This window comes from Hyla sarda, chromosome 6 (assembly GCF_029499605.1).
Source record: "Hyla sarda isolate aHylSar1 chromosome 6, aHylSar1.hap1, whole genome shotgun sequence".
In the NCBI taxonomy this organism is placed as follows: domain Eukaryota; kingdom Metazoa; phylum Chordata; class Amphibia; order Anura; family Hylidae; genus Hyla; species Hyla sarda.
In genome coordinates, this window is record NC_079194.1 from 65,106,577 (window position 1) to 65,250,755 (window position 144,179).

Here is a 144,179-nt window from a genome sequence, read left to right on the forward strand (position 1 = left end):
CGACATCAGGACCAATCCATGCCCACGCAGGGACACTTCCACGGAGACCTCGCACTAGACGGGAGGCCACAGAGCCCTAGCCACAGATGCGGCAGCCTGTAGAGGAGGGAATCATTGTATGACACGCCAGAACACCCCCATGGTGGGTGACCGGCAGACCTGACAGAGTGTCCGCCAGGAATGCAAAAAAACTCTTGCAATGGCATCCGACCAGTGTCTTGCCTCGGTAGGGAGGGACTGGAATTCGGCCGTGGGCACGACGTGCATGAGATGGCATGGCACTCAGTAGTAGACCCTGAATATATCCCTGAAAGTTTCCAAGGGATAGAGAAATCCCTGGCAGTAAATCGCCACGTTGGTGCGCAAGTGTTCCCTGACAGAATGAGAACCCTGCAAAAAATAGATATGCCAGAGGCATACCTCAACTGACAATGTAATGTAAATAGTCTAAGGCAGGCCACGTACAGGGTGACTGAAGGAATAAAGCAGGCCTCCGATTCCGTCCGTAGAAAAGGGACCCTGCAAATATTAAACTGATAAGAACAGATGTGACAGGCCAAGGCTGTAATAGCGTTTGGTTGCCACAAGAGGAAGCTCAAGAAGTAATGAAAAATACAAGGTGCAATACAATTGATGGCCACGAGAGGGCACCAAACACCACCAAACGGTCTGAATGACCAGTGGTGAATTTTTAAAAATGTTTTCACATTTTAACAGACAGCACAGCCTGCCGAGAAGGGAGGGCGCACTAGAAGAACACCGCCCCCGGAGCCGGCCTCAGACTAGTAGAAGCATTGGGGGGGGGGACTTGTGGTAAGATGTGGCACCCGGCCGCATGTACGGGGCGCTTGCCACACTATCTGGCCATTACAGGAAGAGGGCTGGGGAACTGGGTGAAAGACGTGGCCGATTCTTCCCCCACTAGAAAAGCGCCCAACTGCATGGGGAGCACTGAGGGCAGTAGGCCACATGGGACCGGAGAACCACTGCCTGCAGCTGTAGGTCTCTGGTCAGCCCATAAAGAACGCGGCAAGGACATTGCGCCTGGCCGCAGCAGATATTATTAAGCAGGCTGGTGTGCCTGCACTGAGAACGCGGTCAGCCGCGTGGGACCGGAGACCTGCTGCCTGCAGCTATAGGTCTCTGGTCAACCTAATAAAGAATGCAGCCAGGACACTGGGCCTGGCTGCTCAAGGTAGTAAGCGGGCAGATAACGCCCCCACTGGGGAAGTGGACAGCCACGCGGGACCAGAGATCCGCTGCCTCAGAGACTGAAACTGGGGCAACAGCATAGTCTCCGGCCGGTAGTGAAGATAACGTGGCCAGGGCACTGTTCCTGGCCGTAATACATGTGTAGAGATGTGTGGCCCGAAGGGGAAGGTTCACCAGATTGCCCCCTCTAGGAAGGCGCCAGAGGCCATGAAGGGTCCAGCCCAGTAAAGCCCCGTGTAATGGCAGCTGAGGAGCTGGGCACATGAGAGGAAGGGGACCCCTGGATGAGCAAGAGGGGGGGGGGGGAGAGGGGGGAAAGGGGGTTGTAGTGCATACCCACCCACGGTTCCATCTTCTTATACTCACCCTCAAGTCTTCAACCAGCTTATGGCCTCTCTGCATCATACCAGGCTAAGATAGCAGGGCGAGCAGGGGCAGTGGGGGACCCGGACCAAGGGTACAACCTCCAGGCGCTGGCCGTTGGCGATAAGGGGTTGACAATCCATACTCTCATGTTCTGTGTCCCTGTCGCATATGGGGAACAGGTAGCGCCATGCTCCTGAACCCCCACCTAAAAGGAAACAAAAGGGACATAGAAACCTAATTTAACAGCCTTACTAGAAAATAATAAAAAAAAAAGACCAGGTCTGGGGAGCTCCCAGACATGTGTCTTGCCTCCTACTGACACTAGCTAAAACTCATTACCTCACTGCATGTGGGCAGGTATATCCTGCCAGGGAGGTGCCAACTTGTTTTCCTAGTGTCAGTGCCTCCTAGTGGCAAGAGCATATACCCATTAGTATCGGTATCCCCCAATGAAGAGCGACCGAGAAAATAATCCACCAACTGTCTTTATTGTTATTATCATGATGAAGGGAGTGAACTGGGGGAATAAAAAAATACATCAAGCTCATGACAGGTACTCTAAGCATTATATAGTGACCCCCCCTGACTTACCATGGCCCTGACATATGATCATTTCAACATAGGATGGCCTTTCAGAGGCCATGGTATGTTGAAGGCAGCATCAACATACGATGCTTTTGTATGTCGGGGCCATCGCATAAACGGCTATACGGCAGCGCAGACTGTTTCAGCTGTCACCGGATAGCCGTTTACCGTGCCCCGTGTGCTCCAGTGAGTGTCACTCATCTGTCCCCGCTGCTCCAGACCGTCCTCTTCATGCTCCGCTGCATAGCTGTAGCTCTCCGTCATCACAACGCTGTGAACGCCGTCCCGTCATCCAATAGGAGCGGAATGCGCAGCGATGTGATGACTGCGATTAAGAGCGATGATCCAGGGCATCGGTGACGGTCCGGAGCGACAGGGACACCCCGGGGACATGATGGCGGCGATGGAGAGTGACAATCCAGGGCAGCGGTGACAGTCCGGAGCGGCGGGGACACGCGAGTATAAGTTTGTATATTATTATTGCACGGATCCCTCAACATACAATAAATTCAAGTAACGATGGTTCGTTCGGAACGAATTACCATCGTATGTTGAGGGACCACTGTAATTGAGAGACCCCGTTACAGATTTTGCACTCCCCTTCCCTAGGAGTGTTGTGGTGTTGCAGCTCACACAGCCGATGGACAAAAGTAGAACTGTTAGTTTACACTTACCATGGAAAAATAGCAACAGGATCGGTTCACAAGTAGTCTGCACAGCAGTTCTTGAGATAGGACAAGTTCCTCAGATGCTGCATAGTCAGCTACAGTCAGTCCTTCAGTATACTGCCCTAAAGCCAGCTTCACTTCCCCTTCACGGTGCAGCGCATTGCCCTCTGTAAACAGGTCCTCAACCAGCTTTTGTAGGAAACGCTGACAAAAGATCACATGTTGAGCCTTCAGGTTAGCTTTTGCATTTTACAAATAAATAAAAACTCATAACTAATAACCGGGCAAATATTGTACTCATAGCCTGATTGTATACAAAACAACAATAAAATGTCTTTTTAACAATATTGTATTTAGAAATATGTCATTTTCTACAAGTAAACAAATAAAGAAGGATTAAAATAAAAATAAAAAATCAATAACTACTACTTATATCAAAACACCAGACACCAGTTAGTATGAAAAATATCTACATTTTATTTATATCCAGAGATATAAACTAACAAAACAAAAAAAGTACATTGGTGAGATAATAGAGAATAAACAAAACAAGTATAATGTGCTCACTATGTTATGGCAAAATAATAACAAGACTATAGGTCAGTGTTTCCCAACCAGAGTGCCTCCAGCTGTTGCAAAACTACAACTCACAGCATGCCCGGACAGCCTTTGGCTGTCCGGGCATGCTGTGAGCTGTAGTTTTGCAACAGCTGGAGGCACCCTGGTTGGGAAACACTGACAGTATTATATTAAATGTGATACAGCAGCAGCTGATCACACCCATGTCCGTTTCTCCCCGTCAGCCAAAGGCATGCTGGGAGTTGTAGTTTTGCAACAGCTGGAGGCACCCTGGTTGGGAAACACTGCTATATGTACTGGGTCAGCTGCATGACATAACTGATAATAATGGCTGCTAAATAAGCACACTATAGATAGAGGAAACAACCGATTCAACAGACACATTAGAAAAGGCCTATAATAGGGCACCAGAAAGTAGGGTGAGAGCACAATGCAAAAAAAGAAAAAAGGGAAGAAAACATAGAAACAAATCCACAAAGAAGACTGCACACACCCCTGCCCCTCCGCCATTTTACACCTGCTTCTTCAGAGGGTAAGATGTGAAACGGCATAAGGTGTGAAACGGCATTGGTAAAATGGGACTCGCAAACTCGCTCTGTGCGTAATCACGGACGATACAGGGGCCGGAGCATCGTGACGTCATGGCCCGCCCCCTCAATACAAGTCTATGTGAGGCGGCGTGGTGGCCATCACACCCCCTCCCACAGACTTGCATTAAGGGGGCGGATCGTGATGTCACGATGGGCGGCTTGTGACCTCGCGATTCTCCGGCCCCTGTATCGCCCGTCATTGCTCTGTGCAGTAATGACGGCGGGGTGCTGCAGCCAAGATCCCGGGGGTCCCCAGCGATCAGTCATCTTTATCCCCTATCCTTTTCTAGAAGTGAACTAGCCCTTTAAGTAGATAGAAGAAAATGGCGCAGCACTCCAAAAAATTTTTTAAAAACTATCAATTTATTCCTTCATGTCCAACAGAAAAAAAAGGGACGTTTCAGCTCCTCAATGGAGCTTTTTTCAAGCATGCTTGAAAAAAGCTCCATTGAGGAGCTGAAACATCACTTTTTTCCTGTTGGACATGAAGGAATAAATTTATAGTTTTTTCAAAATTTTTTTGAGTGCTGCATCATTTTCTTCTATTGCATGGACTGTGATCTGGTCGGGGCGCTGGCACCGTGCATCTGTGGTATAGTAGTGCTGCATTGACCTTTACAATTATCTTTAAGTAGATAGGTATACAAATTCACCCCATAAAAATTGCATTGGGTTCAATGGGAAATTTAAAAAAATAATAATAAGACCCTATCATGTTGTACTAAAGGTGTGCTTACACGTTCAGGTTTTTATTTGCAAATTATGAATACAGAGGGGAAAAAAAAAAATCCTCTGTCTTTCTTTTTCTGATCCTGGCTTTGAATTCAGTAATCACAAAAAAACCTGAAGGTGTGAACACTGTCTAAAGGACTTTTCACACTTTGAGGGTATATCCTCCCACCACTTCCTAGAACGAACTGGCAGCAGTGTTAGGGTATGTTCACACTTTGAGAACTTGAAATCCGCTGTGATTTTTGCTTCCATTTTCTTCAATGGGTCTGGAGTTGATCTGCCACTATAGTGGATTTTCCACTGACCCATTGAAGGGAATAGTAGCGAAACTCGCAGCAGGAAACCCGCTGCCAGTTATCCATGTGTGGACATACCCTTATGAGGCAGCACCAAAAAGGGCACTCCATCGGTTCTAGTCCGCTTTATTCGGGGGCGTATGACCATCCAAATAATGGATGACCACAAAGCCTATGAATAAAGAGAGTACTTTATGTTTCCCATATTGCAGGAAGCAACAGAAATAAGAATGGACTGTATGTACGTGTGCAGTGTATTTACCTTGTAATCATCTTCAGTTCCATGAAATGGGATGGTAGATCTGGTAAAAGTAAGAGACATCGTCATAAATGAACCTGAAGCTTAGACCAGACACGTAAGACATCAAACATGGCACTTACTGAATAAACTGCAAGCCCTTCTCAATATCTTCTCTCCGTATTTGTCTCTCCATAGAAAATCCTGTGGGTGACAGAACAGATTAGTGAAAACAGTTATAACAAATTATTATTATGTATAGTATCTGCAAGAAAAAAAAGGGTTAAGAGTGAACTAGACCTGGCATGGCCCCCGGGATGTGTGGAGGTAAGAATATTCCTGCTGCCCCTACAATGGAATCTCAAGGTCTCAGAAACGATGTAATGTTACATCGTAAGTCACAGATAAAACCGAACCAGACAACATGGCCGCCGAGGTCTAGACCATGCACCTTCTAACAGCAACTGTTTCAATTTTGTAGTCATCAAAACCTGCCCAGGAGGGAAAAAAGTGCCCAGTTGCCCATAGCAACCAGTCCACTTGCTTCTTTCATTTTTAAGGGTGCGTTCACACGGCCGTCTGTCCCCGTTCTTTTTTTCCCCATTTTGGTTCCGTTGTTGCTGCTTGTAAACGGATTACAAACGGTTGTAAAATAATCCCATTGATGTCAACGTGATTTTTTTTTTTTACAATCCTTCCACATGCGTTTGCACACGTCTGCACTCATTTCCCTTTTTTTTTTTTTTTACGGGAGAAAAGACGGTGCATGCAGTATTTTTTCTCCCGTCAAAAAAAAAAAAAAAAAAAATGGAAGAAAAAAAACAAATACAGTAAATTTAACATTGAAGTCTAGGGAAAACTAATGAGCCTTTAATGTCACCCTCAGAACCAAAAAAAAGTTTTTTTGGTTTATTAACTGAATAACGGATCCAAATAGATAACATCCGTTTGCATTATTATTGCGTTATTGCGTTTTTATTTTTGACGGGAGAACGACGGGACTGGTCTAGACGGCTGTGTGAATGCAGCCTAACAAGGCCTCTGCAAAATGAAAGAAGCGATCTGATTGGTTGCTATGGGCAACTAAGCAACTTTTCCTCTGTACAGGTTTTGATAAACCCCCCCCCCCCCTTCAATATGTTCAGAAATGTATCTAATTAAAGTTAGATCAGAAAAATTAACCCTTGGGCTGCACGGTGATTTGTGGTCATGTGACGTCTCGCTGCGACTAAGGATACTAAAAGTGGAGGCTAGTTTACATGCCGCGACAATCTGCACCTCTATTTGGGCCACACCAGCCCTATCATTCGTCGCGTTTCAGTCATTTTACGTAGGGTAGTGATTTTTGGGGGAGATTTATCAAAACCTGTGCAGAGGAAATGTTGCCCAGTTGCCCATAGCAACCAGATTTCTTCTTTCATTTTTAACAAGGCCTCTTCAAAATGAAAGAAGAAATCTGGTTGCTATGGGCAACATTTCCTCTGTACAGGTTTTGATAAATCCCCCCCCCCCCCCCTTCAATATGTTCAGAAATGTATCTACCTAAAGTTAGATCAGAAAAATTAACCCTTGGGCTGCACGATGATTTGTGGTCATGTGACGTCTCGCTGCGACTAAGGATACTAAAAGTGGAGGCTAGTTTACATGCTGCGACAATCTGCACCTCTATTTGGGCCACACCAGCCCTATCATTCGTCGCGTTTCAGTCATTTTACGTAGGGTAGTGATTTTTGGGGGAGATTTATCAAAACCTGTGCAGAGGAAATGTTGCCCAGTTGCCCATAGCAACCAGATTTCTTTCATTTTTAACAAGGCCTCTTCAAAATGAAAGAAGAAATCTGGTTGCTATGGGCAACATTTCCTCTATACAGGTTTTGATAAATCTTCCCCTTTATGTTTATTTTATTCATGAGCAAAACATACCAATATATTGTTGAGAATTTTGGGGTGGCTACTTAGTCAGGCTGTACCCAAAGCTCACCACTTTGACAGAACTAGAGAAGCTTCGCTAACAAAACCCGAGGCCTTCAGCAAACACTTTGGGGGTGGGGAGATTTATCGAAAAAAAACTTGTGCGAAGGAACAGCGGAGCAGTTGTCCATTGCGACCAGATTTTGGCTTTTATTTCTCGAAAAGCGGAATCTGATTGGTTGCTATGGGCAACAGTTTTCATTTTGTATTTGTCACTTGACAAAAATAAAGTTGCTTCATGACTGGTTGCTATGGGCAACAAGGACCAACCCTTTAGGACAGAAGGGGGTAGAACAGCGTTTCCCAACCAGCGTGTCTTGGGCTGTTGCAAAACTACAACTCCCAGCATGCCCGGACAGCCTTTGGCTGTCCGGGCATGCTGGGAGTTGTAGTTTTGCAACAATCGGAAGCACGCTGATCAGGAAACGATGATATGAACTGTTTTATGGCGGCCCGACTTAGCAGCAAGCCTCTAAAGTCCCCAGTATAATCTACTGAGAAAAACCTGTCGCCTGCTTTAGTTACGTGGATACTCTGTATATTTTGAAACTCTGAAAACTGCTTTACAGTTCGCATACAGATTTAAAAAAATTAAATAAAAGTTGAACAGAACAGTATTCACACGGCCATAATACTGCTCTGTGTTTTAGGAGGAAAATTAAGGCTGCATGCACATGTGCGGTGGACCCAAATAGAAGGAAAAAGGTTTTATATAGGTTGAAACTTTATTTCCATCCACTACTGTGTTTGGCAAAAAAAAAAAAAAAAAAAAAAAAACATCAATATTTTCACAAAAAAAAAAAAAAAAAACACATACATCCAACCTCTTGCATATTAATGTATAATACCAGAAGAAAAAAAGCCTAACAGCAAACCGAGTGAGTGACGATATGTTCACATGAGCGTACAAAGAGTCGTTGGCGGATTCCACTAAAATGATGGGACTTTAGGAATAATTGGCACTGGCGTTGTGTTCCGGTATGTGGAGCGCCATCAGTCAGTCCGCTGGAATGACGGGAGTTTAGCAGAGAGAAAAAAAATAATGCATGTCCTATTTTTTTTTCTTTGCTCACCTCCAATAAAATACCGGATCCCTAACGGACCCCATTCAAGTCAATGGGATCAGTCAGTACCCAGTGGTATCTGTTGTGCTCCAAGCCGTTCTGGGTCCTTTCGTAAAAAAAATTAAAAAATAAATGGACCAAGAACTGCAATACCTTAAGGTAAAGTCACACGTATTTGACACTGCGGATGCGCCACTGACCACCCCTAGAGTCAGCCTCCTGCTTTGTCTGCTCGTAGCAGCAATCCGCCGCTACGAGCAGACACAAACAGAGCTGCGAATCGTGGGCACATGCACGGTGTACTCAGACATCGCAGCAGCTCGGCCTAGCAGAGGGAGCCACTGCGATATCTGCGAGTACACTGCGAATCCGTGCGCGTGACTTGCATCTCCCTCTGTGTCTGCTCATAGCTGCAAATTGCTGCTACGAGCAGACAAAGAAGGACACATAGGCAAAGTAGGAGGCTGATTCTAGGGGCGGTCAGTAGCTCATCCACAGCCTCAAATAGGCTGCGGATGCGCTACGTGTGACCCCACCCTTAGAAGAGAAAAGAAATGGTGCATGTCAGGTTTTTTCTCCGCTAAAGTTTTGCACAGAAACGGACATCTAACGAAACCCCGACAGGCCTCAAATTAAATGGCACCTATCGGGATGTTTTGATGTCAGTTGTGATACCGTTCGTCCCAGCCCTGTTATCAGTGGCCCTAACAGATCTTCGTGGTGCTGGTGTGAATGAGGCCTTAATGCTTTATGTACACACGATGTATTTCAGGCCCCTCCGGAGGGTCAGGGTGGGTAGAAGAGTGTCCTCAATGAACGTCACATAGTGATCTACTGAGGCCATAGCTTGCTATACGACACTGTTTCTGTAACTCACATTTACTTCTATGGGAGTTACATTCACTGTGCAGATTTTATTTTATATTTAGACATTTTTATTTGGGTAGATGCTCGGTCTCCAAACTTAAATATTGCAAAACTACAACTCCCAGCATGCCCAGAGTCTGGGCATGATAGCAGTTGTAGTTTTGCAACATGTAAGAAGGGGCACAGTTTGGAGACCACTGGTGTAGAGGTTTATATAACTGGACCGGATGTGGTCAGTGGAGCCCTGTTATACAGCTAGATATGGATCACAGTGATGGGGTCTGCATACGCCATTAATGTCTGGGATGCAAATAACCCTTTAAGCAAAACATATGAAAACTTTTGTTCAGCCATCTCCCCCACCCTCCCCATGCACACACATGCCCAGCTCACCCGAGCACTCATATTTCATTAGCGATGAGGGAAAAGCCACTGTTAGACATCTACGGCAGAAGATCCAATAAGGGACTAGTTAGACCCTCGTAAGTTTAGGGAGTATTCTAACTAAACTGTGTACATCAGAGGTATATAATCCCAATTTTGTATATACCTCTGACGGACGCCTCCTACATATACAACTGTATAGGAGTACTGTGGCATACAGCCTAGCATGCTGGTTTTTCCCCCTTTCTCAAAAGCTATAGAAGGCAAAGTGGCACATATAAGCCAACGTTTCAAATTTTTATACAAATGTGCAATTTTTTTTTCTTACGCCAGAAAACTTGCTCAAAAATTCCCCTGTAAATGTATAGAGGATTTTTTTTATATAAACTATTTAAATATTAACCTGTTTGACATCAACCCGTTTGACATCTCACCTCCCCAAACATCAGATCCTGCTTTTATCTCCGGCTCGGGTAAGTTCATAGCAGGGAACATAGGCCGACCAGGATTTGTAAAATTTGGAATAGGATTTGGCTTTATTAACACTCTTCCAGAACTTTCTGTCTGCACACTGTCCCCGTTTATTGGCCTATGAAGTAGGTTTATGTCTGAATTTATTTCCACTGCCGGGTCTTTCTCAGGGGAAGGCTTTGTCACAGCTGGGAGACCCTTTGCTGGTAAGTTTTGTGAGCGCATCTTCACCAAGTCCTCTGCAGAAATAATCACGCTCACAGGGAGACCACCTTTAGCAGTCTGGAGATCCTCTTTAAGACCACTGCTCTTAGTGGCTGGAGACACCTTAGAGGACAGGTCATCACTTACAAAGGCAGAGTCTTTGGCAGCAGCAGCATTCTTGGCAGACGAAGAGTTCTTGGATGCAAAGGTGCCCTTTGCAGTGGAGGTGACCTTAGCGGCGGGGGTGACATTTGCAGGGGTGATGCTCTTCCCAGGAGGATTGTTCTTTGGGGCAGGTGTGCCCTTTCTAGGGGGAGGATCCTTTGCGGCAGTGGTGCCCTTTGTGGGGGAAGAGTCCTTTATGGGAAGGGTGCCCTTTGCATTGGGAGGGGTTTTTGTTGCAGGGGTGCACTTTCCGGAGGTAGGGTCCTTTGCGGAAGGGGTGCCATTTGCCAAGAAAGGGTCTTTAGCAGCAGGGGTGCACTTTCCCTGGGGAGAATCCTTTGTGGCAGTGGTGCCCTTGGGGGGGCGAACAGCCGGGGTATTATTTCCTGCAGGTGGTCCCTTTGGAGAGATAGCATTGTTTGCAGCAGGGGTGGAGATGGCATCCTTAGCAGCTGGGGTGCTCTTTGCTAGGTGAGCATCCTTAACAGCAGGGGTGCCCTTTGGAGGGGGAGTATCCTTTGCCGTAAGGGTGATCTTGGAAGGGGTAGCATCCTTTACAGCAGGGGTGCAATTTGCATAGGGGACATCCTTCACAGCAGATGTGCCCTGTGCAGGGGTAGAGTCCTTTGCGGTGGAGGGAACATCCTTTGCAGCAGGGGTTCTTTTTGCAGGGGGAGTATCCTTTGCAACAGATGTGCCATTTGCAGGGGGGGAATGCTTAGCAGCCGGGGTGTCCTTTGCTGTAGGGGTAGCATCTTTTGCAGCAGACGTGCCCTTTGCAGGGAGGGCATCCTTTGCTGTAGGGGTAGCATCTTTTGCAGCAGACCTGCCCTTTGCAGGGAGGGCATCCTTTGCTGTAGGGGTAGCATCTTTTGCAGCAGACGTGCCCTTTGCAGGGAGGGCATCCTTTGCTGTAGGGGTAGCATCTTTTGCAGCAGACCTGCCCTTTGCAGGGAGGGCATCCTTTGCTGTAGTGGTAGCATCTTTTGCAGCAGACGTGCCCTTTGCAGGGAGGGCATCCTTTGCCGTAGGGGTAGCATCTTTTGCAGCAGACGTGCTCTTTGCAGGGAGGGCATCCTTTGCCGTAGGGGTAGCATCTTTTGCAGCAGACGTGCCCTTTGCAGGGGGGGCAACCTTTGCTGTAGGGGTAGCATCTTTTGCAGCAGACATGCTCTTTGCAGAGGGAGCGTCCCTTGTGGGTAAGGAATTACTTGCAGGGAGAGGCTTGTTTGCATTAAGCTCTTCTATTGGATCTGTGGACTTCACTTCCTTATCTTCTACAGGAGCCGCCATTATCCAGTACCCCAATGGGCAGTCATCACAGCTGATAAGCGTTGGGCAAGAATTCTCCCCTATTTCCCCTTCTGCCTCTATAAGAACGGACTGATAAGCCATTGCATCTGATTTGATAAAGTCCACAATTCTTACCAGTCCCCGATTCAAGGCTCTGGCCACCACAGAACATATCACCCCATCGGGCATGTCCGCTGGGATGAAGTTGACAATGACGGTCTTCTTGGGATCGGCTTTCTCTTGCAGGCACCACCGGTATGCACCATCTTCTATGCCTCTGGCGTGCAGTTCGGTCATCAGACTGAACATGGTGAACTCGGTGGAGCCCTCCTCAGGCTGCAGTATATGGGCCCGCTTCTTCTTTTCTCCTTTCTTAGAAGACATTGCTGAAGTCACTGCAGAACAAGAACTACAAGTCCCTGGCACACCTGGCCTGTGTTCACACTGTGGCTGAACCTATACAGTTACAGATTCACACAGGTTAACCCCCATAAACGCCATGCACCGAGCACCAGCCCCGGACACCGTCTGCACACATGCAGCATCAGCTCTGTAGGTTACTTTCACTTCATGCCATTCATTACAGAGGCGTCCCCATTACCTGCGCCCTTATACGGCGGTCAACTAACACTCCGGCCTGTACAGATGCTGCTCATCTACCATGACTCAATACCCAGAGACACTTCTCAAACTACGGGGACCACACGGAACAAACTCCAAGCGGAAAGTCCGAGCTGCTACAGGAGCGGCTCATCCACTTGAGGGTATAGTCGCGTATATACACATTGTCCCCATTACTGGCGCCATTTTGGCGTCGCCTTCCCTATACAACTGAAAGGGTGATGGTCTTCAAAAAGATGTCGGTGAAGCACGAGTGGAAAGAAAACCTATGAGGCGGCGCAAACCAGAGCAAAATAAATCCCGAAATCCTCCTCGCTGAGCAGATCGACATCTACCTAGCAACAATGCTTTAACCCTTAATGATCCAGCAAAACACTGTAAATATTGTTCCTGTTACTGGATACAACATATCAGGCTTTAATAATAGCATTATAATATTGTGCCCTACAGAATCCAGACACGATTGCTATATCCTTTTATTACCAATCTCCATTGGCAATTTCAGTGTTATAGTTGCGAAACAATTACCGATTAGCCAAGCGATTATCGTTGTGTTTGTGTTTCGTATTAAACTAGTAATACCGCGCTAAAATAAGTCAGAGGAAGTCAATTTACGCGATACCCATCTAAATGTGATTAAAAGTAATTTTTCTATGAAAAAACTATATTTCCAATGATAATCAATAAATTCACATTCTGTCATTTACCGATCAATTATCAGGTACAGGGAGCATTTAATCCTGGCATCATAGATAGCGAATATGTGTAAACGGACAATGATAAAGGGAAATATACCCTGTTATTACAGATACAGTGGTCCCTCAAGTTACAATATTAATTGGTTTTGGGACGACCATTGTATGTTGAAACCATTGTATGTTGAGATCATGACTATGGAAACCTGGTAATTGGTTCTAAAGGCACCAAAATGTCATCCAAAAATAGGAAAAAGTGAGGATTAAAGAAAAATAAGTAGATAACTAATATAGATAAAGCAAATCCTTACATATAAAAGTAAGAAAGATCTGCTGGGAGCTGTAAATCACTGTCTATGTCAGTGCTTCCCAAGCAGGGAGCCTCCAGCTTTTGCAAAACTACAACTCCCAGCATGCCCGGACAGCCAAAGGCTGTCCGGGCATGCTGGGAGTTGTAGTTTTGCAACAGCTGGGGGCACCCTGCTTGGGAAGCACTGGTCTATGTAGAGGACAGGAGCTTCTTCGGGGTCCTGTAGAGTGCACGCAATGTCCTAAAAAAAAGTAACATGGAGCCGCCCTCACCTGGTATCCAAAAGAGCAGCTAACCCTGGCCCAAAGAGTAGTACAAAACATGTAGTACCTCCCTGTACTGTAGGGAGGCGCTACCAGACACCAGTCAGTGCATACGCTTCAGTAATACAGGAGTTTTACCAGTGAATGCCCATTCTGATTGGTCAGTTCATTGACAGGTATCACAGATCTGGACTGTCCATAGCATTGTATGTTGAGTCTGGTTTCAACTTACAATGGTCCAGAAAAGACCATTGTATGTTGAAACTATTGTATGTTGAGGCCATTGTAAGTTGAGGGATCACTGTAGTGACTACATGTAAACCATCACATCACTATGTTTGAACAGGTACAAGGAAAGTGGGCAATAAGATAGTCACTACAGGTAAATGGGTACGAAAACAAGGAGCAAGTTATCCAGGGATCAATGATAATAATTCTTTTTAAATGTGTTTTCGAATACAGGGGGCAATTCACCCTGTGATGACGGATAGTCACTATGGCCGGCATTTATTATTGTAGGTGTAAATGTAGCATTTATTATTGTAGGTGTAAGTGAAGCATTTATTATTGTAGGTGTAAGTGAAGCATTTATTATTGTAGGTATAAGTGAAGCCTTTTTCTACACCTTTTTTGTGTGCTGTAATGTGTAGGAGCACCAAATGTATTAAATGGTCACTGAGCATTTGATACATTTTGTGCAGGTCACATTTTCTGAAATTTCTCTCTTCACATCCACCAAAAAAGCTAAGCTAAGTCTGGGCTGGTGCAGTTTTAGAGATTTTTCAGTGGCTTTGCGCCTTTTTTTTCCGCCTTTTCACAAAAAGGCGCAGTTCATAAAACCCTTCCATATCATGTGTATTGGCAAAATCAGTGGATTACAACTCAAAATCAGCAGAAATGTGTAAACCAAAAGGCGCAAATAAACCCTGCTTGAGCGGTATATCCGAAGTATATCCAGACGGAATCTCCGCTCGAAGAAATTCAGCGAGCGGAGATTCCGCAGTGTGAACGCACCCTAAAGGGGTACAAGTACAGGGGGGCAATTTACTGTGATCACGTATAGTCACAATGTGTAAACGGATGAAAGTACAGGAGGAAATTGTCATCACAGATAGTCACTATGTATAAACAAGTACAAGTACATTGGACAAGTCACCCTGTGATCTTGTATAGTCACTATGTGAACGGATACAAGTACAGGGGGCAATTTACTGTGATCACGTATAGTCACAATGTGTAAACGGGTGAAAGTACAGGAGGAAATTGTCATTACAGATAGTCACTATGTATAAACAGGTACAAGTACATTGGACAAGTCACCCTGTGATCTTGTATAGTCACTATGTGAACGGATACAAGTACAGGGGGCAATTTCCCCTATGATTGTAGATGGTCTCTCTATATATATATACAGTGACCCCCCGACCTACGATGGCCCCGACATACAATAATTTCAACATATGATGGCCTCTCAGAGGCCATCGCATGTTGAAGGCAGCATCAACATACGATGCTTTTGTATGTCGGGCCATCGCATAAACGGCTATCGGGCAGCGCAGACTGCTTCAGCTGCCACCGGAGAGCCGTTTGAGGCTGGGTTCACACTACGTTTTCTCCCTTACGGGAGCGCATACGGCAGGGGGGAGCTAAAACCTCGCGCTCCCGTATGTGACCGTATGCGCTCCCGTATGTCATTCATTTCAATGAGCCGGCCGGAGTGAAACGTTCGGTCCGGTCGGCTCATTTTTGCGCCGTATGCGCTTTTACAACCGGACCTAAAACTGTGGTCAACCACGGTTTGAGGTCCGGTCGTAAAAGCGCATACGGAGCAAAAATGAGCCGACCGGACCGAACGTTTCACTCCGGCCGGCTCATTGAAATGAATGACATACGGGAGCGCATACGAAGGCATACGGGAGCGCGAGGTTTTAGCTCCCCCCTGCCGTATGCGCTCCCGTATGGGAGAAAACATAGTGTGAACCCAGCCTCAGTTGCCCCGTGTGGTCTGGTGACAATCACTTACCTGTCCCCGGCACTCCGGACCAGCCTCTTCGGGATCCCTTGCATTGCCGTCGCTCTCCATCGTCGTCATCATGTCGCCACGCACGCCGTCCCGTCATCCAATAGGAGCAGCGACGTGATGACGGCGATAAGGAACGACGATCCCGGGCAGCAGAGACGCTCTGGAGCGGCGGGGACACCATGGGGACGCGGCGACAGTGATGGACGGCGACATCCAGGGCAGCGGTGACGGTCCGGAGCGGCGAGGACAGGTGAGTATACCTTCCTATATTTAACATTGCACGGCTCCCTCCACATACGATGGTTTCAACAAACGATGGTTCATTTGGAACGAATTACCATCGTATGTTGAGGGACCACTGTATATAAACAGAGAGTCACTGTGTAAATGGGTACAAATACATGAGGCAATTCACCCTATGATTATAGTTAGTCACTGTGTATAAACGGGTGCAAGTACAGGGGGCAATTCACCCTGTGATCATGGTCGCTATGTGTAAACACGTGCAGGTACAGGGGGCAATTTACCCAATGATCACGTATAGTCGTTACATGTATTCAGGTACAAATACAAGGGGCAATTAACCCTATGATCACGTATAGTCGCTATATATAATCAGATGCAAGTACAGGGGGCAATTCACCCTGTGATCATGGTCGCTATGTGTAAACACGTGCAGGTACAGGGGGCAATTTACCCAATGATCACGTATAGTCGTTATATGTATTCAGGTACAAATACAAGGGGCAATTAACCCTATGATCACGTCTAGTCGCTATATATAATCAGATGCCAGTACAGGGGGCAATTCACCCTGTGATCATGGTCGCTATGTGTAAACACGTGCAGGTACAGGGGGCAATTTACCCAATGATCACGTATAGTCGTTATATGTATTCAGGTACAAATACAAGGGGCAATTAACCCTATGATCACGTATAGTCGCTATATATAATCAGATGCAAGTACAGGGGGCAATTCACCCTGTGATCATGGTCGCTATGTGTAAACACGTGCAGGTACAGGGGGCAATTTACCCAATGATCACGTATAGTCGTTATATGTATTCAGGTACAAATACAAGGGGCAATTAACCCTATGATCACGTATAGTCGCTATATATAATCAGATGCAAGTACAGGGGGCAATTCACCCTGTGATCATGGTCGCTATGTGTAAACACGTGCAGGTACAGGGGGCAATTTACCCAATGATCACGTATAGTCGTTATATGTATTCAGGTACAAATACAAGGGGCAATTAACCCTATGATCACGTCTAGTCGCTATATATAATCAGATGCCAGTACAGGGGGCAATTCACCCTGTGATCATGGTCGCTATGTGTAAACACGTGCAGGTACAGGGGGCAATTTACCCAATGATCACGTATAGTCGTTATATGTATTCAGGTACAAATACAAGGGGCAATTAACCCTATGATCACGTATAGTCGCAATATATAATCAGATGCAAGTACAGGGGGGCAAGTCACCCTGCGATCACAGATAGTCGCTATGTGTACACGGGTACAAGTACAGCGGGCAATTCATCGTGTGATCACAGATAGTAACCACTTGTAAAAAATAAAATTTTTAAAAAGGAACGGCTTGTTATTGTTCACACTGGATCAATAGCCGCTCGTGTACACAGGCCTTTGCAGAAAATGTTTTTACTATTTTTCCATCACCCAACAGAAGAGCTGGTGGACGTGAGCCTGTCACTGATCACATGCAGGAAGAGGAGAGGCGAGGAACGACATGCTACATGACCTGCAGGACAGGATGTAGTATTCGGCTCTTCTGGGGGGAACAAACTTCCTGCTCCACTATGTAGTTGCCTGGAAAGCCCAGATGCAGCCCCCCTTACACCCCCCACCTCTCATACCTTAGCAGCTGTCTAGAGATAGGCATGGGTTCCTCCGCAGGATCAGCGAGGTTCTTGTAGGAAACAACGTGCCCTATAATGTAGCATATGTTGCTATAGAAGCCAGTTTTTCTACCCAGTGGATTTCGCTACTTTCATTTCCAGGCTTCAGAGTGGAGGCTCCACCTTCCTCGACAGCTCTGCTGCATGGGTCCTAGAGAAGAAAGGCTATCACTGGCACACAGGAGTCATTCCTACACTGCCTCATGTCACGCCACTCCAGCCTGAGCTACAAATGCATGTCTACCTTTTAGGGAACGTTCACACGGGGCGGAAATTTAGCAGATTTTCTAGGCAAATTTCCGCATGAAAATTCTGCAGTGAAATACACTAGCAATGGGTTAATGTTTTTAAAAAAAATCTCACCCACACGCTGTGGAATTTTTTTATTATTTATTTTCGCATGGAATATTAACCGGCGGTACGGAATTTGATAACCCGAATTTGATAAACCCGAAAGTTGTGCACATAAAGTGTAAAATAGAAAGACGTTATAACAGTGGTTTGCAAAATGTGAACCTCCAGATGTTGCAAAACCGCAACGCCCAGCATGCCCGGACAGCCGTTGGCTGTCCGGGCATGCTGGGTGTTGTCGTTTTGCAACATCTGGATGTCCACAGTTTGGAGACCCCTGTGCTATACTCTTATAATAGTATGGTTTTGTTTTATTTAAATTAAAGGAGTACTCTAGTGCAGAGTATTCCTGCTCCGTTCTGCCCGGGCTGCAAAATATATGAAAATGAACCATCACTCACCTCCCTGGGTTCCCGCGGAGCGCCACTACAGCTGATCGGTCCTCCAGTCCATCCTCTTCATACTTCCGGGTGTAACGAAGCGTCACATGGCGCTCAGCCTATCGCCGGCCGCCGCGATGTTTAGCCTCGGACGGCAATAGGCTGAGCGCCATGTGACGCTTCGTTACACCCGGAAGTATGAAGGAGATGGACCGGAGGACCGAACAGCTGTAGTGGCGCTCCGCGGGAACCCAGGGAGGTGAGTGATGGTTCATTTTCATTTATTTTGCAGCCCGGGCAGAACGGAGCAGGAATACTCTGCACTAGAGTACTCCTTTAATTAATATAAACATATACAGTACAGTCTGTATTATGATGTGTAGTCTTTTGCTCTGCTACTATACAGTAGTCCCTCTAGTTACAACATTAATTGGTTCCAGGAGGGCCATTGTATGTTGAAACCATTGTAGGTTGAGACCATAACTCTATGGAAACCCGGTAATTGGTTCTGAATCCCCAACATGTCAAACAAAAATAGGAAAAAGTGAGGATTAAAGAAAAATTTGTAGATAACTAATACAGATGAAGCAAATCCTTACATATAAAAGTAAGAAAGATCTACTGGGAGCTGTAATCACTGTCTATATGTAGAGAACAGGAATTTCTTCAGGGTCCTGTACAGTACACACAGTGTCCTAAAAAAAAGTAAAATGGAGCCGCCCTTCCCTGGTGTTCAGCTAACCGTGACACAGTTATGGTATGTTCACACTAAGGAATTCCGCGGTGTGAACTTAACATTAGTGTGAATGGGTCTCCGCGAGACCCGTTCACACTGCGGAATTTCAGCGGAAGTCCGCAAGTACTGCATAGTCAATGGTGACGGCGCAGTGCCGCGCAGTCCTACCACCGCCGTCGGCTGCCAGGCTGAATCTCCGCTCGCGGAATTCTGCGAGCGGGGATTCCCTTCACACTCCGTAGTGTGAACATACCCTTAAAGAGTAGTACAGAAAATGTAATACCTCCCTGTACTGTAGGGGGCGCTGCCAGACAGTGCATACACTTCAGTAATACAGGGGTTTTACCAGTGAAATGTCCATTCTGATTGGTCGGTTCTTCCAGCCATTGACATTAGAGATGAGCGAATTTTTTGAAAAATTTGATTCGGCCGATTCGCAGAATTTTCCCAAAAATTTGGTTCAATCCGAATTTATTCGCAGCGAATCTGTATTAAAAATGGCTAATGACATTTTTAATACAAATGAATGACAATTAAATAATACTGTTATTCCGTATGACATGCAAATTAGAGACATCGCTATTAGAATCACTGTCGCAGAGCAGGGCACTATGACAGAGTCTGGAGGTGGCATCAGAATGAGGAGAACATCTAGTGGCTGAATGACACAGCGTGGAGGTGGCGGCAGCATGAGGAGACCATATAGTGGCTCAATGACCCAGCCTGGAGGTGGCAACAGTGTGATGAGACCATAGGGACCATTTAACATTTAAATTGAAGATTTCAAATAGAGGAAACTAAAAAGTTTTATTTAATGTGCCAACAGCATGAGGAGACCACATGGCAGTACAGTGACACAGCCTGAAGGTGGCGGAAGCATGAGGAAATCATATAGTGGCTGAATGGCACACCCTGGAGTTGGCGGCAGCAAGAGCAGACCATATAGTGGCTGACAACAAGAGTGAACACGTGATCCATACAGGGCGCATGTCTCAGGTTTACTTGTCACAGACAAGATGTTCTTCCTGTTGTCGGTCACCATGGTTCCTATTTACAGTTTTCAGGGCGTAAGCCATGATTTGATTTCTTGATGAATTACTTTTAGAAGTTCCTCTTTGTGTGACTCCGTTCGCCAAAGCAAACCATGTGAAGAACAGCATGGAGGCTGTACTTCACATGGCCGTGCAGTGGAGGTTGAGGACATGGTGGAGGATAAGGAGGCAGAGTCATACACTGTCACAGGACCAACGGCTGGAGAGTGTGAAGGCAGAAGCGGCGGGACCTGTCCAAGTTGCTGTTGTGGCTGTGCAAGAACCACATTCACCCAGTGGGCCGTAAACGACATTGTTACGCCGAGCGCTCCGGGTCCCTGCCCCTCCCCGGAGCGCTCGCGGCGTTCTCCTTTCTGCAGCGCCCCGGTCAGACCCGCTGACCGGGAGCGCTGCACTGTCATTCATGATGGGGATGCGATTCGCATAGCGCGACGCGCCCGCTCGCGAATCGCATCCCAAGCCACTTACCTGTCCCGCTCCCCGGCTGTCATGTTCTGGCGCACGCGGCTCCGCTCTCTAGGGCGCGCGCGCCAGCTCTCTAAGATTTAAAGGGCCAGTGCACCAGTGATTGGTGCCTGGCCCAATCAGTCTAATTGGCTTCCACCTGCTCCCTGTGTATATTACCTCACTTCCCCTGCACTTCCTTGCCGGATCTTGTTGCCTTGTGCTAGAGAAAGCGTTAGTGTTGTCCAAAGCCTGTGTTCCAGATCTTCTGCTATCCTCATTGACTACGAACCTTGCCGCCTGCCCCGACCTTCTGCTACGTCTGACCTTGCCTCTGTCTAGTCCTTCTGTCCCACGCCTTCTCAGCAGTCAGCGAGGTTGAGCCGTTGCCGGTGGATACGACCTGGTTGCTACCGCCGCAGAAAGACCATCCCGCTTTGCGGCGGGCTCTGGTGAAAACCAGTAGAAACCCTAGAACCGGTCCACCGACACGGTCCACGCCAATCCCTCGCTGACACAGTGGATCCACATCCAGCTAGCCGAATCATAACAGACATGTATTGTCCCTGACCGTAATAACAGCTCCACACGTCGGCGCTGCCATGCACTTTGGTACACACTGACAGGCACAAGGACTGGCCCACCTTCTGTTCCACAAAATTGTGCAGGGCTGGTACTGCCTTCTTTGGAAAGAAATGACGGCTTGGGACTCTCCACCTCGGCTCAGCACAAGCCATCAGTTCTCTGAAAGGTGCAGATTCCACCACTTGAAAAGGGAGGGACTGCAGCACCAGCAATTTGTACAGGAGCACATTCAACTTTTGCGCCGTTGGATGAGTGGGCGCATACTGTTGTCTCTTGTACATGGCTTCGCCGATGGATTGGTGGCGGAATGAATGACTCGTAGTAGGAGGAGCAGGAGCATCTGGAGCGACAGAACATGGATATGACACACAGCTCCCTTTGGCTGAGGTGGTGGAGCCTTGGCTGGCTGAAACAGGGAGCGGTGTTACACTGGCTGATGCAGCAGGCTGGATCACCACATCAGAGCCACAGTTCTCCCAGGCTGCTTTATTGTGACGATGCATATGTTGACGCAGGTGCCAACATTGCGACCCTGGCCACGCTTCACCTTCTGCCGACACATCTTCCATGTGGCCAGGTTAACATCCTCCGGATGCTTGATGAAAAACTGCCACACTGCTGAGTAGCTGATTTTCCCACCAACAGTCCTCACTGATTGACTGCTACTGCCGCCGACTCCAGGAACCCCTGTTCCACTACCTTCCGGGAAGGCAGGCTGCTGCTAAGTAGTTGGTCTCCCCCGGGCATGTTTGGCTCCAGAATTTCCACTTCTGCCACCATGCTGACTGCCAAACATGCTACCACCTTGCTGGCTCAGCTGCAGCCTCACGGGCAACCTGCAACCCTCTTCTTCTGATGATGATGAAGCCTCTTCTGCACTTAGCTCCCAAGTGTGATCAGCTTCATCATCATTGAGTTCATTGTCTGCACGTCACTGATGTCCTCCTCAGGTTCCTCAACAGTGTCTGCTTCAGGAGCCTGTACGCTAGCGACACTATCTCCCACGTAACTCTCATCATCACTACTTGCCCGCCTAGCGAAGGAAGCGGTGGATGTCTCCTCCGCTTCTTGGCTGGGCAGTAGCTGCTGACTGTTCTCTATTAGATCGTCCTCAGTAAATAGTGGAGCTGAACCCACAGCATAAGATACTTATCTAGGAGATGGAACAGCATAAGACAGAGGCAATGGGAGGACAGGGACTGCTCCCGGGCCATGCCAACTAAGGGTTGTGTCTGAGGAACCCACCGACTGTTGACTGGGGGTGTCAGATGCCACTTGTGAAGAAGTGGATGACCGTGTTAACCAATCGATGACGGCAGATGGGTTGCTAATCGAGACACGACGTCTAGCTGATACCGGGAGCTCAGGCCTCTTGCTGCAACTCCTGCTGCCACTCACCCCTATTCTACTGCAACCTCTGCCTGATGAATTTAGGCCTCTGCCACTCCTCTGTGCACGTCCTGGCATTTTTCTGCCTGACATACTTAGTGCATATATGAGGGGAGTACAATACACTTCACTACGCTTAAACAGTATTTGTCTACAACACCAGCAGATGTGTAGTTTTGGCCGGCCTTTCACAGTATCTATGCCCTTAAGAGTTTAACAGTAAGAAAATTGTACACCACTTAGATGTATGTTTGTGGTATGCACTTATGAGGGGAGGACAATGCGCTCCAGTATGCTTAAGGATGCAAAGCATATGGGTACTCCCCCGTTCCCAAGTCCTTAAAGGGGTTATCCACCATAAGGTGATTTTAGTACGTACCTGGCAGACAGTAATGGACATGCTTAGGAAGGATCTGCGCTTGTCTTGGGGCTAAATGGCTATGTTGTGAGATTACCATAACACTGCGTCTAGCTGTTTGTGAACTAGTATTTCCTTTGACTTTTCTATTTTTGACTACAAATTCTACAATTCTATCTTCCACCCTCCCACACATCAGCCACAACACCCATTGAACATAAATGAGCTGCATCCATTCAAATCAGTGTGGTTTTCAATCAGGGTGCCTACAGCTGTTGCAGATTGATCTCTCTCCCACCAAGCGATCGCTCCACCTATTGAAGCAGACAGGCTCCATGTCATCAGCTGACTAGTAAGTCAGGTCTTGGCCGCATTGCAAGCTGGGAAAAATCTGAGACAACAGTCATTTTGTATGCTGGTAAAAATAAATATTGGAGTAAAAATCACATAAGAATTGTGAGAAAACCATCACACACAGGTACAGACACTATATTATGAACTACACTAACTTTACAGCTCCTGTAGCATAGTCAAATACAAAAAAAATCCTGGAATACCCCTTTAAGGACTCAGGGCATACCTGTACGTCCTGTGTCCCGCTAACGGGGTTTAAACTGTTCTCACAAGCGGAGAACGGGTTAAACCCTGTGTTTCCCGGTTGCTACAGGCAGCCAGGACCCACGGCTAATGCCTGGCATTGACAATCGGGCCGATGCCCAGCATTAACCCTTTAGATGCCGCAATCAAAGTTGATCGCGGCATCTAAACTGAAAGTGAAGTTATCCCGGCAGCTCAGCGGAGCTGTCCCGGTCAGCTTACTGGACGACAGGAGGGTCCTCACCTGCCTCCTCATCATCCGATCGGCGATCTGGTGCTCCATACCTGCGCAGCAGGTTAGAGCAGCAGAGCGCCGGTAACACTGATCAATGCTGTGCAATGACATAGCATTGAACTGTGTATGCAATCAGAAGATTGCATAGTATAGCCCCCTAAGGGGACTAAAAAAAAAAGTAAAAAGTGGTATAAAAAAATTGGAGAATACATGTGAATAAGCCCCCCCCTCCCCCCGCAATGAAAGTTACAATTTTTTAAATAATGTAATAATAAAAAAGAATAATCATATGTGGTACCGTCACGTGTGTAAATGTCCGAACTATTAAAATATAAGGTTAGCTAAACCGCACCGTCGATGGCATACACGTAAAAAAATAGTGAACTTTTGGTCACTTTATATTCCATGAAAATATTAGTAAAAAGCGATCAAAAGGTCCCATCAAAACAAAAATGGTACCGATAAAAACTACAGACCACGGCTCAAAAAATAAGCCCTCATATATCCCCATACGCACAAAAATAAAAACTTATAGGGGTCAGAAGATGCCAATTTTAAACATTCTAATTTTGGTGCATGTAGTTATAGGTTTTTTTTAAGTAGTAAAATAAATAAAACTTACATAAATTGGGTGTCCCTGTAACCTTATAAACCTACAGAATAAAGATAATGTGTCATTTTTTACCGAAAAGTGCACTGCCTAGAAACGGAAGCCCTAAAAAGTTGCAAAATGGCGTTTTTTTTTTCTTTATTTCCCCCCACAAATAGTTAAATTTTTGTTTCACCGCAGATTATGTTATAATATAAGTAATGTCATTACAAAGTACAATATGTGACACAAAAAACAAGTGCTTTTATGGGTCTGTATTTGCAAAATTGAACGCGTTATAATTTTTGAGTCCTTAAAGGGGTACTCCAGTGGAATACTTTTTTTTTTAAATGAACTGGTACCAGAAAGTTAAACAGATTTGTAAATTACTTCTATTAAAAAATCTTAATCCTTCCACTACTTTTTAGCAGCTGTTTGCTACAGAGGAAAATCTTTATTTTTTTTATTTATTTTTTGTGTTGTCCACAGTGCTCTCTGCTGACACCTAATGCCCATATCAGGAACTGTCCAGAGCAGGAGAAAATCCCCATAGCAAACCTATGCTGCTCTGGACAGTTCCTGACACGGACAGAGGTGTCAGCAGAGAGCACTGTGGACAACACAAAAATAAATTAAAAAAGAATAGAATTTCCTCTGTAGCATACAGCTGCTAGAAAGTACCAAAAGGATAAAGATTTTTTAATAGAAATAATTTACAAATCTGTTTAACTTTCTGGCACCAGTTCATAAAAAAAAAAAGTTTTCCACCGGAGAACCCCTTCAACCCCTTAAGGATGGAGCCCATCTGACAGATCTTTGGAACAGTGGGCTGTGCAAAATTTTTCATTTTCACGGACCACTGTTCCAAAGATCCGTCAGACACCTGTGGGGTGTAAATTCTCACTGCACCCCTTATTACATTCTGTGAGGGGTGTAGTTTCCAAAATGGGGTCACATGTGGGTGTGTTTTTTTTTTGCGTTTGTCAGAACCGCTGTAACAATCAGCCACCCATGTGCAAATCACCTTAAATGTACATGGCGCACTCTCCCTTCTGGGCCTTGTTGTGCGCCCCCAGAGCACTTCGCGCCCACATATGGGGTATCTCCGTACTCGGGAGAAATTGCGTTACAAATTTTGAGGGGTGTTTTTCCCTTTTACCTCTTGTGAAAATGAAAAGTATAGGGCAACACCAGCATGTAACTGTAAATTTTTTTACACTAACATACTGGTGTAGACCCCAACTGTTCCTTTTCATAGAGGTATAAGGAGAAAAAGCCCCCCAAAATTTGTTAGGCAATTTCTCCCGAGTACGGCGATACACCATATGTGACCCTTTTCTGTTGCCTTGAAATACGACAGGGCTCCAAAGTGAGAGCGCCATGCGCATTTGAGGCCTGAATTAGGGACTCGCATAGGGGTGGACATAGGGGTATTCTATGCCAGTGATTCCCAAACAGGGTGCCTCCAGCTGTTGTAAAACTCCCAGCATGCTTGGACAGTCAATTGCTGTCCAGAAATGCTGGGAGTTTTTGTTTTGCAACAGCTGGAGGCTCCATCTTAGAAACACTGCCGTACAATACGTTTTTTCATTTTTATTGGGGAGGGGGGTGGTGGGGGGGGCAGTGTACGTATATATGTAGTGTTTTACTCTTTATTTTATGTTAGTGTAGTGTAGTGTTTTACTCTTTATTTTATGTTAGTGTAGTGTAGTGTTTTTAGGTTACATTCACACTGACGGAGGATTACACTGAGTCTCCCGCTAGGAGTTTGAGCTGCGGCGGAAAATTTGCCGCAGCTCAAATTTGTAGCGTGGAACTCACTGTAATCTGCCGCCAGTTTGAATGTAGCCTGTACATTCACATGGGAGGGGGGTCAAAACTACAACTTCCAGCATGCACTGACAGACCATGCATGCTGGGAGTTGTAGTTTTGCAACAGCTGGAGGCACACTGGTTGGAATACCTTGAGTTAGGTTCTATGACCTAACTTAGTATTTTCCAACCAGTGTGCCTCCAGCTGTTGCAAAACTACAACTCCCAGCATGTACTGATTGCGGAAGGGCATGCTGGGAGATGTAGTTATGCAATGGCTGGAGGCACGCAAGTACAACTCCCAGCATGCCAAGACAGCCTTATGATGTTTGTGAATGCTGGGAGTTGTAGTTTTGCAAGATTTAGAGGGGTTCAGGTTGTAAATCACTGTCCAGTGATCTTAAAACTGTGGCACTCCAGATGTTGCAAAACTACAACTCGCAGCATGCCCAGACAGCAAACTGCTGTCTGGGCATGCTGAAATTTGTAGTTTTGCAACATCTGGAGGGCTACAGTTTGAGACCACTTAGTGATCTACAACCTGAACCCCTCTAAATATTGCAAAACTACAAGTCCCAGCATGCCCACACAGCAAACAGCTGTCTGGGCATGCTGGGAGTTGTAGTTTTGCAACATCTGGAGGGCCACGGTTTAGAGACCACTGTAAACTGTGGCCCTCCGGATGTTGCTAGGCAACAACTCACCTAGCAGGACCCGGAAGTATTGCTGCCGCCCCCGCCGCACGTGGGGGAGGATCGCGCTCGGGGATCCGGGATCCGGGATCCAGGTAAGGGACCTTCGGCGCCGACCACTCCTGTACAGTTCCCCCGTTTTGCCCGGACACCGATAGGTGGGTAAAGCGGGGGAACTGAACTTTAACCCCCCCAGAATTGACCTGCGATTTGCGCCCATCGCGGTCATGGGGGGGGTCTCAGGATGATGTTAGATAACAGCAGTCATCCCGGCCCGATCACCGCTACCGGTGACGCGGCGCTTCTGGAACCCTGCAATGTACATGTACGTCGCCACGCGCCAAGTGACACTTTGCGGCGCCGTACATGTACGTCGCTCATCGTGAAGGGGTTAAGGACGAGCACCGTAAATGTACGGCGCTGCTAAGAAGTACTTAGCACACAGCGCCGTACATTTACGGCACAGCTTTCCTGGATCACCACGTCTCCGGACGCGGTGATCGGAAAGGGATGACTGCTGATATCTATTGCAGCAAATCTGATTGGCGATTTGTGGCTATTCCGGGTCAATCGGGTCTCTGGTGACCCAGAAAAAAAGGGTGAATGGGGCTGTCCGAGACAGCCCCATTCACCCTTACCCAGCAGGAGTGAGGTGGCACGGGTGCCGCCTCACGATCACGTGATTGATGGGTCAGACCAACCAATAACGGACCTGCTGGGCAGTGATCGGGATGGCGATCGGAGCGGAGATCTCCTACCTTTCCCTGGTCCGGCGGGGGTCCCCTCAGGATTGGTGGCGGTGACAGGAGCAGCAAGATCGGTCCCGGCGGCAGGATACAGCGGCGGCGGTCCCGGCGGCAGGATACAACAGGAGGTGAGGCTTGTTCACTTCCTACTGTTGCTTAGCAACAACTCACAGAATGCAAAGCCAAAGGGCATGCTGGGAGTTGTAGTTTTGCAACAGCTGGAGTTCCAACTACAACTTCCAACATGCCCTTTGGTAGTCTGTGCATGCTGGGGGTTGTAGTTATGCAACAGCTGGAGGCACATTTTTTCTATGAAAAAGTGTGCATTCAGCTGTTGCATAACTACAACTCCCATCATGCACAGACTACCAAAGGGCATGCTGGGAGTTGTAGCAGTGTGCCTCCAGCTGTTGCAAAACTACAACTCTCAGCCCTTCGACTGTCAATGCATGCTGATTGTTGCAGAGACACATTGGTTGTGAAACCGAGTTTGTTACCTAACTCAGTGTTTCGCAACCAGTGTGCCTCCAGCTGTTGCAAAAATACAACTCCCAGCATGCACTGAGAGACTTTACATGCTGGGAGTTGTAGTTTTGCAACAGCTGGAGGCACACTGGTCGCGAAAACACTGAGTTAAGTAACAAACGCTCAGTGTTTCGCAACCAATGTGCCTCCAGCTGTTCCATAACTACAACTCCCAGCATGTATGGCCTGTCAGTGCATGCTGGGAGTTGTAGTTTTGCAACAGCTGGAGGTTTGCCCCCCCCCCCCCCCATGTGAATGTACAGGGTACATTCACACCGGTGGATGTACAGCAAGTTTTCTGCTGCAAGTTTGAGATGCAGCAAATTTTCAGCCGCAGCTCAAACTCCCAGCGAGAAACTCACTGTAAACCCAACAGTGTGAATGTATCCTAAAAGCACTACACTACACTACACAAAATAAAAAGTAAAATATGACTGTCCAGGCATGCTGGGAGTTTTGCAACAGCAACGGCTGGAGACACCCTGTTTGGGAAACACTGCCGTGGGGTATTTTTGTGGTGGATTCAAATCCCAAATTCAGGCCTCAAATGTACATGGAGCTCTCTCGCTTTGGAGCCGTTGTATTTCAAGGAAACAGTTTAGGGCCACATATGGGGTATCTCCGTACTTGGGAGAAATTGTGTTACAAATTTTGGGGGTCTTTTTCTCCTTTTACCACTTATGAAAAGGTAAAGTTGGGGTCTACACTAGCATGTTAGTGTTAAAAAAAATTATTTTTACACTAACATGCTGGTGTTGCCCCATACTTTTAATTTTCACAAGCGGTAAAAGGAAAAAAAAGACCCCCAAAATTTGTAACGCAATTTCTCCTGAATACGGAAATACCCCATATGTGGGCGTAAAATGTTCTGCGGACGCACAACAAGGCTCAGGAGTGAGAGCGCACTATGTACATAGTGCACGGTTCTGACATAAACGCAAAACAATAAATACCCACATGTGACCCCATTTCGGAAACTACACCCCTCACGGAACATAACAAGGGGTATAATGAGCATTAACACCCCACAGGTGTTTGACAAATTTTTGTTAAAGTTGGATGTGAAAATGAAAAAAAAAATTTTTTTCACTAAAATGCTGGTGTTAAATTTTTCATTTTCATAACAGAGAATAGGAAAAAATCCCCCCAAATGTAGCCCCATTTCTTCTGAGTAAGAACATACCCCATATGTGGATGTAAAGTGCTCTGCTGGTGCACTACAATGCTCAGAAGAGAAGGAGCGCCATTGGGATTTTGGAGAGAGAATGTGTCCGAAATTGAAGTGTGTTTTTGTGTGTTTACAAAGCCCCCATAGTGCCAGAACAGTGGACCCCCCCCAAATGTGACCCTATTTTGGAAACTACACCCCTCACGGAATGTAATAAGGGGTACAGTGAGCATTTACACCCCACATGTGTCAGACAGATTTTTGGAACAGTGGTCCGTGAAAATGAAAAATTTTATTTTTCATTTGCACAGCCCACTGTTCCAAAGATCTGTCAAACGCCAGTGGGGTGTAAATGTACATTGCACCCCTTATTAAATTCTTTAAGGGTGTAGTTTCCAAAATGGGGTCACATGTGGGGGGGGGGTCCACTGTTCTGGCACCACGGGGGGATTTGTAAACGCACATGGCCCCCAACTTCTATTCCAACCAAATTCTCTCACCAAACGCTCAATGGCGCTCCTTCTCTTCTGAGCATTGTAGTTCACCCGCAGAGCACTTTACATCCACATATGGGGTATGTTCTTACTCAGAAGAAATGGGGTTACACATTTTGGGGGGCTTTTTCTCCAATTACCCCTTGTGAAAATGAAAAATTTAGGGTAACATCAGCATTTTAGTGAAATTTTTTTTTAAGACCAAGTAAATAGCAAAGTGTCAAGCAAGAGAAGTCAGCTCCCACGACCCGTCCGCACGGCAAATCTCCAACGCAATGTAGAAAACAGCAAGTAGCCAGCGGTAAAAGAACTTCACTTTATTTCACGATCAGACATCAGTAAAAGCACTCACACGGCAGTCCATAAAAATGCATTTGATAAAGGTTGCAAGACCAGAAATGTCGTCATGCATGTTTCAGCGTTCCTGTTTTTATGGACTGCCATGTGAGTGCTTTTACTGATGTCTGATCGTGAAATAAAGTGAAGTTCTTTTACCGCTGGCAAATAGCAAAGTGTCTTATAATTACATAAGGAACAATATATTAAAAGTTTAGTTAAGTGATAGATACTCCTTAATCCCTTAAGGACTGAGCCCTTTTGCAATTCTGACCACTGTCACTTTATGCATTAATAACTCTGGAATGCTTTTAGCGATTATTCTGATTCCGAGATTGCTTTTTCGTGACATATTCTACTTTAACACAGTGGTAAATTCTCATTGTTACTTGCATCCTTTCTTGGTGAAAAATCCCAAAATTTCATGAAAATTTAGCAATTTTCTAACTTTAAAACTCTGCTTGTAAGGAAAATGGATATTCCAAATAAATTATATATTGATTCACATGTACAATATGTCTACTTTATGTTGGCATCATGAAGTTGACATGTTTTTACTTTTGGAAGACATCAGAGGGCTTCAAAGTATAGCATCAATTTTCCACAAAATCAGAATTTTTCAGGGACCAGTTCAGTTTTGAAGTGGATTTGAGGGGTCTTCTTATTAGAAATACCCCACAATTGACCCCATTATAAAAACTGCACCCCTCAAAGTATTCAAAATTACATTCAGTAAGTGTGTTAACCCTTTAGGTGTTTCACAGGAATAGCAGCAAGGTAAAGGAGAAAATTCAAAATCTTCATTTTTTTACACCCGCATGTTCTTGTAGATCCAGTTTTTGAAATTTTGCAAGGGGTTAAAGGAGAAAAAGCCCCCCAAAATTTGTAACACAATTTCTCCCAAGTAAGGAAATAACTCATATGTGGATGTCAAGTGGTCTGTGGGTGCACTACAAGGCTTAGAAGGGAAGGAGCGACAATGGGATTTTGGACAGTGAGTTTTTCTGAAATGGCTTTTGTGGGGCACGTCACATTTAGGAAACCCCTATGGTGCCAGAACAGAAAAAAACAACAACATGGCATACTATTTTGGAAAGTACACCCATCAAGGAACGTAACAAGGGTTCCACTGAGCCTTAACACCTCACAGGTGTTTGACAACTTTTATTTTTCTACAAGGGGTAATAGGAGAAAATGCCCCCAAAAATTTGTAACCCCATCTCTTCTGAGTATGGAAATACCCCATGTGTGGACGTCAATTGCTCTGCTGGCGCACTACAATGCTCAGAAGAGAAGTCACATTTGGCTTTTGGAAAGCAAATTTTCCTGAAATGGTTTATGGGGGGCATGTCCCATTTAGGAAGACCCTCTGGTGCCAGAACAGCAAAAAAAAAAAAAAAAAATGGCATACTACTTTGGAAACTACACCCCTCAAGGAAAGTAACAAGGGGTACAGTGAGCCTTAACACCCCACAGGTGCTTGACAAATTTCTGCTAAAGTTGGATATGAAAATGAAAAATTAGATTTTTTTTCACTAAAATGCTGGTGTTAACCCAAATTTTTCATTTTCACAAGGGGTAATTGGAGAAAAAGCCTCCCAAAATTTGTAACCCCATTTCTTCTGAGTATGGAAATACACCATATGTGGATGAAAGTGCTCTGCGGGTGAACTACAATGCTCAGAAGAGAAGGAGCGCCATTGAACTTTTGGAGAGAAAATTTGATTGGAATAGAAGTTTGGAGCCATGTGCGTTTACAAAGCTCCCGTGGTGCCAGAACAATGGTACCCCCCCCCCCACATGTGACCCCATTTTGGAAATTACACCCCTCACATAATGTAATAAGGTGTACAGTATTTACACCCCACTGGCATTTGACAGATCTTTGGAACAGTGGGCTGTGCAAATGAAAAAATAAATTTTTCATTTTCTCGGACGACTGTTCCAAAGATCTGTCAGACACCTGTGGGGTGTAAATACTCACTGTACACCTTATTACATTACATGAGGGGTGTAGTTTTCAAAATAGGGTCACATGTGGGGGGTCCATTGTTCTGGTACTATGGGGGCTTTGTACACACACACATGGCCTTCAATTTCGGACATTCTCTTTCCAAAATCCGAATGGCGCTCCTTCTATTTTGAGCATTGTAGTGCGCCCGCAGAGCACTTTACATCCACATATGGGGTATGTTCTTACTCAGAAGAAATGGGGTTGCAAATTTTTGGGGGCTTTTTCCCTATTCTTCCTTGTGAAAATGAAAAAAAAATTGCAGGGGAAGCCTGCTCATAGATAACAGCAGTTATCCCGGTCCCCGCCCGGCGTACAGGTATGCCCTGGGTCCTTAACTACCAGGGAGCCAGGGCGTACCCATATGCCCTGGGTCCTTAAGGGGTTAAGCTTGGTATAAAATCTTTAGTCCTTTATTCCAAACAGACATGGAGGGTAATGTGACACGTTTCTGGGGGCGCTTGCTGGGGTGAGCTGGAACACACTTGCTTTGCTCACTGTTCAATGATTTGCCACAGCATAGCATTGATCAGTGTTATCTGTGCTCGATTGCTTCAGCCTGGTGAGCCTTGCTGGAGCATTGAAGAGGAGATCAGATGGCAAGGAGGCAGGTAAGGGACCTCCTGCTGTCCTGTAAGCTGATCAGGACACTGCGGTGATTCCGATCAGCCCGACTGAGCTGCTGGAAATGCTTTTTTTTTTTTTTTCATTTTAGACTTGATTTTCTATCAAAGTTGATTGCCGCGTCTAAGGGCTTAATGCCGGGGATCACCGCAATTAGTGATGTCCGGCATTAGACACGGGTCCTGGCCGTTGATAGCTGCCGGGACCACCCTGCTTGTGTCCCTGCGTCATAGCAAGGGAGCGGGCGTACATGTACACCCTGCGTCTTGAAGAGGTTATGGGAAACTGATGGAAATAAGCATCATCCTTTTGTCACCAGGTGAAAAATAAAAGTCATGTCAATAATTTTTTTCCAATGTTTATTGTGGCAGTGTTTTTCAAACAGCGCGTCTTCAGCTGTTGCAAAACTACAATTGCCAGTATGCCCAGAAAGCCAAAAGCTCTCCGGGCATGCTGGGAGTTGTAGTTTTACAACAGCTGGAGTCACACTGTTTAGAAAGCACTGTATTATGGCAACGAAGTAAAGCAAAAACAATATACATGTGGTATTGCTGTAATCGTACTTTACCGTACGGTGAATGGCATAATTAAAAAAGCCAAAACGCAAATAACAAAAATTTTTTATTTTTTTTCTCATTTGACTAGCAAAAGAAAAACTAAAGTTAATAAAAAAAATCATCATTAAGATATGAAAAAAAGTACAACTTATCCCACGAAAAACAAACCCTCATATGGTTTTTGCAATGGAAAAATAAAAAAAACTTACGCCACTTGGAAGGTGACAATGGAAAAACTAAAACAATTGCTTGGTCATTAAAAAAGAAAAAAAAAAAAAAGACATGCCAGGGAAGGGGTTAATCTTTTTAGTTATTTATTTATATATCTTTAATTTCCGGCGCCATGAATCATAAGCCGCTATCTCTCACCCCACACAACATGGGCGTGCGATTGTGCAATAGAAACTTCGCAATGCAACCACTCCTCCCGCTTCTCGTAGTCATCGCCCAAAGCCTCACGGGACTTGTAGTTTCTTACGCAGACTCAGTGGAGCAGACAAGCGGGAGCCAGAACTACACGTCCCACAAGCCAACGCGGGCGCAGCCGTTGAAAGGCAATTGCTGTTTCAGATAGAGCGAGAAGGAAAAAAAAAAAAAAAAAACCGGTTCGCCATAAGCAGCGTGTGAGGTGACGGCTGAAGACCGGCAAACGGCGATCTGTTATCCCGGTGAGTCCTGTAGCTTCATGTACCGGCTGACAGAGTTACGCGGCGCAGTGTGTAGAGGGGTTTTGGAGCCCTTGGCGGTTTTGGCGGGATACTGACCGGCTCGCAGTCACCGGCCTGTCATCATAAATGGGGAACGAAACGCGTCAAGGCGGCCCCGGCCATAGCCCTGCGGTATCTGTGTGTCCCAGGACAACCATTTATTCAGAGCAGTTTAGAAACTGCTTATTGTGGACAACAATAGTTCTATCTGCCCGTTTGTGTTCTCTAGGATAGGGATGGCCATGTCGCATAAGTAAATGGGGTCATGTGACCCACAAGTGGCCGCAAACTCAACAGTTTTTGCAATCCAGTTCCCATATCAGGTTTTTGATGAAAAACTGATTCCTCAATACCGGACTAAACTGTGTCAAAACGTGTGTACAAATTTTAACCCATATATGGTTGAAATTAGGTTTGAAAAATTATGTCCAGTTGCATCCGTAAAAGAGATGTCCGGTTGCAGCCGTTTAAGAGAAAAAACGTATACGTTTTAACTTTTCATCCCATTTTGAATAAAGTTCCACTTGTTTGATTGAAATTCCAAGAAAAAAAACTGCAAAGTCGAAAACCGTATGGTGAAAGCCGGATGGAACCGTAAGCTCATACAGTTCTGTACGGTTCCCATTGACTCCCATGTTTAAAAAAAAGAACGTTTACGGTTTAATACAGTTTTTCACCAAAAATCGTGGTAGACTACAGTTTGTGGGACTTGGGGGGGAGAATGAATGGACAAAACCGTATAAGACTCAAAACGGACTAAACCGGATGATGTGTTTGACATACGGTTTACAATGTTAAAGGAGTAGTCCAGTGGTGATTCAGTGGTGAGCAACTTATCCCCTATCCTAAGGATAGGGGATAAGTTGCAGATCGCGGGGGGTCCGACCCCTGGGGCCCCCCGCGATCTCCTGTACGGAGCCCCGACAGCCCGCTGGAAGGGGGCGTGTCGACCTCCGCACGAGGCGGCGGCCGACATGCCCCCTCAATACAACTCTATGGCAGAGCCGAAGCGCTGCCTTCGGCAATCTCCGGCTCTGCCATAGAGATGTATTGAGGGGGCGTCGGCCGCCGCCTCGTGCGGGGGTCGACACCCGCTATCTCGGCGGAGAGCCGGGGCCCCGTACAGAGAGATCGCAGGGGGCCCCAGCGGTCGGACCCCCCGCGATCTCAAACTTATCCCCTATCCTTAGGATAGGGGATAAGTTTTTCACCACTGGACTACCCCTTTAAGTCAATGCATACGGTTTTCCATACAGGTTTTTATCATGTAACCGTATACGGGAACTCTATTGCAAAAATGTGGTGTGCATGCACCCTTAGGCTGCGTTCACACAGCCTTCTAGACCTGTTCTGTTGTTCTCCCGTCAAAATTAAAAAGACTTTTTTTTTAAAAACGGATGCAAATGGATGTTATCCGTTTGGATGCGTTTTTGTTCAGTTAACCCCTTTACGACGCAGAACGTAAATATACGTCCTGGTGAGCTGGTACTTAACGCACCAGGATGTACACTTACGTTCTATACATAACCATGAGCGTCGGAGCGATGCTCGTGTCATGTGCGGCAGGTCCCGGCTGCTGATAGCATCCAGGGACCCGCCCGTAATGGCATCTGCAGCATTGCGGACACTAAAATGGATGATCGGATCGCCCGCAGCGCTGCCGCGACGATCCTGTCATCCAGGACGGCAGACGGCGGTCTCCTCACCTGCCTCCGCTGCCTTCCACGGGTTTTCTGCTCTGGTCTGCGATCGAGCAGACCAGAGCAGAAGATGACCGATAACACTGATCAGTGCTATGTCCTATTCATAGCACTGAACAGTATTAGCAATCGAATGATTGCTATAAATAGTCCCCCAATAAAAACATAAATTGTCCCATTTTCCCTATTTCACCCCCAAAAAGTGTAAAAAAATAAATAAATAAATAAAATATATATATATATATATTTTTATATATACATATTTGGTATCGCCGTGTGCATAAATATCCAGTACGGTGAACGTTAAAAAATAAATAAAAAAATAAAATAAAAAATAGCTACTTTTTTATAACATTTTATTCCCAAAAATTTTTTATAAGAAATGTATAAAAAGTTTTTTTTTTTTAAAGTACAGATTACGGGGAAAAAAATTAGCCCTCATACCGCCATTTATACGGAAAAAGGAAAAAGTTATAGGTCTTCAAAATAGGGGGATTTTAAACATACTAATTTGGTTAAACAGTTTGCGATTTTTTTTTTTTTTTTTTTTTTTGCGCGATAGTAATAGAACAGTAGGTTATCATGGGTATCATTTTAATCGTATTGACCCAAAGAATAAAGAACACGTCATTTTTACCGTAAATTGTACGGCGTGAAAACAAAACCTTCCAAACTTTGCAAAATTGCGGTTTTCTTTTTAATTTCCTCACACAAAAAGTATTTTTTTGGTTGCGCCAAACATTTTATGGTAAAGTGAGTGATGGGATTACAACGGACATCTGGTCGCGCAAAAAACAAGCCCTCATACTAGTCTGTGGATGAAAATATTAAAGTTATGTTTTTTTGAAGGGGAGGAGGAAAAAACGAAAACATAAAATTGTCTGAGTCTTTAAGGCCCAAATGGGCTGCGTCCTTAACCCCTTAAGGACTCAGGGTTTTTCCGTTTTTGCACTTTCGTTTTTTCCTCTTTACCTTTTAAAAATCATAACCCTTTCAATTTTCCACCTAAAAATCCATATTATGGCTTATTTTTTGTGTCCCCAATTCTACTTTGCAGTGACATTAGTCATTTTACCCAAAAATGCACGGCGAAACGGAAAAAAAAAAAATTGTGCGACAAAATCGAAGTAAAAAAAGCCATTTTGTAAATTTTGGGGGCTTCCGTTTCTACGCAGTGCATATTTAGGTAAAAATTACACCTTATCATTATTCTGTAGGTCCATACGGTTAAAATGATACCCTACTTATATAGGTTTGATTTTGTCGCACTTCTGGAAAAAAATCATAACTACATGCAGGAAAATTTATACGTTTAAAAATTTCATCTTCTGACCCCTATAACTTTTTTATTTTTCCACGTATAGGGTGGTATGAGGACTCATTTTTTGCGCCATGATCTGAAGTTTTTATCGGTATGATTTTTGTTTTGATCGGACTTTTTGATCACTTTTTATAAATTTTTTTTAATGGTATAAAAAGTGACCAAAATACACTTTTTTGGACTTTGGAATTTTTTTGCGCATACGCCATTGACCGTGCGGTTTAATTAATGATATATTTTTATAGTTCGGACATTTACGCACGCGGCGATACCACATATGTTTATTTTTATTTATTTTTACACTTTTTTTTTTTTTTTTTATGGGAAAAGGGGGGTGATTCAAACTTTTATTAAATGACCTTTATTAACATAGGGACCTATAACACTGCACACACTGATCTCTCATCCTGATCACAGGCGGGTATTAACACGCCTGTGATCAGTGTTATCGGCGCTTGACTGCTCCTGCCTGGATCTCAGGCACGGAGCAGTCATTCGCCGATCGGACACCGAGGAGGCAGGTAAGGGCCCTCCCGGTGTCCGGTCAGCTGTTCGGGACGCCGCGATTTCACCGCGGCGGTCCCGAACAGCCCGACTGAGCAGCCGGGTCACTTTCGCTTTAGAAGCGGCGGTCCTAAAGGGTTAATACCGCACATCGCCGCGATCGGCGATGTGTGGTATTATCCACAGGTCCCCGCCGTTGATGAGCGCCGGGACCGACGCGATATGATGCGGGATTGCGGCGCGATCCCGCTTCATATCGCGGGAGCCGGCGCAGGATGTAAATATACGTCCTGCGTCGTTAAGGGGTTAAACAAAAAAAATTTATTTTGTTCTGAGCATGCTCAAAGGTAAAACCGCATCAAAAAAACTGATGACATTAAAGGCTCATCCGTTTTCCATAGACTTCAATGTTACATTTTCTGTATCCGTTTTTTTGGGACAGAAGAAAAAATACTGCATGTGCCGTAAAAAAATCGGAAATGTGTGCAAATGGATTGTAAAAAAAAATCCCATTGACATGAATGGAATTTTCAAAAAAACGTTTTGAATCCATTTACAGCCTGCAAAAAAGGAAACAAAGCGGGGACAGACGGCACCTGTCTGTCCCCATTTTTTTTTTTTTCCGGTTTAGGTTCCGTTGTTGCTGCTTGTAAAGCGAGGGGATATTTTTGACAACACTTTCACATCCCTTTGCTCCCGTCTGCGCTAATTCCTTTCTTTTTTATTTTTTTTATTGGAGAAAATGCGGTGCATGCAGTATTTTGTCTCCTGTCCAAAATAACTGAAGAAAAAAACGGATACAGTAAATTTAACATTGAAGTCTATGGAAAACAGACGAGCCTTCAATGTCATCCATTTCTTCATGCTCAGAACCAAAAAATATATTTTTTGTTTGTTTGGGCTGCGTTCACACGGCCGTCTAGACCCGTCCCGTTCTTCTCCAGTCAAAAATAAAAACGGACTTTTAAAAAAAAAAAAAAAAAAAAACAGATGACAACGGGTGGAAAACTTTTTTTTTTTTTTTTGTTTAAATTAACTGGTGCCAGAAAGTTAAACAGATTTGTAAATGACATCTATTAAAAAAATCTTTACCCTTCCAGTAGTTTTTAGCTGCTGTATACTACAGAGGAAATTCTTTTCTTTTTGAATTTCTTTTTTGTCTTGTCCACACTGCTCTCTGCTGACACCTCTGTCCGTGTCAGGAACTGTCCAGAGCAGCATAGGTTTGCTATGGGGATTTTCTCCTGCTCTGGACAGTTCCTGATAAGGGCATCAGGTGTCAGCAGAGAGCACTGTGGACAAGACAAAAAAGAAATTCAAAAAGAAAAGAATTTCCTCTGTAGTATACAGCTGCTAAAAAGTACTGGAAGGGTAAAGATTTTTTAATAGAAGTTATTTACAAATTTGTTTAACTTTCTGGCACCAGTTAATAAAATAAAAATAAAAAATCCTGGGAGTTGTAGTTTTGGAACAGCTGGAGGCACCCTGGTTGGGAAACACTGCCTTAGTATGTAGAATTGTTATATCCAATACAGATGTTTGCAATCCCCATTATACCATCTGTTCTAATCATGGTGAGTATGACCCAGATCCTTACTAAATACCACTGATCCTGCAGCTATTATATATTCTAATTGTTTCTAAATATAGTAACATAGTAAATATGGACGTGTGGTGACGATATCAGTTATAGCATCAATTCTTGAATCGCTCTAATTGTCATAATGGATAGAACTTAGATGGGTATCGGTAATGATGCAGCAGCTCCATATATTGTGACTTCTGTATATGCGGCAGCAACATCCACAGTACTGGTGCCTGAATGTGACGACAACTTGAGTTGTCATTATGGAACAATTCTTTTAGGGTAGAGTCACTCGTAGCATAACCTGCCAACCTGTGCTGGCAAAGTCTATGGGAGTAATAATGAACACCCTTACACTTTGCCAGCACTGAAACTCGCGGTGCCGTACTTAGGGGTCACACGTACCATAAGGGTTGGGTTACACGTACTGTATTTTGCTGCTTATTTTCTGCAGCTTCACTTCAATGGGCAGGGAAATATGCAGCAACAAATGAGCATCAAAATACAGTACATGTAACCCAACTAGGGATGTCCCGATACTAGTATCGGTATCGGGGCCGATACTCGGCATTTGCATAGTATTGTGGACTTGTTCAATGTCCCCGATACGATGTCCGATACCTGCTGGTGTGCGGCCCCGCTCTGCTGTTCCGTTCTCCCGATCGCATCGTGGCGTCCTATGGAGGAGCATGTGACACACACGTCACTCCTCCTCCCCTGCACCCAGCGTAACCCTACGGAGGTAGCAGAGGGACGTATATGTCATAGACTCCTCCATAGGACGCCATGATGCCATCGGGAGAACGGGACAGGAGCGGCAGCACCCGACAGAGGACAACCACAGGTGAGCTGTCTACAAGATGAGGGGGGTCCTTCTGTCTATATGGGGGGGGGCTGCTGTCTACAAGGGGGACAAGAGGAAGTTCTGTCTACGGGGGGGGGGGCTGCTGTCTGTAAGGGGGACAAGAGGGGGTGCTGTCTACAAGGGGGGGCTGCGGTCTACAGGGGTACTGCTACTAATGTCTGCATCTATCTATGCTACCTACAAGGGGATACTCCCTACTATTAAAGACCATCTTACAGCAGAGTCACCTGCACTAACTTCAATTTATAGGTAGGTAGTGCAGGTGACCCGGTTTCTACCGCTGCTCACCATGTGGACATCAGCGCAATCACTCCGGAGACATCTGTCTCGCCGCCTGCAAATTCCCTGTTCTGTCCAATGGAGAAGAGAGAAATCTTGGCTCATACTACAGCAGCCGCCTCCATTGTACACAACAAGGACCCACATATCAGCACGGTAAGCAGCGCCTGAAACCGGGTCACCCTGCTGTCAGATTCCCTTTAAAATAAAAGTACTTGTACTTGTTATCGGCGAGTACTAGAATTAAAGTATCAGTACTTGTACTCTGTCTTAAAAAAATAAAAATAAAAAATGGTATCGGGACATAAACCCAACCCTTATGGTGCGGTCACCCTTACATTATCCGCTGTGTTTTCCGCAGAGGAAATTCGGCTTGCGGATTTTGCTCTGCAGAATTCAGCAAGCAGATTTGCTGCAGACACATTGAAGTCATTGGGTAGCAGCATAAACCCGCAACGAATTATGTACATGTGAAAGTCCTCTTAGGCGCCTTTTACACTACAAAATTACTCAGTTTTAGAGATCCGTACGAAGTTCAGCTGTAAAACGGCAGGTACAAAATCCTTTACGGCCGGTAGAAAATTCCATTATAGTCTATGGGATTTTTCTAATAGCCGTTTTAACCCGTTAAAGCCCATTATTTTGTGACAAAAGATAGTAACGGGAAAAATAGTGGATGCGCTATTTCTCCCGTTACTATCTTCCATCACAAAATAACGTCCGTTATTAATAATGGGCGATAACAGGTTAAAACGGCTATTAGAAAAATCCCATAGACTATAATGGGATTATCTAACGGCCGTATAGGATTTTGTAACTGCCTTTTTACAGCTGATTTTCGGACGGAACTTTGTACGGATCTTTAAAACTAAGTAATTTTGTAGTGTGAAAGAAGCCTTAAAGGGGTATCCTAGGCCAAAACTTTTTTATATATATCTATATCTATCTATATCTATATCTATATCTATCTATATCTATCTATATCTATCTATATCTATCTATATCTATCTATATCTATCTATATCTATCTATATCTATCTATATCTATCTATATCTATCTATATCTATCTATATCTATCTATATCTATCTATATCTATCTATATCTATCTATATCTATATCTATATCTATCTATCTATATCTATCTATCTATATCTATCTATCTATATCTATCTATCTATATCTATCTATCTATATCTATCTATATCTATCTATATCTATCTATATCTATCTATATCTATCGGCTCCTGAAAGTTAAACAGATTTATAAATTACTTCTATTAAAAAATCTTAATCCTTCCAGTACTTATCAGCAGCTGTTATGATCCACAGGAAGTTCTTTTGTTTTTGAATTTCTTTTCTGCCTGGCCACAGTGCTCTCTGCCCATTTTAGGAACTGTCCGGAGCAAGATAGGTTTTGTATGGGGATTTTCCTCTGCTCTGGACAGTTCCTGACATGGATAGAGGTGTCAGCAGAGAGCACTTTGGTCAGACAGAAAGGAAATTAAAAAAGAAAAGAACTTCCTGGGGATTATAGCAGCACCTGATAAGTACTGGAATGATTAAGATTTTTAATAGAAGTAGTTTACAAATCTGAAAAAAGCAAAAAAAAGCCAGCAAGTAAAACGTCCGTCTTTATTCAGGGTTCTTCCTTTAAAAGCCTTCACGGTGGCAGACAAACAGTGAACATGTCAAAAATATGAAATATTGCACAAACAAAGGGGGGTCCCAAGCCATGCTTGGGACCCCCCTTTGTTTGTGCAATATTTCATATTTTTCATATGTTCACTGTTTGTCTGCCACCGTGAAGGCTTTTAAGGAAGAACCCTGAATAAAGACGGATGTTTTACTTTTACTTGCTGGCTTTTTTGCTTTTTTCTACTTGTCTGGAGGTAGCCGCGGAAGTCCCAGGTGAGCTGAGATTTCCAATTTTTTTCCTCTAATTTACAAATCTGTTTAACTTTTTGGCACCAGTTGATTTAAAAAAAAAAAGAAAAAAAAATATAAGTAATTATAATAATTTTTTCCAGTGGAGTACCCCTTTTAAAGGGAAATTTTCATCTGTATAAATTTTCCCAAACCATGGGCAGCATGAGTACAATACCAACACACTTTGATTCCCTCTATAACAGGCATTTCAGTGATATATAAAAAAAAGTGCCAACAGGACCCTGATAAGTAGTCAATGGGGTGTTTCTTGGCAGCTGAGTAACGCATCAATACCTATCCACAAATAAGGTGAGATGCGCCGCTGAGGGAGGGGGGGCAATGCGACTGCAGGGACCAACCCCCTGGAACCCTGCACCTGTTTCATGCTGCCTGTAGTTTAGGCATCACAAAACAGAAGACTGGTCCCCTTTAAGTGCTGAATGATAGATCTGTAGTGATTCTGCATGTTGTTCAGCAGAAGGCAGCCCAGGGAGTGTTCTGCCATGGTGAACTAGATCTATGACTTCCCTGGTCTGATAACAGATGTATACAGTAATAAAGCACTGGTGTGGATAGAATGGGATCAGTTGTTGTTGGCCACAAATCAGGCCTCGGTCTGCCCAAACAAGAACCTTTCTTTTCAATGACAAATGGTTAAGGGTTGTTTAAAGCTGTAAAACTTTTTCAATTCACAGAGACCTATCCTCTAAGAAATCCTGTCAAGTAAAATCTTGTGATAATACTGTAGATTATATTTATAATTTTTTTTTTTTTTTGCATTCTTATAGCCTTTGTTTTCTGTTCCTCAGCAATACAACATGGCATCTGAAGACATTTCACAGTTGGCTGATTCCCTGGCAAAGACCAAGGTGGGAGGAGGAGAGCTGAGCTTTAAAGGGAGAACTCTGAAGCTGAACACGGCACAAGATGGTAAGCGCCATTGTATGCGCAGAGCCTGACATCTTACTGACTCGCACAAGAGGCCTTATCACATTTTCCACGTGTTATTGCTGAACAGCATTTATTTCCTGAAGGTGAAAAAAAGCAAACAAAAAAAAATCTAAATCCGACCTTTTTCAAGTAGTTTTAGGTTTTCATATCCCTAATAAAGACTTCACATTGTAATATGAGCAAGAGTGTTTTTCCCATTTCCCTTTGATGGAACTATTTGGTACATGACATGAAGTTTATCGGGGCACTCCCTGACATTATATTTTACAGAAATGTGCTTGTTACCTATCTGTTCTAAAGCATGTCTTTTTTTAATTTTTTTATTGCTGTATTTTAATGGGGTATTCCAGCCAAAGACACTTTATCTGAAGGATCCGGGATAAGATGTCTGATCGCTGGAGGCACACCGCTGGGACCCCCCGCAATCTCTGTGTAGCACCTTCTGAGTTTCCGGGACTGGAGACCTGACTTCACACCACACCCCCTCCATTCATGTCTAAGGGCCGTCACACCCCTTCCCATAGATATGAATGGAGGGGGCGTGGCGTGAGGCCAAGTCTCCCATCCCAGAAACGCAGGTTTCCGAGACTGGAGCTGCAGCCCCGCACAGAATGCGGGCGCTGTACGGGGATCGCAGAAGGAATACCCCTTTAACTTTTTTTTATCTCTCTCTATTTGCAGCGGAGGAAGTTGTGCAAGAAATTGAAGGATTTGAAGGACTTCAAGCACTGCGTCTTGAAGGTAACACTGTGGGTGTTGAAGCTGCAAAAGCCATAGCAAAGTCTTTGGAGAAGAAGACCGACCTCACGGTGAGTTTGGGGTCACAACAACTTGCTTGTTTATGGGACTAGGTGTAGAGGACCCCTTTTTTAAATTGAATGTCAATCTGTACTACTGTATGTGAGGGCAGTACTGCCATGTGTATAGGATAGAAGAGATTTAGGAATTTATTTATTTAACTTGGTGTTTGTTGCGAAGTACCACACGTCATTAAAGCTATATGTTTATATGTGTCGGCACAGCTCCCTACATGCACATAAAACATATCCATGAAGGTTCCATTTTACATGGAAGAAAGGCAAGAGTGTCTCTGTGGCCACTATATGTTGAAGGGGTGATGTCTGCCATTTGGTGGCTAGACAGTGGTGTACATCAGAGCTTTAACTTGGAGGTACCGTATTTTTCGCCCTATAGGACGCACCGGCATATAAGACGCACCCAATTTTAAAGGTGCAAAATCTAGAAAAAAAAGTTTCTGAACCCAACAGTGATCTTCAATCTGCAGACCTCCAGTTGTTGCAAAACTACAATTCCCAGCATGCCCGGACAGCCGTTGGCTGTCCAGGCATGCTGGGAGTTGTAGTTTTTGCAACATCTGGAGGTCCGCAGGTTGAAGACCACTGGTAGGAGGTAATACTCGCGTGTCCCCGCCGCTCCGGACCCGTCACCGCTGCCCTGGATGTCGCTCTATCGCTGTCGCCACGTCCCCGTGGTGTCCCCAGACGCTCCAGACGTCTTCTGCCCTGGGATCCACGCTCTCAGTCGCCATCATCACGTCGCTACGCATGCCGCTCCTATTTGATGACGGGACGTCGTGTGCGACGACGTGATGACGACGGAGAGCGCCGGCCATGCAGGGGATCCCGGCACGGAGCAGGCACCGAGGAGGCAGGTAAGGTCCCTCCCTGTGTCCTGTAAGCTGTTCGGGACGCCGCGATTTCACCGCGGCGGTCCCGAACAGCCTGACTGAGTAGCCGGGTTAGTGTCACTTTTGCTTCAGACGCGGCGGTCAGCTTTGATCGCCGCGTCTGAAGGGTTAATACAGGGCATCACCGCGATCGGTGATGTCCTGTATCAGCCGCAGGGTCCCAGCAGTTGATGGCCGCAGGGACCCACCCGATAGGTGTGTATTCGGCGTATAAGACGCACCAACTTCCCCCCCCTCCCCCCCCCCCAGTTTTGGGGAAGAAAAAGTGCGTCTTATACAGCGAAAAATACGGTATATGCCTGAATTTAATTTTTTATAGCCGACTAGCCATGTAGTTTATAATTTATTTGGTACCTGATAGTTTATTTTCCTTCCAGAGGTGTCATTGGAGTGATATGTTCACCGGGAGATTGAGATCTGAAATTCCTCCAGCGCTGGTAAGCATGTTAATCTATGGCCCACAACTTTATCACAGTTTAATACAAATGTTTGGTTTACAGAGAAATATCATTCTCAGGCCATGTTCACACACTTAAACAGCTAGAAGAAAAACTAAACAAATGCAAAAAAAAAACGCCTAAAACATGCTGCTTTTATGGCTCTAAGTAAAAAACAAAAAACACCAGTGTGAATGTAGCCTCAATGTTTGTGGATTGTGCATTTGTAGCTGCCCATCTTTTCTTACAGATTTCTTTAGGTGAAGCCTTAATAACCGCTGGTGCACAGCTGACAGAACTGGATTTGAGTGACAATGCGTTTGGACCTGATGGTGTGCGAGGATTTGAGGCGCTGCTCAAGAGTCCCTCCTGCTACACACTGCAAGAACTCAGACTAAACAACTGCGGCATGGGGATTGGTGGAGGAAAGGTACTGAGATTCCATTTTTATGTGAGAGCACTAACACATACAGTGTGGGAAATGAAATGCACAGCACATGTATCAATAAGCAGTTTCAGTCTAATAATATGGACGATATAGTTAAATAAATAGCACTATTGTAGTGGATCATATTCAATATTGTTATGTGTTTCACGTGCTAGTCTTACGTAAAATCCAGCTGCCTTTACATTTGCCAGATATGTGGCTTCCTTAGGTGGCTCTGACTGAAATCTACAGCAGCTTGTAGATTTTAGCTAAATGTATGCCTGTTTGCACAAGTTTTAGTAAATCTAGCAGGCACAGGAGACCCTGCCTCTCTCTGCTAAGCCCACCTACTTGGTAAGCTAAACACGGCTCAAAGTTGTAAAATGTCATACGTTTTGCAGGTAAATGGGAAGTATTTGAAATATCTGATTTTGTTACTTCTGTGAGGGTGTACATATACAGTGATCCCTCAACATACAATAGTTTCAACATACAATGGTCTTTTCTGGACCATTGTAACTTGAAACCAGACTCACCATACAATGTACAGACAGTCCAGATCTGTGAAATGTGCCACAACTGGAGGAATTGACCAATCAGAACTGGCATTTTACTGGTAAATCACCTCTATTACTGAAGTACAAGCACTGACTGGCTGTCTGGTAGCGCCCCCTACAGTACATGGAGGAACTACAAGTTCCTTACTACTCCTTACCTGTGCCAGGATTAGCTGCTCCTTTGGACACCAAGTAAGGGTGGCCCCATTTGGGACACTGTGTGTACTGTATAGGACCCTGAAGAAGCTCCTGTCCTCTACATAAACCATTGTTTCCCAACCAGGGTGCTTCCAGATGTTGCAAAACTACAACTCCCAGCATGCCCAAACAGCCAACGGCTGTCCGGGCATGCTGGGAGTTGTAGTTTTGCAACAGCTGGAGGCATCCTGGTTGGGAAACACTTACATAGACAGTGATTACAGCTCCCAGCAGTTCTTTTTTACTTTTATCTGTAAGGACTTACTTTATCTATATTAGTTATCTACTTATTTTTTCTTTAATCCTTTTCCTATTTTTTAATCCTTTTCCTATTTTTGAATGACATTTTGGTGGCTTCAGAACCAATTACCAGGTTTCCATAGAGTTCTGGTCTCAACATACAATGGTTTCAACATACAATGGTCGTCCTGGAACCAATTAATATTGTAACTTGAGGGACCACTGTACTGCTGAAAATCTATGTGCTGGTGACCTGTATTACTTTGTTTTTCTGTATACTTATCTTGCCTGTGTTTCCTGCAGATTCTGGCTGCAGCACTTATCGAGTGCCGAAAAAAGTCCAGTTCTATTGGCAAACCCCTGTCTCTGAAAATATTTGTGGCTGGAAGAAATCGCTTAGAAAATGATGGTGCCACCGCTTTGGCAGAGGCATTTAGGGTATGTGCAGTTTGTGCATCATTTCTAGAGGTTTTTCTGGAAAATCATTGCATATTCTGTATACTAGATTTTTGGGGATAAAACGTTGATCCAGGGATTTACTCGTGTTGCCATATTGGAGAAGAGAAGAACTTTTTGCCTCTGTTATAGAGCAGTTGGCTTCAGCCTCATAGGGGAATTTTTGCCTTCCTCTGGATCAACACAGTAGGTTTATAGTTTATGGTCCATTACTACTTCTCCATTAAATGTTTTTTTTTATTTTTTTTCCTTCTTTTTGTCCCTAGTTAATAGGCACCTTAGAGGAAGTACACATGCCCCAGAATGGAATAAACCATGCTGGCATTACTGCATTGGCTGAAGCCTTTAAAGAGAATCCACTGCTGAAAGTTATTAATCTCAACGACAATACATTTACAGATAAAGGAGGCATTGCTATGGCAGAGGTAATATTTCCCTGTACTTGTTATGAATCCCCTTTTATAAGTCAGTGAGTTTGAGTTTTAGAAATTGAATTTCTTCTTTTAGGCATTAAAGACTTTAAGGCAAGTGGAGCAAATCAATTTTGGGGATTGCTTGGTGCGCTCTAAAGGAGCACTGGCCATTGCTGCTGCCCTGAGAGAGGGGTTACATAAAATAAAGGTATGTACTATGTCTGTTTCATTTCGATAGAAGCCTAGTTAAAGGTAGAAATAAACTAGAAGTTTGTTGTTTTAAAGGGATATTCTCATTTCCGCAATTTGTCCCCTATTGTCAGGATAGGGGATAGCTTGCGGATTAGTGGTGGTCCAACTGGTGGGACCCCCGCTGATCCCAACCAAGAGCATTGTAAAGTTGAAGTCCTGAATGAACAGAGGGGACTGCACATCTGAGCCCACAGCTCCATTTATTCTCTATTGGCCTTCCAAAAGTTGGGTATCACAGTGCACAATTCAGGAGGAAGGACAACACTGTATGAAGCTGTGCATGTACTGCTATAGAACAGTGATCTGCAACCTGTGGCTCTGCAGCTGCTGCAGCACTAAAATTCCCAACATGTCCTGACAGCCAAAAGCTATACTATAGCAGTACATGCACTTTGTGTTACTGTCCCTCATGCATGGTAGTTGTCATTGCCTGTTGGGAGTTGTACTACTGCACCAACTACAGAGCCACAGGTTGCAGATGACTGCTATAGCACATCCTACTAAAAGTTGTAGTTTTGGATCAGTTTTGGCTTTCGGCCAAGCACTTCCTAAATTCTCTGTTTTTATGTCATTGCATCAATGAATAAGATTATACGACAAGTGATAAAAGAGGGCTGGTCAAGTAGTTTTCAGTTTCGGCTAAGCATATCCAAAATTTTTGCAGCCGCATCTTTATACAAGTTCCCTGGCTTCCCCATGTGCTCCTTACTGCATGAGGCCGGCTCCGGGGGCGGTGTTCTTCCAGCGTGCCCTCTTGTGGCCATCAATTATATTGCACCCTGGATTTTTTCATTTTTGTGGGCTCCCCCTTGTGGCAACCAAGCGCTACTACAGCCTTGGTCTGTGACATCTGTTTTTATCAGTTTCATATCTGCAAGGACCCTTTTCTTGGGACGGTATTGGGGGCCGCTTTATTCCTTCAGTCGCCCTGTATATTGTCAGTTGAGGCATGCCTCTGGCGTATCTATTTTCTGCACAATCCCTTGGAAATTGTCGGGAATATATTCTGTTACTGTTCCCCCCCCTTTAACGCTGTGCTGTGCCGTGCCCGGCACGACTACGGACAAATTCCAGTCCCACCCGGTATGGCCATGGTCCCTATGCCAGATAGCAGACACTGTCTGCATGGTTTTCTACCCCGCCAGGTCACCTTCCCCATTCTGGCTGCTCCCGCGGCTACAGTCCGGTGACTCATTTTCCAGGTGAGATTCCAAAGAGAGTGTCTCGGTGGTTTCATTGGATCTTTTATACATGCCTGTCAGACTGTCTACATGTTTCCTCTTCCCCACACATTATTCATCTCTTGCATCTGCGACTGCAGTCCTGGTGTGTGCGCCATTAGGAGATGGAGTGTGGGCATTTCCTGCAAATTCCATGGACTTTAACAGAAACTGCAGTATTCCCTGTTCCTCTTTCTAAGAGTGTAAGGTTGGTCTGCTTGGGGCATGGTTGTGACACACCGTTGGGTGCTGAGCTGTCTTCCATGCTGCCGGACTTTTGGATGTCTGCGTTTTCTTTCGCGTCTGCAGTGTTGGTACTTCACTATTATCATGCGGTAACAATGTCGGTGTCCCTACATATGCTAGGCCACTCTGCACGTGTAGAGCCCACCTTCCTTTTTTTCGGTGTGCTCTGCCTCTGGCCTTCCTGTGATCTTGTTTCCGATGGTTGAGCACCTTTGTTCTGGCATGGGGCATGATGGGGCGACAGTCGGTTCAGCCCACCTCTATGCCTCCCAGTATCTATCCTGGACTCCTGTGCGGGATGGTTCAGACGCCGGCCCTGTTGCCTTGAAATTTACCAGGATGGCTCAGTTGACATCCTTGTGGTCAAGGGTTTTACCACGTTGGGGGTTTTCCTCTCAACGCTCTGGTTACTGTGGGGGCGTGTACTTCTTTCATTCGTAGTCACGTCTTTGTATCTTTGCCCAGCATCAGTGTCCAGATTTCCGATCTCTTTGGGGACACAAATTAGCTCCTCCATTCCTCGATATATTGTTGCAGGGATCCTGGGGACTACGTCCACTTAGTACGTTGCCTCCTTGCCTTTGGGCGGCATTTCCCTGCTCCAGTAGTGCCTGGCACATTTGACCATCCCCTTTCCACAGCTTGGCTTGGTCTGGGCCTGGTTTTAATCGGGACCTCCCCTTGTTTTCCCCTCCTCTATATAGGCGGGGTACCTGGTTGGGCCCTTGTTTTTTTGCTGAGAGCAATCAACTGAGCTGAATACTTCTGCAGCCTGGCTTTCTGTCTGTTTCTTGGTTATCTACTGCTGCTCATGCAGTCTTGGCACTTTCCTCTGTTGGAGGAGTTTATGCGATCTTGTATGGCTCGGCGACAGCCAGTCTAGCACCGTCTGTTGTTTAGGTCCTGCCATTTCTCTCTCCCTCCTGATCTCCCTGAAGGGGTTTGTTCTCCTTCCCTTTGTCGGTGTCAGCTGCGCTGAACTGACACAACAGTCTTCTGGAGTTACCTTCCATTTTGTTCCCCCTTCATTCCCATCCTGACGGGATGTTGCTTCAGTCCGCTCAGACCGCTGGGGTCCATATCTGGTTAGTTTCCTTGTCTTGGACACTATTCTAGTATGCTTTGGCGTGCCTTCTTTTCTAGATCGTCCCTTCAGATTCTTTGGGCCTTAGTGATGGTTGAGGTCTCGGGCATGTGTAGCTCTCCTGGCCAGACTTCTCCGTGATCCCATTGTGGGGGGGTCTTTCCCGGAGCGTTTCTCGGCCGATGGGTTTACGTACCCTTCAGGTGTGAGTCTTCCAGGAGACCAGGGCTGTGGAGCCGGTAGATAAATGTTCCAACTCCGCAGTTTTTTGTACTTCCGACTCCTCTGTATTAATATGCGAATGTATTTATAAACACAGTTGAATCCAAGAAGCTGTTCCACCAAGTTCTTCTAAGCTCTTCTAGCAGAGAGAGAGAGGTAGTTGGGCAGAAGCTGCTGCCTTCTCCTTTTTGTGTGCTGATCTGCTGAAGATAGGGCAGTGGGAGGATCCAGGAAGGGGCATTTTTATTATAAAACATGATTTTCTTAGTAGAATCCCATAGTCATGTTTAAAGTTTAAGCTAACAATCGGAGTTTACAAGTTTTTATAGCCTTAGCTGAATGGCAGCAGTTTTTCCATTGGTTTACAGCTTCAGTCTTGAACTATTGACCCTCCATTCCCTTCACTTATACAAGTGTCTCTAGTCCTGCAAAAAACATATTTACTTAATCCCTTATCAGTGAGAGGCCATGGGTTCCCTGTAACAGCAGAACACAACACTATAAAGTATTGCCGCTTCTAATTGTGCGTTGTGTGCCATATAGTGAAGCACATGAAAAGCATGCTTCTTCACGGTCACTTAACATGTTCGTTTTGTGGTTACGTGAGGCACTGCATGTATTGCTCTTTATTCCTACAGTAGAGAAGTCATTAATTATAACTTTTTGTGAATTGGGACAGTTAAACTTGCTTATTTTTAAATTCCAATCTAAATTTAGTAGGAGTCGGTGCATTGTTTGCCGACTCCAGGTACCCAAAAATTTTTTGACTCCACAGCACTGCAGGAGACGCAGGAACCTCCGATTTCCATGTCAGTCACACTGGGTTCTGAGATGCTCATTTTCAGGGTCTTCAGCTCCTTTTTGCCCATTTTTCCTTCCATGTACGTCTTCCAAGTGACTCAGGAGCCTACAGTTCCCATGTCTGTCTCTCCGGTGTTCCAGGATGCTCCTTTTCAGGGTGTTCCGTTCCTTTTTCGGCTGTTATTACTTTCCCTCTCCTCCTTCGGGGTCCATGTACTCCTGAGATGGAGGGCATTCCGGTCATCTGGATTACACCAGTCGAGCTGATTTCGCCTTCCGGGTGCTCGCGGTGGGCCCCTGGGACAGGGGTTTTGGGTCTCCAGATGTTCAGATCATCGATCTTATGCACCAGGCCTCACTTGAGCTGGTTTCTGTCTTTCTTTTTTCCAGTGGTTTTCTGGTTTTCACATTTTGTGCTCGCCTTCTGCTCAGGCGTATGCTGCAATTCCTAGCGCCTTTCCGCCATGTTCTCTTGAATCGGTCGACCCTGGATGCTGTTCTCTTGTTGTGCCCTTTTTCAAATTTTTTTTTTTTCAAATTCAAGAAAGTTTATTAATAAACCAGATGAGTACAAAGCAGATGTGAGTAGGTTATACAACAAACAACGGCCTAGTGGGCCAAAATAGCAGTCAACACAATTGCAGCAGAAGGTCTGACTAATCAGAACAAGAAGAACAACACATCATAAAACTGCATGAAAAGCAAAAACGTAAGGTCATCAAAGAATCATCTATTCGCCAGGGTAGGTGGGTATGAAGGAGAGGGAGGGAGCGGGGTGAGGGAAGGGAACAATCAGGCAGAGGGAATAACCCCAAGGCGTACAATTGAAAAAAGGAACTGATAAAGAAAATAGGGAAAGGAAAGTGTGCTGATCAGGTCAGGATAGGAGAGTAGGTGGCATGGAAGACCAGACAAGGACAAGAAAAGAGTAACAACAAAAGGACACAGCATGAGACAAACAAACAGAAACCCCTTTTTTTCCATTTTTGTTTCCCAGCCAGGCTAGTCCCCTCTCTGGTTCTGTGTTCCTTGGGGTGGATTTCCTACATCCTTCTAGGATGGTTCTGGTCCATCTGGCTTCCTAGTTGACTTTTTCTTGTCTCTCTATATGGACCGTAAGTTTAGTCTCTGCAAAGGCCGGTCCCTTCCTCTTGGCGTCCTAGTCCATCTCCATGGACGGGGGATCTTCTGAGAGTTCAGTTTCTGGGCCACGGTTGTCTCTGGCCTGGGATCTCGTCCGCAGACCTTACAGACGATGACTTTACCTTTCTCTAGTGGTTGTTATTCCCACCCTAAGGGACTGCTTTGGTACATCCCATCAGTATAGGTGTCTTCCCCCCCCCCCCCCCCAATGAAGAGCGACCCAAGAAAAGGAGATTTTTTGTACTCATCGTAAAATCTTTCTCGTAGTTTTCGTTGGGGGACACCACACCCACCCATAACTTCATTTTTTTTGGTCCGGATGATCATTTCTGGTTCTTTTTTCCGTGATTCTATTCCGGGGTCCTTCGGACATGTTCTTTGTTGGCTTCTCCTACTTCTTTGTGACAAAACTGATTACCTCACTTCCAGTGGGCGAGTATATCCTGCCATGGAGGAGCAGACTTTTTTTTTCTTAGTGTCAGCGGCTCCTAGTGGCAACTTGCAAGAGCATATAACCGTCAGTAAGGTGTCCCCCAATGAAGGCTACAGGAAAGAGATTTTATGGCTAGTACAAAAAATATCCTCCTTATTTTTTCTCACACAGTTTGATAAATCTGGGCCAATATGTCAGAGCGGCTGAGTGACAATGTCTTGCACCAACCCCAGCACCTGGTCTCAGTTAACTTCACATCCTGATGCTGTGGCCCAGTTGGCACTCTGACCTTCTGGGCTCCACCATCAGGATGTGGAGTGTGGCAGAGAACAAGAGCAGCGATACTGGAGGCTAGGAAGGGTTTGAGATAGATTTAGTATTTTTTGTTTAAGCAGGCAGGCTGACCATGCTTTTAGAAACGGACTACCCCATTTAATAAATTAATGGAAAAAAAAATATATCTATATGTGTGTGTATGTGATAGACTACATCCATGATATTACTAGTTTGGCTTCTAAATTACTAATTACACTTTTTCTTTTTTTTTTTTTTTATAGGAAATTAACCTTTCCTTCTGTGAAATAAAAAGAGATGCAGCTATTAGTTTGGCAGAATCAATAGAAGATAAGTCTGAACTCGAGAAATTGGATTTAAATGGTAAGATTTTGTTACTTAAAATTTAAGAGAATTTAATTTTTCACTACTGCTTGTGAATAACAATATCTAAAAAGTTAATGTCCACCTTTTTATCACTCTACTTGTAGTACTATATTTTTTATGCACTCTTCAAATAGACACACCTACATGTCCTGCTTTAACCCCTTAAGGACCAGGCGTTTTTCGTTTTTTGCACTTACATTTTTTCCTCCTTACCTTTAAAAAATCATAACTCTTTCAATTTTGCACCTAAAAATCTGTATTATGGCGTATTTTTTGCACCACCAATTCTACTTTGTAATGACATCAGTCATTGTACCCAAAAATCTATGGCGAAACGGGAAAAAATAAATCATTGTGCGACAAAATTGAAGAAAAAAGCCATTTTGTAATTTTGGGGGCTTCCGTTTCTACGTAGTAAATTTTTAGTTAAAAATTACACCTCTTCTTTATTCTCTAGGTCCATACGGTTAAAATGATACCCTACTTCTATAGGTTTGATTTTGTATTACTACTGAAAAAAAAATCATAAATACATGCAGGAAAATGTATACGCTTAAAATTGTCATTTTCTGAGCCCTATAACTTTTTTATGTTTCCATGTTCAGGGGGCTATGAGGGCTAATTTTTTGCGCCGTGATCTGAAGTTTTTGTCGGTACCATTTTTGCATTGATTGGACTTTTTGATCGCTTTTTATTCATCTTTTCATGATATAAAAAGTGACCAAAAATACGCTATTTTGGACTTCAAATTTTTTTGCGCGTACGCCATTGAACGTGCGATTTAAAAAGCGGTATGTTTTTATAATTCGGACATTTCCGCACGCGGCGATACCACATATTTTTATTATTTACAGTTTTTTTTTATTTTTTTATTCTTGGAAATGCCATGTGATCCAAACTTTTATTAGGGGAAGGGATCATTGAAAGGGTTAATTATTATTATTTTTTTTTTTTTTACACTTTTCTTATGCCATATTATAGCCCCCGGGGGGGGGGGCTATATAATTGCATGTACTGATCTTTACCACTAATTGATGCATCGCCATAGGAATGCATCACTCAGTGTTTTCGGCGATTGAGTGCTCAAGCCCGGATCTCGGGCTTGAAGCATTCATTCGGCGATCGGACTGCAGGAAGGAAGGTAAGAGACTTTCCTCCTGAAGTACAGCTGTTCGGAATGCCGTGGCGATCCCGAACAGCTCCCTGAGCTAGCCGGCACATTTTACTTTCACTTTTAGCCGCGCGGCTCAGCTTTGAGCTTCACTATGACGCCGGGCCCGCCGTGATATGATGCGTGGTTACCGTGTAACCCCACGTTATTTCACGGGAGCGGGACTAGGGGCGTAAGTTTATGCCCTTGGTCTTTAACAGGTTAATAAGTAACATTCTGGCTACCTGCAGCTGCCACCAAAGAAAGTATCAGAGCTTACTGCATACTTACACAGAGGTTCACAGATAGTGTGCAAGAATCGCTGCCTTCGGGCACCAGCAGGTTAAAAAAGGAGATTTTTTTTAGACTTACCGTAAAATCTCTCTCGAAGGATCCATTGGGGGACACAGACTCTGGGTATATGCTGCTGTCTCTAGGAGGTATGACACTATGGTAACCAAAAAGTCGGCTCATCACAGCAGGATATACCCGCCTCCAGGCCACTGAGCAATTCAGTTTTAGTCCCAGAGCAATAGGAGGAGACCGACAGGTCAAAGGAAAAAACCATGAACTGTCCGAGAACCAGAGGAAAAATGACTGAACACTCCCTTGGACAGATAACCGAATAGGAACCCCAGGAAAGGGCGGGAGCTGTGTCCCCCAATGGATCCTTCGAGAAAGAGATTTTACGGTAAGTCTAAAAAAATCTCCTTTTCTGCTCCATTGGGGGACACAGACTCTGGGATGTACCAAAGCCGTCCCTTGGGTGGGCAGAGAAAAAGTCAGGCGCTGCAAAAGTATGAACCTGGTAGAATCTCGAAAAAGTGTGCAAAGATGATCAGGTGGCCGCTTTACAGATCTGAGAGGCCGAGGCCTTGTTTCAGAGAGCCCAGGATGCTCCCTCAGAGCGTGTGGAATGAGCCAAAACCCTGAAGGGTGGGATCTTCCCCTTGCAGCGGTAAGCTTCCGAAATAGCACATCGGATCCACCGAGAAATGGTGGCCTTATAAGCAGGCTGTCCCTTCCGTAAGGACGAAAAAAGAATCGCACTGATGAAAGGGAGAGGTGACTGAAAGAAAAGTCCGAACAGCTCGTACCACATCCAATTTGTGGAGCAGGCGCTCCCTGGGATGAGAAGGAGCGGGACAAAAGGACGGAAGGATGATGTCCTCTTTGAGATGAAAAGCCGAAACGACCTTAGGCAAGAAAGACTGATCTGGCCGGAAAACAACCTTGTCCAGATGAATTATCAGGAAAGAAGAATGGCAGGAGAGAGCTGCCAGTTCAGATACTCTCGAAGGGGAACCTCCCTAAGAGGCTCAAAAGGTGCATCCTGGAGAGTGCCTAGAACTAAGTTAAAGTCCCAAGGGGGAGAAGGGGACCGATAAGGAGGGACAGCATGTGCCACGCCCTAAAGAAAGGTGCGAGTTGGAAGACATGCGAGTTGGAAGCCAGAGGATGCTTAAATGGGCACTGTCATGAAAATTTGTACTACAACATATCTCTAATATACTTTTATAAAAAAAAAAAAATGCTTTTAAAACATTTTAAAAGCAATTTGAAATTCGGCCACTAGGGGTCACCCTCCTAGTGGCCGACTGCAGTGCGGAGTGACGTCACTGCAAAATTCCGACTGATTCCGGCAGGGCATCAGTCGTAATTTTGAGCAGGCGCAGGAACATCCAGGGCTGCGTATTGGCTCCCCGCTCTCGCCTGCTGCAAGGTACGGGGGGGAGCTTTGGGGTGGGCAGGAAGAGGCTCCCCCGCACCCGTCCCTCCTGCATCGTCTCCCGGCTCACTCCTTCCTCCATGAGGCTCCTGTCCTGGGCGGCGGCAGCCAGCAGAGCCCCGGGCAGGGGCTGGGCCTGGTGCAGGGAGAAGCTCAGCCGCCTGAGGGGAGTCCGGGGCTCCAGGGACCACAGGGCCCCTCCAGCTCCACTCCGGTGTAGCTGCCGCCTTCCATGGCCGGGCTCCGGCTCAGCTCCCTGCCGCTGTCTGCCCGGTACAGAGCCACGGAGGTTGCCTTCCAATACAGGGTGCCTCCAGTTGTTTTACCACTACAACTCCCAGCATGCCCTGACAGCCAATAGATGTCAGGGCATGCTGGGAGTTGTAGTGGTGAAACAGCTGGAGGCACATTGTTAGGAGAACTAAGGGCGAAAGTTGGCCCCCAGCAGGCATCAGTGACGTGGTGCCTGCTGGGGAAGTCTGCCTGGTAGTGAGCACACTACCAGGCAGACTAAATGCCATTTTTAAAATAGTAAAACAATTAAATAAAGGCAGGGAGGGTGTTAGGGATAGAAGGGCAATAGGCAGGGACAGAAAAAAACAAAAAACATGATGGTGGGAGCTACCCTTTAAAGAGAATTGAAAGGGCCGAAACCTGACCGTTAAAGGGGTATTCCAGGGAAAAACTTTTTTTATATATCAACTGGCTCCAGAAAGTTAAACAGATTTGTAAATTACTCCTATTAAAAAATCTTAATCCTTTCAATAATTATCAGCTGCTGAAGTTGAGGAGTTTTCTGTCTGGCAACAGTGCTCTCTGCTGACATCTCTGCTTGTCTCGGGAACTGCACAGAGTAGAAGAGGTTTGCTATGGGGATTTGCTTCTAAACTGGGCGGTTCCCGAGACACGTGTCATCAGAGAGAACTCAGACAGAAAAGAACAAATCAACTTCAGAAGCTCATAAGAACTGAAAGGATTAAGATTTTTTAATAGAAGTATCTTATAAATCTGTTTAACTCTCTGGAGCCAGTTGTTATATAAAAAAATAAGTTTTTCCCTGGATAACCCCTGAGAGCTGAGAGCCAGCCCTTGTTCCAACCCCGACTGCAAAAAGGAGAGGAGACGGGGAACGGAAAAGGTAACTGGAGAAAAGGCCTGAGCTTCGCACCAATGAAAGTAAGCCCGCCAGGTACGGTGATAAATTTTTGCAGAGGAGGACTTGCGAGCCCTGAGCATGGTGCGAATTACCTGGGGAGAGAAGCCGCGGGCCCTTAGAACCGCAGTCTCAACCACCACGCTGTCAAATGCAGCGACTGTAAATTGGGCTGGCAAAGGGGACCCTGTGACAGTAGGTCTGGAGGAAGAGGAAGGCGGAGCGGAACGTCGCCCAGAAGCCAGACTACGTCGGCGTACCATGCCCTTCGAGGCCAGTCTGGAGCTACCAGAATGGCGGGGACTCCTTCCGCCTTGAGCTTCCTCAGAACCCTGAGAAGGAGGGGAGAGGAGGGAACAGGTAGGGCAGGACAAAGCCCGACCACGGAATTACTAGGGCATCCGCGGCTAGAGCCAGGGGGTCCCTGGACTTTGACACAAACGTCGGAATTTTCCGGTTGTGTCGAGTCCCGATTAGATCCACGTCTGGGGTCCCCCAGAGGTTGCAGATTTGTGCGAACACCTCCGGAAGAAGGGACCACTCTCCGGGTCGGCAGAGGACCGACTGAGGAAATCCGCTTCCCAGTTGAGCACTCCCGGAATGTGAATCGCCGAAATGGCTGGAACTACTTGTTCCGCCCAGAGGAGGATCTTTGTCACCTCGGACATGGCTGCTGAGCTGCGAGTGCCACCCTGCTGATTGATGTATGCCACAGCCGTGGTGTTGTCTGACTGGACACCGACAGGGTGGCCCTGAAGCAGGGACTCCCAATGCTTCAGACAAAGATAAATCGCCCTCAGTTTCAGGATGTTTATGGAAAGAAGGGCTACCCGGGGAGGCCAAAGGCCTTGAACCATCTGATCCTTCGTGACCACCTGCCAGTGGAGGGGAAGGAACGAACGCCCTTGAGGGGAAGGAACGAACGCCCTTGAAGGTGGGAGCGAAGCCACCAACGCAGAGACCGACGGGTCCGGAGAGGGAGTGTCATCTTGCGATCGAGAGAAAGAGGAGACCCGTCCCATCGTGCAAGTATTGCCAGCTGAAGGGGACGGTAATGAAACTGAGCAAAGGGTACGGCCTCCATGGCTGCCACCATCCGACCCAGGACTTCCATGCAAGCACAGATGGTGACCGGGGATGGTGTCCGTAGGAAGCGGACTTCCAACAAGAGGGCCAGACGTTTGTCCGGCGGGAGGCGAATCCGAGCCGAAGCCAAGTCGAACTGAAGCCCCAAGAAGATCAGAGACTGGGTGGGGGAGAGAACTGACTTGTCTTGGTTGACCATCCACCCGAAGCGACATAAGGTCTGAAGAGTGAGGCTCACATTCTCCAGAGCCTGGGCTCTGGTGGAGGCCTTGATGAGGAGGTCATCCAAGTAGGGTATCACTGAAATCCCTCTCGACCGTAACAGAGCTACCACAGGTGCCAGAATCTTGGTAAAGACTCATGGCACTGTGGCCAGACTGAAGGGGAGAGCCACAAATTGATGATAACCTTCCGGAACCGTAAAGCGGAGGTACCGCTGGTGTCCGGGAAAAATTGGAACGTGGAGGTAGGCATCCTTGATGTCCACCGAGGAAAGAAACTCCCCTTGATCCATACATGCCACCACCGAACGGAGAGATTCCATTCGGAAATGGCGGATAAGAAGATGTCGGTTGAGACGTTTGAGATCCAGGATTGGCCGCACAGAACCGTTTTTCTTGGGAACCACGAAAAGATTGGAATAGAAACCCCGAAAGCGTTCCCTTGAAGGAACTGGGATAATGACACCCTGGACGAGAAGGGACTGAAGAGCCTCCCGAAATTCCCTCGCAAGTGAGGGAGATCGGGGGGGCACGGGACTGGAAAAAAACGATCCCTCGGAAAGGAGGCAAATTCTATCCGTTGGATACCACATCCCTGACCCAGGAGTCCTGAATGTGCGTGGTCCAAACGTCTCAAAAGAGCAAGAGGCGACCTCCCACCAAAGAAAAAGCTACGAGTGGGGGCGTCCCTTCATGCAGAATTGGGTTTACGGTTGCCTAATTTGGCTGCAAAACGGTTGGAACGGTTGGTGTCAGACTTCCAAGAGGGACGCGCCTTGAAAAAGTGGGTCGTCTTGTCACGTGGAGGCGCCAGGCCGGACCCTTTTAGAGGGGCCAGACGTCCGAAAGGAAGAAGACTTTCTGCGGAAAGAAGTGCTAGACTTGTTTTGAGGTAATAAAGAGCTCTTGCCATCTGTCGCCTCAGAGATAATCTCATCCAGGCACTTGCCGAAAAGTCTGGAAACTGAATCTCAGTGAGAGACTTCTTAGAAGCATCATCAGTGCTCCATGTTTTAAGCCAAATGGAACGACGGAGGGCCACCAGATTACCGGTGGCAAAGGCAGCGCAGCGAGCTGAGTGCAAGGAAACAGAACACAGAAAGTCTCCAGCTTTGGAACATTGGAGAGCCAAAGCAGACAATTCTTCCGGGGAAGATCCCGAAAGAATGCCCTGACTGAGTTGGGAGTGCCAAACCGAAAGGGCCTTAGACACCCAGGTGGAGGCGAAGGCAGGAAGCAGGGAGGAACCCGCTGCTTCAAAGGCATACTTCGCTAAAGACTCAACCATTTTGTCTGCCGGATCCTTGAAGGCAGCCGCATCCGCCAGCGGTAAAGTGGTAGCTTTAGAGAGGCGGGAAACCGGAGGATCAACCGATGGAGAGGAAGTAACTTTGGAGGCAACGGCATTGGCGAAAGGTTATCGCGTTTGAACCTTCTTCAGTCCCTGGAACTTCTTTTAACCATCAAACGATGAAGCTTTATTGAAGATTCATGTAATACAAACACAGTATGGAAACATGGGTAAAAACAAAGGATCCGCAGATCCAACAATAATCAAACATTCCAGGTTTACATAGTCAGATAGTAATATAAAATCCACGGAGCGGATTACCCGCATCAAATACAAAGAACATGAAAGGACTCGTGGTATTCAGGTGAGTGGTTACATCATTTAAACAAAACATACATACTCCCCCCAACCCCCCCCCCCCCCGGCAGACCCCGGCAAGCTTCAATAAAGCGTAAAGGTATGGGACATGTTGGGACAGTATGAGGAGGCTAACCATGGTTCCCACAGAGTATTAAAGCCCTCTACCCGATCTTCCCGTATGGCCGACAACTTTTCATTGAGCATGATAGCATTAATTCTGTCTATCACTATAGAGAAGTGTAAATCTGCTTTCTGCCACTGCGTCGCAATATGGATGCGGGACGCCATAAGGACATGTTGGGAGAACTTGAATGTGCGAAATACCATTTGGGAGGGTTTATGGCTCAACAGGCAAAAAGCAGGGGTGCATGGGATCCGAGCCTCTAATATGGAGGAGAGCATGTCCAGAACCTGCGACCAGAATGATTGCACCACTGGACAGGTCCACCATGTATGGTGCATTGTACCCCTGGACTGACAGCCCCTAAAACACAAAGGTGAGATTAAAGAATAGATGGCATGTAGGAGTGTAGGGACTTTATACGTGCGGTGAAGTATTTTCAACGATGTCTCCATCAGGGATACCTGCCAACTGCCCCTAGTTATAGCCGTACAGCACTCTCTCCACTGCGACATCGTTGGAGACATATTGGTATCCCTCTCCCAATCCAACATAAATTTCAACTTCGACTCTGCCGGGGGAGAATTAAGGTGGGCATACAGGAGGGAAAGTAAACCCGTCGCAGCAGGAGTGTACAACATATGTCTCTCAAATGAAGTAGGAGTGACGGGTGTGCGATGTGGGATACAAGAGTTATAGTAGGAGAGAATCTGGCGGGCCCTAAAAAACTCTGACATGGGCAACTTGTAGTGTTGGCGCAAAGATTCCAGAGTATGCAATGATTGGCCCCTCAGGAAATGGTGCATACAGAATAAGCCCTTCCCATGCCACCACCAAAAGGAGAGGGGAGTACAGCCAGGAAGAAAGGAAGAGTTAGAAAGAAATGGAAGCAAAGGAGACGGAGTAGACTGCAGGAGATATTTAAAACGGACCTGACGCCAGAGAGACCCTGGAACTTCTTTTCAGGGTGCTTCCAGGCAGATTCTAGAATGGCATCAAATTCAGCGTGAGAGCTGAACACTTAGGGTGCCGGTCTGGCACGATGAAAGGATACTTCTGGAGCTGTGTCCGAAGTTCCTGGCTCCTCTAGGTTAAAGGTGTCTCTTATGGCCATAACCAATGAGTTCACTGTGTCCACTGAGTCTGAATGGTCCTCTGAATCGGATGCCGAATTGGAAACCTCGTCCGCCAGATCTCCAGGAGAGTGTGAACTAGTGGAAGCGGCCCTGGAAGAGGGAGACTCCGACCAGGAGAACCAGAGCGGTGACCACGGGAACGTCCTTTGGAAGAGTGACGCGTGTGGCCTGAGGAAGCAGTTGGGCGAGACCTGTGAGAGGAACGCCTGTGTCTACCAGGAGACTCCGGGGAGGAGTCAGAGGAGACACCCCTATTACGCTTATGCGAAGCGTAGGGAGAAGGGGAATGGGACCTTCTAGAGTGCCAGTGAAGGGTAGACCTCTCCAAGGCAGTCACCACGGAACGGGAGACCTGTGCCAAGTCGGATACAGACTGGGAGAGGGAAGAAACCCAGGCTGGAAGGGCGGCCGAACCCACCGGGTCTGAAGAAGCACCTGGGTTAGAAATAGCTGGGGGGTCTGGGGGAGCAGTGGAGCAGGCAGAACAAGTGGGTTCAGCAGAGCAAATTTTACAAGCGTAATGGGAAACTAACATTCCCGATATCTGCTTAGAGGGAGGAACAGTTCTGGGCATGGATATAGCAAAAAAATGAACAGTCTCACCCAAGTCTGTGTCCCAAGGCAGCTGCTGTGAGGAGAACTCTGCACCGTGGCTGTGAGAAGAGAGAAAAGACGCCAGCCAATAGGAGGAGGAGGCCGTGTTAGAGGCAAGGGCGCTTCGATTGGCCACTGCACGGCCCCATCGCGCGCACGGAGCTGATTGGAGGCTATTTCGCGCTGCTGAGGCGCTTATGCGGCCCGCTGGGTGGAGCTAACGTCTGCCGGGCCACCAGAGAAAACACAGCGGAACTTAGAAATGGCGCCCGCTCTGAACCCCGAGCGCACACGCCGCCTGTAGCGAGGACCTATGCGCTCGGGGAACAGAGCGGGCGAAGTACCGTCGGCGGCCGCCGAAAATGAAAGTACAAAGGCGCACACACCCGCAGGGCTTGTATAGTAACACACACGTTTCCAATAAAGTGCCCGTACTGAAAAACACTGCCCCATAGCTCCACTGCTCCCCATATAATAAAAAACACTCCCCCTGCAGGGAAAAGTATCCCCCCGCCAGCCCCAGGTTCTGTAGGATAGGTCAAAGAAAAAAAGAGAGGGTCTCCAGCTGTTGCAAGACCAAGGGAGAGAAAAATACTCACCTATGCTGAAGAACTTACCTAAAGAAGTCTTCAGAATGTAGTCTTCAGTCAGCATTTTCACCTGCAGTAAGCCAAGCTCATAGCTAGGCGAACAGGGAGGTAGGGGGACCCGGTACAACCCCAAGCGCTGACCGTTGGCGAGAGGGGGTTAACAGTACATCCAAGATGCCTGCCACCTCTCGCAGTGGGGAAACAGTGAATGTTAGGTTCCGGAGTCCCCACCTGAAAACAGAAATAAAAAGGAATAAAGCACATTCCCTAAACATAAAAAATATGAGACCTGGTCTGGAGAACACCAGACCAGTGTCCACCTCCTTAAGACACTAAGCAAAAACTGAATTGCTCAGTGGCCTGGAGGCGGGTATATCCTGCTGGGAGGAGCTGACTTTTTGGTTACCATAGTGTCAGCCTCCTAGAGACAGCAGCATATACCCAGAGTCTGTTTCCCCCAATGGAGCCGATAGAGAAAGATAAATTCAGATGCACAGGGGTATTCCAGGCAAAACCTTTTTTTTATTTATCAACTGGCTCTGGAAAGTTAAACAGATTTGTAAATTACTTCTGTTAAAAAATCTTAATCCTTCCAATAGTTATTAGCTTCTGAAGTTTTCTGTCTAACTGCTCAATGACGATGTCACGTCCCGGGAGCTGTGCATGTTGGGAGAATATCCCCATAGGAACTGCACAGCTCCCGGGACGTGAGTCATCAGAGAGCAGTTAGACAGAAAACAACTCAACTTCAGAAGCTAATAACTATTGGAAGGATTAAGATTTTTTAATAGAAGTCATTTACAAATCTGTTTAACTTTCCAGAGCCAGTTGATATATATAAAAAAATTTGGCCTGGAATACCCCTTTAATGTGTAAAAAGGAGATGATCCACCGACAATAATGAGAATGAACGGCCCCTTAAGGACCAAGGACGTACCGGTACGTCCTTGGTCCTGCTCTCCTGATATAACGCGGGGTTACACAGTAACCCCGCGTCATATCACGGCGGGCCCGGCGCCATAGTGAAGCCGGGATCCGCCTCTAATAGCGCGCAGCGCCGATCGTGGCGCAGCGCGCTATTAACCCTTTAGCCGCGCGCTCAGAGCTGAGCCGCGCGGCTAAAAGCGAAAGTGAAAGTTGCCGGCTAGCTCAGTCGGGCTGTTCGGGATAGCCGCGGCTAATGGCGGCATCCCGAACAGCTTACAGCACAGCGGGAGGGCCCCTACCTGCCTCCTCGCTGTCCGATCGCCGAATGACTGCTCAGTGCCTGAGATCCAGGCATGAGCAGTCATGTGGCAGAATCATTGATAACTGGTTTCTTATGAGAAACCAGTGATCAATGATGATCAGTGTGTGCAGTGTTATAGGTCCCTATGGGACCTATAACACTGCAAAAAAAAAAAGTGAATAAAGATCATTTAACTCCTCCCCTATTAAAAGTTTGAATCACCCCCCTTTTTCAATGAAAAAAAAAAGTGTAAATAAAAATAAACATATATGGTATCACCGCGTGCGGAAATGTCCGAATTATAAAAATATATCCTTAATTAAACTGCTCGGTCAATGGCGTGCGTGCAAAAAAATTCCAAAGTCCAAAATAGTGCATTTTTGGTCACTTTTTATATAATTTAAAAATGAATAAAAAGCGATCAATAAGTCCTATCAATGCAAAAATGGTACCGTTAAAAACTTCAGATCACTGCGCAAAAAAATAGCCCTCATACCGCCCCATACACGGAAAAATAAAAAAGTTATAGGGGTCAGAAGATGACAATTTTAAACGTATTAATTTTCCTGCATGTAGTTATGATTTTTTTCCAGAAGTCCGACAAAATCAAACCTATATAAGTAGGGCATCATTTTAACCGTATGGACCTACAGAATAGAGAAGGTGTCTTTTTTTACCGAAAAATGTACTACGTAGAAACGGAAGCCCCCAAAAGTTACAAAACTGTGTTTTGTTTTTTTCCAATTTTGTCGCACAATGATTTTTTTTCCGTTTCACCGTAGATTTTTGGGCAAAATGACTGACGTCATTACAAAGTAGAATTGGTGGCGCAAAAAATAAGCCATCATATGGATTTTTAGGTGCAAAATTGAGTTATGATCTTTTAAAGGCAAGGAGCAAAAAACGAAAATGCAAAAAACGGAAAAAACCCCGGTCCTTAAGGGGTTAAACAATTGTAAAATACACATGAGAAACACTTATTACTTGTTCACACTTCATGCCCTGGAAGCACATTGTAGCTGAAGTGACTGATTAGTCAGTTGGATGTAAACACAGTTTTATTCTAATTTGGGTTCTCCCCTGATTTTCTTCAAACTCATATCTTCCAAATAGAAGTGTTTACTGTCAGATAAGCAGTTACCAAGTACTCCTAGTTGTGCTTATCTCCAGTTGAAAGAGGATTGGACTGGTTAAATCTAATGTTTTCAATCCTTTTTATCCCCAAATAGCTGAAATTTTTCAGATTTGCTGAAACTTATCTGATTTGTCTGGCAACTAATATGACTTTTATATAATTTTTTAGAGTGGAAAAAAGCCTTAAATGGACACTGTCACATCTTGGTAAAACAATAGTTTTTCTAATATACTTTTTTTTTTATAAAATGTTCACATTTTATTAAAGTAAACTGCCTTTGAAAATTCCACCATTAGGGGTCCCCATATCTCCCTGGGACACTGGTCCCACAGCTTCATGAGCGTGTCCAAGGGTCATGGACACGAGATGGCTCATTGATAAGGCTTCAGCAACACTGCTGTATCACAGTTTTACCAAACATGTGCCTCCAGCTGTTCCAAAACTAGAACTCCAAGCATGCCTGGACAGTCAAAGGATGTCTGGGCATGCTGGGAGTTGTAGTTTTGCAAAAGCTGTAGGCACACAGCTGAAGGCAACACTGCTGTAAAAAGTTATCCAAACACTGTACCTCCAACTATTCCAAAACTACAAGTCCTAGCATAGCATGACTGCCTAAGGATAACAAGCATTATTGACATAGGAAGATGTAAGTTATACACTCACCATATTGTCTTTGGTGGTAGAGTACAGGCAATCTCCAATCGTGTATGTGCGTACAGCATAAATCCAGAGAGGAAAGGGTTACAGAGAAGGGCTGCCGGGCTCCCGAGAGCAGTGAGTCAGCAGAGTAATGGAGGGGGAGGAGTCATCACAGTACAGGCAAGAGAAGGACATCCCCCCCCCCCCTCCCTTTGACAAGATGTAAAAGACATTGAGCAGCTGTAATATATGCTTTTTATTTTATTTATTTAATTTTTTTGTGAAATATGGGCGATAGACATAAAATTAAATGCACATGATCAGGATGAGGTGCTGAGTAAGGCTGGGTTCACATCACGTTTTCTCCCATACGGGAGCGCATACGGCAAGGGAGAGCTAAAACCTTGCGCTCCCATATGCCTTTCTATGCGCTCCCGTATGTAATTCATTTCAATGAGTCGGCCGGAGTGAAACGTTCGGTCGGCTCATTTTTGCACCGTATGTGCTTTTACAAACGGACCTAAAACCGTGGTTGACCACAGTTTTAGGTCCGGGGAAAAGGCGCATACAGCGCAAAAATGAGCCGACCGAACGTTTTACTCCGGCCGGCTCTTGAAATGAATTACATACGAGAGTGCATATGAAGGCATACGGAAGCGCGAGGTTTTAGCTCCCCCCCCCCTGCCGTATATACCGTATGGGTGAAAACGTGATGTGAACCAGCCCTTACTTAATAACCATTTTTTTTTTTTTTTTTTTTTGTGGGATATGACAGGTACACTTTAAAAAAGATAAGCAAAGTATATACAAACTTACTCAACTTTTAATTCTAATTTAAAGTAAATGTTTCAATTAAATACATTTTTTTAATCCGAATTGCACATTTGTTTTGTATATTGTCACCATAGTAATGCTTTCAACTTGATATGCTTGTTTTTGCAGGAAATAACCTGGGTGAAGAAGGTTGTGACCATGTTCAGGAAATTTTGGATGGCTTTAACATGAGTTCTGTACTGGCCTCCCTGAGGTATGAAACATCCTGTATGGAAATTGTAGGCTGAGGTGGAGATTTTACACCTTTTTAGGTGATTTTAAAGGGATTATCCAGGAATAGGAAGACATCTAATTTCTTCCAAAAACACGACACCTGTCTTCAGCTTATAACATGGCTCCAGTTATTTTAAAGGAACAGGTCAGCAATAGCACATACCACACACCAACCTGAGGACAGTTGAGGTGCTGTTTTTGTTAGAAATCAGCTCTACTTTTCTAATCCTAGATAACCCCTTTTGCTATAATCACTTAAAGGGGATGTGTCATCAGAAAATGACATATTGTTTAAATCAGGTTTTCATCTTAACTCCTTAAGGACCCAGCCATTTTACACCTTAGGACCCGGCCATTTTTTGAACATCTGACCACTGTCACTTTAACCTGTTGGGGACGAAGGGCGTATGCATACGCCCTTGCGTCCTGGTACTTAAGGACGAAGGGCGTATCCATACACCCGTGGGAATTTCGGTCCCCGCCGCGCAGGGACCGGGCCGGGGTGACTGCTGATATCTATCAGCAGGCACCCCGTGCAAATGCCCAGGGAGGTCATTAGACCCCCCCATGTCGGCGATCGGCGCAAATCGCAAGTGAATTCACACTTGCGATTTGCGCCGTTTCCTGGTCATTACGGGTCTATGGTGACCCGGAATAGAAGGGGGATCGCGGGTGTCTAAGACACCCACGATCCCCCTAAAGCGATAGGAGTGAGGTGGCAGGGATGCCACCCCTCCTATCTCTATTGGTGGTCTAGACGCGACCACCAATAGCAGATCAGGGGCGGAGGGGTTTACTTTCGTTTTCCCCGTCCTGCCCTCCCACAATAGGCGGGGCAGAACGGGGAAAACGAAGAGGACCGGGCGCCGACGTCCACTTACCCCTCCGGAGGCAGCGGAGAAACTGGAATCGGCAGGCGGCGACTGAGATCTGCGGTGGCGTGCGGCAGAAGAGGACGGCTCCCGGATGCGACGGAAGCCGGTGAGTAGTTGCATAGCAACATCTAGAGGGCTAAAGTCTGAGACCACTATAGTGGTCTCTAGACTGTAGCCCTCCAGATGTTGCAAAACTACAACTCCCAGCATGCCCAGACAGCTGTTTGCTGTGTGGGCATGCTGGAATTTGTAGTTTTGCAACAGCTGGAGGTCTACAGTTTAGAGACCACTGCACAGTGATCTCTATACTGCCCTCTAGATCTTGCAAAACTACAACTCCTAGCATGCCCACACAGCTGTATGCTGTCTGGGCATGCTGGGAGTTGTAGTTTTGCAACATCTGGAGGTCCACAGTTTGGAGATCACTGTTCAGTGGTCTCTAAATTGTAGCACTCCAAATGTTGCAAAACTACAAATTCCAGCATGCCCACACAGAAAACAGCTGTCTCGGCATGCTGGGAGTTGTAGTTGCGTACCTCTAGCTGTTGCATAACTACATCTCCCAGCATGCCCTTCTGTGATCAGTCATGCTGGGAATTGTAGTTTTGCAACAGCTGGAGGCACTCTGGTTGGAAAATACTGAGTTAGGTAACAGAACCTAACTCAGTATTTTCCAACCAGTGTGCCTCCAGCTGTTTCAAAACTACAACTCCCAGCATGTACTGACAGACCGTGCATGCTGGGAGTTGTAGTTTTGAAACAGCTGGAGGTTTGCCCCCCCCCCATGTGAACGTACAGGGTACATTCACACGGGCGGGTTTACAGCAAGTTTCCTGCTTCAAGTATGAGCTGCGGCAAATTTTCGCTGCAGCTCAAACTCCTAGCGGGACCCTCACCGTAACACGCCAGTGCGAATGTACCCTAAAAACACTACACTAACACCTAATAAAGAGCCCCTTACACTGCCCCCCCCCCCAATAAAAATGAAAAACGTATTGTACGGCAGTGTTTCCAAAACGGAGCCTCCAGCTGTTGCAAAACAACAACTCACAGCATTTCCGGACAGCCACTGACTGTCCAGGCATGCTGGGAGTTTAGCAACAGCTGGAGGCACCCTGTTTGGGAATCACTGGCGTAGAATACCCCTATGCAATCCCTAATTTAGTCCTCAAATGCGCATGGAGCGCTCTCACTTCGGAGCCCTGTCATATTTCAAGGAAACAGTTTAGTGCCAAATATGGGGTATCTCCGTACTCGGGAGAAATTGCACTACAAATTTTGGGGGGCTTTTTCTCCTTTTACCCCTTATGAAAAGGAAAAGTTGGGGTTTACACCAGCTTGTTAGTGTAAAAAAAAAACATTTTTACACTAACATGCTGGTGTTGCCCTTTGCTTTTTATTTTCATAAGAGGTAAAAGGAAAAAAAGACCCCCAAAATTTGTAACGCAATTTCTCCTGAGTATAGAAATACCCCATATGTGGGCGTAAAATGCTCTGCGGACGCACAACAAGGCTCAGGAGTGAGAGCGCACTATGTACATTTGAGGCCGAAATTGATAATTTGCACAGGGGTGGCTGATTTTACAGCGGTTCTGACATAAACCCCAAAAAATAAATACCCACATGTGACCCCATTTTGGAAACTACACCCCTCACGTAATGTAATAAGGGGTACAGTGAGCATTTACGCCCCAGAAGTGTCTGACAGATTTTTGGAACAGTGATCCGTGAAAATGAAAAATGTAATTTTTTTGTTTGCACAGCCCACTGTTCCAAAGATCTGTCAAACGCCAGTGGGGTGTAAATGCTCACTGCACCCCTCATTACATTCCGTGAGGGGTGTAGTTTCCAAAATGGGGTCACATGTGGGGGGTCCACTGTTCTGGCACCACGGGGGGCTTTGTAAATGCACATGGCCCCCGACTACCATTGCAAACAAATTATCTCTCTAAAAGCTCAATGGCGCTCCTTCTCTTCTGAGCATTGTAGTTCGCTCGCAGTGCACTTGACATCCACACATGGGGTATATCCATACTCAGAAGAAATGGGGTTACAAATTTTGGGGGGCATTTTCTCCTATTACCCTTTGTAAAAAAAAAAAAGTAAAATTTGGGGAAAAACCAGCATTTTAGTGGAAATTTTTTTTCTTTTCATTTACACAAACTTTAACTTTAACAAAAAGTTTTCAAACACCTGTGGGGTGTTAAGGCTCACCGTACTCCTTGAGGGGTGTCGTTTCCATAATAGTGTGCGATGTGGTTTTTTTTGCTGTCCTGGCACCATAGGGGCTTCCTAAATGGGACATGCCCCCCAAAAACCATTTCAGAAAAACTCACTCTCCTAAATCCCATTGTTGCTCCTTCGCTTCTGAGCCCTCTAGTGCACCCGCCGAACACTTGACATACACATATGAGGTATTTTCTTACTCGAGAGAAATTGGGTTACACATTTTGAGAGGAGGTTTTTCCTTTTACCCCTTGTAAAAATTCAAAAACTGGGTCTACAAGAACATGCGAGTGTAAAAAATGAAGATTTTGAAATTTCTCCTTCACTTTGCTGCTGTTCCTGTGAAACACCTAAAGGGTTAACACACTTAATGAATGTCATTTTGAATACTTTGAGGGGTGCAGTTTTTATAATGGGGTCATTTATGGGGTATTTCTAATATGAAGACCCTTCAAATCCACTTCAAATCTGAACTGGTCCCTGAAAAATTCCGATTTTGGAAATTTGGCGAAAAATTGGAAAATTGTTGCTGAACTTTGAAGCCCTCTGATGTCTTCCAAAAGTAAAAACTCATCAATTTTATGATGCAAACATAAAGTAGACATATTGTATTTGTGAATCAATATATAATTTATTTGAAAATTTTGCATTTTTCTAACTTTGAAGCTTTCTGCTTTGTAAGGAAAATGGATATTCCAAATAAAAAAAAAGTTATTCACATTTCCAATATGTCTACTTTATGTTGGCATCATAAAATTGACGTGTTTTTACTTTTGGAAGACACCAGAGGGCTTCAAAGTTCAGCAGCAATTTTCCAATTTTTCACAACATTTTCAAACTCACTATTTTTCAGGGACCAGTTCAGGTTTGAAGTGGATTTGAAGCTCTTCATATTAGAAATACCCCACAAATGACCCCATTATAAAAACTGCACCCCCCAAAGTATTCAAAATGACATTCAGTCAGCATTTTAACCCTTTAGGTGTTTCACAGGAATAGCAGCAAAATGGAGAAAATTCACAATCTTAATTTTTTTTACACTCGCATGTTCTTGTAGACCCAATTTTTGAATTTTAACAAGGGGTAAAAGGAGAAAATGTATACTTATCTTTGTAGCCCAATTTCTCTCGAGTAAGCACATACCTCATATGTCTATGTAAAGTGTTCAGCGAGCGCAGTAGAGGGCTCAGAAGCGAAGGAGCGACAAGGGGATTTTGGAGGATATGTTTTTCTGAAATGGTTTTTGGGGGGCATGTTGCATTTAGGAAGCCCCTATGGTGCCAGAACAGCAAAGAAAAAAAAAAACATGGCATAACATTTTGGAAACTAGACCCCTTGAGGAACGTAACAAGGAATTAAGTGAGCCTTAATACCCCACAGGGGTTACACGACTTTTGCATATGTTAAAAAAAAAAAAAAAAAAAAAAAAAATTTCACTAAAATGTGTGTTTCCCCTCCCCCCCCCCCCCAAATTTCACATTTTTGCAAGGGTTAATAGCAGAAGAGACCCCCAAAATTTGTAACCCCATTTCTTCTGAGTATGGAGGTATCCCATAAGTTGACCTGAAGTGCACTGCGGGCGAACTACAATGCTCAGAAGAAAAGGAGTCATATTTGGCTTTTTGAGAGCAAATTTTGCTCTCAAAAAGCATTTAGGAAGCCCCTATGGTGCCAGGACAGCAAAAAAAAAACACATGCCATACCATTTTGGAAACTAGACCCCTTGAGGAACGTAACAAGGAATAAAGTGAGCCTCAATCCCCCACACGACTTTTGCAAATGTAAAAAAAAATAAAAATAAAATAAAATGTCACTAAAATGTGTTTCCCCCCAAATTTCACAAGTGGATGTCAAGTGCACTGCAGGGGCGCCACAATGCTCAGAAGAGAAGGAGTCACGTTTGCAAACTTTGCTGAAATGGGGGGGACATGTCGCATTTAGGAAGCCCCTATGGTGCCAGGACAGCAAAAAAATCCCCACATGGCATACCATTTTGGAAACTAGACCCCTTGAGAAACGTAACAAGGGGTAAAGTAATCCTTAATACCCCACAGGGGTTTCACGACTTTTGCATATGTAAAAAAAATCTATATATTTTTTTTCACTAAAATGTGTGTTTCCCCCCCAAATTTTACATTTTTACAAGGGTTAATAGCATAAAAGACCCCCCACAATTTGTAAATAAATTTTTTTGGGAGTAAGGACATACCTTATTTTTTGATGATTTTGGCTTGGCGTGTGCACAGCAGGTCTTGCTTGAGTGGGAGCGCAGTCAGGGACCTTGAGCTTGATATGGAGCCAGGATGTGGGACGGGGGGGGGGGGGGGTCAAGCCAAGCCAAAATCATCAAAAAATTTGAGGGGAGTCAAGGAGCGTTAATAGGGCGAGAACTGAGCCCTAAAATAGGGGAACACTATGGGGGACAACGGGCCGTAACTGGGCTAGACAGGTGGGGTACAGAGGCCCGTAATATGGGGTACAGTGGGCCAGAAAATTATAAAATAGGATATGTTCCCAGAATGATGACCCAGAGCATAGCCAAAACTTTAAAAAAATATGCCCACCCCAAACCCTATGCTCTGAGTCATCATTCTGGGAATGTGATGTGTGTGGCCGTCCCTAACCTGTTGCCTCAAATGCGCACCCGCTCAGGTGGAGAGAGAGAGCGCTGCGCATTTGAGGCAACATAAAAAAGTCCCCGATGAGAGTGACTCAGTGACCTATGACCAATTTTTGAAAAAACACCCCCAGAGGTCTTATCAGTGTTTTTTTTTGTTTTGTTTTGTTTTTTTGGGGCAATTTAGTGATTTACGGGGGTTAAATTTAAAATATACTCTGGACTTGGTACATTGTGGAATTATCAAATTATGGAAAATTAAACTGAAAAGGGAAAATTTATGGCTCCATGGAAGTGGGATACTCCCTGAAGCAGCCTATGCAGAGGCCCGGATTATCTGGGCAAGTGTCACATTGATATGTGATGTCCTTCCGAATCCCCTTCCTGAAACACACTCTGCATCTTTTCTGGGATCGCCCCTTCTTTCCACTGTGGGGGACCTCACCTGGAAAGTGTTGGCCTGGGACGATCCTGGCGCCTATAACTCCAGACCCTTGGGAAGTCTGGCCTGATCTTTCCCCGTCAGCAAAGATCAGGAACCTTAGGACTTCTTCTTGGTACTGTAGGAATGTCCATGTGTTGCCAGCGTACTAGGATAGTACAAAAGCGGTGGACATGGCAACCTGTACCATGTAGACCGCAGCTTTTTTGTACCGTGCCCGTGTTTTCCGCATGGCTTTATATGGCTTGAGGACTTGATCTGAGAGATCAACTCCCCCTATATACCGATTGTAGTGCAGAATACAATCGGGCTTGAGGACCGGTCCCACGGTACCTCGCACAGGGACAGGGGTGCTGCCGTTCCCATGAATAGTGGTGAGCAGAAGGACATCCCTCTTATACTTCACCAACAACAGGTTATCATGGGTGAGGGCATGGGACTCGCCCTTGGGGATAGGCGTCTGGACCAAATTTAGCGGGAGGCCTCTCTGTTTCCTCCTCACGGTCCCACAAGCGGACGTGGATCTGTGTGTATGTGGGGCTTGGTGTATCCCAGTATATAACGGTGTGATTATCAACCACACACCGTTATTATAAAAGATAAATAAAAAAGATGGCGCACGCAGCTCCCTGAACCCCTAATAGGGCCCGGGGTCAGGGATCAAGCCCTAATAGGACCCTTGGGGACCTATTAGGGGGGAGGGTTTTTTTTTTTTTTTTTTACTTTATTATACTTTATTACACCTACCTGTCCCTGCAAGCCTCTGTCCCTATTATAACTGCTCCTGAGGGGGCTCCAGAGCTCCGAGGGGGGGATCAACGGTCCTCTTCCTGCTGCTGAACACAGAGAGTGGGTACAGCGGTGGGAAGGACCCGTTAACCCCTCCTCTGCTGCTCTGCTATTGGCTGGACGATCGCCAGCCAATAGCAGTGTTGCTGGGGCGGTGACAGTATTGTTTAACTTTTTTCACTTTTTTCGCTATTTTTGAATCAATTCTTTTAGGAATGTGGAATTTGTATCTCCTGATGCCCGGAACAGCATGTCCCGGGCATCAGGAGATACAAGTTCCACATTTGTGGAGCTGGGCAGGCCAGATCTGACGCGGCGGCGCTCTGGGTGTATGGAGCGGGCTCCGACTCGTGCCTGCTCCATACTCTGCAGCCCCCGGCTGTTCTCAGTAGCCGGGGGCCGCCGCTAATAGCCAGCATGCGGCTGGCTATTAAAGGAGTAGTCCGGCGCGCACTTTTCTCATTTTATCCCGTCCGGGCTTCAAAATAAAAGAAAACACACTTTCTCTTACCTGCCAACGAGCCCCCGTAGCTCCGGTACACTCCAGTACAGGTGTTCGGTCCCCGGGCTGTATTCTTCTTCCTGTTAGCCCGCCACGTCACGCGGAGCTTCAGCCTATCACCGGCCGCAGTGATGCCCCGCCTCGGCTGGTGATAGGCTGAAGCTCCATGTGACGTGCCTGGCTAACAGGAAGTAAGAAGAATACAGCCCCGGGACCGAACACCTGTACCGGAGTGTACCGGAGCTCCGGGGGCTCGTTGGCAGGTAAGAGAAAGTGTGTTTTCTTTTATTTTGCAGCCCGGACGGGATAAAATGAGAAAAGTGCACATTGGACTACTAGATCTAAAGGGATCTGTGAATGCGATGTATCGGGATATATCGCGATGTATCGTCACCTAGACTGTATCGCGATATGTCGAATCGCCACACTGGTATCGCGATTCGAATCGTATTGCCAAATTCTTGGCGATTCACACTATATATATATATATATATATATATATATATATATGTGTATATATATATGTGTATATATATATATGTATATATGTGTGTGTATATATATATATATGTGTGTGTATATATATATATAAAAAATGAGTGTATATATATATAAAAAATATGTGTGTATATATATATATATATATATATAAAATATGTGTGTATATATATATATAAAATATGTGTGTATATATATATGTGTGTGTGTGTGTGTGTGTGTGTGTATATATATATATATATATATATATATATATATATATATATCTCAGCTCATTGCACAACCTTTTCAGGCAGTGTTCCCTGGTATCAGCTTGGCTCCTGTTAAGGAATATAAAAGGCTGATCGGGATTTATGCCAAGCCAGACTACTCCCCAAAAGCGAAGTTTCTACCCATCTGCAGACAGCTGTTTCGGGGTGTTTTCCCCTAGTCAGTACAGAGCAGGGTGATCTGGCTTGGCTGTGGTGAGATGCCTGAGGCTGTAAACGGGGTCAGTACTTTCCTCAGGGAGAGGACACCTCTTCAGGTGTAACAGAGATTCAGGTTAGGCCAATTAGCACTTCACAGGCATTCCCCTACCCAGAATGCCTGCGGAGTGCTAATTGGCCTAACCTGAATCTCCGTTACACCTGAAGAGTTGTCCTCTCCCTGAGGAAAGTACTGACCCCGTATATATATGTATGTGTGTATATAATATATATATGTGTATGTATATAATATATATATGTGTATGTATATAATATATATGTATATCATATATATGTATATAATAAATATTTTATAATCCTTGCAGTCTTCATTCTGGCCACTAGGGCTAAAAGCAAGATTTTCGGTTCTGTACTGATAATTTCCCAGAAATGCCTTTCTTCTGAAGGGCACATTGAAAGTTGACACCAGTAGAGAGAAAACACTGGATCCACCACCATTCACAGCATAGATCAGCATCCCCTTTTCTGTAGAATTACATGACATCTGTAAAGGTCTCCAATTTATCTGAATGGGACATGTTCTATTTATTGTTGTTTATGGTCCATTGTTCCTGCTATGGACCCATTCCAATAACTGCTGTTAAAGACAAGAAAAAAGGACCCGTCACAACGGCAGTGTGAAAGTAACCTTAGTATCTGTCTCTGAATAGGAAAGAGAAAAAATGTAGGCGACACATTCCCTTTCATAAAAATGCCTAAGTTAGTCAATGGTGAACAAGTGTTTCTTGTTACCGTAATATGAATTACCAGTGAGATTTATTTTGTAGATTGTAAATGCATGTAGGGGTATTTAAGCCCTAAAAGGGCTGAAAAAATTCCAATCTCTTGGACAGAGCCCAGACTCCCAATTCTAAATGCAGTGGTGGATGGCACACGCTCCAGTCGTTCACTATGGTAGTGCCGGAGATACCTGAGCGATTGGATTACCCCGCCCGTTCCATATTCAGCAGAATGGCAAAGGTTAGAGCAGTGTCTCCCAACCAGGGTGCCTCCCAGATGTTGCAAAACTACAACTCCCAGCATGCCTGGACAGCCTTTGGCTGTCCAGGCATGCTGGGGGTTGTAGTTTTGCAACACCTGGAGGGACCCTGGTTGGGAAACACTGTGTTAGGCTGGGTCCACACTACGTTTTGTCCCATACGGGAGCGCATACGGCAGGGGGGAGCTAAAAGCTCGCGCTCCCGTATGTTACCGTATGCGCTCCCGTATGTCATTCATTTCAATGAGCCGGCCGGAGTGAAACGTTCGGTCCGGTCGGCTCATTTTTGCGCCGTATGCGCTTTTACAACCGGACCTAAAACCGTGGTTGACCACAGTTTTAGGTCCGGTTGTAAAAGCGCATACGGCGCAAAAATGAGCCGACCGGACCGAACGTTTCACTCCGGTCGGCTCATTGAAGTGAATGGCATACGGGAGCGCATACGGTCACATACGGGAGCGCGAGGTTTTAGCTCCCTCCTGCCGTATGCGCTCCCGTATGGGACAAAACGTAGTGTGGACCCAGCCTTAGAGTATGAGCTGCTTCTAGATGCCTCTGACCATGGCTTATCTTTAAGAACAAACTGCTTTAGCCTTGAAATTCAGCACGCCCAATCCCTATACACGCAGGATAGTTGCCGGCTCCCACTGACTTGGCTTGTGTGGGTGTCTCCACTTCCAGCTAGTCTGTTTTGTGTGAATGATAGTTATGCAATTGTTTGAGATTAATACTAGCTGTGAATCAAGATTTACCAGTTCTATCACGCCATAAGAAGTGTTCAAATCATGAGATTGACAAGTGCTGCTTTATACGCTCTTATCTAAACAAAAGCTGCGGTTTCATAATATGTTTACTAAAAATGTCTTGTTACCACTCCTGACTTGTCTGTTTTAGTAAAGACTTGCATTCCCTTAAAATAACAATATTTCCATAGTACACTGCTGGAAATGTATACAAACTTACATAGACCTTTGTCAGTGGAGGTATATGGCACATACCCTATTATTATTAGGGTAATAGTAACACCCATTCACTGATAAATTTCTGGGAGAACTAACTGGTCATGTATTGTGACCCTTTAGTCTGGTTTCAGGGTCCTATTTATTGGGTTTTGACACTGTTTAGGAGGTTACCTTTCAGTTGTCCATTAGTGTTTTGCTTTTAATGTTGTCTTATTCTATAACTCTCTTATTTGGAATAGTGTAGTAACTATCATTTCTCTATCGGCTCCATTGGGGGACACAGACCGTGGGTGTATGCTACTGTCTCTAGGAGGTATGACACTATGGCAACAAAGAAGTCGGCTCCTCCTAGCCGGATATACCCGCCTCCAGGCCCTGAGGTAATCAGTTTTAAGCTTAGTGTCTAAGGAGGTGGACATGGTCTGGAGTAGAGATGAGCGAACTTAAAGTAAATTCGATTCGTCACTAACTTCTCGGCTCGGCAGTTGATGACTTATCCTGCATAAATTAGTTCAGCTTTCAGGTGCTCCCGTGGGCTGGAAAAGGTGGATACAGTCCTAGCAGGGGGTGCTACTCTACCCGGTTGTTCTTCCAGACCTGGTGGGTTTGGCTGCCCCTCCAGCCTGGGTTCCCTCCCTCTCCCAGTCTATATCCGACTTGGCTCAGGTCTCCCGTTATGTGGGACTGCCTTGGAGAGGCCCTTCCTATACCGGCCCTCCGGAGGGTCCCGCTCTCCCCCTATTCTGATGCTCTTGCAGCATCATAGGTGTGTGTCATCTGACTCATCCCCCGAGTCTTCTGGCAGGCATGGGCGCTCCCCTCGCAGGCATCGCCCCGTTACTCCGACCTGTAGCAAGCGTTGCTCCTCTAGAGAATGCTCCCAGGGTCGGCGCTCTGGCTCTCCATACCCGCGTACCAGGGCCGCCTCAGACGTTCCCATTCACCAGGAGAACTTGTGGAAGAAGTTCTGATTCGGCCTCCGACTCAGAGGACCGCCCGGATGTGCCTAATGTGGTTTACCCAGTGGTTGTGGCCATAAGAGACACCTTCCATCTAAAGGACCCAGGAACTTCGGACGTGGTCCAGAAGTTTCCTTTCATCGTGTCCGACCTCTTCCGGGGGTGCCTCACCTCGTTCCCATTCACCTGGAGAACTTGTGGATGAGGTTTCTGATTCGGCCTCCGACTCAGAGGACCGCACGGATGTGCCTGATGTTTTGTACCCAGTGGTTGTGGCCATAAGAGACACCTTCCATCTAAAGGGCCCAGAAACTTCGGACATGGCTCCAGAAGTCTCCTTTCTTTGTGCCCGACTGGCACTCAAGACTTTCAGCTCTCACGCTGAATTTTACGCCCTGCGGGTATCCGCCGGAAGTCACCCTGACAAGAAGTTTCAGGAAATGAAGAAGGTTCAAGCGCGGTATTTCTTCGCCAAGGACCTCATTGCTCGGTGGACCTCCTCTCCAACTGTGGATCCACCGGTCTCCCGCCTCTCTAAGGCGCCTTCCCGGCCGTTGGCTGATGCGGCTGCCTTCAAGAATCCAGCGGACATGAAGGTGGAAATTTTGGCAATCTCTGCCCTTGAGACAGCAGGTTCTTCCTGCTTTTGCTTCTGCCAGGGTGTCAAAGGCCATTTTAGTATGGTCTTCCAACTCCGCCAGGGTAGTCTTCAAGATCCCTCCGGAGGATTTATTTAATCTAGCTCTCCGATGCTCTGCAGCCGGAGTTTTTTCCTGTGTTCTGCTTCCATGTGCCACTGTGCTGCCTTTACCACGAGCTACCTGGTAGCGACCGTCCCTTCATGTAGCTTTAAGCCTGCAATGCGGTCGCCACCTTGAGGAAGTGAGGCGACGGGCGGAAAGAGAGTTCTTTATTACCTCTGGTAAGGCTCACAGAACCGCTTTCCGTCGTAAGTTCTCCTTCCGGTTCTGCGGACCTTTGGTACCAACAAAGGGTACCAACAAAGGGTCCAGCCAGGCGCCTTCATGGGAAGAGCTTGAAAGAAGAGTAAAAGCAGGGTGCGCTCCCTGATGGGGTATACTACCAGGTGTGTACCCTGTGCCACACCTGGGTGATATACCAACCTTGTGAAGTGGCTGTGCTGAGCTGAGCTGAGCTGTGCTGCGCTTCGGGGTGATGGGCTGCTGCTCTTCTACCGGTACCGGATTTGCCAAAATGGTGTCCGGTTGTTGTGGCAGAATATATAATAGAAAGAAACCGGTTTTGATGAGGTGCTGCCCAGTGGGTGGTCAGAAAAGGAGGACTCGGGTGGCACAGGACAATTAATACTTTATTGGTGAAGTTGGGACAACACGTTTCGGCATTCACTGATGCCTTCCTCAGGTCCAATTACAGTTCTAAGAGCACTATATATATATATATATATATATATATAATATTATATAGAAACAATGGACAGACATGTTGTGTGACATTTCGCACGGGTCAGACATAGTAGACATAGTAGAGGAGAAGGTGTGGAATGTGTGGATGATAAAAAAAAAAAAAAAAAAGTTGTGTGTGTATATATAGCAACAGGAGAATACAGCAGCACACTGCTAGCACAAATATATAGATGAAACATGAGTATATAGATAGAACATGAAAAGCCATACCGCACCCCACCCACCTCTATTAGGTGTATATAAGGTGCCTTGGATGTTTCAGACCTTGCATGCCTGCTGTACTGTTTACACAGAGGCATATTCATAGTGTAGGGTCCGTCCCAGAATGAGGTCACCTTACCGTGGTGGGACGGCCTACGCTATTTGGCGCCAAATTTGCAAGCCAAGTACCTCATAATTTCATATTTTCATTTATTGCACTACAGCTGTAAAGCTTTTCATGTTCTATCTATATACTCATGTTTTATCTATATCTTTGTGCTAGCAGTGTGCTGCTGTATTCTCCTGTTGCTGTATATTTAGCCCAGCAGCTTGCACCTGTAAGCCAGGTCTTTACGATAGTTTGGAATCAATAGTGCTGGCCAACTTATTCTTTGATTGTGTGTATATAATATATATATATTATACACATTCATACACATATGCATGCATACATACATATACACACACACACATACGTGTGGTGTGAGGTAGAAAGGATTGTTAAAAAAGTTTTTTTTTTTAATATTTACTTTTGATAAAATTTAATTGTGTTAAAATGGGTAAATATGCTATGTGACATAATATAAAATCATGTAGTGTAAAACAAATTATTGATTTTATCGTGATGTATATGCTGAATGGTTTGGGTGTAGAGTATGGAGGGGTTGACAACATCAGGTATATGGAGACATCAGTGGTGTAGATACACAGTTAAATGCATTTGTAAACATAAGGACATATGGCTGTCTGTCCATATTTCTAGTAAAAAATAGTTTTCTAGCAGTAAAAGTACATATGGTTATGGAAACAAGTATTTCTCTAGCAATCAAATTGCCGATCTCATAGAATACATGGAATTAAACATGGAGATAAAACAAAAACAAAAAAACAGGGGGGTGTGGACTTACCCCAGTTCTAGTGGTTGCTAGGTTCTGAGTTGCTATGGGGAGGAATGGCAAGTGTTAATATTTCTGAGGGTGGGGGGAGGAGGGTTTGCATAAGGGTTAGGTTGATTGCATAGTGAGGGTGAATACGTGGAGAGGAGTCCTGTGTGTGCAGCCTTGCCGTCTCGGTCCGTGACAGCATGCTGCAGGCGTGCGCTTTTTATGGAGACACCGGAGCGTCACTTCCGGTGCACGTTGCCATGGTAATGGAGACGCCGCGGGGTCTATGCGCATGGTTTATGCGCAGCCCGTGGCTTCTTGTGTAGGGCTACTGCGCTAGTCGGCATGTGTAAATGCCGGCTCATGTGGTGTGTTATATGCGCATGCGTGGGAAGTAGCAACCTCTCTGGCCGCGTTTAAATGAGCCCGTGGACAATGGGGTCAGTGTGGATTGTTAGGGGAAAGCAACCCCAAACAATTCACACTGACCCCATTGTCCACGGGCTCATTTAAATGCGTCCAGAGAGGTTGCCTATGCTGTCACAGCATAAGCCACAACACGGACATCTTCACTTCAAAAATCACATCGAACTCCTACAAAATCAAGTCCCACCTCACCTGCAACTCCACACATGTGGTATACCTAATGGAATGTAATTGCGGTCTTCAATATGTTGGCAGAACTACCCAACCCTTACGGAAGCGACTCAACGGCCACAACTGTAACATCGGATACCAGAAACACAGTGTATCCCGCCACCTAACCGACAAACGCAACAAGAACTTTTCATTCATCAGAATTACACCCATCGAACAGATCCCCTCAGAAACCCAGAATAGGATAGCAACCCTCAATAGAAGAGAGGCGTATTGGATATTCAAGATATATTACCCCCAACCAGATGGTCTCAACAAATGCATCGAACTGTAACACCCCACAGACTTTATATATGCAACCACCCACAGACCCTTTGGATCCACCTATGGACATATATATATATATATATATATATATGTATATGTGTGTATAAGGCCACCTACAGACGCTTTGGATCCACCTATTGACTCTATATACATTTTTACATACAGGTTATATTACTATTTTCCATTTATTATTTGTTTATAATTCAAAATTCATCATTCTCTTACACATACGTCATACTTCTGTGCATCCCACCACTATCCCATGGACAGCAATACTTCTGCGCATCCCACCACTATCCCATGGACAGCAATACTACTCCCCAATCCAGTCGGGATTGGAACTGGGGTTGTCTCTCAGTTCCCTTAAGGGTCTGGTTTCGGCCCTTTCTTTTTTTTTTCCAGCGTCCTTTGGCTTCTAATTCTCATGTCTGGACCTTCCTTCAAGGAGTGGCGCATGCTGCCCCTCCTTATCGGTCACCTTCTCCACCTTAGGATTTGAAACTGGTTCTGGGAGTACTCCAAGGTGAACCTTTTGAACCCCTTGGGGAGGTGTCCCTGCGCCTCCTTTTTTTGAAAGTGGCATTTTCTTGTTATTTCCTCCATTCGGAGAGTGTCTGAATTGGCAGCTCTCTCCTGCCGTTCTCAGTTTCTGGTGCTTCACCAGGACAAGGTTGTCTTCCGGCCAGATCCTTCCTTTTTGCCTAAGGTTGTTTTGTCCTTTCATCTCAATGAGGACATTATTCTTCCGTCCTTTTGTCCCGCTCCTTTTCATTCTAGGGAGCATTTACTCCACAAACTGGATGTGGTTTGGGATGTTAGGTATTACCTCTCTCTCTTCTTCGTTTCGTCAGTGCGATTCCTTTTTCGTCCTTACGGAAGGTCGTCGTAAGGGACAACCTTCTTCCAAGACTACCACTTCTCGGTGGATCCGATCTGCCATTTCGGAAGCCTATCGCTGTAGGGGGAAGATTCCTCACTTCAGGGTTGTGGCTCATTCTACCCGTTTCTGTTGGGCATCCTGGGCTCTCCAGAACAAAGCCTCAGCCTCGCAGATTTGCAGGGCGGCTACTTGGTCGTCTTTGCACACTTTCTCGAGGTTCTACCGGGTTCATACCTTCGCATCGGCGGATGCTAGTCTGGGCCGTAAACTGCTGCAGGCGGCACAGCCGTCTGACTGACTGCTTATCTGCCCACCCAAGGAACGGCTTTGGTACGTCCCATTGTCTGTGTCCCCCAATGGAGCCGATAGAGAAAAGGAGATTTTTTAACACTTACTGTAAAATCTCTTTCTCGAAGGATCCATTGGGGGACACAGCTCCCGCCCTTTTGGGTTTCTCTTTGGTTCTCTGTCCGAGGGTGTGTTCAGTTATATCTTTTCTTCTGGTTCTTGGACAGTTTGTTTTTTACTTGACCTGTCGGTTCTCTCCTATTGCTCTGATACTAAAACTGATTACCTCAGGGCCTGGAGGTGGGTATATCCTGCTGGGAGGAGCCGACTTCTTTGTTGCCATAGTGTCATACCTCCTAGAGACAGCAGCATACACCCACGGTCTGTGTCCCCCAATGGATCCTTCGAGAAAGATTTTACGGTAAGTGTTAAAAATAATCTCCTTATTCTATAAACTAGATTCTGTAATAAAAAAAAAAAAAAGATTCCATGGTATCATTTACACTACAAAATATTTTTGGAGCAAAAATGGTGTCAGTCTTTATGCCTTTTTGTGCTTGTTCAGAGTATATTCCGCTTTTCAGTGATGATGAAGGGGATGACGATGATGAGGAGGATGACGACGATGATGAGGAGGAGGAAGATGATGATGATGATGGGGAGGAGGACGAGGAAGATGAGGAGGATGATGATGATGATGATGATGATGATGAAGAAGAGGAAGGAGATGAAGAGGAGGAAAATAAGCTAGAAAAGTCTAAGAAATTTCCACTTCAGGTAATAAGATAGTAAATCAGTCACCGAAATGCAAAACAATGCGCAAATGTCACACAGTGTGTACAAGGATGCGATTTATTGCAAGCCCCGCTCAAAAAGAATAAGGGCCTCTACAAACCTTCCTTTTCCCTCTGGCCAAAAGGCTCCTGCAAGGGTCCAGGATCAATGTCAAGTAGATGGCATCCCTGTAAAAACAGGGACAACGACACACATCCCCTAAACCTCCAAAAGGTACATTCCTAAAGGGCACCGCACCCTAAAAGATCCTTGTGACACACAACACTTAAAGGGGTAGTCCAGTGGTGAAAAACTTATCCCCTATCCTAAGGATAAGGGATAAGTTTGAGATCGCGGGGGGTCCGACCGCTGGGGCCCCCTGCGATCTCTCTGTACAGGGCCCCGGCTCTCCGGCCAGATAGCGGGTGTCGACCCCCGCACGAAGCGGCGGCCGACACGCCCCATCAATACATCTCAATGGCAGAGCCGGAGATTGCCGAAGGCAGCGCTCGGCTCTGCCATAGAGTTGTATTGAGGGTGCGTGTCGGCCGCTGCTTCGTGCGGAGGTCGACACGCCCCCTTCCCGCGGGCTCTCGGGGCTCCGTACAGGAGATCGCAGGGGGCCCCAGCGGTCGGACCCCCCGCGATCTGCAACTTATCCCCTATCCTTAAGATAGGGGATAAGTTGTTCACCACTGAGTCACCACTGGACTACTCCTTTAAATGGGCACTATCACCAACTTTATTTTTTGATATGTTGTAGTACTTGTGTACTACAACATATCTCTAATATACTTCTATTATTTTTTTTTTTTTCATTAAAAAGGTTTAATTTACATTTAAAAACCGGCCACTAAAAAAGGACTGATTTTGGAGTGGCAATCAGTCGTTTTTCAGTTAGGCTGCACTCGCTCACTGCCTGTCAATCAGACAGGCGGGAGCGAGCGCATTGGCTCCCCGCCCACTGGCTGGGAGGCCACTCCTCCCCCACATCGCCGTTGCCGCCGCTTTCCCTGCACGCCCGCTGCCGGACTCTGCAGTAACTGCAAGTGTAATGAGGGAACGGGGTATGCGGGGCGGGGGGGAACGGGCTAGCAAAAAAATAAAAATAGGATGGTGGGAGCTACCCTTTAAGTAACCATAATGCAAAAAGTTTAAAGGGGTACTCCGGCCCCAAGACATCTTATCCCCTATCCAAAGGGGTTGTAGTAGATACTCCAAAGGAGTTTATTTATTTTTTGTACTTGCCTTAAAATCTTTCTTGTAGCCTTCATTGGGGGACACCACACCCACCCATTTCTTCATTTTTTTTTTTTTTTTTTTTTTTCATCCGGGATTCCTTTCTAGGGTCCTTCCGACATGTTCTTTGTTGGCTTCTCCTACTGCTTTGTGATAAAACTGATTACCTCCCTTCCAGTGGGTGGGTATATCCTGCCAGGGAGGAGCCAACTTTTTCCCTAGTGTCAGCGCCTCCTAGTAGCAAGAGCATATACCCATCAGTAAGGTGTTCCCTAATGAAGGCTATGTGAAAGAGATTTTACGGTGAGTACAAAAAAAATCTCCTTATTAGAACAAGATATTATTCAGGTTAGTGTTGGGTGACTCTGCTGTCGGTTTCCCTTTTAAGGCTACTGTCACACTGCGGTTATGTCACGGCAATACGACAGGCTTTGTAAAACGACTGGAATATAGCTAGAGAAAAATCTTTTTCTCCCGCTATACTCATCTAAAACAACGGACCCCATTCTAATCAGTGAGATCCAGCGGTGCTATTGAGACCCGTTCTGATAAAAAGCCTAATGGGCCCATTTAGGGCGGGTCACAACGGCAGTGTGAAAGTAGCCTTAAAGGGGTACTCCGGTGAAAACATTTTTTCTTTTAAATCAACTGGTGCCAGAAAGTTAAACATATTTGTAAATTACTTCTATTAAAAAATCTTAATCCTTCCAGTACTTATTAGCTGCTGAATGCTACAGAGGTAATTCCTTTCTTTTTGGAACACTGATGACATCACGAGCACAGTGCTCTCTGCTGACATCTCTGTCCATTTTAGCAACCGTGCATAGCAGATGTATGCTAAGGGCAGCATGGTGGCTCAGTGGTTAGCACGGCTGCCTTGCAGCGCTGGGGCCTTGGATTCAAATCCCACTAAGGGCAACAATAAATAAGGTATTATTATTATAATAACGTCAGCAGAGAGAACTGTGGTCGTGATGTCATCAGAGAGCATTCCAAAAAGAAAAGAATTTCCTCTGAAGTTTTCAGCAGCTAATAAGTACAGGAAGGATTAAGATTTTTTAATAGAAGTAATGTAAAAATCTGTTTAACTTTCCGGAGCCAGTTGATTTAAAAGAAAAGAAGGTTTTCACCGGAGTACCCCTTTAAAGGGGTAATGTAAAGATGCAAAGTTCTCTCCCGTCCACAGGATAACCAGCTTATTGGTGAGGGTCCTACTGTGCATCTTGGGATAAGCCCTCTAACACAGATACCATTAAACTCTGTAAATGTTTGTGATTTTTCACAAACCACAATAACATAGCATGTTGCACTGTTCTATACAATAAAAAGATAATGAAGCCACGAAAGACACTCCTGTCATGTAACAGAAGTCATGTTGTGAAGTTGGCCTTGCATACAAGATAGCTGTTTGCATGGGACAGGCACCTCCTTATCTCCAGGGAGAACAAAAAGTTCAGGCAGTTAAAATCTAAAAGCCGCATTGTCTCTCCCCCCACCGTACACACTAGATGGCTGCAGCTCCTGCTATAGTTGGAGGGTTTGGCTGGCAATAATTTTAACCCCTTCAGGACCAAGCTCATTTTGGCCTTAAGGACCAGAGCGTTTTTTGCAAATCTGACCACTGTCACTTTAAACATTAATAACTCTGGAATGCTTTTACTGATCATTCTGATTCCGAGATTGTTTTTTCGTGACATATTCTACTTTAACATAGTGGTAAAATTTTATGGTAACTTGCATCCTTTCTTGGTGAAAAATCCCCAAATTTGACGAAAAAATTGAAAATTTTGCATTTTTCTAACTTTGAAGCTCTCTGCTTGTAAGGAAAATGGATATTAAAAATACATTTTTTTTTTATTCACATATACAATATGTCTACTTTACGATTGCATCATAAAATTGACGAGTTTTTACTTTTGGAAGACACCAGAGGGCTTCAAAGTTCAGCAGCAATTTTCCAAATTTTCACAAAATTTTCAAACTCAATATTTTTCAGGGACCAGTTCAGGTTTGAAGTGGATTTGAATGGTCTTCATATTAGAAATACCCCACAAATGACCCCATTATAAAAACTGCACCCCCCAAAGTATTCAAAATGACATTCAGTAAGTGTTTTAACCCTTTAGGTGTTTCACAGGAATAGCAGCAAAGTGAAGGAGAAAATTCAAAATCTTCATTTTTTACACTCGCATGTTCTTGTAGACCCAATTTTTTAATATTTGCAAGGGGTAAAAGGAGAAAATTTTTACTTGTGTTTGTAGCCCAATTTCTCTCGAGTAAGCACATACCTCATATGTCTATGTTAATTGTTCGGCGGGCGCAGTAGAGGGCTCAGAAGCGAAGGAGCGACAAGGGGATTTTGGAGAGTATGTTTTTCTGAAATGGTTTTTGGGGGGCATGTTGCATTTAGGAAGCCCCTATGGTGCCAGAACAGCTAAAACCGCCCACATGCCATACCATTTTGGAAACTAGACCCCTTGAGGAACGTAACAAGGAATTAAGTGAGCCTTAATACCCCACAGGGGTTTCACAACTTTTTGCAAATGTAAAAAAAAAAAAAAAAAATATCTAAAATGCTTGGTTTCCCAAAAATTTGACATTTTTACAAAGGGTTAAATCAGAAAATACCCCCCAAAATTTGAAGCCCAATTTCTCCCAATTCAGAAAACACCCCATATGGGGGTGAAAAGTGCTCTGCTGGCGCACTACAGGTCCCAGAAGAGAAGGAGTCACATTTGGCTTTTTTGAAGCAAATTTTGCTCTGGGGGCATGCCTCATTTAGGAAGCCCCTATGGTGCCAGGACAGAAAAAAACCCACATGGCATACCATTTTGGAAACTAGACCCCTTGGGGAACGTAACAAGGGGTAAAGTGAACCTTAATACCCCACAGGGGTTTCAAGACTTTTGCATATGTAAAAAAATATATATATTTTTTACCTAAAATGCTTGGTTTCTCAAAAATTTTACATTTTTACAAAGGGTTAAAGCAGAAAATACCCCCCAATATTTGAAGCCCAATTTCTCCCGATTCAGAAAACACCCCATATGGGGGTGAAAAGTGCTCTGCTGGCGCACTACATGTCTCAAAAGAGAAGGAGTCACATTTGGCTTTTTGGAAGCAAATTTTGCTCTGGGGGCATGTCGCATTTAGGAAGCCCCTATGGTGCCAGGACAGCAAAAAAAAAAACACTTGACATACCATTTTGGAAACTAGACCCCTTGGGGAACGTAACAAGGGGAAAAGTGAACCTTAATACCCCACAGGGGTTTCAAGACTTTTGCATATGTAAAAAAATATATATATTTTTTACCTAAAATGCTTGGTTTCTCAAAAATTTTACATTTTTACAAAGGGTTAAAGCAGAAAATACCCCCCAATATTTGAAGCCCAATTTCTCCCGATTCAGAAAACACCCCATATGGGGGTGAAAAGTGCTCTGCTGGTGCACTACAGGTCTCAGAAGAGAAGGAGTCACATTTGGCTTTTTGGAAGCAAATTTTGCCCTGGGGGCATGCCGCATTTAGGAAGCCCCTATGGTGCCAGGACAGGAAAAAAAAACACATGACATACCATTTTGGAAACTAGACCCCTTGGGGAACGTAACAAGTGGTAAAGTGAACCTTAATACCCCACAGGGGTTTCACGACTTTTGCATATGTAAAAAAAATATATATTTTTTACCTAAAATGCTTGGTTTCTCAAAAATTTTACATTTTTACAAAGGGTTAAAGCAGAAAATACCCCCCAAAATTTGAAGCCCAATTTCTCCCGATTCAGAAAACACCCCATATGGGGGTGAAAAGTGCTCTGCTGGTGCACTACAGGTCTCAGAAGAGAAGGAGTCACATTTGGCTTTTTGGAAGCAAATTTTGCTCTGGGGGCATGCCGCATTTAGGAAGCCCCTATGGTGCCAGGACAGCAAAAAAAAAACACATGGCATACCATTTTGGAAACTAGACCCCTTGGGGAATGTAACAAGGGGTAAAGTGAACCTTAATACCCCACAGGTGTTTCACGACTTTTGCATATGTAAAAAAATATATATATTTTTTACCTAAAATGCTTGGTTTCTCAAAAATTTGACATTTTTACAAAGGGTTAAAGCAGAAAATGCCCCCCAAAATTTGAAGCCCAATTTCTCCCGATTCAGAAAACACCCCATATGGGGGTGAAAAGTGCTCTGCTGACACACTACAGGTCTCAGAAGAGAAGGAGTCACATTTTGGCTTTTTGGAAGTGCTCTGGGGGCATGCCGCATTTAGGAAGACCCTATGGTGCCAGGACAGCAAAAAAAAAAACACATGGCATACCATTTCGGAAACTAGACCCCTTGGGGAATGTAACAAGGGGTCAAGTGAACCTTAATACCCCACAGGTGTTTCACGACTTTTGCATATGTAAAAAATAAAATAAAAAAATCACTAAAATGCTTGTTTTTCCCCAAATTTTTCATTTTTACAAGGGGTTATAGCTGAAAAATTACCCCAAAATTTGTAGCCCCATTTCCCTTGAGCAAGGAAATAACCCATAAAAGCACGTAAAATGCTTTGCTGGTGAACTACAGGTCTCAGAAGGGAAGGAGCAAAATTTGGAGAGAGAATTTTTTGGGGGCATGTCGGATTTAGGAAGCCCCTATGGAGCCAGAACCCCGGGAACCTGCTGAGGTATTCATCTAGGGGTATAATGGAAATTTTTTTAAGTTTTGTTTAGGGGTTTAGCAAGATAGTGAAAATAAAACTATACCTGCCAAGGTATTCATCTAGGGGTATAATGGAATTTTTTTTTTTGTTAAGGGTTTAGCAAAATGTTGAAAATATAAAACTATACCTGCCAAGGTATTCATCTAGGGGTATAATGGGAATTTTTAGTTTTATTAGGGGTTTGCCAATTAGATTTTTTTTAATAGTTTAGTGGAGAAAAAGGGGGAAATAAATGAATTGCTCACATGTCATTCCAAGGGTGCATTGGGTAGAGTTATCCAAAGTCATTCTAAAAATAATTAAAGGGGACAAAATTAGATATCATATGTTGTGTGATAGATTTTAAAACAGTCTTCAATGCACAGACCGGGTTTGTGGGGACATGTCTCACAGTGGTATATAGTGCATTTTCTAATGCCACGCTTGGAGCACACCCGACACCGCTTCTGTTGCCTACTCCCCGATTCTCTACGGGGAACTACCGCAGGAAAATGTTGCCCTGGAACTATTCTGTTCTCCGATCCTGTGGCTCTGCTTTCCTCCCCTTCCGGATCCCCAAACAGAAAGTCCTTAATAACATTTTTCTGGAATTGCAGGTATGTGCATGTATTTCCTGCACGTTTGTACACCACAAATGAATTGTACATGGTAATTTGGAAGAGGTGCAGTGCCAATTTTTTATACCAGGTCTTAGTTTTGCGTAGGGCAGTGTACGGCTGCAAGGCCTGATCTGACAGATCCACCCCTCCCATGAACTTATTATAGTCCTGGATACACACCGGTTTAGGGGCACTCTCTGTGGTACCACGGACTTGGACAGGGGTGGATCTGTCTGGGTGTAAGGTGGTTAGTACAAGAACATCACGCTTGTCCTGGTACTTCACAAGCATCATGTTGTCCTTGCACACAGCCTTGCTTTCCCCCTTCTTCAACTTTTGCCGTACAAAAATTTTAGGCAGATCCCTTTGATTTCGCCTGATGGTACCACAGGCCACAGTCCCCTTGGCAAACAGGCATTGTAGTAATGGGACGCTAGTGTAAAAATTATCAAGGTAGATGTTATACCCTTGATCTAGCAGGGGGTGAACTAGATCCCATACTATTTTTCCCGTTGTTTTTAGTACGGGGGGACACTCTGGGGGCTCTATTTTAGAGTCTTTCCCCTCATAGACTCTGAATTTGTGCGTATAGCCGGTTGTGCTCTCGCACAACTTATAAAGTTTTACCCCATACCTGGCCCGTTTGTTAGGCAGGTATTGCCTAAAGTGCAACCTTCCTTTGAAGTGCACAAGAGATTCGTCCACTGCAATCTCTTTTTCTGGGGTGTAAACTTCAGAAAATTTTTGATTTAAATAATTAACAAGGGGCCGAATTTTATATATGCGATCAAAATTTGGATCACTGGGAGGTGGACAATTTTCATTATTTGCATAATGTAGAAATTTGAGGAGGGCTTCAAACCGATTCCTTGGCATGACCGACCGGTACAGTGGAGTATGGTAAAGCATATCATTACTCCAATAGGAGCGAATTGTGGGCTTTTTAACTATGCCCATGTTAAACAAAAGGGCAAAAAATTTTTTGAGCTCTAGTGCATTGGTTGGCGTCCATTGATAAGGCCTAGCATGATATGCCTGTGGATTGGCCGCAATGAATTGCTCAGCATACCGGTTGGTTTCCTCCACTATCAAATTAATCAGCTCTTCTGAAAAGAAGAGCTGAAAAAAATCAGCTTCTTTCAACCCCACGGTGTCAACACGAATGCCTGCAGTGGCCACAAACTCAGGCAAATTGGGTATAAAGTTTGAAGCTGGAGCCCACTCAGAGATGGCACTAGGACCTGGCTCAATATTGGTACTAGGACTGGTACTAGGACCTGGCCTAGGGCGGTGGCGGGGAGGTTCCTCGTCAGAATCAGTGGAAGAGGAAGAAGAAGAGGGCAAATATAACAACTCTTCACCACTATCTGAACCAGAGGAAGATGCCAAGAAGGCATATGCCTCCTCAGTGCTGTACATGCGACGCCTTGACATATTGGATGACACTATAAGTGGCGAAGTGTCTCTGATGTACAACACTAGAACAATATTTTTTTTGTATTTTTATATTTTTATATATTTTTTTTACTTTTTTACTTTTTTTATAACAACGGAAAAACTGAAACAAAAAGCGCCACTAGAACTAAAAAAAAACAGCGGCGAACTGTCACTGCTGTCACTAATCAGTGACGCACCAGGAAAAAACGTAACAGGGTAGTATGGAGGTGTGCAAGGTGGTGATGGGATGAAAGGGTGACAGTCACTTCAGGGGCACTGACAGTATTTTATATTATTCTTCACTGTCACTGTTATGGTCAGTGACAGACTTCAATTTCTTCACAGCTGATGAATGAATGAATGAATGAATGAACGAATGAATGAATGAATGAATGAACGAATGAATGAATGAATGAATCAGCAGCAGGATAAGGGGCACTGATGGGCACTGAAACTTTATTACTGTACTGTACTGTAGAATGTAACTATATTCAGTTACAGTTACAAGTTACAATCTTCACTGCAGCCTGTCAGATCACACAGGCTGCAGACTTCAGACAGGGAGGACAGCAATTGGAAGGGGCACTGCTGGGCACTACTGGAGACTGATGGGCACTGCTGGGCACTGATGGGCACTACTGGACACTGATGGGCACTGATGGGCACTAGACTGTCACTGTTATATTCAGTGACAGTCACTAGGATCGTCACTGCAGCCTGTCAGATCGCACAGGCTGCAGACTTAGGAGGCAGCAGATGGGCACAGATGGGCACTGGGGGGCACTGCTGGGCACTACTGGGGCACAGATTTATACAAGACTGTCACTGTTATATACAGTGACAGTCACTAGGATCTTCACTGCAGCCTGTCAGATCAGACAGGCTGCAGACTTCAGACGGCGGCAGCAGCAGCAGGGTAAGGGGCACTACAGGGGGGGTTCTTTTACTTCCACTTAAATTTTTAGCTTTTAGAAAAGCTTTTTAACACTCTTCTGTCTTCTGTCCTAACACTAACACCGGCTCCGATCGCTGTTCAGAACGAACTGAAAGCTTCGGAGCCGGTGTTATTGTAACAAAGACACTGATACACTGTGATTGGTCCACAGGGACCAATCACAGGGCTCTAATCCCAGGACCAATTACAGATGGTCCTGGGATGTCAAGCAGAACTTGTCTCCCGCCGCTGGGCACGGGATTTCTGCCTGTTAACCCTTGCGCTGCTGTGCAGCGCCGGGTTAACTGCATGTCATTTATAAACGCCGGGATGCGCGAACGCACTGCACAACCCGGCGTTTATATATGACATTCTGCGCAAAGGGGTTATAGAGGTTGTCTCATCTACTTTCACTTTTTCTGGCTCTTTTGAAGTGAACGCCGAAAGTAGCCAAAATGGGGAATGCAATTTGCACAACTCCCATGGACTTTAATAGGAATTGCACAAACGGCTTATGAAAACAGCAGGGCTATGCCATTTGTGTAACTCCATGCGTGACTTCCTCACTTTGCCTGCTTTTGGCTTTTCCAAATATGCCCGGCAGCCTCAAACAGACCGGAGGAGCCGGTAAAAGCAGTTGAAGTAAGGATATGACCAACTTTTCTGAAATATTTTGCTTTCTTTGGAATTAAAGTAGACATTCATTTTGCTTTCTGAAAGGAACCAACACCTGCTGTCTCTCCTCGTCCTCCCCCTGTTGATGCCTCTACTTTTCTCAACTTTCCATCTCCTGAAAAACTCTTGAGAATGGGTCCCAAACGTTCAACAATTATTGCCCAGGTATTGTATGCTACATGTTACCAAATCCATAATACAAATCTAGATACCGTATTTTTCGCCATATAAGATGCTCCGGCATATAAGACTCACCCAATTTTAACCCTTTATGGACCCGGGGGTTTTTCCGTTTTTGTATTTTCGTTTTTTCCTCATTACCTTTAAAAAAATCATAACTCTTTCAATCTTTCACCTAAAAATCCATATGATGGCTTATTTTTTGCGCCACCAATTCTACTTTGTAATGACATCAGTCAATTTACCCAAAAATCTACGGCGAAATGGAAAAAGACCACTGGTATAGGAGGTAATACTCATGTGTCCCCGTCACCGCTGCCCTGGATGATGCCCTCCATCGCTGTCGCCGCGTCCTCGGGGTGTCCCCGTTGCTCCGGAACATCTCTGCTGCTGGGTATCCTAGCTCTCCGTCGCTGCCATCACGTCGCTACGCACGCCGCTCCTATTGGATGACGGGACGGAGTGCGTGACGATGTGATGACGACGGAGAGCACCGGCCATGCAGGGGAACCCAGCACGGAGTAGACACTGAGGAGGCAGGTAAGGTCCCTCCCGGTGTCCTGTAAGCTGTTCGGGCCGCCGCGATTTCACTGCAGTGGTCCTGAACAGCCCGACTGAGCACCCGGGTCAGTGTCACTTTCGCTTCAGACGCGGCGGTCAGCTTTGATCGCCGTATCTGAAGGGTTAATACAGGGCATCACAGCGATCGGTGATGTCCTGTATTAGCCGCCGGTCCCGGCCGTTGATGTCCGCAGGGACCGCCGCGATAGGACAGGTTTTAATGTGTATTTGCCGTATAGGATGCACCAACTCCCCCCCCCCCCCCCCCCCCCAGTTTTGGAGAAGAAAAAGTGCGTCTTGTACGGCGAAAAATACGGTACATATTTCATCAGTAGCCTGAATACTTATGCTTGTAACTCAGCGTTTGCTGAACTGTTGGAATCATTATTTGTAAAGCTTATTTTCTATATTTGAATCTTTTTAGACGGATGTTTCAGATACTGAGATGGTAGTACAGGCTTTCATCCAAATATCATCAGTGTACAGAGATGATCAGGAGATAAAGACGGCAGTGGAGGAAACAGTCGGTAAGGAACCATTTTCATCAGACTGGACACCTAAACTTACTGCTTAAAAAGTGTTGTTCAAATTTTATTCTTTTTCTTCTCTTTTTTTTTTAGATGAGTTGATGAAAAAGGCTTTTGGCACCACCGCTTTTCAGCCAAACATGTTTATTACTAGTTTGCTAGTTAAAATGGGACTACTTAAGGTATGACCCCTTTTACAATTGGCTCTTGTGGTGTGACGTTACAACCTCTGTGTAATATCTATATAGAGGTGGATAGTATAGATTATATATCTATCCATTGACAAATCGTATCTAACACTGCACCTGTTTTGATCCAATTTTTTGTCAGATGTAAAATTGTGGTTGACCACGATCTTTTGTCCCAAAATGTAAGTCATATTGAATCGTCCCACTGTACACTTTGATCTTCATAATTGTACACAATTTATTATTATTTTTTAAATATCCTAGAAAGTTTTAGAAACATAAAATTGGATACAACACAAGACACATTCCGTGCACCGGATGTCTGGGGTGCCGCAGCAGAGACCGTAGGGGTCCCCAGCGGCGAGACCCCGCGATCAGACATCATAGGGGATAAGATGTCTAGGGGGGGGGGGAGGAGGAGGAGGAGGAGTACCCCTTTAAGCTATTTGTTCTAACAATAGGCTCGACTGGTGATGTGAATGCACCCAAACATGACTGGCAGTAATAGTGCACTATATAAATAATGTCTAAATCTGTGAATTAGGGAGGTGAGGGCTTGGTTTATGTTCACATCACATTCGAACACCAAATTCAGTGTATATGCTGAACATATCCATATTTCTGGAGTGCACAATCTGATTTCTCTGTTGCACATGGGGAGAATTAAACACTTCATGCAGATGTTGCTCTTGATCAGATTTCAGCCCAGAACCCCAGTACTGTCATCCAACACTACTAAGCACTGAGCCCTGTGCTGCCTGCTAGACAAACAGTCTTGTACAGTCCCTGTTCATTCATGTATTGTGTTTCTTTTGTAGAGTGAGGAAAAGACGAAAGCCATCCCACACTTGTATGGACCTTTAATGTCTTTAAATCACGTTGTGGAGCAGGATTATTTTCAGAAGTCTCTTATTCCTATTCTGTTGGCTTTTATTTCAAAGTAAGTACGCAAGACTACATACCAGAATTCCTGTAGGAGATTTGTTGTAGTAGCCTAGTTTGCAGTGCTCCAGGACTTTAACCCCTTTAAAGTGATACTGTCATTAAAAACAACTTTTGACAAGTCCATCAGGTAAAAGTTGTTGAAATCACAAGATCTCACTCCTGATCCTGGCTGCGATAATGAGTTAGATAATGAGTTATTAGCTGGGCATTGCACTCCACTCCCTGGCCAGCAGAGAGATCAGTCTATTTCTTTGCATATACTTCTATGCATGGATCTCTTGGCCACTTAAAATTTTTGCCCCTCACCTTTTAATAGCCATAAATCTTTAAATTTTCCATCTACAGGGTCATATAAGGGCTAATTTATGTAGAACAAATTGTACTTTGTAATTCTACTTTTGTAATTGTAATTACATTATCGTTTTAATTTCACTACTTTTTTTTTGTTTTATTTTTTTATCATAACTTTTTGTAAGAATGTGTGCTTTTTTTCCCTCTATCGGCTCCATTGGGGGACACAGACAGTGTGTGTATCTTGCTGTCTCTAGGAGGTGTAACACTATGGTGATAAAAAAGTGAGCTCCTCCCAGCAGGATACACCCACCTTCAGGCTCTGAGCTAGTCAGTTTAAGCTTAGTGTCTGAAGGAGGTGGACGTGGTCTGGGTTGCTCCAGACCAGGTCTTCTGATTTTTTTGTTTTCCTAGTTAGGGACGTATTAGTTTTTTATTCCTTTTCTTTTCTGTTTTCAGGTGGGGACTCAGGGACTGCGGTTCCCTGTTTACCCATTACGAGTGAGGGGGCACAGACATTGCGTATATGCGCTGTTAACCCCCCCCCTCGCCAACGGTCAGCGCTTGGGTGGTACCTCACGGGTCCGGGTCCCCCTATTTCCCTGCTTCCCTGCTAGCGCATAGCAGCCAGGCATGATGCAGGTAACTTAAGCTGACTGAAGACTCCATTAGGTAAGGTCTACTGAGGTAAGTACTTTCCCCTTTTTCTCGCAGCAGCTGGAGACCCCCTGTTTTGGCCCACCTTCAGTTTTTTGGGGCTAGCTTACAGGGCTGCACCTTATTTTTCGGGGAGCAGTGGCACGTGAAGGGACATCGTATATGGGGCACTTCACGTGTGTGTGTGTGTGCTTGGGTGACTACGTATACAGCGCCTTATTCCGGCACTTCTTTGTGTGCTTGTGTGTGATTTGTGTTACTTTTGTACACAGCGCCTTATACGCGGCTGTCAGCCGCGGCGCTGGCCCGGGCGCTCTCTGCGCCGGCTTACTTTCACTTTGTCGGCAGCACCTTATACGCTGCTGACAGCCGCGGCGCTGCTATGAGCCGGGCGCTTCAGCGCTGGCGTTCTTCTTTTCTCCGGCAGTCTCTGCCGGCATTGGCTGCCCGCTCTATTCCCCCGAGCGCATAAACGGCCGTCAGGTGTGCTCGGAACAAGGAGCGGGCGCCATGACAGTTCTCTTCGGCCGGTCTGTAGCTCTGTCCACAGGGCTGGGAGCGCTCAGAGGCGCGAAGCAGCCTCCAATCAGCGCCGTGGGCGTGATTTTCAGTAGGAGGGGGTCAGTTACTTCGTGCCTTGCTCAGGCATGCCCCTCTCTGCCTATTGGCTGGCCTGTTTCTCTCTCTAGCTGCACAGAGCGAGTCTCCTCACTGCAGCTGACAGAGGACACAAACTAGGGTGAGAAAGTTCCCTTCTTTTCAGACATTATGTCCGTACCCAGAGCTGTTCCTCCCTCTTAACAGAGACCTGGAACTTCAGTGACTTACTATCTCTGTAAGCACTGTAATACCAAGATGTCTGGCTCTGCCGAGCCCACTTGTCCTGCCTGCTCCGCCTCTCCCCCAGCCTGGGTTTCTTCCCTGCCCCAGTATATGGCTGACTTGACCCAAGTCTCCCGCTCGGTGGCTGAGGCCTCCCGAGAAGTGGTGTCCGCCTTGAAGGGGTCTTCCCGGCGCAGGACCTCTGGAACGGCTCGCTCCTTGTCTCCACATACTTCACGCTCTCACAAGCGTCCTAGGGGTGCCTTGTCTGACTCTTCCAATGAGTCTTCAGGTAGACGTGAGCATTCCCAACCCCCCCCCCCCCCCCCTGTCATCTGGACACAAACGTCGCTCCTCCAGAGGACGTTCTCGGAGTCGCCGCTCTGCCACGCCAGAGCCCCGTACTCGGTCAGTCGCGCCCCTCCAGGACTGCCTCTACTCATTCTCTTTCCCCTGGTGAACTGGTGGACGAGGCTTCCGAGCCGGCATCTGACTCGGAGGACCGCCCGGACTCAGTTGCAACGGTGAACTCTTTGGTTACAGCCCTAAGAGACACCTTTCACTTGGAGGACCCAGGATCTTCGGATGTCAATCCAGGAGTATCCTTTCATCGTGCTAATCCAGCACCTCAGAAGTTCAGCTCTCACGCTGACTTTGACGACATTCTGGAAACTGCATGGAAACATCCAGACAAGAGGTTCCCTGGAATCAAGACAATTCAAGATCGTTATCCATTTGACAAGGTCTTTGTCACTAAGGTGGTTTCTCCTCCCTCAGTGGACCCACTAGTTTCCCGGATCAATAAGGCGACTACACTGCATCTGGCAGATGCCGCTGCCTTCAAGGATCCCACGGACAAGAAGGTAGAATCCTTGGCGAAGTTTGCCACTGAAGCTGCTGGCTCTTCTCTTCTTCCCATTTTCGCCTCCACCTGGGTGTCCAAGGGCCTGTCGGAGTGGTGCCAAAAGCTCCTTCAGGATATCTTAGCGGGATCCCCCCCAGAGGATCTATCTGCTTTGGCTCTCCAATGCTCTAAAGCCGGGGATTTTCTGTGCGCAGCTTCCATGCAGGCAGCCCGTTGTTCTGCTTATGCTGTGGGTCATCTAGCGGCTCTCCACCGCTCTATGTGGCTTAAGGCTTGGAATGCGGATGCCGCTTCCAAAAGATCTCTCACTGAGCTTCCCTTTACGGGTGGCCGTCTTTTTGGCAAACGCCTTGATGAGATTATCTCTGAGGCAACGGGAGGTAAGAGTTCCTTGTTACCTCAAAATAAGGCTCGCCCTACTTCCCAAAGGAAGTCCTTTTTCCTTTCAGACCTCCGGCTCCAACAAGGGGTCCGGGCAAGCGCCCTCGCGGGATAAGAAGGCTCCCTAGTTCCGGGCTTGCCCGTCTTGGAAGCCGGACTCCAACCGGTCCGGCCGTTTTGCGCCCAAAGCAGGCAACCGCAAGCCCACTTCTGCATGAAGTGAGGCCCCCACCTGCGGTTTCTTCTCGGGTGGGACGTCGTCTCTTGCTTTTTCGAGACATTTGGACCTCTCACATGCAAGACTTTTGGGTCAGGGACGTGGTGTCCAACGTTTACCGGATCGCTTTTTTCGCTCCCGAGCCCCCCGGTCTCCTCCTCTGGCGAAGCCGTTTTGAGCGGCTCTGCAGTCTCTGCTTCTCCAGGGGTCATTGTTCCTGTTCCATCATCAGTACCTCCGCTTTGCGGTCCCAAACGGGCACTTTCAATTTGTAGCCCTCCCCTTTGGTCTAGCCACGGCTCCTCGGGTCTTTACAAAGGTCCTTGCGCCGGTGATGGGCCTGTTCCGGTCGAGGGGAATCTCGGTGATTCCCTATCTGGACGACCTTCTCATCAAGGCTCCAACCAGGGCCCAGACTCTGGAGAATCTGGACGTCACTCTCCACACTCTGACTCTCTTCGGGTGGATGATCAACCAGGACAAGTCAGTCCTCCGTCCTACCCAGTCTCTAACCTTTCTGGGACTTCACTTCGACAGGGCCTCTACCCGAATTCGTCTTCAGCAGGACAAACGTCTGGCGCTCCGGTCGGGGGTCCGCTCCCTTCGGACCCAGGTATCGGTCTCCATCCGCACTTGTATGAAAGTCCTGGGTCGGATGGTGGCAACTATGGAGGCCGTACCTTTTTGCCCAGTTTCATTACCGCCAACTTCAACTGGCTATTCTCTCCCGATGGAACAGGTCTCCTCTGTCCCTTGATCGTCAGATTATTCTCACTCGCAGGGTCAGTCAGTCTCTGCTCTGGTGGCTCCGCTCCCCCCTTCTTCTCCAAGGGCAGTCGTTTCTTCCCCTTCACTGGCAGGTTGTTACAACGGATGCCAGCCTGTCGGGCTGGGGCGGCGTGTTCAGGGATTGGACGGTTCAGGGACTCTGGTCTCCCCAGGAGACCCTTCTTTCGATAAACATATTGGAATTACGGGCGATTCTTCTTTGTCTTCTTCATTGGGAGTCCCATCTTCAGTCCCGTCCTGTCTGCGTTGTTGGACAACGCCACGGCCGTGGCGTACATAAATCGTCAGGGCGGCACTCGCAGCTCGATAGCCATGGCCGAGGTGGCAAAGATTCTCTCCTGGGCGGAGAGCAAGGTTCCGGCCATTTCGGCGATTCACATCCTGGGGGTGCTCAACTGGGAAGCGGACTTCCTCAGTCGGTCCTCACCCGACCCCAGCGAATGGTCCCTACATCCAGAGGTCTTCGCAACTCTGCGACCTCTGGGGCATTCCGGACGTGGACCTCTTCGCGTCCCGGCACAATTGGAAGTGCCTTCCGTTTGTGTCCAAGTCCCGGGACCCTCATGCTCTGGCCGTGGACGCCCTGGTGATTCCTTGGGCGGGGTTTGCCCTACCCTATCTGTTCCCTCCTCTTCCGCTTCTTCCCAGGGTGCCGAGGAAGCTCAAGGCAGAGGGTGTCCCCGCCATTCTGGTAGCTCCAGACTGGCCCCGAAGGTCGTGCTACGCCGACTTATTCAGGCTTCTGGATGACGCTCCACTGCGCCTTTTGCCCGTCCGGACCTGCTCTCTCAGGGTCCTCTTTGCCACCCCAATTTACAGTCGCTGCATTTGAAGGCGGTTTCGAGGGCCCGCGGGTTCTCTTCCCAAGTCATTCGCACCATGCTCAAGGCTCGTAAGTCCTCCTCTGCAAGGATTTACCACCATACTTGGAGGTCTTATTTTTGTTGGTTTGAAGCACAGGACCTTCTCTGTTCCCCGTCTTCTCTCCTTTTTGCAGTCGGGGTTGGAACTGGGGTTGTCTCTGTTCCCTTAAGGGTCAGGTTTCGGCCCTTACTGTTCTTTTCCAGTGGCCCCTGGCTTCTAATCCTCATGTCCGGACCTTCCTGCAAGGAGTGGCGCACGCTGTTCCTCATTGGTCACCTTCTCCCCCTTGGGACTTGAATTTGGTTCTGAGTGCCCTCCAGGGTGCACCCTTTGAGCCCCTTAGAGAGGTATCTCTCTGCCTCCTTTCTTGGAAAGTGGCGTTACTGGTGGCTATCACCTCCATCTGAAGGGTGTCTGAATTGGCAGCCCTTTCCTGCCGTTCTCCGTTTCTGGTGATCCACCAGGACAAGGTTGTTTTCCGGCCAGACCCTTCCTTTTTGCCTAAGGTGGTCTCGGCCTTTCATCTCAATGAGGACATTGTCCTCCCGTCATATTGCCCGGCTCCTTCTCATCCTAGGGAGCGCTTACCGCACAAGCTGGACGTGGTTTGGGCTGTTCGGTCTTATCTCTTCATCACTTCTTCGTTTCGTCAGTGTGATTCCTTTTTTGTCCTTACGGAAGGTCGTCGCAAGGGACAACCGTCTTCCAAGGCCACCATTTCTAGGTGGACTCGGTCCGCCATTTCGGAAGCCTATCGCTGTAAGGGGAAAGATTCCTCTTTTCAGGGTTGTGGCTCATTCCACATGTTCTGTTGGGGCATCCTGGGCTCTCCAGAATAGAGCCTCGGCCTCGCAGATTTGCAAGGCGGCTACCTGGTCGTCTTTGTACACTTTCTCGAGGTTTTACCGGGTTCATACTTTTGCATCGGCTGATGCTAACTTGAGGTGTAGGGTGTTGCAGGCGGCAGTGGATCAGCCGTCTGCCTGACTACTTATCTGCTCACCCAAGGGACGGCTTTGGTACGTCCCACTGTCTGTGTCCCCCAATGGAGCCGATAGAGAAAAGGAGATTTTTTAACACTTACCGTAAAATCTCTTTCTCGAAGGATCCATTGGGGGACACAGCTCTTTTCCTTTTTGGTTTTTTTCCTTGGTTCTCTGTCCGAGGGTGTGTTCAGTTATGTTTTTTCTTCTGGTTCTCGGACAGTTTTGGGTTTTTTCTTGACCTATTGGTCTCCTCCTATTGCTCTGGAACTTAAACTGACTAGCTTAGAGCCTGAAGGCGGATGTATCCTGCCGGGAGGAGCTGATTTTTATTTTATCACCATAGTGGCACACCTCCAAGAGACAGCAAGATACACCCACTGTCTGTGTCCCCCAATGGATCCTTCGAGAAAGAGATTTTATGGTAAGTGTTAAAAAATCTCCTTTTTATTTATTTTTTCTAAGTTCACCCCATTCCCCACACAGATTCATTGTTATATTTTAACAGTTCGAACATCGCCACTTTTTTTTATTTATTTTTTTTATTCTTTGAAAAGACGGGCGATTTAAACTTTTATTAGAGGGGCTAATTAACACTTTTTAATAAATATTCACTTTTTATTATATGCATTTTATCAATTGCAAACACTGTTCAATGCTATGCCATAGCATAGCACTGTTCCGTGTTATCAATGCTCTGCTTTTTCCGCCTGCCGGAAGATTGGACGGCACAGAGGCAGGTGAGGGACCCCGCGATCACCCTGCTGAGGTTCCGATCGCCTGTTCTCCCCATCTGCACATGTAATGGTTACTTTTAGACCCTGTGACTTTTTTTTTACAGGATCTAAAGGATAGGTGCTGGCATTAGCGGTGAGTCCTGGCTGTTGATGGCAGCCAGTGCTCACTAGCTTGACTATTGAGCTCTTTTAAACCCCCATAGCAACCAGGGTGTAAAAGAAATTTATATGCTGCTAATAGGATACAAATATAGAAGGAAAAAACCCTAAAATCCGTCTAAAATCCTCTGCCCTGCTTCTGAGACAAATGCTCATTGCAGGACCTTGTGTTCTGGCTCAGCCAATCACTGGCTGCAATGCCAGTGATTGGCTGAGCCAGCTCGTTTAGGAAGTAGAATCAAGACAGAAGATCTCGGGATCTGATGGATAGGGAACAAAAGCTGCAAAGGACCAGCAGTAGGTAAGTATAGTGTGTGTGTGTGTGTTTTTTATTTGTATTAATTTTTATTTTTTTTAAAAATATTTTTACTCTCCCTCTGCTTTATTTGTGTGTGTATGTATATAATATGTGTGTGTGAGTGTGTGATGTATGCAACAATACCCCTTTAGGAGTTCAAAAATGTGTAGTTTCTGTATTAAGTTAGAATCTTTCTAAACATATAATATGTATATTTTTTTCATTTTACTTTGCAGGCCAAATCGTGCGCTAGAATCGCAGCCTCAAGCTAGGCACATTCTCATGCAAACTCTTCATAAGTTGTAACCTTTCCAGCAGGACTGTGATGGTTCAAGTCTCAAATGTCTGACTTTTAGGAGGGAAACAATCAAACTTTGCTATGAGGGTTAACCGCCTTTTCTTCTCCCCGCAGCCCCTTTTCCAGTCTCTGTTTACACAGGATGAGGGTTTGTGCCCAACCTATCAATACTGAATGACCCAGTTAACTTGGTCTGAATTTCAGGAAACGGTGTCTAAAACTGGACAGTAACTAAATGTGTCTTTGATGCCGCATATATATATATAAAAAAAAATTCTATGGTGTTCACTCCATTGAAATGACTTTGAAGCTCTTATCTGAAGGTGTAATGCTTACTATTTGGTTACCGATGGTCTTCATTTGGAATTTGATCCATAACTAATTGTCTTAAACCTGCAAGTAGAGTCCATTGAATTGCTGGTGTATTTTAAGAAAGATGTTCTGCTTCAACAGAAGAGAATCTGGATAGGGATTTCATTTGTGTATCTCTAAAGCTAATGCCTGGATATTTTGACAAAGGCAAAGCCTTGGATCTCAAGGGACGTGTGCTGGTTCATTTGTAAATACATTGTGTTTTTTTATTCATGTTACAATCTTTCTTTACTCTTGTAGAGCTAAAACCTTTTTAACATATATTTGCATTTCCCAATATGATTTGTTACAATGATACAACAGTGTCTATTTGGTAGTGTGTTACTGAGTGCGATGTGGATTGCTGTATTTTTTTTTTTCTAATTTAAGCCACATCATGACGTATCATACTAACACAAAATGTAATATAGGAGGTGTGTTCTGCAGAACTTAGTGTTCATATTGCATTATATTGCCAATATAAGCTCTAAAGCTGAAGAGAGAAAAAAATATATATTGGCACTTACAATTTGGCCTGTTACCTGATCAAACTGTCTGGAGACAGGGACATTAGCCCAATAAACTTATAGCTTACATACTACGGCACTTGCTTATATGCAAGTTGACAAGTAGCATGTATTGTTCATATTGATGGAGTTTTGGCTCTGTTAGAAAAAGAAATAACAGGTCTCTAATGGTATTCAGGACCCTTATGGGCATGTTATTGGGTCCTCCATACTTGAGATGTTGGGTCATGAGTGTGGTTGGACAGACCCAGCAGTCACCTAGTCAAGACAGTACTAAATTGTGTAAATCCTTTCTGCAGGACTCTATATTTCCTTCAAGCTCTTATTGGAATGACCGGTACCTGTCCAGTCGTGCTTAACAGTAAAGTATCGATCTTGTCTGGTTAAATAAACTTATCACAGAGCATTTTGTTTTTATTGCTGTTTGGGGTTGGGAGTATGAACTTGGGTATACCACTTTGTATGCAAACTCCAGGGGAAACAGAGAGAAATTCAGGAACTGAGCTAACAAGTTTTTCAGCTTAGTGTTCTTAAATGGGTACTCTGGTGGAAAACAAGTTTTGTTTTTTTCATATCCACTGACTCCAGAAAGTTATACAGATTTGTAAATTACTTCTATTAAAAAAATCTTAATCCTTCCAGTACTTATCAGCTGCTGTTTACTACAGAGGAAGTTGAATTGTGGTCAGACTTTCCAGTCTCACCACGGTGCTCTCTGCTGACACCTCTGTCCGTGTCAGGAACTGACACGGACAGAGGAAACCTGTCCTGCTCCAGACAGTTCCTGACATGGACAGAGGCGGCAGCAGAGAGCACTGATGTCAGGCAGAAAAGAACTCCACTTCCTCTGGAGCATACAGCAGCTGATAAGTACTGAAAGGATTAAGATTTTTAATAGAAGTAATTTACAAATCTGTATAACTTTCTGGCATCAGTTGATTAAAAAAAAAAAAGTTTTCCACCGGAGTACCCCTTTTAACCTCTTAAGGACGTAGGGCGTATCTGTACGCCCGCTCCCGGTATTTAAAACGGGGTCACACCGTGACCCCGCGTCATACCGGGTCGGTCCCAGCAGCTAATGATAGCCGGGACCCTGGGCTAATAGCGTGCGGCACCGATCGTTGTGCTGCTCGCTATTAACCCTTTAGAAATGACCCTTTAACCCTTTAAAATGAAAGCTTCCCGGCAGCTCAGTCTGGCTGATCGGGACGATCGCAGTAAAATCGCGATGTCCAAATCAGCTAGCACGCGAGCGGAGGTCCCCTTACCTTGCTCTGTCGCGTCCGCTCGGCAATTGATTGGCAAGTGTAAATAAGCATATGTGGTATAGCGACGTGCGGAAATGTCCGAATTATTATTTTAAAAAAAATCGTTAATTAAACCGCGCGGTCAATGGCGTACGCGCAAAAAAAAAAATACAAAGTCCAAAATACCGTATTTTTGGTCACTTTATATAATGAAAAAGTGATCAAAAAGTCCGATCAATACAAAAATGGTACCGATAAAAACTTCAGAACACGGCGCAAAAAAATGAGCCTTCATACCGGCCCGTACGCAGAAAAATAAAAAAAGTTATAGGGGTCAGAAGATTAGAATTTTTATCGTATAAATTTTCCTGCATGTAGTTATGATATTTTTTCAGAAGTACGGCAATATCCAACCTATATAAGTAGGGTATGATTTTAACCGTATGGACCTACAGAATAAAGATAAGTTGTTATTTTTACGGAAAAATGCACTGCGTAGAAACGGAAGCCCCCAAAAGTTAAAAAATGCCATTATTTCTTCAATTTTGTTGCACAATGAATTTTTTTTCCCGTTTCGCCGTGGATTTTTTTGGTAAAATGACTAATGTCACTGCAAAGTAAAATTGGTGGCGCAAAAAATAAGCCATCATATGGATTTTTATGAAAATTGAAAGCGTTATGATTTTTAGAAGGTGATGAGGAAAAAATGAAAATGCAAAAAGCTGAAAAACCCTGCGGCCTTAAGGGGTTAAAAGGTAGACTGTAAAATCTCTACAAAAAGGGGCAAAATTGCAGCTTAACCTCACTTTTGTGCCCCATTTCTAGGGAGGCAAAGTGGTGCAAAGGAGATATTATTTCCCTGTTACCTTTTTAACCATGCGTTCACCCATTGTTTCCCGACATGTTCTTCAAGAGCTCATTCTCTACCCCATGGAAAGGTGGTTTGACCTTACTGGGCTCTTAGCTGCTTGAACATATGGGTTACCTAAAGGTATCTAACAATAGACGTCTACAACGGCACATGATTTTCACAGGTTAAAGGTCAGAGGAGTAAAGTCATTAAACAAGTGGCTGCATTGACAGAAGTAGAGAAGAACTATGAGCATGTTTACCCCTTCATCCCCATTTGTCGTGGTCAAATAACTTAATAAGGACATACAAATCTAGATCACAGTGTAACTTTACACAGCAAATTGTACATCTGTTGCTTTAAAGGTGCATTCGCTCCAGGCTATCCACCCGGCGAAATTGCGAGCAGATGTTCTGAGTGCAGCGGCCACCAATCATATCAATCGGCGCTAGGACCACACAGACCTACGCCATTTTGCTGAAAGAATAATCATGTTTATTTTTTCACTGGGTCCGGAATACGCAATTTCCACAGTGGTAAATTCAGCAGGGTGAAGGGGGAAACTTGTTCCCGTCAATGTTAAATTTATCCAGCAGTTTTCTGCTTGGAAATCTTACTTTGGGAAAGTAAACACTTATGTTCCAGAGAGACAGGTCTTTGCATATGGCACTGAATATTGTCACCTAAGGGTACATTCATGCGTACACGGGCTGCTGCATATTTTCTGCAACTGATTTTTTTCATACCTATTGAAGTTAATGGGTAGATATCTACATGTAATTGAATTTTCTCTATCGGCTCCATTGGGGGACACAGACCGTGGGTGTATGCTGCTGTCTCTAGGAGGTATGACACTATGGCAACAAAAAAAGTCAGCTCCTCCCAGTAGGATATACCCGCCTTCAGGCCCTGAGCTAATCAGTTTTAGCTTAGTGTCTGAAGGAGGTGGACATGGTCTGGATTTCTCCAGACCAGGTCTTATGTTTTATTATTTTCCTAGTTAGGGAATGTTAGTTTTTTTTATTCCTGGGGACTCAGCAACTGCGGCTCACTGTTTGCCCATTGCGATTGAGGGGGCACAGACATTGCGTATATGCGATGTTCACCCCCTCTCGCCAACGGTCAGCTCCTGGGGTTTTACCTCATGGGTCCCCCTATTTCCCTGCTCGCCTAGCTCGCACATTGTAGCTCGGCGTGATGCAGGTAACAGAAAGCTGACTGCAGACCTTGCTCTTTCAGTTCCGGTGGATTCGGCAGCCCCTCCAGCCTGGGTTTCTTCCCTGTCCCAGTATATGGCTGACTTGACTCAAGTCTCCCGTTCGGTGGCTGAGGCCTCCTGTGACGTGGTGTCTGCCTTGAAGAGGTCTGCCCTGCGCCGGCCCTCTAAAGGGCCCCGCTCCCCTTCTCCACATACTTCATGCTCTCAAAAGCGTACTAGGGGTGCATCTTCTGACTCTTCCATTGTGTCTTCAGGTAGATGTGGGCGCTCCCCTCGTGGGTCACATCTGGTCACAAACGTCGCTCCTCCAGAGGACGTTCCCGGCGTCGCCACTCTGCCTCGCCAGAGCTGCGTACCCGGTCAGGATCGCCCCCCCTCCAGGGCTGCCTCCACTCCTTCATTCTCCTGGTGAACTGGCGGATGAGGCTTTCGAATCGGCGTGTGACTTGGAAGACCACGCGAATTCAGTTGAAACGGTGAACTCATTGGTTGCGGCCATAAGAGACACCTTTCACTTAGAGGACCCAGGATCTTCGGACGTGACTCCTGAAGTATCCTTTTCATCGTGCCAAACCAGCACCTCAAAGGTTCAGCTCTCACGCTGAATTTGACACCCTTCTGGAATCTGCATGGAAACATCCAGACAAGAGGTTCCCGGGAATGATGAAGGTTCAGGTGCGTTACCCTTTCAACAAGGACCTTGTCTCTAAGGTGGTTTCCCCTCCCTCGGTGGATCCACCAATTTCCCGCCTCTCTAAGACTACTACACTGCTGCTGGCAGATGCGGCTGCTTTCAAGGACTCGACGGACAAGAAGGTGGAGTCCTTAGCGAAGTTTGCCTCTGAAGCAGCAGGCTCTTCTCTACTTCCCACCTTCGCCTCGGCTTTGGTGTCCAAAGCCCTAATGGTGTGGTGCTCAAAACTCCGTCAGGGTATCCAGGCGGGATCCCCCCCAGAGGATCTGTCTGCTTTGGTTTTCCAATTCTCTAAAGCTGGGGAATTTCTGTGCACAGCTTCCATGCAGTCAGCCCGTTGTGCTGCCTTTGCTGTGTGTCACGTGGGGGCCCTCCGCCGTTCCATGTGGCTTAAGGCTTGGGATGCAGATGCCGCTTCCAAAAGGTCTCTCACCGAGCTTCCTTTTACTGGTGCCCGTCTTTTTGGCAAGCGCCTTGATGAGATTATCTCTGAGACGACGGGGGGGGTAAGAGTTCCTTGTTGCCTCAAAATAAGGCATGCTCTACTTCCCAGAGGAAGTCCTCTTCCTTTCGGACTTTTGGCCCCAATAAGGGGTCGGGGTAGGCGCCTTCGCGGAACAAGAAGGCTCCCTCGTTCCGGGCGCGCCCGTCTTGGAAGTCGGACACCAACCGTTCCGGCCGTTTTGCGGCCAAATCGGGCAACCACAAACCCACTTCTGCATGAAGTCATGCCCCCACCCGCAGATTTTTCTCAGTTGGGAGGTCGTCTCTTATTTTTTCGAGACATCTGGACCACACACATTCAGGACTCTTGGGTCAGGGACGTGGTGTCCAACAGATACCGAATCGAGTTTGCCTCCCTCCCGAGGGATCTTTTTTTCAGTCCTGGGCTCCCCGGTCTCCTCTGGCGAAGCAGTTTCAAGAGGCTATCTGGTCCCTGCTTCTCCAGGGAGTTATTGTCCCCGTTCCTCCAAGGGAACGTTTTCGGGGTTTCTATTCCAATCTTTTTGTGGTCCCCAAGAAGGGGCGGTTCGGTGCGGCCAATCCTGAACCTCAAGCGTCTCAACAGTCATCTTCTCATCCGCCACTTCCGAATGGAATTCCTCCGTTTGGTAGTGGCATCCATGGAACAAGTGGAATTTCTTTCTTCGGTGGACATCAAAGATGCCTACCTCCATGTTCCAATATTTCCCGGCCATGAACGGCACCTCCGTTTTGCGGTGGGGCATTTTCAATTCGTAGCCCTCCCCTTTGGTCTAGCCACTGCTCCTCGGGTCTTTACCAAGATCCTTGCGCCAGTGATAGCCCTGTTGCGGTCGAGAGGAGTCTCGGTGATCCCTTACCTAGACGACCTTCTCATCAAGGCTCCCACCAGAGTCCAGACCCTGGAGAATGTGGATCTCACCCTCCAGACCCTGGGTCGCTTCGGGTGGATGGTCAACAGGGACAAGTCTGTCCTTTCTCCCACCCAGTCTCTGATCTTCCTGGGCCTTAAATTCAACACGGCCTCTGCCCGGATTTGCCTTCCGCCGGACAAACGTCTGACTCTCTCCTGTCAGAAGTCCGCTCCCTTCGGGCGCAGGTCCCAGTTTCCATCCGCGTTTGCATGGAAGTCTTGGGTCGGATGGTAGCGGCCATGGAGGCCGTACCCTTTGCCCAGTTTCATTACCGTCCCCTTCAACTGGCTATTCTCTCTCGATGGGACAGCTCTCCTCTGTCTCTCGATCGCAAGATTGCTCTCCCTTGTCGGATCAGTCAGTCTCTGCTCTGGTGGCTCCGCTCCCCCTTTCTTCAGGGGCGATCATTTCTTCCCCTCCACTGGCAGGTGGTTACAACAGATGCCAGTCTGTCGGGCTAGGGCGGTGTGTTCAGGGACTGGACGGTTCAAGGCCTCTGGTCGCCCCGGGAAGCCCTTCTTCCGATTAAACATCTTGGAATTGAGGGCGATTCTTCTTTACCACCTTCATTGGGAGTCCCTGCTTCAGTCCCTGTCCGCGTCCAGTCGGACAACGCCACGCCATGGTGTACATAAATCGGCAAGGCGGCACTTGCAGCGCGGCAGCCATGGCTGAGGGGACGAAGATTCTCATTCTCAGCCGAACCCAGCGAGTGGTCGCTGCATCCAGAGGTCTTTGTGCAGATCTGCGACCTCTGGGGCATTCCAGACACGGACCTCTTCGCGTCTCGGCACAATCAGAAGATCCTTCCGTTTGTGGCAAAGTCTTGGGACCCCCTGGCGCTAGCTGTGGATGCCCTAGTGATTCCTTGGATGGGATTTGCTCTGCCCTATCTGTTTCCTACCCTTCCACTCCTTCCCAGGGTTCTGAGGAAGCTCAAAGCGGAGGACGTTCCCGCTATACTGATGGCTCCGGATTGGCCCCGAAGGTCGTGGTACGCCTACGTGGTCAGGCTCCTGGACGACACTCCACTACGCCTTCCACTTCTTTGCCACCCCAATTTACAGTCGCTGCATTTGACGGCATGGCGGTTGAGACCGCTGTTTCTCTTCCAAAGTCATTCGCACCATGCTCAGGGCTCGTAAGCCCTCCTCGGCAAAAATTTACCAATGTACTTTTTCTGTTCCCCGTCTTCTCTCTTGCAGTCGGGTTTGGAACTGGGTTTGTCTCTCAGTTCCCTTAAGGGTCAGGTTTCGGCCCTTTCTATTCTTTTCCAGCATCCTCTGGCTTCTAATTCTCATGTCCGGACCTTTCTTCAAGGAGTGGCGCATGCTGCCCCTCCTTATCGGTCACCTTCTCCCCCTTGGGACTTGAATCTGGTTCTGGGGCTCCTCCTAGGAGAACCTTTTGAACCCCTTAGGGAGGTGTCCCTGCGCCTCCTTTCTTGGAAAGTGGCGTTTCTTGTTGCTATCACCCCCATTCGGAGAGTGTCTGAATTGGCAGCTCTCTCCTGCCGTTCTCCGTTTCTGGTGCTTCATCAGGACAATGTTGTCTTCCGGCCAGATCCTTCCTTTTTGCCTAAGGTTGTTTCGGCCTTTCATCTCAATGAGGACATTGTTCTTCCGTCCTTTTGTCCCGCTCCTTCTCATCCTAAGGAGCATTTACTCCACAAACTGGATGTGGTTCGGGCTGTTAGGTCTTACCGCTCTATCACTTCTTCGTTTCGTCAGTGTGATTCCTTTTTCGTCCTTACGGAAGGTCGTTGCAAGGGACAACCTGCTTCCAGGGCCACCATTTCTCGGTGGATCCGTTCTGCCATTTCAGAAGCCTGTCGCTGTAGGGGGAAGGTTCCTCCCTTCCGGGTTGTGGCTCATTCTACCCGTTCTGTTGGGGCATCCTGGGCTCTCCAGAACAAGGCCTCGGCCTCGCAGATTTGCAAGGCGGCTACTTGGTCATCTTTGCACACTTTCTCGAGGTTCTACCGGGTTCATACCTTCGCATCGGCTGATGCTAGTCTGGGCCGTAAAGTGCTGCAGGCGGCAGTGGAACAGCCGTCTGCCTAACTGATTATCTGCCCACCCAAGGGACGGCTTTGGTACGTCCCACGGTCTGTGTCCCCCAATGGACCGATAGAGAAAAGGAGATTTTTTTTAACACTTACCATAAAATCTCTTTCTCAAAGGATCCATTGGGGGACACAGCTCCCGCCCTTTTGGGTTTCTCTTTGGTTTTCTGTCCGAGGGTGTGTTCAGTTATATTTTTTCTTCTGGTTCTCGGACAGTTCGTGTTTTTTTCCTTGATCTTTCGGTCCTCTCCTATTGCTCTGGTACTAAAACTGATTAGCTCAGGGCCTGGAGGCGGGTCCGACTTTTTTTTTTTTTTTTTGTTGCCATAGTGTCATACCTCCTAGAGACAGCAAGATACACCCACGGTCTGTGTCCCCCAATGGATCCTTCGAGAAAGAGATTTTACGGTAAGTGTTAAGGAGAATTTTTATTTTATTAAATGAAGATATTTTGTAGATATTGTGCAATCCCATATGGCGGGCAAAGCATGTGGTCAATGGGCTTGTAATGAACAAATGAGTGTGGATCACAGTTTACATACAACAAGGTATACATCTGTAGCTTTAGTGGTTCTAGAGAAGCAGATGTTTAATGTGTAAAAATCTGCCACAGCAACCAAGATGGCTGTCATTGCTTTAAAAAAAAATTGATAAATCTATTTCTCATATCATTAACAAGTCTGATTATTTCCCTCAGTATTACAAGGAAGTAGATTTTTATGTTTATTTCAGCAGAGAAATAATGTGGTCATTCTATATTTCAGTAGGAGGTACCATCTGTGAGGGGGTGATTCTATGCAGCATCTAAAGTGCGAAGTGGAGTCTTGTGCTCCAATCTGGCAAAGGTTCAGGGTGAGCAAATCAGTTCATCTGATGTGTTTATCGCGTCACCGGTACAAAGAATACACTGGAAGAACAGATTCAGCTATTTTACTAATAGATTCACCAAAAGCTAATCACAGACCTGGTGCATATTTTCACAAATGATTCCTATTTGCTTCAAATTAGTGGTACACAAACCCTGTTTTCCTCCCCGCCCACCAAAAGCCTGAACTTCATGTGTAATAAGCATCAGCTAAAAGAGGTGGATACAGCTTTTTGTAAAGGATTAATCTGCAGGGGGAGAGCACAGCTGCTTAAACTTGTTATCATGAAAATGGAGTCCAATCTGCAGGCATCGTGTTATAGAGCAGGAGGAGCTGAGCAGATGGTTATGTAGGTTTTTGGGAAAATATTCAGTATAACATCTTGTTTGTTCATTTAAATCTGTGCTCCTTTTGGGTTAAGTGGGCGGTCCTGCTCAGTGATTCACAACTATCTAAGTGTAGGTATAAAGAGCTGTCAATCACTTATCAGGACCACCCACTTGACTACATCGCCCAGGATGAGCAGATTTCAAAGTTCTCTTGAATGCTATAATTACAGGGTAGAATTCTGTGGGAGCCCGGTTGATTTCATTGGGGTTCTGCTGCACTGTGCACATGTGAAATTTTGCAGAAAGATCTGCCACGGAAGTCCCGATTCCGATGTCGGCAGGAAGAATAGATATGTCTATTTCGGCGGATTTCGCTTGAAAATGTATTGCCATCTATGAGACGGGGCATTTCCGAGCGATCCGATCGCCCTTCAGAGCATTCAAATGTGCAGAATGTCTGCCCATTTTTGGCTTCCTGCCTTAAGGTTGTGTATAGTATTGCCACTTAAAATTGTCTTTAACATTTGGTTATTTGTTTTCAGCCATTTTTCATTAAAAAAAATTTGGGGGGGGGGGAAAATACAGCCATAAACATTGTGGGGGCATGGCTTTACACTGCTGCTGATGTAACAGCCCTCTTAGACTGTGTTCACGCATTGCAGTACTGCAACAAATTACCACATGCGGTTCTTGCCGCAAATGGCTGAAATCACAGCAAAATGCGCTATTTATAAAGCGATTTTGACCATTTGCGGCAAAAACATATGCGCTAATTACTTGCTGTGCTCCTTTATTCTATGTGCAGAAGATGTCCATGAGCACTTCCCTCCTTCTACTGCTAATACCTCACCCTATACACCCATGAGCACTTCTGTCCTTCTGCTAATACCTCTCCCTATACCCCCAAGCATTCTGCTTGCATTTCCTGCTGCTCTATTACATTGTCTGCCTATCTTTAAGGCCACGTTCACACAGCAGAATGTCTGCCCTCAATGACTGTAGTTTAGTGATAAGTCGTCTATGTGGGACAGTGTCAGAAGCCTTACTAAAATCTATATAAGCGATGTTTACTGCCCCTCCCCCATCTATTAGAGCATGTGGAGCTTTATTTAGAACATAAGGAGCATTTTCTCAACAACCAAAATTTTTGTCATGTTCAAAGGCTTTTTTATGGGGCAGTCATTGACTTACAGGTTATGCTACCCATGGGTGGCACTAGAGACAGTTTTCTCCCTATTGGCTGAGGCTTAGGCTGCATTCACATCACAATTTAGGGGCAGCCAGCATAAAAATTAGAAAACCGGCTGCTGCCAAATCCCCACTGGACCCATGCTGTACCCCGTTTATGTCAGAGCTGGATGGAATCAGCAACTTACTCAGATCGGCTCATTTTTGAGCGGTATCCGTTTTTGTAGCCAGATACAAAGAAGACTGCGGTTTTCAGTCCGGCAACAAAAACTGATATGGTCCACTAGCTGTAATAAATAAGGTGCGGCTGCCGTACCCCTAAATTATGGGAATGCAGCCTATATATTCTGCAAGTTTTCTGCTAGTCTATATAAACCAGCTTAACCCTCTCAACGAGAACTGATAACCCCCAAGAAGGACTGAGACGGGGAACATGGCTGTGACCGCTGGAATTGGAGTAGGAACAGTGCCATCATGACTGTGAGGGAAGGAACGATAGTATGATGGGTGCAGGGGCGATTGTGATGTGAAGGCCAGGTTCACTGCATTTTGTTCTACTTAGAAATAAATGGTGAAAATGTCAACTCTACTAGCCATGCCAGACATTTCTGTTCCATAGCAAGGGCATGGATTCTGTGCTAAATTTTGCATCAATTCCAAACAATCCACATCCAAAAAGTGAGTTGGGCACCTGCAGCATTTCAGACTGCTCATCCCCAGCAGAAATCCAAGTGTAAGCCAAGTATTCCTGCAATAGATCTTGTAGTAAAATAAATTATGACAATGCAACAGGCCCATACTGTGGTCGTATTCTTATAGATGTATACTGTCTGACGTTTGGTTGATTCACTGTGACTTTTAATAGGAACCTGTTCTGGATTACTACACATTAAAGGGTACTCTGCCCCTAGACATCTTATCCCCTATCCAAAGGATAGAGGATAAGATGTCTGATCGCGGGGGTCCACCGCAATGTCCCTGCTGCACCCGGTATTTGTTTAGAGCGTCAGGTGGTCATGATGTCACGGCCACGCCTCCTCAATGCATAGACTTGCATTGAGGGGGCATGGCCGGGTTATCACGAGCCTCTGCCCCGCATTGCCAGTCATCCGGCATGGTGCGAAGTTCGCTCCATGCATCGGATGTCTGGGGTGCCGTGAGACCCCCGTGATCAGACATTTGATCCCTTATCCTTTGATTAGGAGATAAGATGTCTAGGGGCGGATTACCCCTTTAATGTCTACAACATACATGAAATCAGTGGGAACCATACTGTGGAACTGAAGGTAAGGGAATGGGCTCGGCCAAACTACAGTCAAGTTTATCATTTTCCATTCCCCATACGCTGGATGAAGTAACATAGATATGCCTATCCTCATCTATATTTCCATAGGTGTTATCCCACTTATATGGATCGGCTTCCTCTTGCTTGCTGCCCTCCATTTCATCTTCATTGTGATATCGTTGGAACTGAAAGTTTCTTGAACGCATTGTATAGACACTGATAATAATCGCTGCTAAAATCACTACACCAGCCACTGTGGAGCCAACAATCACAAATGGAGAGGTGGTGGCCTTCGGTGGAGAGTGGATATGATACGCTGTTTCTGGTAGTCCACTGGTCTGACCATTTGCACACTGCTTGGGTTTTGGGTTTTCACATGTCATAATGTCCTTGTTTCGAGGGACAATGCAAACAGAATAGGTTGTGCCAGGAAATAGGTAGAAAAGTTGGATATGTGTTTTTTCTCCAGAAATTCGCAATGTGTCCTTGTGGTCATCAGCAGAGTAATATACCTGGAAGTATCTGTAATCTCTGGAGCTGGACCATGAAACGACAAGAGAATACTCCTCTGCTGGTTTCACTAAGATGTTAGATATGTCATCTGCGAAACATGGATCCTCCTCTATTGTGTTAATCCACATAGGAGATGTTTGTGGCGTGGTTCTGAATGTGGTACCAGCAGTGGTTCTGAATGTGGTACCAGCTGTGCTTTTAGTCACCACTGATGGAGACGTCTTTATAAAATGCCCTTCGGTTTGCTTTGTTGGGGAAAAGGTTGTAGCGTCAACGGCAAAGGATTTGCAATTGAGATTTAATATCTGTAAGAAAGGAGAAATAAAAATTAAAAAAAATACTTTTTAGTTACCGTATATACTCGAGTATAAGCCGACCAGAATATAAACCGAGGCCCCTAATTTCACCCCAAAAACCCAGGAAAAGTTATTGACCTGACTATAAGCCTAGGGTGGGAAATACATCATCCCCCCATGTCATCATCCAGACACCCTCGTCATCATCCCCCCCCCCCCCCTACATCATCCCTGCCTGTCAATTCCTTTCATCAGTGGTCTTCAACCTGCGGACCTCCAGATGTTGCAAAACTACAACTCCCAGCATGCCCGGACAGCCATCGGCTGTCTGGGCATGCTGGGAGTTGTAGTTTTGAAACCTCTGGAGATCCGCAGGTTGAAGACCACTGTGGCCTTTGTGCGTCGTCGTCAAGGCAACGTCACTAGTCTGGGGCAAGCCCAGAGAAGAGGGCCCTCCCGGTGAAAATGGACAGCCCGGAACGACTAACCCTCCCCACCGGACGGTCCCTGCAGCATAGATGACCCGGACTAGCTCACCCTTCCTTCCCACCGAGGGGAGGTGAGTACAAAACTAAAGGGGGGGGGTCTGGATGATGATGAAGGCCGCAGTGGTCTTCAACCTGTGGACCTCCAAAGGTTTCAAAACTACAACTCCCAGCATGCCCGGACAGCCATTGGCTGGGAGTTGTAGTTTTGCAACATCTGGAGGTCCGCAGGTTGAAGACCACTGAGAAGGGATTGACAGGTGGAGAGTTCACTCGAGAATAAGCCGAGGAGTGGCGAGGACACGTGAGTTTTACCTCCTATACCAGTGGTCTTCTAACCCGAGGAGCGGCGGGGACACGTGAGTTTTACCTCCTATACCAGTGGTCTTCAACCTGCGGACCTCCAGATGTTGCAAAACTACAACTCCCAGCATGCGCTGTCCGGGCATGCTGGGAGTTGTAGTTTTGCAACATCTGGAGGTCCGCAGGTTGAAGACCACTGAGAAGGGATTGACAGGCGGAGAATTCACTCAAGAATAAGCCGAGGGGGGGCGTTTTCGGCACGAAAAATGTGCAGAAAACTCTGCTTATACTCGAGTATATACGGTATATCAGTTGCTCATACTTTTAACTGAGCTGGTTGAATATTTTATGCCCAAAGTTAATTCAAAATTTTGTATTAGATCAGAGCGCTGATAGCTATAAAACTATGTTCTGACATAAATTAGAACAAAATTCTGGATAGACCAGAGAGAAAATCATCTATTCCTTAAAGGGGTACTCCGGTGGAAAACAAATCTTTTCAAATCAACTGCTGCAGAAAGTTATACAGATTTGTAAATTACTTGTATTTTGGCACCAGGTGGTTTGAAAAAAATAGTTTTCCACCGGAGTACCCCTTTAAGGCCCCTTTCAATACTATACATTCATCCGTATTAAAGATCCGGTATAATGTTCCGTTATGAAAACCCTGAAAATCGGCCGTTAAACAGCCGTTACAAAATCCCATACGGCCATTACAAAATCCCATTATAGTCTGTGGGATTTTTACATATCTGTTTTAACCAGTCATAGCCGTTATTAATAACGGACGTTATTTTGTGATGGAAGAAATAGACAAACCAAGTGAGCAACGGAAAGAAGATATTTGTGAGAGAAATATAGGTGCTAGACACAAAAAATTATATGTATATAAGTGATCAGGATTAGGTCCTGATTAACATATAAAAAATAAAATGTTGTTTAATATGACAGGTACTGGTGCCATGATGTTTTGTAACTGCTCACAAATGTATGACATAGTACTGTATATGACCTTGGTAAAACCATATTGATATCAAAAACATTCACAGTAACCAGCTTTCTTTTCAAAAATCCTTGGGTATCATGCAAATAATCCAACTGTCCTTGATTATCTTTTCTTTAGAGCTGTGGAGTATATTAATATATGCAAGACTTTCTCCTACCGCAAATGGTATATAATCCGTTTTATCTTCATTTTGAAGGTCCAGTGGTCTTTAGCAAGATATATTAAAGTGGACTATTTAAGTATGGACCTTATGAAGCCTATCTGCCAAATGGTCCTTCAGTGCACAAAGGAGTCGGACCCAACTAGTTTTAAAGGGTTACTCCAGTGGAAAACATATATTTTTTTTTTAATTGAACAGATTTGTAAATTACTTCTATATAAAAAAAAATCTTAATTCTTCCAGTACTTATCTGCTGTATGCTCCAGAGGAAGTTCTTTTTGAATTTATTTTCTGTCTGACCACAGTACTCTCTGCTGACTAGTGATGAGCGGCATTGGCCATATTCGAATTTGCAATATTTCACGAATATATAGACGAATATTCGTCCTATATTCGCAAATTATGCGTATTCGTTATATTCGCATATGCGAGGAAGAAAACAGTGAGGGAGTGGGCAACTTTACTATTGGTTGCTAGAGATGTTGTTGATAACCTCTGACAAGTGTATTTGCATCATTCTAATTGGCCCACAAGTGAAAAGACGTAATATGCGAATGTCCGAAAAAACGAATATTCGCAATTTCGTGCCCAACAATACTGCTGACACCTCTGTCCATGTCAGGAACTGTTTGTCAGGAGAGGTTTGCTATGGGGATTTGCTCCTACTCTGGACAGTTCCTAAAATGCACAGAGCTGTAGTAGGGATCGACCGATTATCGGTTTGGCCGCTATTCACGATTTTGGACGTTATCGATATTGGCAATTACCTTGCCGATAATGCCCTGACCCCTGCACCGCGCCACCCCCCCCACCGCACAGCCCCGGACAGAGATCACCGCCGCTGCTGCCCCATTGTCTCCCCCATTCCTGGTTTTATAATTACCTGTTTCCGGGGTCCTGGCTCCTGCGGCGTCCTGTGTTACGCTGTGCGCTGCGCAATGACGAGTGATGTCCTCAACGTGACGTCACTGTCAGTGCGCACAGTGACAGTTCAGGATTCAGGAGGACGCTGCCAGAGCCAGAAGTAGCGTGGACCCCGGGAACAGGTAATTATAAAACCGAGAATGGGGGAGGCAATGGGGCGGCGGCGATCTCTGGCCAGGGGGGTGCGGCGAGCTGGTGGTGATAGGACTCAGGAGGAGAGAAGTGGGCGGCAGCGGTCTCTGGCACAGCAAAAGCCGCTGCAGTTCATTCATTTAAAGCACCCGCTTTAAATCAATGATTTGCAGCAGTGTCGCTGAAGGGGGGTGGGGGGGGGGGAGATAAATAGCGATAATTTATACCGGAATATTGGTATAAGTTATCAGCTATCGGCCCTAACCTCCACAGAGTATCGTATCGGCCCTAAAAAATCGATATCAGTCAATCCCTACTCTGTAGTATACAGCAGCTAAGTATTGGAAGGATTAAGATTTATTAAATAGAAGTAATTTACAAATCTGTTTAACTTTCTGGCACCAGTTGTTAAAAAAAAAAGTGTTTTCCACTGGAGTACCCCTTTAATGCTGACCCTATATACCATACTTACATTTAGCGTAGTCAGACTTCTCCCCTCGAGTCCCTTGGGGCTCTTGCACTGCACCTCCTGCTCTGGGTCTTTCTTATTACTCAGCAGTATTCGGATGTAGAGCTCAGCGATGGCGCAGTCACATTTCCAGGGATTACCGCTGAGGTAGAGTGTGGTGGAGCTCTTCATTCGGTACACGGAGAGAGATGTCAAGCTGTTGTTCCGTAAGTCAAGCACGTCAAGCCTGCGTATTCTACTGAAAGCCATGCTTGTTACTTTTTTAAGTCCTACATTGTCAACATAGAGTTCGCTGAGACTTTTTAAGTTTTTACTAAAAGAAGTAAGGGACAGCTTCCTGATACTGTTCCCGCTGAGACGCAGCGTCTGGAGATTGACTTTAGATCTAAAGGAAGGGACGCTGGTGAGGAGATTGTTTTCCAGTTCCAGTTTACGAAGATTTTTGGAGTCATCAAAAGCTTCCTTAGAAATATTGGAGATCATATTAAACCCCAAGTCAAGCCAGCGTAACTGGGTCAGACCTCTCAGGGACCCGTCCGAAATCTCAGTCAGTTGATTGTCCCTCAAGTAGAGCGCAACAAGATTCCTCAGCACTGAAAATATACCTGGAATAAAAAATGACATGTTAAATCATAATGGATTGGAAATATGGAGACACCACATGACCAGGAAATGTGGACACCTGACTATAACACCTATATGAGTTTGTTCTTAAACCATGGGCATTAAAGGGGTACTCCGGTGGAAAACATTTTTTTTTTTTTAAATCAACTGGTGCCAGAAAGTTAAACAGATTTGTAAATGACTTCTATAAAAAAAAAAAATCTTTACCCTCCCAGTACTTTTTAGCAGCTGTATGCTACAGAGGAAATTATATTATTTTTGAATTTCTTTTTTTGTCTTATCCACAGTGCTCTCTTCTGACACCTCTGTCTGTGTCAGAAACTGTCCAGAGCAGCATAGGTTTGCAATGGGGATATTCTCCTGCTCTGGACGGTTCCTGATAAGGGCATCAGGTGTCAGCAGAGAGCACTGTGGACAAGACAAAAAAAAGAAATTCAAAAAGAAAAGAATTTCGGCTGTAGTATACATCTGGTAAAAAGTACTGGAAGGGTAAAGATTTTTTTAATTGAAGTCCTTTACAAAGCTGTTTAACTTTCTGGCACCAGTTGTTTAAAAAAAAAATGTTTTCCACTGGAGTACCCCTTTAATGGGACTGTAAGGCTAAGTTCATACTACGGGATTTCTGCCTGCAATTCCGCTTTGAAATTGCAGGTAGAATGTATAGTGTAGTGAATGGGCTTGCATTCACAAATTCACACTTTGGAATTTGTGAACAGAAAATCAGCTTGCGAGTATTTCCACCTGAAGAATGAGCAACGCCATTCTTCAGGTGGAAATTTTCAGTCTATTGGAGACTGCAGTGTCCGCGCGGTCCTAGCCGTTGGCTGTCCGGGCATGCTGGGAGTTGTAGTTTTGCATCATCTGGTCCGCAGGTTGAAGACCACTGGTATATAGAATCAGAATCAATGCTAAAAACGGATGCACAACCACATTAAATATAATGAAAAAGTAACAAATTTTTTGGGATACACAAGATATACAATTTCAACAGGAAAAGACACTTACAATTAAAAACACTTGAAAAGGCTCTAGACTGAGCCGCACTACAGTGGAGAGACACGGTGTGTGTGTCCCACCCCTGAGGAAGTCACTTGGCGTGACGGAACGCGTGGGGACTCACGGACACGGGCTAATTGGTGACATTTTGTTCTCCCTAACTGGGCCTTTCCCTCCCACCATTGTTGTTATATATATATACTAGCTGTCCTTTCTATACAGATGTCACCGCACATTATCTGAGTTTTCTATAGTGAGTACAGCTTTAGGGTTAGGGCTAAATTAAAAGTGTGATAAAATAAATAAATAAAGGTGCTAGACACATAAAAATTAGATGTACATGGTCAGGATTAGGTACTAAGTGATATATTTAAAAAATATATATTTTTGTTGGATCTGACGGGTACGTTTTAAGGCTTTTCAGCGTATGTTTTTCTCTATTCGCATAGAGTCAAAATATTGTTCTCATGTATGTGTCATTAGATTTAGCACTAATTCTGTATTTGTACAGTACCTGGTTGCAGATAGCTAATTTTATTCTGTGATAGATACAGATAAAGTAAACCGCTCAGATCATCAAATGTGCCATTCTCCATTTCTTGTATCTCATTGCTGTCCAAAAACAGATGCTGTATACCAGTGACTTTCTGGAAAGCGTTGGACTTGATGGTTTTGAGGTTACAGTTTCTCAAGTAGAGGGATCTCATCTCCGCCATGTCCTGATGAAAACTCTGTGGAAGAATTGTTAGGTGGTTGTGGTCCATATGAAGCTCCGCTGTGGAGTTGTCTATTCCAGGTGGTATAAACGTGAGGTTGGCATTAGAGCATATAACGTGGCGCTCAGCAGGAAGGCAGGTACATTCGGCAGGGCAGGGAGTATACGGCTCTGCTGACACCCAGCTGTTTAATGATAATCCCAGAAGCATCAGAACTGACCAAGCCATAGTGAATTACCTGTATAAAGGAGAGAGCAAATGAAAAATTCCGCCCAAATAAAAAAAATGTATAGTATTTTTTTACTTCTAACTTACTGTAAAGGTTTTCTTTTAATTTAATACATTTTTATTGAAAAATTTTCCACATATAAACAATATTGGGAACAGTTCAAACAGAAAAAATATATACCGTATTTTTCGCCATATAAGACGCACTTTTTCTTCCCCAAAACTGGGGGGGGGGGGGAGTTGGTGCGTCTTATACGCCAAATACACATTAAAACCCTGTCATATCGCGGCGGTCCCTGCGGCCATCAACGTTGGGGACCCACGGCTAATACAGGACATCACCGATCGCGGTGATGCCCTGTATTAACCCTTCAGACGCGGCGATCAAAGCTGACCGCCACGTCTGAAGCGAAAATGACACTAACCCGGCTGCTCAGTCGGGCTGTTCGGGATCGCCGCGGTGAAATCGTGGCGTCCCGAACAGCTTACAGGACACCGGGAGGGACCTTACCTACCTCCTCGGTGTCTGCTCCGTGCCGGGATCCCCTGCATGGCCGGCGTTCTCCTTCCACGTCATCACATCGTCACATCATCCAATAGGAGCAACGTGATGGCAGCGACGGAGACCGAGGATACCAGGCAGCAGAGACGTTCCGGAGTGACAGGGAAACGGCGACAGCGATGGAGGGCAACATCCAGGGCAGCGGTCACGAGCGGTGACGGGTCCGGAGTGGCGGGGATACGTGAGTATTACCTCCTATACCAGTGGTTTTCAACCTGCGGACCTCCAGATGTCTCAAAACTACAACTCCCAGCATGCCCGGACAGCCAACGGCTGTCCGGGCATGCTGGGAGTTGTAGTTTTTGCAACATCTGGAGGTCCACAGGTTGAAGATCACTGTCCTATACTTTACATTGTATTTGGTTCAGAATCTTTTTTTTCTAGATTTTCATCCTTTAAAATTGGGTGCGTCTTATATGCCGGAGCATCTTATATGGCGAAAAATACGGTAGTCATCACATGTGCCATAAAAAATAAAAAAGCTGTAGCTGATAGGTTAAGAGTTGGGTCTGAGTAACCTCGCCCCACAACGCAACCATTTTCAAAGACCTCATGGTCATAGATAGTCAGGGGGATCAGTGTCGGATGCAGGAGATCCCCTCTCGATGTGGAGCTGCAGTACTGTAAAGGTTTTTAAACACCCCTGAGGAGTTCCATGGCCACAGTAAAGCAAAAGGCTGCAAAAAAATTAAATAAAATACAAGAGAGATCCTTTAAAAAGATTTCCAGTGATGAACCCTATTTTCAACCGTCTATTAAATGAATATATATTAGTTTAAAAAAAAGTTTAAAATGTTTTTGTTATTTTACTACTTCTGTGTTTTTCATGCTTTCCTTTTACTTTCCTTCTACTTCTATGCAAACTGTCTGGTCTGTTATATCCATTGTCCCATTGTCTGGTGTGCATCCCCTAACAGACTTCTTGTTCCTGCTGTGCACTGTAGCTGGACTTTCAGTCAACTCTGTAGTCTCCCATTACACTTTCTTCAATATAACCCTGCCCACTGCGCCCACAAGAGCCTCACACATTGTGGAAGGGAGACTTAGCTGAATTCCCAGCTAGGGTGTACAGTGAAAATAGGAAGTCTGTTACAGGAGGATGTACTCTAGACCGTAAGTCAGTTACAGGGTATACTGTGCACAGGAAGGTGAACTAAAGACACCAGATCAGACAGTTTGCATCAGAAGCAGAAGGAAACCATTAAAGACCACATAAAGGGAGTAAAATAACTTTCTTTACCAAGATATGGTCATTTCTTAGACAGATAAAAATAGGTTTTATTATTGGACAACCCCTTTTAAGGGTAACATTGCAGCTGCTACATGCAGATCAAACTGGGTTCCCAAGCGGTGGCAAATGGCTGCCAGTAATACCAGCCACCTCATGTGGGGGTGGTATCGTCTGCGTGCAGCAACCACAATGACTTCAATGGGATTCTGCTGCACTGTGCACACGGCCGATTCCGATGTTCGCAGAAACATTGCACATATTCAAGCATTCTGCTCAGAAACGCATTGCCATCTATGGAGACGACACATTTCCGAGCGGTCCTAGTGCCACCACATCAAGTAAATGTGCAGAATGTTTGTTCATATTTTCTGCCATGTGAACATGGACTTACTCTGTCGGTAGAAGGACATGCTGTGCCATAGGTTATGGGCTGTCAATTCTAAATGTATTATGGTGGGAGTTTCTTTGTGTGCCAACCATTTTACCTAAGAAATGGTGATCCTAACATAAGCAATGATGAGTGGCGGGGGTCACCTTCAGTCATCGATCTCATATATCCACATTGGGGGAGATTTATCAAAACCTGTGCAGAGGAAAAGTTGCCCAGTTGCCCATAATAACCAATCAGATTGTTACTTTCATTTTGCAGAGGCCTTGTGAAAAATGAAAGCAGAAATCTGATTGGTTGCTATGGGCAACACAGCAACTTTTGCTCTGCACAGATTTTGATAAATCTCCCCCATTGTGATTTTGAATAGTCATGTTACTGAGGAAATCCTGTTTCCTTGATGACAGGTTCTCCTCTGCTTTTATTTTATTTTTTTAATTTATTTATTTTTTGTCCTTTTTATGCCCTCTCAGCATATTTTCAGTCTTTCGGTCTAAAAAAAACAACTCTACCCACAATGACTTTACGTCCATTCTACGAATCTCCAGAAACACTTACATGGACTTCATATTTATAAATGATTTCAGGAATGATTCCTGTATATACACAGATCAACTTCTATTGGCATTAGAGATGAGCGAACTTACAGTAAATTCGATTCGTCACGAACTTCTCGGCTCGGCGGTTGATGACTTTTCCTGCATAAATTAGTTCAGCTTTCCGGTGCTCCGGTGGGCTGGAAAAGGTGGATACATTCCTAGGAAAGAGTCTGCTAGGACTGTATCCACCTTTTCCAGCCCACGGGAGCATCTGAAAGCTGAACTAATTTATGCAGGAAAAGTCATCAACTGCCGAGCCGAGAAGTTCGTGACGAATCGAATTTACTGTAAGTTCGCTCATCTCTAATTGGCATCCAATGGCGTATGGCGCAATTTTATTCCATACAGGGGCCTACATAGTTTAGCAAATGACTCTCTAAGGCTGCATTCACATCTCGGTTTTACACTATGGGTGCCGGATCCGGCTGGGGGAGGTGCAAAGAGAGGGAACGGGAGAGTCCGGTTTGCCCCTCCCCCAGCCGGATCCGGCACCCATAGTGTAAAACCGAGATGTGAATGCAGCCTAAGTGAGTGCTTCCCAACCAGGGTTGCAAAACTACAACTCCCAGCATGCCCGGACAGCCAACGGCTGTCCGGGCATGTTGGGAGTTGTAGTTTTACAACAGCTGGAGGCACATTGGTTGGGAAACACTGCTCTATGTAAATCTACTTTCGGGATCTGGTATGGAAGCCTCCACAAGATGACATTTCTCCCATATTAAAGGGGTACTCCGGTGGGAAACTTTTTTTTTTTAATGAACTGATGCCAGAATTGTAAATTACTTCTATAAAAAAAAAAATCTTTACCCTTCCAGTAATTTTTAGCAGCTGTATGCTACAGAAGAAATTATTTTCTCTTTGAATTTCTTTTTTTTTTTTATCGTGTCCGCAGTGCTCTCTGCTGACACCTCTGTCCGTGTCAGGAACTGTCCAGAGAAGCATAGGTTTGCTATGGGGATTTTCTCCTGCTCTGGATAGTTACTGATACGGGCATCAGGTGTCAGCAGAGAAGAACAAAAAAGAAATTCAAAAAGAAAATTATTTCCTCTGTAGCGTACAGCTGCTAAAAAGTACTGAAAGGGTAAACATTTTTCAATAGAAGTAATTTAAAAATCTGTTAACTTTCTGGCACCAGTTGATTTCGAAAAAAAAAAATTTCCACCGGAGTACCCCTTTAAGGCTTCATACTACTTGGTAGTGGTACAGAAATTAAATATATTCACGTTCAAGGACTCTATAACTATGTTCACACACAGTATTTTAGTCCATTTTTTTTTAACTGGAAAAACATCTGAATTGAGTTTAAAAAATAGACTAAAAACCTTCAGAAATTGTCCATTGATAGAATATAAGGGGGCTGTTTTCTCTCCTAAAAGATGGTTGGTTTGTAAGTTGCTTAAGTGCATCTGCTATAGCAAGTAAATCAGGTGAAGAACATCTGAAAAAAAACATGTAAAAATGCAAAAAAAACTATAAAAAACTATAAAAAAAAATATGACCAAAAGAAAAAAACTTCTGTTTTTGTATGAATTATTTTTTTAAAGCTGAAAATATGGACCAAAAAACAGCGAGCAGATAGCCTAAGGCTAAGTTCAAACTGCATAAAATTTCTCGACTTACAGTTTATGAAGCTTTATAGCCGGTTGGTTCTAGCTGCTGATAGCTGGTGCCGGACATCACCAATCAGGGTGATGTCTGCCATTACCCCTTTGGATGCCGCTATCAAAGTTGATCATGGCATTTAAAAATGACAAAAATCACTTTCCAGTAGTTCAGAGACAGGGGCGGTTCTTGCCGTAGACAAAATAGGCCTAGAGCGCCATCTTGATGAGGGCGCCACCTGTGGAAGTCAGTGGTGCTGCGCTGTTTTTTCTATGCGGAGCACAGCACTGTCACATCACATACACAGGAATTATTACCATGTATGTGACGTGATAGCGCTGCGCTCCTCTACTATTATGCAGGGCTCTAGTCCTGCAGGACTGACCCTAGGAGGTTTGTTACAGTGTGTCACCCAGTAGTAAGGTGATAACAAGAGGAGGAGGTTTGTTACAGCGTGTCACCCTAGTAGTAAGGTGGGGCGTGTCAAAGGGCGTAGCCAATGGACGGTGTCAAGGGGCGGCAAAAATTAGCTTTTGCCTAGGGTGGCAAAAATCCTTGTACCAGCCCTGCTCAGAGAAGCTGATAGGGACCACCACAGCCAAATTGCATGGTCCCGATCAACTGAGAGGACAGGCCGAGGGTCCCTACCTGCTTCAGTCCTATCTGTTTGGCAATCCAATTCTGCAGGCAGCCTCAGCAGCCTGTAGTAATGGAGCGCTGATAACACTGATCAATGCTGTGCTATGGCATACCATTGATCAGTGTATGCAATCTAAAGATTACATTTATTAAGTCTCTATAGGGTATAAAAACTGGGAATAAAATATGTAAAAAAAAACTGTTATAAATGTGAATTAGTCCTTTCCTAATAAAAGTTTGAATCCCCCCCCCCTTTTCCCAATTTTTAATCTAAAATACAGTCCAAAAAAAACTAAACCAAAATATATGTGTACTGCCGTAAATATGTGTATGTATATGTGTACATGTGTAAATGTCCAAACAATTAAAATACAATTAAACTGCATGGTCACTGGCCTAAAAGGTAAAAAAAAAATATATATCAAAGTCCAGAATTGCTTATTTTGGGTCACTTAATATACCATAAAAATGTAATAAAAAATGACCACAAAGTCCCATTAAAACAAAAATGGAATCGATAAAAAACTCCAGATCGTGGTGCAAAAAATTTGCCTTCCCCATATACATCGCCGTATACATGTTATGTTATAGGGGTCGGAATTTTAAGTATACTAAATTTTTTATATAAGAAATGATAAAGTAACATAAAATTATAAAGTAACAGAAAACCTACATTAATTGGGTATTGTAATTATATGGACCTACACGATAAAGAAGACATAATTTGTACCGAAAAGTGCACTGCAGAGAAACAGAAGCCCCCAAAAGGCGCAAAATTATATGTTTTTTATTGTTTTTTTGCCCCACAAATAATTTTTTTTTGTTTTGTCGTAGATATTGTGGTAAAAGTATTGGTCATTACAAAGTCCAATTGGTGGTGTTAAAAAAAAAACAAGCCCTCATATGGGTTTCTAGGTTGAAAATTTCACAGCGTTATGGCTATTAGAAGGTGAGGACGAAAAAACTAAAGCAAAAGTGAAAAAATAAAAAATCGCTGCGTCCATAAGGCTGAAGACCCATCTCAATTACATACAGTCATTTTTTTTTTTTTTAGTATGTCTTGGAGGCACGATCCACATTTTTACGACACTGCCTATGTTACCCGTAAGCAATTCGGAATCAATATGTATTTTTAACTTTTGGGTATATTTGAAGCAAACTATTGAATTACGGAATATTTCTACCATAATAATACACTATTAAAATCATTCACTTTACCATAAGGAGAAATTTGGATATTTGTGCGGCCGCAATGTGTCAGCATATGAAGATATCCTAAAGTGCTACTATTACTGTATATCCCAGGTTTCCAAACAGGGTGCCTCCATCTGTTGCAAAACTACAATTCCCAGCATGCCCGGACAGCCAATGGCTGTCCGGGCATGCTGGGAGTTGTAGTTTTGCAACATCTAGAGGTCCACAGTTTGATACCTATGCTATCTATGTATGTATATGTATATATATATATATATATATATATATATATATAGATGGATATATATGTATATATATATATATATATATATACATAAATATATATAAATGATATAATCATATTTCCGGCTCCTTACCAGCAATGTGCAGAGCGTCTCCCCTGTGAGTCCGGCAGCTTATGGAGGTGGATTCTGTCTGGGTTTTTTTTGCCTACAGGAACAGGACTATTGAACAGCTTTGTTTTTCTACCACATTTTCAGGAGGAAGAACGAGGGGTTCACATTCTTTCCTGTCATTGTTAGGACTTCTTTCAGAACTGTTTAAAGAGGGAAAGTGACAGGAAGCTTTTTAGGAAACCTCTGTTCCTGGTCTTCTGCTGATTGTGAGGAATGTGTTCAGTCACTTCTTTCATATACAGTTTGTATGTTATACCAGAGAAATAGCTAGGGGGTGCTGTTGGGCATGTGCCCCAGAGGGGTGCCAACCAGCCACCTTGTCTTGTCCATGGTACAGTAACCCCCCGACCTACGATGGCCCCAACATATGATAAAATCGACATATGATGGTCTCTCAGAGGCCATCGCATGTTGATGTCAGCATTGACATACGATGCTTTTATATGTCGGGGCCATCGCATTAACTGCTATCCGACAGCGCAAAATGCTTAAGCTGCTGTCGGATAGCAGTGTAATGTGCCCCAGCAGGTTCACTTACCTATCCCCGCTGCTCCGGGTCCACTTCGCGATCCTCCGGTGTCTTGCGCATCTTCTCCAGGGTCCGGGCCTTGCTTTCCGGCGTCGTTATTACGTCACTACACACGCCTCGCCGGCGCAGCAGCGTAATAGCGTTACCTGAAAGCGAGGCCCGGACCCTCCAGAAGATGCGCAAGACACCGGAGGATCGCGAAGAAGACACCGGAGCAGCGGGACAGCATCGGGAGCCCCTGGAACAGCAGCGGGAGCGGTGAGGACCTGGTGCGGAGCGGCGGGGACAGGTAAGTACAGCTTCCTATACTTTACATTGCACGGATCCCTCAACATACGATGGATTCGACAAACGATGGGTCGTTTGGAACGGATTACCATCGTATGTTGAGGGACCACTGTATTTAGATACAGGACTACACCTGGGGTGGGAGCTATAGAGGCGAATGCACTTGATTTGGGGTAAAAATGTAGCCAGCACCTAACCCAATACAAGGGTGCACGCTGCTGTGACAAGTACAGAACATGTAAAAAAAAATGGTTAGGTGCTGGCTACACTTTTGTTTTTTTTGTTTTTGCTGTGCAATTTAGGGGGGGGGGGGGGGGGGGGGAGTGGCTTCCTCTGTAGCCGTGCATCCCCTCCCCTATTTCACAGGAGGTGGTTTTAGGTTGTTAGTGGATCCAGCATGTCGCCCAGCCTGAGGTGAGTGAATGTTAGGGTCCCATCCGATATGAGGCCACGTCAGCGTGGTGGATGGGGGGGACACGTTTTGATCAAAAAGTACGCTAAGAGCCTCCATTTTGTTGACCAAGTGTGCTGCTGCCATTTCCTTTTTTTTACATGTTTTGTACTTGCCACAGCAGCGTGCACCCGTGTATTGGGTTAGGTGCTGGCTACATTTTTGTATTTTTTTGTTTTTGCTGTGCAATTTTGGGGGAGTGGCTCCCTCTGTAGCCGTGCATCCCCTTCCCTTATTTCACAGGAGGTGGTTTTGGGTTGTTAGTGGATCCAGCATGTCGCCCAGCCTGAGGTGAGTGAATGTTTAGGGTCCCATCCAATATGAGGCCACCTCCGCGTGGTGGATGGGGGGACACGTTTTGATCAATAAGTGCGCTAAGAGCCTCCATTTTGTTTACCAAGTGTGCTGCTGCCATTTTCTTTTTCTTTTTTTTACATGACTTGATTTGGGCTCCCAGAGAAGAGGCTAAGAAGCCTTTTTGCCTTCGCTAGGGGTATTAAGATACAGGGGCTAGAAGCAACCTAAAACTAGCTATGACTCTGATAAAATCATAATACGGTATACATCATTATACGTCCCTGAAAAAGTTCTGATTGGGACTCAGCAGCTAAATCATGGCCTCACCAATATTACCTCTCCAGGAGTGCAAAAAAAAACAACACAGTGAAAAGCCTATATTACCTTCTCCGCAGCACCACCAAACAAATATCAAAGTGCAGCAGCTAATACCTCCCCAGCAGTGCCAAACAATAGCCACTGTTCAGTGAATGAATTCCCCTTGACAGTGCCAAACAAATACCCCCATGTAGCACACAAATGACCCCTTTATCAGCACCAAATACATTCCTGTCCTCTGACAGTGGCAAACAAATGCCAGAGCGCAGTAGCCGCATATCTTACAGGTACTAGCGTCACCAAATTAAAATGCAGCAGGGTAACACTTCATAGCAGTATTAAACAAAGTTAAAGGGGTACTCCGGCACTTAGATATCTTAACCCCTATCCAAAGGATAGGGGATAAGATGCCTGATCGCGGGGGTCCCGCCGCTGGGGACCCCCGTGATCTTGCACGCCACACCCCATTAAAATTAGTCCCTGGAGCGTGTTCGCTCTGGGTCTGATTACTGTCGATCATGAGAACGGAGCGTTGTGACGTCACGCCTCCGCCCCCGTGTGACATCACACTCTGCCCCCTCAATGCAAGCCTATGGGAGGGGGTGTGACAGCTGTCACGCCCCCTCCCATAGGCTTGCATTGAGGGGGCGGAGCCATGATGTCACACGGGGCGGGCCGTGACGTCACAACGCTCCGTTCTCATGATCGACGGTAATCAGACCCAGAGCGAACACGCTCCAGGGACTAATTTTAATGGGGTGTGGCGTGCAAGATCACGGGGGTCCCCAGCGGCGGGACCCCCGCGATCAGGCATCTTATCCCCTATCCTTCGGCTAGGGGATAAGATGTCTAAGCGCCTGAGTACCCCTTTAAGTGTATGAAAGGAAAAAGGATATTTGGGTGGAATACTAGAGAAGGTGTTACATCATACTGCAAGACACCAGAGCAGGCCATCCTATTAGCTTTTTACTGCACCAATGAAAATACTTTCCGATCAGCATTGTAACCACTGCATTATACTACAATTCTACCCCTGGGTAATTTTACTGCCTTTTCCACAAATGCTTAGTTGTTAAATGGACACTGTCAGATTCAAACACTTTTTATATGTTGTACATCTTGGCAAGTTTTTGACCGTTCTAATATACTTCATAAAAAACTGTAATCTCCTTTTTACAGTAATCATTGCTAATAAAAAGGACCAATAGGAGTCCCCATACCATCAAGAACATAATCCTGTCCGGCTGGAGCATCATCTTTGTCCCAGCTGAAGCACAGGCTTTGACAAAGTCCAGGAAGTGAGGGCGGGACTAGCACTCCTCTGTGCTCACTACTATCCTATAAGACTGCAGCATGAAAACAGAGAGGAGGGGGTTACAGAGCAGCCTACATTCGTTGGATAAAATACCCAGCAAAGCACAGTAGACTCAGGGAGGAAGTATATACATGGAGAGTGAGGGCGGACTCAGTGCTTGCCTCGGACAAGCCCCTTCCCGAGCAGTGGATGTCAGAATGAGTTAGCAGCAAAACAGAGGGATTTGTGAGCTAAATACAGAAGCTAGACACATAAAAAAGACAAAGCATCTGCATGACCTAGTGAGTAACATCGTAGACATTTCCACAGCTCAGTGGCTGTTTTAGTGATGCTGCGGAGCAGGACTTGTAAGGACTCCATCTCTCCTATGTGCAACAACATCCATTAGGGTGAAGACAAGGGGGTGGGGCGCAGGTGTGTGAGTGGGTAAGGAAAATCCACATTGTATTAATTTACATTTTATACTGTTGTTATTGTTTTATCTTATCTCTGATTGTTCATTTGCTTCTTTCTATATAAAGTTAATTCACATTAGGCTGTGTCAGTCTCATTGCATCAAGTATGTTCCCAGTGGGATCAGGCCCGTCGCTACAGGACAGGCAAGCCAAGCAATTGCTTGGGGCCCCGAGCTGGCCCAGGGCCCCAAGCAGAGCCGGTGCTTGCCCGTCCTGTAGCAATGGGGCAATTCCCCCCATCACTATTAAGGACATCTCTGTGTCCCGAAATATGTTTTCGGGACACAGGGATGCCCCCGTTAACTCTCTGCGACCCCGCCTTAAGTTTAAAAACGCAGGGGCCGCCGGGAGATAGCGCACACCGGGACGTCACTGATGTCCTGTGCGTTCGCCCATAGCAACGGAGACGCAGAAGACCGGAGCATCAAGGAGGAAGAAGACGCGCGCTGGCCAGCTTGGTAAGTGACCGGTGGGACGTCATCTGCGGTGTTCTGACCACCGCTTTTCCGGTCCCGGGAACTAATGCTATGGCCAGACCGGCGTACAGCCTGTATATGGCTGGAGGCTGTATGTCTGTGGGGAACACTGTCTACCTAATGTGGGGGGAACACTGCTGCACCTAATGTGGGGGGGGGAACACTGCTGCACCTAATGTGGGGGCCGGGGAACACTGATGCACCTAGTGGGGGGGGGGGGGGGAACACTGCTGCACCTAATGCGGGGGGGGGGGGGACTCTGCTGCACCTAATGTGGGGGAAACTCTGCTGCACCTAATGTGGGGGCCTCGTATCGACGTTCACTCACGTCGCGCTCCCAGAATTTAAGGGCCGGCATCAGGATGTAGTAACGCCGGCCCTTAAATTCTGGGAGCGCGACGTGAGTGAACGTCGATACGAGGCCCCCACATTAGGTGCAGCAGAGTTCCCCCCCCATTAGGTGCAGCAGAGTTCCCCCCACATTAGGCGCAGCAGTGTTCCCCCACATTAGAGCGTGATGTGCGTGAACATCAAGGGGGGGGGGCCTCCATGTCTATTTTGCTTGGGGCCCCCAAATTCCTCCAAACGGCCCTGAGTGGGACCCCACATCCCTACCGCCGATGCTCCACTGGGTGTGGGCAGACATGTACCCAGCTCCCGGATAGTGGAGGCTCAGGATCCGCCTGTTGGGCCTAGTGAGGTAACTAGGGTAAGGGACCCCCAAAACCCTGCTACAACTATATATATGAAGATAGTTATGAAAGCTGAAAAAAAGACGTAACTTTATTGCAGCATTGATGGATCTCATGCAAAATGGCCGACAGCTACTTTATGTGTACAGACATTCCAACACATGTTTCATATGGCTATATGACTGCCTCCTATCAGTGCTAGGTTTCTGACCAGGGTCTTCCTTCTTAGGCTTTGTTCACACAATGGAACTTCCGTGCCGAATTATGCACAGACATTCTGCGGATTCTGCTGCACTGTGCACGCGGTGGAAATCCTGATTCCAGACTCAAGTCATGAATAGTCATGAATATTCTTTCTGCGGAGTCTGCATGGAAATGCATTGCCGTCTATGAGACGGTGCAGCTGTGAGTGGTCCTATTGCCAGCATGCTCTGCCAGCGCTCCGTGCGGACATTCCACCGTCTGAACATAGCCTTAGGTTGGTTGTTCTCCCTGTGAGGTGAGGATAGATTACTCTATGTAATCCTAATATGTACTTTGTGTTGTAGAGCACTATAGCGGGGGCTGAATGACAGGATAGCTGTATAACACGGCCATCATTGCTATCACACTAGATTATTACTATCCTTCTTTTCAGCTGACACTTTCTTATCAGGCCAATTGCCCATTATCTTCTGCATTATTGTAGCCTGGAAGCCGCCCATCAGATGCCTGACATACTCTAGTGTTTTTTCCTGGAAAGGAAGGAAGATAACTTTGCTGCATTTCCGTCAATGTGAACAGGTCACAGGCAGAGTGTCACAAAACACAAGTCCATTGGAAAAGTATGGGCCGGATCCCCAGCTGATTTCCTCTCCAAACTCGTTAGTTTAATTTACAACATACAGTAAATGGGTGAGAGGGGCAAATGTCAACTATTTCTTATACATTTGTATTATATACATGCGCATTAGGCATAAAAGATGTCATTTGCTTATCTATATCTATATATATATATATATATATAAAACTCAACATATTTGTGTGTATGTATATATGTGTGTATGTTCCAGCATCACGTCCAAACGGCTAAAGATATTAACATGAAACTTGGCACACATGTTACTTATATGTCAGCAACAAACATAGAATAGGTGATTTAACCCTTACTCACCCCCATTTGCCAGGGTTGGGGTTTATGTTTAAAGTCCCATACAAGTCTATGGGAAATATGTTACTGCATAACTTCCAAACGGCTGGAGATATTTCCATAATACTTGGTCACATGTTACTTATATGTCCACTTAAAATATAGGATAGTTAATTTAACCCTTAATTACCCCCATTTGTGAGGGTCGGGGTTTTTGTTTAAAGTCCCATGCAAATCAATGGGAAATGTATGTTCCCACATAACTTCCGTATGACTGGAGATATTTCAATAACTGGTACACATATTACGGGTCGGGATAGGAGGCCGGGATAGGAGGTCGGGATAGGAGGACGAGATAGGAGGTCGGGATAGGAGGGTGGGATAGGAGGTCGGGATAGGAGGGTGGGATAGGAGGTCGGGATAGGAGGACGGGATAGGAGGGCGGGATAGGAGGTCGGGATAGGAGGACGGGATAGGAGGACGGGATAGGAGTACGGGATAGGAGGTCGGGATAGGAGGTCGGGATAGGAGGTCGGGATAGGAGGTCGGGATAGGAGGTCGGGATAGGAGGTCGGGATAGGAGGTCGGGATAGGAGGTCGGGATAGGAGGTCGGGATAGGAGGACGGGATAGGAGGACGGGATAGGAGGTCGGGATAGGAGGACGGGATAGGAGGACGGGATAGGAGGACGGGATATGGGGTTGGGATATTGGGTTGGGATATGGCAACAATATATGAGGACGGGATATGAAGTCAAAAGCTTCCTCCTTTTTTTCCCTTTCTTCCTTATTTTCCTCCCCAACAAGGATTAGGAAGGAAAAACTGGGCAACGCAGGGTATTCAGCTAGTGATATAGAAATATCAGGTACAGAAGGCCTAGAGCAGTGATCTTCAACCTGCGGACCTCCAGATATTGCAAAACTACATCTCCCAACATGCCCGGACAGCCGATGGCTTGGAGTTTTAGTTTTGAAACATCTGGAGGTCTGCAGGTTGAAGACCACTGGCCTAGAGCTATGACAGCAGAATGCAAAAATATTATTTTGTCACTATAGATGCATCAATAACAATTCGTATGTGGTCAAAATAAATGGCATCCAAAATACTTACTCCATTGATATTTCACAGTTCTTTTCTAGTATGGGACTAATGTTTTCTAATTTAAAGGAGGCCTACAGCTAAAGTAAATGTATCCCCTATATACAGGATAGGTGATAAGTAGCTGATTGTGGGGGGTCTGACTGCTGGGACCCCCGCCATCACCGGGACAGGATCTGACGCTCAGTGAGGAGCACGTATTGTCTACTGATAGATGGCACACCCTCCATTCATTTCTATGGGAGCGCTGATGATGTCGTACTCAGGTCTTTTTTGGCGCTCCCATAGAAATGAATGGAGCGCGTGCTCCTCGCTGAGAGCCGGGCCCCAGTGACCATGTGTCTTCTCCTGTGGATAGGGGATACGTTTATTTTTGTTGGATTTGTCCACAATGCTCCCTAAAATAACTTGAAAATGACAAAAGTAATGATGAATAAAAATCAATGGATGGAAATCAGACTTTTGTGGTGGCCCAGTACAGGAGTTGCACCCCTGTACCCTTGCTGCCCTGTCAAGCAGACTCCATAATGTGTTATAGCTTTAAGAACAGTTGACATGTGATTAACTAGTGTCATGTAATTGTAACCCAGTGAGGTATCAGCGACCATGTGACCTAAGGGTGACCAATGGGACCCCTCCTAGTCTCCCCCATATAAGCCCTGGGAGGAGCTAGTTCTCTCTCTTGAGTTCCAGTTTAAGTCTTTGCTGAGGTCCAGTGAGTGGAGTCAAGTCCTAAGAGTGTGTCTGGAGTCCAGAGGAGGCCTAAAGTCAACCACGCAGCCTAGAGTCTACAAGTCTAGTGATGAGTGGCAGGGGCCATAGTCGAATTTGCGATATTTTGCGAATATATGGATGAATATTCGTCCTATGTTTGCGAAATTCGCATATTCGCTATGTTCGTCCTTTGTTTTTGTTATTTACACGGAAATTCGCATAGTGCACATGCTCTATTATATCTTTCGCCTATAAAGAAGGGAGTGTTCTCTGACTGGAAGTGCCGATATTCACGAAAATTCGCATTTCGAATATTCGCCCTCAACACTATATAAGTCCACTACCCCCAGGTCCCAGTCAGAGCCTGGTAAGCTACAAACGGGGTATAGTCAGTCCCAGTCAAGTTAGTCAAAGTCAATCTGTCTTCAGTCAGCTTGGCCTGCATCAAAATTGTCCCAGTCCACTACAGTCCCAGCAAGCCCTAAGGTCTCTGAAGTCACTGGTCACCCCTGTCTAAGCTGTACAGACGATTCCACCTGTCTAACTCAGTAAAGCTACCGTTGTTCCGAAACTTGGCGTCGGAGTCATTATTTCCCCCGTGCCTAGCCCAGGATCCAGCGGTATACCTTTGGGTGGTATTGAGGATAAACCACGCCCTGGTGTCACGAACACAAGGGGTTAATACCATCTGGCCCTAGGGTAATTCCATCTGCCCTTCAGGTGTGAAGCTGTCTTCTCCAGACTGCAGGTATCTTATATGTGTACACAACGTCATATTACATAGATATGACAGTAAGACTTTAAAGGCTACAGACATCTTTGGGGGCATTTTTTACAGAACTGTTTGTATTTGGTGCTAAAAATCATCATAGGACCCCCACAATCAGTCATCTTCTAGGGGCAGAGTACCCCTTTAATCCTACACCATTGTAATAAGGGAACTTGTCCATGTCTCATACTGCCCTATTGTACCTTTGCAGAGTGTTTCTCCTGCCATGTGCTTTAGCGAAGTGTTTTCTTTTATGCCGCTGTTTACAATGGGTGTGGAAGAGATGTCCACATACTATGAGGAAACTCTATATGGCCATATGTAATGTCTTATTACACAATATAAAGCTAAATGACAAATGCTCCAATTCTAATAAAAGAGGTGCAGCTGTAATGTAGAAATCTTTCCATCTGTCGGCCTGCAGAGCACAGTGTAACTTTGTCGCCGCTCCCGGTCAGCACTAGGCGTATGCTTCTGCAATAATGTCAACCAGGCCCAGGTACAATAGAGCACATTCATATTATTTATGGTGTTTGAACAACCCTGTTTCATATATAATGTAGATACTATAGGGGAGAAAGATGCCGGCCCACCAATGCTCTTGTTCACACGGCAGAATTTCTACACGGAATTCTGCAGTAAATTTCACAGAAATGTATTGCTCTTTCACTTTAATGGAATTTCTACAGCAGAAATTCTGCTGTGTAAATGGGACATGCATTATCCCATTCAAGTGTATTGGCTATGAATTCATGCCGAATTTTCATGCGGAATTCCATGCAGAAATTCTGGCGTATGAATATAGCCTAAAGCCGGGTTTACACAGCATGAATTTATAGCCAATACACTTCAATGGGATTCCGTTGCCCCATTCACACAGCAGAATTTCTGCTGTGGGAATTCTGCTGCGGGAATTCCATTGAACTGAGTTGGCTATAAATTCATGCAGAATTCCATGCAGAAATTCTGGCAGATAATCAGAATCCTACTTAAAGGGGTTCTCCGGTGCCTTACACATCTTTTCCCCTATCCAAAGGATAGGGGATAAGATGCCTGATCGCGCTGGCGACCCCCAGGATCTTGCACGTGGCACCCCGTTTGTAATCAGTGCCCGGAGCGTGTTTGCTCCGGTTCTGATTACAGGTGACCATCGGGCCCGGCGGCGTGTGACGTCACACCCCCGTGTGACGTCACACTCCGCCCCTCAGTGCAAGCCTACGGGAAGGGGCGTGATAGCGCCGGTGGTCGAACACGCTCCGGGCACTGATTACAAACAGGGTGCCACGTGCAAGATCACGGGGGTCCCCAGCGGCAGGACTCCCGCGATCAGGCATCTTATCCCCTATCCTTTGGATAGGGGATAAGATGTGTAAGCACCGGAGAACCCCTTTAATCATGTAGTCACACACAATTGAGGAGCCTACCAAGTCACCAACATGCGAGGACTTCTTAAAGGGGTACTCCGGTGGAAATGTATTATTTTTTTTAATCAACTGGTACCAGATTTGTAAATTACTTCTATAAAAAAATCTTAATCCTTCCAGTACTTATTAGCTGCTGAATATCACAGAGGAAATTCTTTTCGTTTTGGAACACAGAGCTCTCTGCTGACATCTCTGACACAGTGCTCCCTGCTGACATCTCTGTCCATTTTAAGAACTGTCCAGAGCAGCATATGTTTGCTATGGGGATTTTCTCCTACTCTGGACAGTTCCTAAAATGGACAGAGGTGTCAGCAGAGAGCACTGTGTTCCAAAAAAATAAAAAAGAATTTCCTCTGTAGTATTCAGCAGTTAATCCCCCTTTATAAAGCATTGGTACGGCCTCACCTGGAATATGCTGTTCAGTTTTGGGCACCTGTCCATAAAAGGGACACTGCGGAGTTGGAAATGGTGCAGAGACGTGCGACTAAACTAATATGGGGCATGGAACATCTTAGCTATGAGGAGCGATTAAAGGAGTTACAATTGTTTAGTCTTGAGAAGAGATGTTTAAGGGGGGGGGGGGGGGGGATATGATAAACGTATATAAGTATATAAATGGCCCATACAAGAAATATGGAGAAAAACTGTTCCAGCTTAAACCCCCCCAAAGGACGAGGTTTAGTCTAAAGGGGCGACACGCCTTCTTTACCGTGAGGACTGTGAATTTATGGAACGGTCTACCTCAGGAACTGGTCACAGCAGGAACAATTAACAGCTTTAAAACAGGGTTAGATACATTCCTGGAACAAAATAACATTAATGCTTATGAAGAAATATAAAATCCCATCCCTTCCCCCAATATCGCGCCACACCCCTACCCCTTAATTCCCTGGTAGTACGGTTGAAAAAAAGACATACGTCCATCAAGTTCAATGTAACTATTTATCTGGACAGTGTATGGTGCAGTGTATCAGGGCAGGGTATAAAACATTGTGTTTGCATTATCTGGACAGTATATGATGCTATGTATCTGGATTATCATGGTTGGGTATAAACAATATATCTGGATTATCTGGACAGTATATGATGCTATGTATCTGGATTATCATGGTTGGGTATAAACAATATATCTGGATTATCTGGACAGTGTATGATGCTATGTATCTGGATTATCATGGTTGGGTATAAACAATATATCTGGATTATCTGGACAGTGTACGATGCTATGTATCTGGATTATCATGGTTCTGTATAAACACTATATCTGGATTATCTGGACAGTGTATGATGCTATGTATCTGGATTATCATGGTAGGGTATAAACAATATATCTGGACAGTATATGATGCTATGTATCTGGATTATCATGGTTGGGTATAAACAATATATCTGGATTATCTGGACAGTGTACGATGCTATGTATCTGGATTATGTGGACAGGGTATAATGCAATGGATTGTTTATCTGGACACTGTATGGTATTGGCTACACTAATAGATAGGATTGGTGCTGAAAGGGGGGGGAATCACACATTGAATAGACACTGTATGGCAGTTTTATTTAGGCACTGTATTTCATTATAAAACAGCTGCGATTTTGGCGATATGGTTAAGGTTGAACACAATAAGTGAAAAACTTGCCACACATGCTTCATTTTCACCTACAGAATTGTCCAATTTTTTGTTGTTTTCACTTTTGGGACAGTATAGGCGACACGTCCATTTCTTTCTATTAGTTTGTGAATTGGCTGATTTAACATTCGCAACTATACATTCACGTTTCGATAATAACGCAGCACTAGGGCTACAATGTATCTAACTAACAGAATGCAACCATTCGCACCCAACGCTCAATAGTATAGGGACTGATCTAATAGGGACTTTATATAGAATGTAACAAAAATTGGAATGTACCTTTGTGCTTTTTTATACACTGTTTTTTTTATGGACTCTAATCAGAGAGAATTTAAAGGGGTACTCCGGTGGAAAACATTTTTTTTTTTTTTTTTTTTTTTTTAATGAACTGGTGCCAGAAGGTTAAACAGATTTGTAAATGACTTCTATTTAAAAATCTCAATCCTTTCAGTACTTATTAGCAGCTGTATGCTACAGAGGAAATTATTTTCTTTTTTGAATTTATTTTTTGTCTTGTCCACAGTGCTCTCTGCTGACACCTCTGTCCGTATCAGGAACTGTCCAGAGCAGCATAGGTTTGCTATGGGGATTTTCTCCTGCTCATCAGGTGTCAGCAGAGAGCACTGTGGACAAGACAAAAAAAAGAAATTCAAAAAGAAAAGAATTTCCTCTGTAGCATACAGCTGCTAATAAGTACTGGAAGGATAAAGATTTTTTTTTTACAGAAGTAATTTACAAATCTGTTTAACTTTCTGGCACCAGTTGATTTAAAAAATAAATAAATAAATGTTTTCCACCGGAGTACCCCTTTAATATTAGTGCAATATGAGTATACATGGGTGCCAAGAATTGTGGCGGACGGTTAGATAGTGTAAGTTTATGATATTTTATTGGAAATAAAGTCATTTTTTTTTTCATTCTATATAAGATCCCTATTAGATCAATGTCTAGATCAGTGTTTCCCAACCAGGGTGCCTCCAGCTGTTGCAAAACTACAACTCCCAGCATGCCCGGACAGCCTTTGGCTGTCCGGGCATGCTGGGTGTTGTAGTTTTGCAACAGCTGGAGGCACCCTGGTTGGGAAACACTGGTCTAGATACAAGTAATGTGATATACAAACCTGATTTTCATTCAGGGTGAAGCATTGTAAAGAACTCTTATTTGAATTCTAGCACAAAATGGACATTTTTGATTTGGGAATTCGGAACGGCTCGCATTCGGATCTTATTTAAACCATGTAAAAAAATAGAACTGGCAAAATACTGCAACATTCAAAGCTTTGAGCAAATATTACAAAGGGTAGTTATGTCACAGCCAGCTGGTCCTTTAAAGGGGTACTCCTGTGGAAAGCTTTTTTTTTTTTTTTAATCAACTGGTGCCAGAAAGTTAAAGGGGTATTCCAGGCAAAAACTTTTTTTTTTTTTTTATATATGAACTGGCTCCGGAAAATTACTTCTATAAAAAAATCTTAATCCATCCAATAGTTATTAGCTCCTGAAGTTGAGTTGTTTTCTGTCTAACTGCTCTCTGATGACTCACGTCCCGGGAGCTGTGCAGTTCCTATGGGGAAATTTTCTCATCATGCACAGCTCCCGGGAACGTGACATCATTATTGAGCAGTTAGACAGAAAACCTCAGAAGCTAATAACTATTGGAAGGATTAAGATTTTTTAATAGAAGTAATTTACAAATCTGTTTAACTTTCTGGAGCCAGTTGATATATATAAAAAAAGTTTTTGCCTGGAATACCCCTTTAAACAGATTTGTAAATCATTTCTATGAAAAAATCTCAATCCTTCCAGTACTTTTTAGGGGCTGTATACTACAGAGGAAATGCTTTTCTTTTTGGATTTCTCTGATGTCATGACCACAGTGCTCTCTGCTGACCTCTGCTGTCCATTTTAGGAACTGTCCAGAGCAGCATATGTTTGCTATGGGGATTTTCTCCTGCTCTGTTCCTAAAATGGACAGCAGAGGTCAGCAGAGAGCACTGTGGTCATGACATCAGAGGAAATGCATTTCTTTTTTGGATTTCTCTTTAGTATACTGCCCCTAAAAAGTACTGGAAGGATTAAGATTTTTTAATAGAAGTGATTTACAAATCTGTTTAACTTTCTGGCACCAGTTGATTTAAAAGAAAAAAAAAAGTTTTCCACGGGAGTACCCCTTTAATACGTCATGTGCCTTCAACATCTTGACAGAATAGAATTTTTTGGAGAGTCGGGTCTCTTTTTTTTTTAAATAACACAAAGCCCAGAACTTCTTTTCCGGAACGTATTGTGGTTCAGTAGTGGAAGGAGAATGAGAGGAGGTAGGAAATGTGTTGACAAAAGAAAAATCTACATTTCTGTTTCAAAATATACATACATATATATTTCTTTCTCTATATAATTTTTTTTCTTATATACACAGCTATAGAATTTTAGGAGCCTGGACCGTCCGCTTCATCCAACCGGACACAATCTGACTTTTTTTTTTTTTTTAAGAAGAGATGAGATGATCAGATCGGTCAAGTGCAGGGTAGTTCTGAAAATGTGGCCCAATCACATCCCGGTTTTTCGGGCCGATATGGAGGTCGTCCAGTGTCACAATGATACAGAGTTCTTGGCAGTAGAGCAGTAATAGAAAAAGTGCATTGCTGGAGTGAAGTTCTGTAAGACTCCATAGGGTCAGGAACAAGAAGACGAAAACCATCAGCCGTCAATATCCCAGCTGAAGAGATGATGCTTAACTAACATGTCCTGTACCCCTTCCTTCAATGGCTTCTTCTCCTTGTCCTGAAAGGTTGTAAATAAGTACCAGAAACGGTTAAATTTGACTGAAATACTAGATGTAACATAGATAGCATCCAAACCATACTTTTCCCACAAACCATACTTTTCCCATAAAAGAAAATGTGCCTGGAGGGAAGAAAGGCACAACACATTGCCTCCTTAACCCCTTAAGGACCGAGCGTTTTTCGGTTTTTGCTCTTTCGTTTTTTTCCTCCTTACCTTTAAAAAATCATAACTCTTAACATTTTGCACCATAAAATCTGTATTAAGGCTTATTTTTTGCGCCACTAATTCTAATTTGTAATGATGTCAGTCATTTTACCCAAAAATCTACGGCGAAACGGGAAAAAAATATAATTGTGCGACTAAAATTGAAAAAATACAGCCATTTTGTAACTTTTGGGGGCTTCAGTTTTTACGCAGTGCATTTTTCGGTAAAAATGACACCTTATCTTTATTCTCTAGGTCCATATGGTTAAAATGATACCCTACTTATATAGGTTTGATTTTTTATTGCTTCAGAAAAAAATAACTACATGCAGGAAAATGTATACGTTTAAAATTGTCATCTTCTGACCCCTATAACTTTTTTATTTTTCCGTGTTCAGGGCGCTATGAGGGCTCATTTTTTGCGCCGTGATCTGAAGTTTTTGTGGGTACCATTTTTGCATTGATCTGACTTTTTGATCGCTTTTTATTCATCTTTTCATGATATAAAAAGTGACCAAAAATACGCTATTTTGGACTTTGGATTTTTTTTGTGCGGTTTAATTAACGATATATATTTTTTTTTTAATCGGACATTTCCGCATGCGGCGATACAACATATGTTTATTTTTATTTACACAGCTTTTTTTTTATTATTGGAAATGCCGGGTGATTCAAACTTTTATTAGGGGAAGGGATAATTGAAAGGGTTAATGATTTTTTTTACACTTTCCTTTTGCAATAATTATAGCCCCCACAGGAGGCTATAACATTGCATTTACTGATCTTTACCTGTGTTCAATGCATCTCCATAGGGAAGCAATGATCAGTGTTTTCGGCGATTGATTGCTCAAGCCTGGATCTCAGGCTTGAAGCATTCATTCGGGGATCGGACTGCAGGAAGGAAGGTAAGAAGACCTCCTCCTGTGCTACAGCTGTTCGGGATGTCGCGATTATACCGCAGCGACCCCGAACAGCTCCCTGAGCTAGCCGGGCACTTTTA

General features: G+C 45.2%; 4 protein-coding genes across 16 annotated transcripts in view; 1 reads left to right on the forward strand and 3 right to left on the reverse strand.

Moving 5' to 3' along the window:
• Positions 1 to 12,273, reverse strand: part of ZC3H7B (zinc finger CCCH-type containing 7B) — a 97,279-nt gene extending 85,006 nt beyond the window's left edge. For 2 of the 5 annotated variants that reach the window (XM_056523996.1, XM_056523995.1), the window contains exons 1-4: positions 9,987 to 12,272; positions 5,410 to 5,470; positions 5,291 to 5,330; positions 2,838 to 3,035 (exon numbers count right to left, since the gene is read on the reverse strand). In XM_056523996.1, the coding sequence (XP_056379971.1) occupies positions 2,838 to 3,035; positions 5,291 to 5,330; positions 5,410 to 5,470; positions 9,987 to 12,069 (2,382 nt within the window). In that variant the 5' untranslated portion in view covers positions 12,070 to 12,272. Of the gene's footprint in view, positions 1 to 2,837; positions 3,036 to 5,290; positions 5,331 to 5,409; positions 5,471 to 5,566; positions 5,898 to 9,986 lie in introns of those variants that run through there. The other 3 variants (XM_056523998.1, XM_056523997.1, XM_056524000.1) reach the window with 3 other exon arrangements.
• Positions 12,274 to 33,720: 21,447 nt separating this feature from the next.
• RANGAP1 (Ran GTPase activating protein 1) lies at positions 33,721 to 104,387 on the forward strand. 3 transcript variants are annotated; one of them, XM_056524001.1, is made up of 16 exons: positions 33,721 to 33,874; positions 42,905 to 43,025; positions 43,728 to 43,855; positions 45,132 to 45,191; positions 45,442 to 45,621; positions 46,917 to 47,051; positions 47,336 to 47,494; positions 47,577 to 47,690; positions 53,441 to 53,540; positions 66,919 to 67,003; positions 83,567 to 83,759; positions 93,389 to 93,508; positions 94,509 to 94,611; positions 94,705 to 94,793; positions 95,618 to 95,739; positions 103,044 to 104,387. In XM_056524001.1, exons 2-16 carry the CDS (start codon positions 42,914 to 42,916, stop codon positions 103,111 to 103,113), a joined length of 1,770 nt encoding a protein of 589 aa, XP_056379976.1. In that variant the 5' UTR covers positions 33,721 to 33,874; positions 42,905 to 42,913; the 3' UTR covers positions 103,114 to 104,387. The 3 variants fall into 3 exon arrangements, with proteins under 3 accessions (XP_056379976.1, XP_056379978.1, XP_056379977.1); XM_056524003.1 differs by lacking the exon at positions 103,044 to 104,387 and adding an exon at positions 94,942 to 94,981 and having other exon boundaries at positions 95,618 to 95,727; XM_056524002.1 differs by having other exon boundaries at positions 33,726 to 33,874; positions 42,884 to 43,025.
• A 10,664-nt stretch (positions 104,388 to 115,051) lies between these two features.
• LOC130277540 (chondroadherin-like) lies at positions 115,052 to 128,790 on the reverse strand. 2 transcript variants are annotated; one of them, XM_056528220.1, is made up of 4 exons: positions 128,568 to 128,790; positions 121,546 to 121,985; positions 119,415 to 120,016; positions 115,052 to 115,941 (listed from the first exon to the last, which is right to left on the reverse strand). In XM_056528220.1, the coding sequence occupies exons 2-4, from the start codon at positions 121,973 to 121,975 to the stop codon at positions 115,096 to 115,098; spliced, it is 1,878 nt and encodes a 625-aa protein (XP_056384195.1). In that variant the 5' UTR covers positions 121,976 to 121,985; positions 128,568 to 128,790; the 3' UTR covers positions 115,052 to 115,095. The 2 variants fall into 2 exon arrangements, with proteins under 2 accessions (XP_056384195.1, XP_056384194.1); XM_056528219.1 differs by lacking the exon at positions 128,568 to 128,790 and adding an exon at positions 124,254 to 124,395.
• A 13,484-nt stretch (positions 128,791 to 142,274) lies between these two features.
• The window catches only part of SGSM3 (small G protein signaling modulator 3), a 76,366-nt gene continuing 74,461 nt past the window's right edge, over positions 142,275 to 144,179 (reverse strand). For 4 of the 6 annotated variants that reach the window (XM_056524006.1, XM_056524007.1, XM_056524004.1 and 1 more), the window contains one exon: positions 142,276 to 142,972. In XM_056524006.1, coding sequence (XP_056379981.1) covers positions 142,889 to 142,972 — 84 coding nt within the window. In that variant the 3' untranslated portion in view covers positions 142,276 to 142,888. Of the gene's footprint in view, positions 142,973 to 144,179 lie in introns of all 6 variants that reach the window. The other 2 variants (XM_056524005.1, XM_056524008.1) reach the window with 2 other exon arrangements.

Bases quoted from the DNA above. Each gene is read 5' to 3' on its own strand.
- RANGAP1 (XM_056524001.1), top strand. From the start codon at position 42,914: ATGGCATCTGAAGACATTTCACAGTTGGCTGATTCCCTGGCAAAGACC. The intron at 53,541-66,918 runs GTAAGATTTTGT...TTGTTTTTGCAG, and splicing joins CGAGAAATTGGATTTAAATG to GAAATAACCTGGGTGAAGAA. The intron at 83,760-93,388 runs GTAATAAGATAG...GCTTTCTGAAAG, and splicing joins CTAAGAAATTTCCACTTCAG to GAACCAACACCTGCTGTCTC.
- LOC130277540 (XM_056528220.1), bottom strand. From the start codon at position 121,975: ATGGCTTGGTCAGTTCTGATGCTTCTGGGATTATCATTAAACAGCTGG. The intron at 120,017-121,545 runs GTACTGTACAAA...TTTTTATTCCAG, and splicing joins AATTAGCTATCTGCAACCAG to GTATATTTTCAGTGCTGAGG. The intron at 115,942-119,414 runs GTAAGTATGGTA...CCTTTCTTACAG, and splicing joins GAAGTCTGACTACGCTAAAT to ATATTAAATCTCAATTGCAA.